This window comes from Megascapheus bottae, chromosome 3 (assembly GCF_031878675.1).
Source record: "Megascapheus bottae isolate mThoBot1 chromosome 3, mThoBot2.hap1, whole genome shotgun sequence".
Lineage (NCBI taxonomy): Eukaryota > Metazoa > Chordata > Mammalia > Rodentia > Geomyidae > Megascapheus > Megascapheus bottae.
The window spans coordinates 13917638-14047143 of record NC_143511.1 but is presented as its reverse complement, the minus strand read 5'-3'; the positions used below and the strand labels follow the sequence as shown (position 1 = coordinate 14047143).

General features: G+C 40.6%; 1 protein-coding gene, 1 long non-coding RNA gene and 2 pseudogenes across 3 annotated transcripts; 3 read left to right on the top strand and 1 right to left on the bottom strand.

Annotated features, from left to right (window-relative positions):
* Positions 1-28704: 28704 nt before the first annotated feature.
* On the bottom strand, positions 28705-90928 carry LOC150064995 (uncharacterized). 2 transcript variants are annotated; one of them, XR_016534890.1, is made up of 3 exons: positions 90856-90928; positions 52003-52200; positions 28705-28787 (listed from the first exon to the last, which is right to left on the bottom strand). It is a non-coding gene; the product is annotated as an uncharacterized LOC150064995 (long non-coding RNA). The 2 variants fall into 2 exon arrangements; XR_016534889.1 differs by lacking the exon at positions 90856-90928 and adding an exon at positions 89667-89694.
* Positions 40497-41777, top strand: LOC150064998 (protein LMBR1L pseudogene; annotated as a pseudogene).
* LOC150064997 (KATNB1-like protein 1 pseudogene) lies at positions 48135-49048 on the top strand (annotated as a pseudogene).
* Positions 75969-81791, top strand: LOC150064996 (spermatogenesis-associated protein 31D3-like). Its single transcript, XM_090329572.1, has 4 exons — positions 75969-76152; positions 76798-76840; positions 77381-77438; positions 77709-81791. The coding sequence occupies exons 1-4, from the start codon at positions 75979-75981 to the stop codon at positions 81637-81639; spliced, it is 4206 nt and encodes a 1401-aa protein (XP_090185698.1). The 5' UTR covers positions 75969-75978; the 3' UTR covers positions 81640-81791.
* Positions 90929-129506: the final 38578 nt, after the last annotated feature.

Here is a 129506-nt window from a genome sequence, read left to right as displayed (position 1 = left end):
TGACAATCTATTAATCAAAAATAAACCTTCTTAACACTGTGCAAGAATTAGCCCATCTTAGAAAATCTATGCACATTTCTTTTGAGAGGCAGAGTTATAAATTCTTTCCTTAATGAGATCTGGTGTTTTCTCTCTCAGAGTAAAATAAGTTTTATGGGATGCATCAGAGGCTAAATCTGATTCTCATCAATCAGTTTCTAATACTGAAGGAATCTATTTCTGTCCACATTTTCTATTTTTTTGGAGAGGTCAGTTCTATAAGTTGCATAAACTCTTGCGGACACTAAACTCACTGAACTCATAATAAGCATTTAATTCACTAATGATATTTTTAAAGGAAATTAAGTGACTCAAACTTTTGTTTGCAAACATTTTTGGGTAGTCAGAATTATTAAAACAAATCTTTGAGTAATTTGGCTTCTGAGTGCACATTAACCTACGTAAAATGAAATTCGAGTGTGGAAGACAGTGGCATTAGAAGAACTGTATTTCAGAACCAGAACATGTTCAAAAGGTTAACCCTGGGGCTCCATGAGGAAAATTATACCAGTGCTTCCACAACCCCATTCCATTCAGTGTGAGACCACACTGGGCATTTTCCTACCCTGTCAAAGTTACCAATAACTTGATCCAAAGAAATCTCTTCTCCAAACTCTTCAATACCTGTAATCTCATTCAGGTGTTGGGGAGAAGGATCCTTCCTGATGCAGGCAAAACTAACACCTTAACCTCTTTTTTTCCCTCATATATTTTTATTGTAATTAATAGAAGGGTTACATTATATTCACCAGATAGAAGGTGCATTACATTGATACCCTTTCTCATGTCTTGGTCCCCATTTTCCTCCACCCCCCCACCCACACTCCTCATCTTGTTTTCCCCCCTTCCCTATCCAACTTCAAATAACTAAATACCCATATATACAATATATTGAATAACCAGGTAAAATACTGTAACAATCTGAGATAACCAAGGGAAGCAAAAGAGATGAGAGATAACATAGTACATTAAGGACAACAATCACTCATTATATGGCTTTTGTTTCTATATCCTGGAGGTCCTTTCATTTAGCGTCATACTATATGGCCATAAGTATCTAGGTTTTGTTGTATTGTAAATCTCTGCTAGGAGAGCCCAGGGTTTCTACTGATTATGACAAATGAGGGAGGCTATTGGGCCTATGTTCCTTTGAGTCTGGCTTACTTTACTTAGTATCATTTTTTCTAAGTCTTTCCACTTCCTTACAAATGGGGCGATGTCATTCTTTCTGACAGCAGCATAGAAAGAATTCCATTGTGTATAAATACCACATCTTGTTGATCCACTGAGGGACATCTGGGTTGGTTCCACATCTTTGCTATGGTAAATGGTGCTGCAATGAACAATGTTGTGCTGGTGGATTTAGTATGTCCTTGTTTCTGGATGACTGGGTAAATGCCAAGTAGTGGAATTGCTGGGTCATAGGGGAGCTCTATGTTTAGTCTTTTGGGGAACTGCCATACTGCTTTCCATAGTGGTTGAATGAGTTTGCACTCCCACCAACAGTGTAGTAGTGATCCCTCCTGGCCACATCCCCTCCAGCATCTATTGTTATTAGATTTCTTGATCCTGGCCATTCTAACTGGAGTGAGATGGAATCTTAGAGTTGTTTTGATTTGCATTTCTTTTATGGCCAGAGATGTAGAGCATTTCTTCATGTGTGTGTAGGCCATTCTTATTTCTTCTGCAGAGAAGACTCTCTTTAAGGCTTTGACCCATCTTTTAATGGGATGGTTGTTGCTTTGGAGATTTGTTTTGGAGTGATTCAATTATTTGAGCTGGTGATAAATTTTAGATATGAGGCCTTTGTCTGTTGTATGGTTAGTGAAGATCTTCTCCCTCTCTGTAGGCTTTCTAGCTAATTTGCTAGCTATGTCTTTGCCACACAGAAGCTCTGCAGTTTAATGCAGTCCCACTTATCCAGCCTTTCTCTGATTTGTTGTGTTTCATAGTTCTTATTAAGAAAGTTTTGACCTGTGCCAGGGAGACCTAGTGTATCTTCTATTCCTTCTCATAAAATTTTCAGTGTATCTGCTTTTATCTTGAGGTCTTTGATCCATTTGGAGTTAATTCTAGTGCAGGGTAACAAAGAAGGATACAACTTTAGTTTTCTTCAGGTGCTTAACCAGTTCTGCCAGTACCACTTGTTGAAGAGGCTGTCCTTCTTCGATTCCATTTTTTTGGCTCCGTTATCAAAGATTAGGTGACCATAGGTCTGTGGGTTAATATCTGGGTCCTCAGTTCTATTCCATTGGTCTTCAGGCCTGTTCTTGTGCCAGTACCAAGCTGTTTTGGTCACGATAGCTCTGTAATAGAGTCTAAAGTTTGGTATTGAAATTCCTCCTGTGCTGTTCTCTCTGCTAATAAGTGTTTTTGCTATATGGGGTCTTTTATTATTCTATTTGAAATTTTGGATTGCCTCTTCTATTTCTTTAAAGAATGACATTGGGCTATCGATGGGTATTGTGTTGAATTTGTAGATAGCCCTTGGCAAGATTGCCATTTTCGCGATGTTGATTCTTCTAGTCCAGGAGCAAGGGAGGTTTTTCCATTTCCTCGGTTCTGCTTTAATTTCATTTTTCAGGGTTTTAAAGTTTTCATCAAAAAGCTCCTTTACAGTCTTAGTTAATTCCTAGGTACTTTATTCTCTTTGAGGCTATTGCAAAAGGAGTTCTTTCCTGACTGTTGTCTCATTCCTCTCATTGTTGGCATAGAGGAAGTAGGCAGTTAATTTTGGAGGGTTAATTTTATATCCTGCTTCCTTGCCAAAGTTTTGAATCAGCTCAGCTTGGGAGTGGAGTCTATAGGGTTCTTTAAATACAGAATCATGTCATCTGCAAAGAGGGAAAGCTTCACTTCCTCTTTCCCTATTTGGATCCCCTTTATGCCTGCTTCTTGCCTTATTGCTCTGGCTAGGAATTAACCTCTTGACATGTCTTGTTCAAGTAATCTATCGTTCAGATTTAAAAGGAAAATGACTAGTTTCCTATTTTAAGGGCATCACAGAACTAAAACTACAAAGCCTGGAGTACATACAAAGAAGAGAATCAGAAGAGATTCTCTACCTGTCTGATTCATTAGACAGAGAAGTGAGAAGTGGTTCTGATCCCTGTTCAGGTTTATGCTTCCACTAGATTTTGGGCACTCCTGGTTGTGCTGAGATAGAAAGGAAGAAAAGGAGGGAAGGAGGGAGAGAGAGAGGGAGGGAGGGAAGAAGGGAAGGAAGGAGGGAGGGAGAGAGGGAGGGGAAAGAATAACAAGAATATGATTACTTTATTTTTCCAGAAAAAGACACAAAGCTGATCAGACTCTGAAATTTGCTGACTTTCTACACAGGCTACATTACTCTTTAGATGAATAATGTAATATTCACTTTGTCTCTTTTTTTTGCCAGTCCTGGGCCTTGAATTCAGGGCACTCAGGGCTTGGGCACTGTCCTTGGGCTTTTTTACTTAAGGCTAGCATTCTACCACTTAAGCCACAGTATCACTTCCAGCTTTTTCTGTGTTTGAGAAATCAAACCCAGGGTTTCATGCATATAAGGCAAGTACTCTACCTCTAAGCCATGCTTCTCATCCTCTTGACCTCATCTTTTAACCTCACTGTACTTATGTTTATTCAGCAGAAAAAAATGAGAAAAAAAGAAAAACAACATGTAGACTTATTCACGTATTAGTAGAAACATAGAAATTAGTAACTGAAATAACTGTTTATTCATTGATAATTACTTACTTGCCAATATCTAATATCAAAATGTAATGTAGATGAACAGTTTGTAGAGTGCCTCATACAAACAAGAAAGTTTACTTTTAAGTTCTAATTAATTGTGGAAATGACATAAATTTTGTTAAGGTACCTTGAATCAGAGCCATGAAGCCCACATCTGTGGCCCCAGACCAACTTATGTCTACTACTATCAAATGTCTGCAAAGGGCTGGGCCCCTTCCTGGACTAGGACTTTGTTTCCTACAAATCCAGGATACACATTCAGCTCCTAGGAGATGAAAACAGGGAGTCGTCATTAGAAACACTTCAGAAACAGGGAGTAATCCCAAGAAGATTTCATTACTAATAAGATAGTAGGTGAACCAAATACCCTGACATCGTCACCACAGAAACCAACTCCTACTGTGTAAACAGATGGGCCAAAGGAGAAGGAAGAAAATGACTGGACAATTAGAACTAGTGTGTTTCCATGTAGACACAGGCTCCTTATTGGATGGTTTACTGGTGCCATCTCCCCTTCTGGGACCAAAGATTCCATTAGAGAAAAGAAGCCACTCAAGAGCCATGGGTGTTGGTCTAGACAGCCGTTAAAACTGTACTTACAACACACTTAATTAATTGAGAAAATACTTAAATAAAAATGATATATGTAGAAATTGTTTACACATATATAATCTCCAAAAGTAATCTCCAGATAATCATTTTGTAACATTAAAAATGTTATTTGCCAGCAAGACAAAAATATTTCACACTGAGAAAACGCAGAGCAGTGGTTTCCAGCTGGAGACTGAATAAGTTTTGTAAGGCAACTTATACTGATTGTTGTGGTTCTCCATCTGGAGGCAGTGGAACCATGCAGGTCTACAGTACACTTGTCAAAAGTCAACCAATATCACATTTATGTGTATTTGATGAAAAACAAATTTTACCTCATAAAGAAAAATGTACTGTAATGATAAGCATTACATGAAGCAACAAAATATTGGATAATATGTCAAGTCTGTATTTAAATTTCTCAGAATTTAGCAGTTTAAACAAATTTTACACTATCCTGAGTATGTCCTGTCCAATGGCCCTTTAGGGGATATTGCTTCAATACATAAAGAGAATAATTAGAAATGGGGCTACAATCATTCTATTATCTAGAAGAAAGGCCTGTTTAGAGACTGAAGAGATGGGAGAGGAGAAGGGAGGGGAGGAGAAGATGGAGAGGCAGTAAATAAGGGAAGAGAAGGAAGGGAAGGAGAAAGAAATAAAGGAAGGAAAGGAGGGACAGAGAGGAAGGGGGAAACACTGGAACATATAGACATAGGCAATAATCTAATAATACAAGTCCAATAGTTCAGCAAATAAGAGCAAGCATTGACAAATGCGATTGCATCACACTTTTGCACAGAAAAAAGTCACTAGACTGAAGACAGAGTTTACAGAATGGGAGGAAATTTTGCTACACAACATCAAAGACATTTGATGAAATCTAACTCTCATTCATGATAATACAATTCTGTAAAGTATAAACAGTGAAAAACTTCAGCTTAGGAAATACAAAAATCTATAGCTAATATCATACTTAAAGATGAGAAACTTGAAGCCTTCCCACAAAGATCAGGTACAAGACAAAGAGGGTCCATTGTATTAAAAATCCTAATGTACTTGGCCAGAAAAGTAAACTAATACTTACGTATGGGGAAGGAAAAGTAGCTACTTTCATTCACAGATAATTTGATCATCTATGAAGAAAATATAAAAGAATGAACTATAAAAACAATCTTCATGAACTAATAATTAAAGGAAGGTTGCAGGATACAAGGTTAACATGTAAAAAGTCAATATCTTCAATCAGAATGGCCAATATTCTGAATTCGGACAACAGCAAATGCTAGCAGTGATGTGGAGAAAGAGGAACCCTACTACACTGCTGGTGGGAATGTAAACTAGTACAGCCACTCTGGAATGCAGTTTGGAGGTCCCTCAAAAAACTAAATAGAGATCTTCCCTACCACCCAGCCACATCACTACTAGGCCTCTACCCTGAGCAACAAGACCAAGGATATGATAAGGACACCTGTACAGCCATGTTCATCACTGCACTCTTCACAATAGCCAAAAGATGGAAACAATCCAGATGCCACACTACAGATGAATGGATGAAAAAAAATGTGGTACATATATGCAATGAAATTCTACATAGCTACCAGACAAGATAAAATAATGGCATTCACTGGAAAGTAGATGGAACTAGAACAAATCATATTGAGTGAGATAAGCCAAGACCAAAGTGACAAAAGATGCATGATCTCCCTGATATATGGACATTAGATCTAAACAATACAAGAGTGATGATGGAACAGAGAGAAAGGAGGAACAACCGAATCCTCTTGCAAAGGGAAGAACGTACAGAATAGCCCACCTGGAAAAAAATGGGTTCATTGCCAGTGTTCAAAGAGTTAAACTTTTTGTTCTATGTAACGCTAGAAATTTTTGTATATCCTAACATTTATAAATTTTGTAGACTAGAATGATGATGCTTGGAAGTATAATAGTTAAATAAGTGATTCTGATAATTGCTAAGAGCAACTATGTCACAGTAAACTATGTGTAACCACTTAATCATAACAATAAAAAGTCAATTTCTTATTTATATACCAATGCTGAATAAGATTTGACATTAATAACACAATATTATTTACACAGCATCCAAAAGAGAGAAACATTTAGATAGACAATAAGGTATGTGCAAAGTTTCTGTAAAGAAAACAATAAAATGGATTAAAGAAATCAGAGAGGTATTCCATGTTCATTACCATTGTTTCCTAACTTAACATTTACATTTGATTCAATCTCAATCAAAACTCTAACACATTATTTTGTGGATAGCTACAAACATTGTAAAATTTATATTAAGAATTAAAATAGCCAACGCAATATGAAGAATAAGAACAAAGTTGGACTTCAGAACAGACTATAAAACTACAGTAATCAGAGAGCAATGACACTTCTCAATTTGGTGGTAAACATAAAATTTACATAAAATGAAAAAAATAAAAATATCTATATGTAACACAATATATAATATTCATAAATGGCACTCGTATGGCTAAAATAAGTGGATTTTGTACAGACAGAAGAAACAAAGTGGTGTGATAAGTTGTTAGACACAGAGGGTCTTATTGGATTGATAATCAATAGTTTACTCATAAAGACTAACAGGGAAGATCTAGTACTGAGCAGGAGAAATAGCCACAATGATTATGCTATGTGTATGTGTGTGTGTGTGTGTGTATGCGTGTGTGTGTGTGTGTGTGTGTGTGTGTGTGTCTGTGTGTCTGTGTATGCCAAGATTGCAGACACAAGCCTCTAGCACTCAGCACATGCTACATTTTCACCCTTTGAAATGTAAGAGCATAGATAAAAGCTAATTTATCACATTGGAATCAAAATGGGAAAGTGTATTAATACACCTCTCAAAACATGTCCTTGGTAAAAGGAAGTCAATTCAGTTTGATAGACAGATCATCTTACTTGAGGAAGATTTTTCAGGGTCATTTTGGATTCCAGTGAATCACTTTTGAACCTTTTCTCATCTAGATATATAAATACCAACCTGGACCCATCCAGGCTAGACTCATCTAGATGCGGCTCGCATCTACAATTCCAGATACTCCAATCATGATTTGAGGCCATTCTGGGCCATAAAGTAGATACCAGGATGGCCAATAAAGCAAACATGTTACCAACTCAACAAGAACCAAAAGGCTGGGCATAATGTATACCTAGGAGAAAAAGACCCTATCAAAAAAAGTTGCATAAAAGGGACGCAGTGCAGCTCAAGTAATAAGATGCAGCATCTGACTAATAAGCACAAGGCTCTGAGTTCAAACTTAAATATAGATAACAAAAGCAAACAAACTAATAAAGCCAAGGTACTCCACACAATCTAGCTCAGATGAAAATATTGATTTCAGAGAACTAAATATCAATTTTCCTTAAGCCATAAAACATGGTTTAGTTTTAAAAAACAAAACTGGGTACAATCTACATTACAGGATTTTAAGTAATTGTACCACTGTGTACAAAATTTTTTGTGACATATGTATCTGACCACCTCCAGAATTTGTGAAGATTCTTTTAAAATCCATTCATCTTCCCATTTAAAAGCAGCTCTCAATATTGAGTATTGAAAGAGGGCACTACAGTAGAAATATTTTCCCAAAATGGAAGCAAGGCAGTTTCCTGCCTCCCATCCTCCTGTAACTTTGCTGACATTGAATTGAATTCTGCTCTTGAATGGGCTTGTGACTCACTCGAAATTAACATGATGAGGTGAAGGTATGAATACAGAACTTTAGAAGTGGCAGCAGATTCTGCCTGTATGTTGCGACGCTACCTGAACTTTAGTCTTGCTTTCTGGAGACAGCTCTGCTGGGTTGGAAACCCAGAAAGTTTTAAGGTGAGATAAAGAGCAGTAATCGTGCAGTCCACGGATGCTCCTGCCAACTGCTCTTCTTGCAACAACTCTCATCGCATGAAAGACTCCAAGCTAGAAGCCCTCAGATGAATCCTTCCAAACTCCTAATCCACAAGAAACACGGCAGATGATTGCACGGCAATACGAATTGGGTTCACCTAAACTGTGCAGGTTTGTGTTTTTCCTTGCACGTTTTTCCTCCAGCCTTTAATACACAAATGGGCTGGGTGATCTCCAAGATCAGCATTAGTAAGCAATATTTTCCAGTCGAATGCCACACGCAACTATTTTTACAACTTTTCTCAAGGAACCACTGTGGGAAATGCTGGACTTTTTCTCGTGGGTCAATCAGTAGCTTGACTGCTTAAGTCAATAGCTTGACTTTACCATGATCATAAATCAAAAAGCAAACAGTTACCAGACTCCTCAGGAAGATAGGCTTGGTAACTCATGAGTGTGACATACAGTCATACAGTATCACACAGTATCAGAGAGCAAACACATAAAGCCTAAATGTCATCCACTATTCCTTTTGCCAATAATAGTTCCCGGATGTGCTCGATAAACATTCCAATGAACTGAATCTTCATAAGTCTCTGGCTCTATATTGCCTGAAAAACTCTTAATGGGAAGGAAGAGAGGAGAAAGTGGGTGGAAAAGAGAAACAGAGAGACAGCAGAGAAAAAAAAGAGGGCGGAGAGAAAAGAAACACCAAGCCATAGGGCAAGGGTGGGGCTAGGGGAGAGACAGAGACAGAAGAAAGGAGGAGGAAAAGACATAAAAAGATGCAGGGAGAGAGGGAGGGAGGAGATTAAAAAAAGGAGGGAGGAGACAAGACACAGAGACAGATCGAGAGACCAAGATGGACATAAAATGAGAGAAAGAGAAAGGGGAAGGAGAGAAGGAGGGAGAGAGACACAGAGAGGAAGCTTTTGTCTCTTTGAGAGGAATGAAGGAACAATGCAGAAAACTTCACAAAGTGAATCATCAGGTTTTAAAATAAGAGTATTTCCTGTGGAAACAAGCATGAAATGGTTAGTGCATTCGTGATTAAGAATTGTGCTTGTTTTTTTCACAGTTTAAGAATTAAGGGATTTTGAAAAAGTTAACCAACAATTCATCTTTCCAATTGAATACCTGAAAAGAGAATTAATAATAAAAATTAAGTAAAGTAAATATATGGCAAGGGAGTATCACTAACTGACTTGGTTAGAAAAACATAGAAGTTTTCCGTCGGATTCCCAATTAGTTACTAGTTATCTGACCTACGATTCAGCTTCTCCTCAAATAATATCATTCAGTTGTTTACCCCTTTAACCACAAGAACACTAAGGCCTGTGGAAATCAGAGGCTAAGGAGCCACTCTCCTTATATACAAAATGTAAGAGTGTAGAGTAAGTGGGAGAGGGAGAAGGGGGACAAAAACATGAGCAGGGACATCAATGTGTGAGAAATAATGCACCCACTACCTGATGAAGGTAACTGTAACCCTTCTATAGGTTACCCAGGCAATAAAGTAAAAAAAGAAAAAGAAAAAGAAAAAGAAGAGTGTAGAGTGAGGTGTTTGTGCCTCACTCCTGTAATCCTACTTACTCAGGAGGTTGACATCTAAGGATTGTACCTGGAACCCTGCATAGGCAGGAAAGTCTGTGAGACTTTCATCTCTAATTAACCACCAAAAAGCTAGAAGTGGAGCTGTGGCTTAAGCAGTGGAGCACTAGCCTTCAGGAAAAAAAATCTCAGAGGCAATGCACAGGTCCTGAGTTCAAGCCAAGACAGGCACCGAATAAATAATAAAGATGATACAAAAATTTCCTCAAACTAAATAATATATAGTGCAATATTTTAAAACCATACATTCAAACAAATCTATGGTAAACAAAATGGCAAAACTTTCAACCAAAACATAATCAATAATACTATTACTCAGCTATTACTAATATGCTTATTATTCAGCAATGAGAGCCACACAAATTATGTTCCCCTAATACATCATATTCAGAAATTATAACAAACAAAAAAACAAATCAAAGAGTGTTTTAGATTTTCCCAAGCAACTCACAAGTTCTTTTTTTATGTGTAGATCACACTTATCTATTTATCAAATCACTTCAGGTATCAGTATAAGTTAAATTGTTGATAGATATATGTAATACCTGTACTTGTTAATATGAGACATATATGCATATACTTAACTATCTCTAGATAGATAGATAATTAGTGATAGAGTGAGTTAGTTTATATAGGTAGATATATAGGCATATAGACAAATATATAGACATATATACATGTGTTATATCTGTATACATATATTTTATATAATATATAAAATTATAAAGATATATTATATGGACCTTTATAAATATATAGAAATATAGGTCTAGTGCTATATATCAATACCCTGAAACAAAAATTCCCCCCTTATTCAGGCTCCTCTACCCCTCCCCATTTGTAGCCACCTGTTCAGCAAAGGTGGTTGTACTGTACTTTCACAACTAAGTGTAACAGAGGAAGAGAACTCCACAGCTTACTCAGAGAAATCCCCTGAAGAACACTGAGTCCACACACACCTCTTCACAAATAGTTTCTCACTTGACTAGGTTCATCCAGATTAGATTCTTTCCTACCTAACGACCTCATTCCTCATTGGTCATAAAAGCACTTACACATATACATAAAGAGTTTTTACCTGATGAAAAAAACAATGATGGCACCTGAATATATGAAAACCACTGTGTCAATTATAGCCTTATGATTGGGGTTGGTAGATGGTTTTAAATAATTTTTCCTGATTATCCACATAATATATTTTTAATAGAAGGGTAGGTAGATAAAACAATAACAAAAATGCTACGCAGTTTTTCTTTGCAACTTGCAATCAGATTGTAAAATAGCTTTGTAAATTGTCTGGCAACTCCTCAAAATGGTAAATATAATAATAGGGCCAAAAGATTCCACATGTCGGTACAAACCTAAGAAAACTAAAAACACATATATGTTCATACAAAAACATGTGTATGAATGTTCAATGCAATAGTCATTGTTCACAACAGCCAAAAGTGGAAGCAATGCAAATGCCCATTCACTGTTGGAAAATATGTGATTTATAGATACAATGCAATTATTCAGCCATAACAAGGAAGAAATAGTCCCCACTATTTGTGGGTGAAGACTGAGGATCATATGTTTGTAGCCAACCTATACAAAGCTAGATAGACCTTATCTCCAAAGCCAAAGAAAAACAAAAGTGCTGGGGATATAACTCAAATGGTAGAGCATTTGCCTAGCATGCTCAAGGCCATGGGTTCGGTCTCCAGTACAAAATAAGAGGATGGCGTACTGATACAATAGTACAGCAGGAACACTGGAATCTAAATGCACAAAGGATATTTGTGCACAATTGTACTTATGTGGTATGTTTTGAGTACAGAATTACATACATACAGGAAAATATACTAGCAATGCTTAGGAACTGAGGAGAGAGAGGAAGGATGTCTGCTAATGGTCCAGGGTTTTTTGTGGGAGGAGTAATGGGAGAGTTTCAATGGTAGACAGAGGTGAAACAACCATTTAAAAAGATGAACTTCAGGGCTGGGGTTTGGCCTAATGGTAGAGTGCTTGCCTAGCATGCACGAAGACCCAGGTTCGATTCCTTGGTACCACATAAGTGGTGCTGAGGCTCAAGTGGTAGAGTTCTAGCCTTGAGAAAAATCCAAGGACAGTGCTCAGGCCCTGAGCTCAAGCCCAGGACTGGCAAAAAAAATGAACTTTGGAGTATAAATGTTAATGTATAAATTATACTTCAATAAACCAGTACTTTTTAAAGTCATGCATAAATCCATGACATATAAATTACTTTGTTTCTTCCATGTTGTAAATTAACTCCTAATAAATATCCCCAAAGTCAATCCACTCAAAAATGGTTGTCGGTGCAAGTACGATGTCAGTACCTCTAAGCTTACTCTCTATGCGGGTTCACAAGTCACAGGCATGTTAAAATAGACAGTATTTCAACTTTTCTGCTAAGTCTCCCCTTGACTGTTACATACTACTGGTAGAAGAGAGTCTGTTGTTCAGAGAGTACTAGTTTCCCTTGAAGAACAATAGCTTACCTAGGTTCATGGAGATGTAAATAGCATGCACATATGCATATATATGTACATAGATGTATATTCATATGCTTTGTATATTTTAATTAAACCGATAGCATTAAAATACAAAGAAAAAGTAACAGTTGAGTATAAACGTACCATTCTCATAAACTTTTATGTCTGTATTTATGCATAGTCTTCTGTGTGCTAATAGAATAGTTTATATTTTCAATCATAATACATAATGTTTTATATTTCTACTTGTTTCCATATTTAGAATTCATACTAATGGTATGTTTTCATCACATACCCTTCTGTAAAGTGCAAGTTAGTACAATCATTGCCATAATATTAAATATATTACAGACTTAGACCAAAGAACATTAACGTGGCATGTTTAACTTTGCCTACTTTATATATCTGTAGGGGGAATTGTTAGCTCAATTTACAAAGTATCATATTACCTTCCAGAAGGCACATGTCAAAAAGTACTTGGATAAAAATGTGTACCAATTTACTATGCTCCTGCTGGTACTCGTGATAGAATTCAAAACTATTTTTGTTGTTCAGGGATATTTCACATACTTATTCTTGCAATTAAAAGCTTGAAATACTTTCTCTATTGTTCCTCTTTTTTCAGTCTCTCAATATTTATCACATACAGCTGTGGTAGTGCATATCTATAAGCACAGTTATACTGAAGATCAGGGCACCAGGCCACCCCAGGCCAATGCAGCTGCCAGACTCTATCTCAGAAACAAAAGGTCAAGAGGTAGAGCCCTTGCCTAGGAAGTGCAAGGCTGTGGTTAATTCTTAACATAGCAAAACTATTGCATAATTAGTGTGTTAAACATAGGAAATGTTCTTGTCCATTTTGGAGCTTATAAACTAGGATAGTCTTCTCTGAAGAAGAAACAAAAATGGCCTATAGACATGTGAAGAAATGCTCAACATCTCTGGTCATAAAAGAAATGCAAATCAAAACAACGCTAAGATTCCACCTCACTCCAGTTAGAAGGGCCAGGATCAGGAAAACTAATAACAACAGATGCTGGGGGGGATGTGGCCAGGAGGGAGTGCAAACTCATTCAACCACTATGGAAAGCAGTATGGCAGTTCCTCAAAACACTAAACATAGAGCTCCCCTATGACCCAGCAATTCCACTGTTTGGCATTTACCCAATTGTCCAGAAACAAGGACATACTAAATCCACTAGCACAATGATGTTCATTGCAGCACTATTTACCATAGCAAAGATATGGAACCAACCCAGATGTCCCTCAGTTGATGAGTGGATCAACAAGCTGTGGTATTTGTACACAATGGAATTCTGTCAGAAATTCTGCTGTCAGAAAGAATGACATTGCCCCATTTGTAAGGAAATGGAAAGACTTAGAAAAAAAAATCATATTAAGTGAAGTAAGCCAGACTCAAAGGAACAGAGGCCCAATAGTCTCCCTCATTTGTCATAATCAGTAGAAACCTTGGGCTCTCCTAGCAGAGAATTACAATAGAAGAAATAGCATGACACTAAATGTAAGGACCTCCAGGATAAGGACACAAAAGCCATATAATGAGCGATTGTTGTCCTTAATGTACTGTGTTATGTCTCATCTCTTTTGCTGTCCCTTGGTTTTCTCATATTGTTACAATATTTCACCTTGTTACCTGATATATTTTATATGTGCTTGGTTGGTTATTTGAAATTGGATAGGGAAGGAGGAAATCAAGATCAACAGGGGGGTGAAAAATGGGGGGGGAAATGGGAACCATGTCATGAGAAAGGGTATCAATGTTTGTGAAGTAATGCACATTCTATCCGGTGAATATAATGTAACCCTTATATTAATTACAAAAAAAATTTTAACCCCCCCAAAAAAAAGATAAAAGGAAAAAGGATAGGGCAAAACCTATACATAAGGCCATATGGGTTGAGGCTAATTGAAAGGACCTCCAGGATATGGAAACAAGAGCCATACGATGTATGATTATTTTTCTTAATGTACTATGTTATTTCTCATCTCTTTTGTTGTCTCTTGGTTATTCTCATATTGTTACCGAATCTTACCTTGTTATCTGGTATATTGTATATATGTTTATTTGTTAGGGGATAGGGAAGGGGGGAAACAAGATGAGGGAAGGGATGGGGTGGGAAATGGGGACAAAAACATGAGGAGTATCCATGTTTGTGAAGTAATGCACCTTCTATCTGGCGAATATTATGTAACTCTTCTATTAATTACAATAAAAATAAAAAGGAAAAAGAAATAGATAATGCAAAGCAAAGACCTGACCAGTTGGGCCACTAACACCCTTGAGAAAGACACCAGACAAAAATCAAGAGAGGGAAAACAACTGACATATATAAACAGGTGAGAGTTTTGGCAATGGCTGGGGGAAGGAGCCAGTGGTTGATTTCACCAAACAACTGGAAATAATGATCTGAGAAGTATGTATGCTTTTAACAACATCTAAACTTTCAGTACAATCAGTAGGAAATAAAGACATTGTTGCTGGATCTTCTCCAGTCCCTACCTCTTCCACCCCGGCCTGTAGTCACAGGAGTTCTGACAAGGTAGGGGATCTGCTGTGTAGAGGAGTTGCAACTAGATTTGGGAGTGGTGGAGACACAGCTCTCAGTGCCACTGTCTGTGGAGACAATGGGCTTGATAATGGAGAGATCATGGTTTCCCAGGCAAATGCATTCATCCCTGACTCAAGATTGCACAGGGATGAAAGTGGGTACTGAGAAAGGATGAGAATAAGCAGTTAAAAAAACCTGCAAGAAGAAAATTGCTTTAAAATGACAGGAGTATTCTGTAAATCACTGAATTATGCCTTTATATAATGTAACTGTTAAATGACAACTAGATGCCAAAGGAACCTGTTTTCAACTCTATAACAAAACAAACAACAAACAATTCTCTAGGATAAAAATGGAGTCTCCAGCTCTAATGAGTTTTTGCTTTATCCTCAACCAAAAATTACTGTTACCCAGTTTTATACTTGTCTTGATGATAATTTTATTTTCATGATGAGATTCTTCTAAGCAATATGATCTTACTCATACAGGAAAAGAAAACCAAATAAATAGATTATTTGCAAAAGTACAACCACATTGAATTCAAGCTTCCTTGTGAAAATAAATGTCAGAATAATGAAAGGAAGAAATTTTTACAGAATTGTAGAGAATGTTGCTCTTCAAATTGAACTACAGCTGTGGTAAGGGCAACAGAAACATAAGTATGAGTGCTAATTTCATATACCAGAGTTAGTTTAGATGGAGCTCAATTTCTCAATGACGTTTCTCCCATGATGCTTCATAGCAACACATTTATTGTACCTGGAGTTCAGGTGTCTTCTGGGAAAGGCAAGTAATATGAATAAAGTGGGATCATATCTGTCTTTACATATATGCCAGAGGCATCATTTCTGAGCCTTATTGCTGTTTTTAATATTTAGCTACTGTATCAGAGAAACAATAGGAAAACCACAGGTTGGTCCTAGAGACTGATACTTTTTTTTTGAATTTTTAAGTTTAATTTTATTGTCAAGGTGATGTACAGAGGGGTTACATTTACATACGTAAAGTAGTGAATACATTTCTTCTTCAGAATTGTTACCTCTTCCCACGTTTTTCTCCCACTTCCCCTCCCTTCCAATTTCCACCAAGTTGTAAAGTTCATTTCCAACTTAACTGTCTTGTGAGAATCGCTGTTGCACTGGTTGGTCCAATGTCCTTTGAGACTGATACTTTTTTAAGAATGTGAGTACTGAAACAAAAGCCATATAATGAATGCTTGCTGTCCTTAAGGTGCTATGTTATCTCTCATCTCTTTTGCTGTTCCTTTGTTATCTCATATTGTCACAATATCTCACTTTGTTATCTGATATATTGGATACATTTGTATTTGGTTACAGGGAAGGGGGGAAAACCAAGAGAGGGGGTGGGAGGAAGGGTAATGGGGACCAAAACATGTGGAAGGGTATCAATGTATGTGAATTAATGCACCTTCTATCTGGCAAATATCATGTAACCCTTTTATTAAATACAATATTAAAAAAAGAAAAAAAAGAATGTGAGTCTGCACTGCTGGACCTTTTAGTTTTTCAAGTGAAACATGAATACTTAATTATATATTTTAAATTTTTCAGCGTATTTAAGTGAAAATAAAGGACTTTTGAAAAATCAAGAATCAGTGACTTAAATGCTGTCTATGTTATAAAATATCTTTCTTCTTCTGAGAAAATCTTGGTATAGATACACAACAAAATTCTATGCATCCATCAGAAAGAATGGCATTGCCCCATTCATAAGGAAATGGAAAGACCCAGGGGGAAAAATTGTATTAAGCGAAGCAAGCCAGGCCCAAAGAAGTGTAGGTTGCATGTTTTCTCTCATTGGTAATAACTACAATATGTCTATGATATTCTTAGGAGAGGATCATAATAGCCCAATCACTAAGTGCATATGACTATATATAATGGAGCTTATCAAAGTGAACTCCTGTGAAAACAAGGGGTCTTTATTATGTATATTTTGTGGTTATTTCTATCTTTTTTTTTAGTTTTCCTTTGCCTTTATTTATGTATTTATTTATTTTTGTGGGTCATGGGGCTTGAAATCTGGGCCTGAGCATTATCCCTGAGCTCTTCAGCTCAAGGCTATCACCCTACCCCAAAAGTCACAGGCCCACTTCCCATTTTCTAGTGATTAATTGGAGATAAGAGTCTCATGGTCTTTAGTGCCCAGGCTGGCTTTGAATCACGATCCTCAGATATCAAGCCTCCTGAGTAGCTAAGATTACAGGCATGACCTTGCTGGCTTCCTTTGTCTTGTATATAAATGTACCTGATCCTTGCTGGCAGGGATGTGGGCAGGAAGGACTGTTACTATACTGTTGTTGGGACTGTAAACTCGTTCAATCACTTGGAAAGCAGTATGGCCATCCTCAAAAGACTAAACATGGAGCTCCCCTATGACCCAGCAATTCCACTCCTTGGCATTTATCCAAATGTCCAGAAACAAAGACATACTAATACCACTAGCACAACGATGTTCATTGCGGCATTATTTACCATAGCAAAGATATGGAACTAACCCAGATGCCCTTCAGTAGATGATTGGATCAAGAAGATGTGGAATTTATACACAATGGAATTCTATGCTGCCATCAGAAAGAATAACATTGCCCCATTTGTAAGGAAGTGGAAAGACTTAGAAGTAAGCCAGACCCAAAGGAATAATGGTTTCCCTCGTTTGTAATAATTAATACACATCTAGGACTCGCCTAGCAGAGGATTACAATAGCTCAATACATATAGTACCTAGGTCATATAGGATGAGACTAAATGAAAGGGACTTTAGGATTTGGAAACAAGAGCTTTATCTTGTGTGATTATTGTACTTAATGTACTATGTTATGTCTCTTCTCTTTTTTTGCCCCTATGGTTAATCTAATATTGTTACTGTATCTGACTTTGTTACCTAGTATATTGTACAGGCATTTATTTGTTTATTTGGAATGGGAAAGAGAAGGGGGTAAAACAAGATGAGTGGGAGGGGTAGGGGGAGGGAAATGGGGAGAAAACATGAGAAGGGGTATCCATGTGAGAGAAATAATACATCTACTACCTGACAAATGTAACTGTAACCCCTCTATACATTATCCTAACAATAAAAAAATAAATTTATCTGATCCTTGGAATCACAGAAACAGCAGGATAAAGGATGAACTAATGAAACAATGATACCTGCTAGCCACTATGTTGGAAATGAACTTTATAATTTGGTAGGGGAGAGGGGAAGGAAAGCAAGAGAAATGAAAGAGGGGGTAACAGTTTCAGAAAGAAATTTACTTTTTACCTTATTTATGTAACTCTAATCCACTGTTCATCACCTTTACAATTAAAAAAGCCTGTTTAAGGGTTGTTAAATTTGCAAATGGTCCATCCTCTAGCTTGTGGTGCATTTAACTTTGCTCCACTTAATATACATTAAGTAGCAATTATAGATCATGCTTCTTGAAAGAAACATTTCTTGGGGAACCACATGGTGGCTCACAAGATAAATCTTTAAAGACATCTGAATACAAATGCTAATGACTTTTTCTTTATTAAACTGTTCAAAATAAGGCAAGTATATGGACCACTGCTAGCAATTTAGTTACTCTCTGGTGGTCAAATGATTACCATTTTAGAAAAAAGGCAGATAACCAGCAGGTGGAATAAGCTAAACAAACCCTAAGGGTCCCTCTAGCTTTGAAAAAATGTGATTTTTCACTCGATTTCTTACTGAGATGTGTGCTATATTTCTCTGTATAAAACAGTTTTTGTACACACACACACACACACACACACACAAACACACACACACACAATTCTTTGAGTGATAATTTCATAATTCTGTTCTCCTGGGAAATAGGTTTGTTACTACTTGCCTGTGAGTGTAGCACAAAAGAATTCAGTATTTATACACGAAATGATCCATGAAAGATAACAAAGAATAAATATCTCTGTTCTTCTAAATTGTTCATCTGTGAACTCAGATGAAAGTTGGCAACTCTTTTTGAATTTCCAAACTAATATGCATACAGACTCATATGCTTAACAAGGGATTTACCACTCTGTTGTTCTAAAATTGTGGTTGCCTTTAAATTCCCAGGAATATTTCCCAAATTAAAAAGAAACCTAGGGGGTGGGAGGAGGGAAATGGGGACAAAAACATGTAAAGGGGTATCAGTATGTGAGAAATAATGCACCTACTATCTAGTGAATGTAACTGTAACCCCTCTATACATTACCTCAATAATATCTCATATCTGTAATCCTAGCTAGTCAAAAGATTGAGATCTGAGGCTCAGTTCAAACCTATGATGGACAGAAAAGTTCATAAACTCTAATCTCCAATTAACCAACGAAAGTTGTATTGGATATGTAGCTCATGTTAGATTGCCAATCTTAAGTGAAAACAAGAGGGTGAGGTTCTGAGTATAAGCCCCAGTACTAGCTCAGAAAGGGGAAGGAGAACATCCTGATATGCTGAATGTTGAAGACAGAGGCCTGGATGATGCTTTACCAATCAAAGAAGTTCAGCAAGCCACCAGAACTAGGAGGCAGGCACAAGGGAGATTCAGAGAACTCTCAAAAGGAACCAACCCTGATCTCAGAATCTTGCCCCAGAATGTGAAGCAATGTATATCTGATGGTTAAGCTATCCATTCTGAAGTTCTTTGTCCCTGGAAATTAATATAATATAGGTTTGGATGAGACTTTTCAACAAGTATCTTTTTACATTATAATCTTTTATATTTATGATATGAAATATATAAAACATGATATTGAATGCAATATCCATTCAAAATCTTGTACTTTTTGTGTAATAGCCTACAAATAAGATACTATATTATGGAGGCTGAGTGGGAATAGTGAAGAAAATCATTAGACTCTAATAGATATCATTCCTCTGGGAGAAGGAGGAGAAGCATAAGTGGCTGAAGAACAGCCCTGCATTGATGCAAAAGTATCTTCATTCCATGTGCAGTCTCTGCGCAGCATGGCAGCCACCAGGCCAAGGGAAAGAGGAGCTGCAGATGAGTTCAGGCAACCAGTCACCTTCCAGAATGTGCAATCAGGCTCCATTTTCCAATATTAAATGCATACATACATACATACATGCATACATTCATATTTGCATATGTACATACAAGGAAGATCTCAAATAACTCACTTTGAGGACAACTAATATCTCCGAGAAAGTTCTTGCTCTGGGATGGTGTCTCATAGGCCACAAAAGTGACAGAGGACCAACCCAAGTTAGCGCGGAAACGTAACCACTGTGCCATCCAGCAACTTATAGCCTATCTAGGAAAGACCATATCAATCCGATGATCATTTTGTGCATATCATTGGTGACCCAAGACAAATGCTGAAGAAATATACACAGCATGAGGGAGATTATCTAAGTGCTCTGTTAGAGAAGACTTTCCAGAAAAAAGTACTTATACGGAAACATAAGAAGAGTGGAAATGCACCTGCAAGAGGATGAATAGAACCTGGGAAGATGATTCCAGCTCCAGAAAACTGTGTGAGAAGTAATGAGGCAGGAAGATGGTTGATATAGGCAGATGTGACTGGTATTTGTATAGGGAAAGAGGTGTGACTAGGGATGAGAGTGAGGCAAAGGTCAAACTATTGTGTATGGCTTTGCAGGGCACATTGAGAGATTCAGTCCACGGGTATTAAGCAAAGAACAGACTTGAGTTTTAAAATGATCCCTGTCGCTACCCAGAGTGCCATATCAGGTGACAGAGCTCCATGGTACCTGATAGCCACTTTAGATACTCGCTGGGGCCAAATCTTAACACACTCCCCTCCTCTGTAGGGCAATGAGCTACTTTTACTTACAACATTCCTATCACTTAACTTGTAGAGGTTTCCCATATCAACAACCAAGTCTTTGAAGCCAAATAAGTGTCCTACAATTCAGTTTGATCCTGACACTGTTTTTCATTGTCTTTTTAATAGTCTTTTTTTCAAGTTAATCAGAATCTATTTCATTTTAAATGGGACATCACGGCTACATGCCAAGAAGTAAAGTACAAACTTAGTTTTATCTTCTTACTCTGAGTATGAAGAAAGTAATTCCTCAAATTAAAAAAGCGTGATGAGTTAACTGCACAAGAAAAAAGTAGACATTTGGGTCACATCACTCCTTCTTTAAATCAGATCATAAGAAGAGACAGTCATATCTTCTACGTACCAGGAGCATATTCCACAAGACCACATCATTTAATATAATACAAATTGTTTACAATAAACATTTGACTTAAATATCTCAGTTACTGACAGTATGGGGACTCCAAGATTTACCTAGATAACAAAGTGTGCCTCACTGAAAGAAGTGGTAAGCTAAACAACTGTCTTACAATGTTAAAATTTTTATGGTATTCTACAGGAAAATCAATAAACATAACAATCTTTCTCAGGGAAAAGTGATTTCACCATTATACATTTAAAGTGTAAATATATTTGTATTTCTACGTTTAAAGTATGAATACATATGAAATTTTATTATTTTTTGTGCCAGGCCTGGGGCTTGAAATCAGGGCCTGGGCACTGTCTTTGGATACTTTTTGCTCAAGGCTGGTGCTATGCCACTTGTGCCATAGTGCTGCATCTGCCTTTTTCTGTGTATGTGGTTCCAGGGAATCAAACTCAGGGCTTTGTGCATGCTAGCCGAGCACACTATCATGAGGCCACGCTCCCAGCCTACGTAAGAATTTTTAAAGAACACATTTAAACCACATAGTCGTTACTCTTGTGAAAACAATAAAAATGATGCAGTTTTTGAATATGTATTCCCAGAGGATATTTCTATTTTGGGTTTTTGTATGTCTTAAAGCTGCCCCTCTGACGAGCTTGGAAGACTTGACTCTATTTCCTTGACTCTGTTCTTGTATACTCTGATTCTTTCCAATTCCTGTTTCACTAGATGTTAATCTTTAGGATTAACTCCTTTGAGTTGCAAAATAAACCCAAAACATTGAATTTAATGTGTATGCAGAAACGAATCCACTTTTGTTGTTTACTTGGATCCAACTTCTATAACAACTCATTTCTAGAAACAGACATCCTGGTCTTAAGCATCTCATCCACAGCACCAATGGAATTTTCAAAGGTTGATAAATAATCATTAATTCCTACTGGATAGTCTTCATGAATTTCTTCACTTGCCATTATAATCAACTCAGTGGCTTGGATTGCTGTCTTCCAGCAGTCTTTTCTTTTTCTTTTCATTTTTTTTGTTCAGATACTGAGGCTCAAACTCAGAGCCTGGGCACTGCCCCTTAACTTTTAAAACTCAAGGATGGCACCATATCAACTGAGTCACAGCTCCCCTTCCAGCTTTTTTGCTGGATAACTGTTGAAAAGAGTCTCTTGGACTTTTCAGTCTACACTGGCTTGGAACTGCAATCCTCAAATCTCAGCCTCTTGAGTAGCTAGGATTCCAGGCAGGAGCCACTGCTACCCAGCTAGGAGTCTTGTTTTCTGCCAAGCTGGGTGCCTGAGCTATGATCTGCCTGCATTAGGCCTTCTAAGCAATACATTTTTTGTTTAAAGTACTTTTACTTCAGATATCAATTGCAAATACCATTATCCACAGCTGGAACTGGAAAGGACCCTTCCAGCCCTTCATTCTAAAGAACTTCAGGCTGAGAAACAGCTCACAGTCTGGGGAAGGAGAGACAAAATTAACTTATATCTCTCCCCTAGCCCAGGCCAGTGTTCTATCCATAGATTCATTGTCTTTCTTCATGCATAGAATAAAAATGTTTAATGGGGTCCCTCTCTTATTATTCTGCCTTTATACATGTTTTTATGGCTCTCTCTGAATTTTCAAACTCTAATACAGTGGAGGACTATTGGCAGCCTGCTGCTGGTGGCTCATGCCTGTAACTGTAAGTAGCTATATGGAAGGTTGAGAATGGGAGAATTTAAGATTGAGGACAGACAATGCAGAAAAATTAGAAGACTTCTCAACGTATGGCTAGGTGCAGTGTTACCGGCCTGTCATACCAAACTTCATGGTAGGTTGAGATTAGAAAGCTCCACAGAAGAGAAGTTGTACAAGGTAGTTTGTATCTGTGGTCCAGCAATAACAGGAAGCCTTCAGTCAGCAAATGACAGCCCAGGCATCCAATCAGGCAGGAAGCAAGATTCTGTCTCAAAGACAACCAGGGAGGGCCAGGAGATTGGCCTAGTGGTAGAGTGCTTGACCTGCATGCATGAAGACCTGAGTTCCATTCCTCTGTACCACATACACAGAAAAAAAAAAAAAAAAGGCCAGAAGTGGTGGTGTGGCTCAAGTGGTAGAGCTCTAGCCTTGAGAAAGCACAAGAAGAGTGCTCAGGCCCTGAGTTCAAGGCCCAGAACTGGCAAAAAAAAAAAAGCTGGAAGTAACACTGTGGCTCAAGTCATAGAAGGCTAGCTTTGAGCAAAAGAGGCTGAAGGACAATGCCCAGGCCCAGAGTTCAAGGCACAGGACTAGAAAAACAAAAAACAAAAAAAAACAGGGAGAAGTGGGGCTAGCACATCTCCCAACACCCATTACCTCCCCACCCTCCACAGGAACTAACTATATCAGAATAAGAAAAAACATACACTCTCAATGTTGAAAACAACAACAATGGATACTAAGAACTCTTTAAGCACTGTTGACAGAACGAAGTCTTGCTAGCTACACACACACTCTGGATGGCTATTAGTGATTCTGCTCTCAGAACTAAACCATCAAAAACATCGGAAACTTTTATGAGTGATTTTTTTTTCCTCTGGCCTAATTCCTTGGTGTTCCATAATTTTCCCATAAGGATTAGCTTCAGAAAAATTAGTTTTATAGATATTTGTCATTAGAAATATAAAACTTAGGGCCGGGAGTTTGCCCTAGTGGTAGAGTGCTTGCCTAGCATGCACGAAGACTCAGGTTCGATTCCTTGGTACCACATACTTAGAAAAAGCTGTAAGTGGTGCTGTGGCTCACGTGGTAGAGCTCTAGCGTTGAGAAAAATCCAAGGACAGTGCTCAGGCCCTGAGCTTAAGCCCAGGACTGACAAAAAAAATAGAAATATAAAACTTTTTTAAAATATCATTAAAAGCATTATAAACTTTAAAAATTGTTTTAAAATTAATATAATTCAAATTAAATATAATTAAATATATTATATAATTTAATTAATAAATCAATATACTATGTTAACATAAGTAAAGTTCATAGTTTAATATTAATATAACCTAATTTAATTATATTTTACAATTGTGTTACTGTGTATATAAATTAAGTATTTATATTATGTATTTATAGACATATAATTTATGTAAATATACCTTGTAATTACATAACATATATTATGATTAGGATTAACTTTGTAAAATAACTTGTTTACTATTTAAAAATTTATTAATTTAATATAATTTTATTAGAAAGAATAATAAAAATGTGAAACATTTGATCATTTCAAACTCAAGCATACTGACTTTATTAATATATAGTTTAGGAAGCTTCAGAGATTCTCTTTTCTTCAGTAAGATACCTTAATGTCACCACCATTTCCCTCACATACCAGATAGGGTCTCTCTCACCTTAAGATCTTTAGCTACTTCCTGTTATTTATTAAATGTCATCTACCTTATTCAAGCCATTTTCTTTGCATTTATATTTTTGAGCCATGCATTAATATTTAATGATTTTAGTGTAAATTTGTTAAAGGAAAATTATATGCATACTAAAATTACAGCTTAGTGGTACAGCTTTTGCCTAATATATGCAGGGACTAAGGTTCAATATGCAGCACTGTCAAAAAGAATAGATGGAAAGGAGGGAAGGAAGTAGAGAATGAGAGAGAGGAAAGAAGGGGGAAAGTAAATTCATTGAGGCTCATTAAGCTCATGGAAGGACTTGGGAAAAAATCGTATTAAGTGAAGAAAGCCAGACCCAAATGAACTTAGGCTCAATGGTTTCCCTCACTTGTAATAATTAGTACACATCTAGGAATCTCCTAGCAGAGGATTACAATAGCTCAAAACCTAAATACAAAATGTCATATAGGATGAGGCTAAAGGAAAGGATCTCCAGGATATGGAAATGAGATTTATCTTGTATAATTGTTGTTCTTAACGTAGTATGTTATTTCTCTTCTTTTTTGTTGCCCTTTGGTTAATCTCATATAGTTACTGTATCTAAATTTGTTACCTGCTATATTGTATATACATTTATTTGATTATTTAAAATAGGAAAGGGAAGGGGGTAAAACAAAATGATGGGGAGGGAGTGGGGGAGGGAAATGGAGACAAAAACATGAAAAGGGGTATCAATGTGTGAGAAGTAATGTACCTTCTATCTGCTGAATGTAACTATAACTCTCTATACATTACAATAAAAAATAAATTACAAAAGAGCTCAAATAGTATAATTACTTAGAAAGACTAAGTCAAAGCCTTACAAAATAGGCATCTGGAAATGGGTGCTTGCAAGAGGGGAAGGTGGGACCAAGAGGAGGTATAGAAAAATGAAGGGGGAAAGAAGGGAGAATATAAGTAAGAATTTATTGTATATATCACAGAATTGAGAAAAATAGGGAAAGGGGTGGGTCAAAGGAGGTAAGGATGTTGGAGGGATGACATGGATCAAGATCCATTGCATACATAAATTGCTTTGCTAAATAGCAAAAATTCAATACATAAACCAAAAATTAAGAAATGTAGGAGAAGGGGAAAGTTGGGTGAGAATATTGAAAGGGTGACACTGATCAAGAAGTAGTTTTCACCATCAAAAAGAATGACATCGCCCCATTTGTAAGGAAATGGAAAGACTTGGGAAAAAATCATATTAAGTGAAGTAAGCCAGACTCAAAGGAACATAGGCTCAATGGTTTACCTCATTTTTGATAATTAGTACAAACTTTGGACTCTTCTAGCAGAGGATTACAACAGCTGAAAACCTAGATACACAAGGCCATATAGGATGAGGTTAAATGACAGGACCTCCAGGATATGGAAACAAGAACCATATAATGTGTGATTGTTGTTCTTAATGTACTGTTACTTTCCATCTCTTTTGTTGTCCCTTAGTTATTCTCATATTACTACAGTATCTTACCTTGTTATCTGGTATATTTTATATACAATTATTTGTTTATTTGAAATAGGATAGGGAAGGGGGAAAAACAAGATGAGGGAAGGCGATGGGGGGCAGGGAAATGGGGACAAAAACATGAGAGGGGTGTCAATGTATGTGAAGTATTGCATCATCTATCTGGTGACTATAACTGCAACCCTTCTACTAATTATAATACAAAAGAAGAAAAAATAAATTAGTTTTCTAAAATTATAAGAGGAAATAGTCTTTATAAACTACTTTGTTGAATGGCAACTGCTTTGTTCAACTACCTAAATGGTAATAAAAACTTCAAAAATAAATAAATAGGGCTGGGAGTTTGGCCTACTGGTAGAGTGCTTGCCTAGCATGCATGAAGACCCGGGTTTGATTTCTCGGTACCACATCCATAGAAAAAAAGCCAGAAATGGTGCTATGGCTCAAGTGGTAGAGCTCTAGCCTTGAGAAAGCCCAAGGACAGTGCCTAAGCACTGAGTTCAAGGCCCAGGATTGGCAAATAAAAATAAAAATAAAAATAAATAAATTTTCAGATCCTCACACATTCAAGGAAGCCCATTATGGGCACCACAAAATTGTTACCTCTGTCAAAATATCAGTGTTAGTCACAGGTCACAGGGACTTCGTTGTCCACAGTGGAGCTCCCTGGCTGCCTTCAACCTTCTGTGGAGTAACAGCACCTTTTCTTCTGTTGTCTAGTACTCATTGCTCCATTTGGCAAAGACTCAATTCCACTCCTACTAGTAGAGTTCATATACCAGAACTTTTCGCATTACATGGCTTTTCCCACTTTTTTCTAGTCCTTTGGACCTGGTTTTCCAAGCTGGCATAGTGTCCCTGTTGGGTCAGGAGAAAAGGAGAGATGGGCACAAAGTTTTTTCCCTGATAGCATGTTCAGAAAAAAATGAAAAAGAAAAAGAAATAAAGAACGAGATCCTCTTAGCTTTCTTTGCTGTAGCCATTGTGTAAGGTTTACAAGTTCAAATCACTTCAAAACCCTTCCACTCAAGACTTGAAGGTTGATATACAGTTCTTATTCTCAGGCCTCTAATTTAGACAAGCTGAGAACTCCTGAAGATTTCAGCTTTACAGTCACAACGAGAAAACTCATAGCTGGTTTAGCCCCTGGAATACTCAAACGCAGGCACTTCTAAAGTATCAAAGTGAAGGCATACATAGTTTTTGCACGTTTTGTTCCATTTTGCATCCTTCCCTCTACTTTATAGAATTCCCTTGCTCACAGTCCAAATTTTTATTTCCAAATCTACCTTTGCCTCTCTGCACATTATGTTCTCTCTGCATGGCTTATATAGTGTGACTTTATCTCCAAAAATAATGAAGAAAATAAAAACTGAGGTCCACGAAGGCTGTGTCTGTGCCTCAAGTTTACCTAGGCCCAGGTGGCAGAACTGAGCTTCACATACCAGACTCCAAGTCAATATTCCTCCATCATCCTGCATGGGCTTTGTAAGGAAAAGAGGTATACACAAGAAAAGATTCATTCCATCTATCCAGCTAGAACCCTGGAGTAAGCTAGAGAGGAAGGAGAAGAACAGTGAGTACATTCTGGGTCCAGTTGTTTATAAAGTACCATGTCAAGGGATCCATGAATATGCATTGTTACCCTTAAAACATCTGTATGCTCTGAGGCAAGGCCTTCTCTATTTGGTCCCAGATGTTCCCTTCAGGGTCAAAGATACATAACTTCTATTAAAAATAGAATTCATAAATAGCAGGCATAACAAACTTAAAGATTTTATCTCATGTCACTTCTTCCTTCCTTCTTTCTTTCCTTTAAGTATTTTTAATTCTTTTTGGGAAATAACCTGTTTTCTCAGGTTTGGTATTCTGTTCACTCCTTGCCCGGGTCTTGTAGCAGTCTCTCTTAGTATGTTTTGTTCTCTGCTCTGACACTAGACATTTAGTTCAGGATCACCACAGATTGTGACAGTGTGGTACACCGGGGCAAGAGCTCACTGAATAGTCCAGTTCTCAGATTTGGGTATCCTGCAAACTAGTGGCAGTTGAATTTCAACACGATCTGTTTTTTCCTTATCTACCCTGTTTTCCCCATGAAGGGATTTCTTGGTGTCTCTTCTCGTCCTGTATTTTACTTGCTCCCTTCCTTGGCCTCATTAAATCTCATGGATTACACATGGTCTACTTACACATGACTTACAAATTTGAAGATCTAGACCAGATGTCTTCCAGAGACTTGAGAGTCATTTATCTAACTGTCTACTTGAACATTTTAACCCATGACTATAGTAGCAAGAATAGCGCATAGTATAGTAGTAGTGTAATAGTGCATCTTGGCATGTGCAGAACTTTCTTGATCTGCATAGGACAGTCCTCAACTGTGCCTACAGTCCCACCAGTATTTCATCTGAGAAGCTGCCATGGATTTTTATCACTGAACAAAATATCATTACCTCTTTAATTTCACTAAGTCAGGATGAGTTTGTGAGATGTACATTTTTGTGTCACCTTGTCACGTGTGAGATAATGTGTGAGAAACGAGCAATAAGCACAATAAGCACAATTTTTATTTTAACATGTAGTTACCTTCAAAACAACCCGTTGTCTTTTCAGATGAAATGCAATTAACATCTTCCCTTTCATATAACATGCAAAATACTTACTGGTTAACAGAATAAATAAATGCACTGGGTAGAAGAGATGACTGATCATTCTAGTCACTGTGAGCAGGAAAGGACTAGAAGTGACTGCTGCAGACAACCACTTCCTGTTCTGCCAGTTTTGCCACAATATATCAGAGTCCTGCAAGAGCTTCAAAGACAATGATAAACAAGGAGTGAGATCCAAGAAGCAGGATATTAAGTCTACATGAAAAATATGTACGGATTACAGACTGACAGATCCACTTATGGACAGTTAACCTCAACACTCTTTTGACAGAAGTCTTGTCACTTATTTACAGCATTGTATAAATCTATATTACTTATTTATTTTATATTTGACCACAGTATTTTCCTAATAAAATCTTTTCACTGACAGTAGGTAAGAAATAAAGTGGGTAGCCAGGCACGGTGACTCACACCTGTAATCCTAGCTACTCAGAAGGCTAAGATCTGAGGATCACAGTTCAAAGCCAGCCCAGGAACTAAAAAGTCTGTGAGACTCTTATTTCCAATTAATTACCAGAAAACTGAAAGTGGTGCAGTGGCTATAGGGGTAGGGCGGTAGCCTTGAGCTGAAGAGCTCAGGGACAGCGCCCAGGCCAAGAATTCAACTCCCTCAACCAAAAAGTAATAATAATTAGTGGGTAGTTAATGAAAAATGAGGCAATGAATTTACTTTTCTAAGTAGCATTTGAAGACTGAAGTGTAAACTGCTACAGAATATTGCCATTTACAACTCACCACAGGGATATGGTAATATTAGTAGCACATGAAAACTAGATGTTAGAAATCATCTAAGAAACATCAGCCTTGAAGTCAAGGTTACAATCACAGTGCCAGGTGCGGCTCATACCTATAATCTGCAGGAAAGGGAGACATGAAGCTTGCCAGTTCAAAGCCAGCCTGAGACTCTTGTCTTCAACTAATCAGCAAAAAAAGTTAGAAGTGAAGCTGTGGCTCAAGTGGTGAGTGCTAGCTTGAGCAGAAAAGATCAAGGACAGCACACCCAAGCCCTGAGTTGAAGTCTCAGGACCAGTACCAAAAAGAAAAAAAAAAAGGCTATGCCCAAAGCTGACTCTGCACATGCAATACAAAAGGTGTATTTAAATACCATTATGAAATACATGCATTTTCAAAGTTAAATGACCACTCCTAAAGCTAATTTATTTCATTTTTTACCATGGTTTCTTATACATGTAAGAACAGTGAAGTAAGAGTTCATGATGTCATTTTAACTCAACTTGATCAAACACTAAATATAAATAATCATTTAAGATAATTTCCTAGTAAGGGTTAGGTTTTTTTCATCTAATTGATCTAATCAGAGTAAAATTATTCTTCGTTAAATTCATTAAAGTAAAACATCTATCAATATTGAGACTAGCACCATGAATTAACTTAAAAGTCAATATGGAAGATTTTGTAGTAATAATATAAATTTTAAAAATTTCACACAGCATAGTGTTAATGGTAAAAGAAAGAATTTTGTTAAGTTACCTTATGAAGGAAAATATAATAAGAATTGTATACCTAATAAATATTAAGAACCATAAAAGCTATGACCTCTAATGAAAACAACATTCAACCTAGAACCATTAGATCATGCCTGTAATCCTAGCTACTTGCAAGATTGAGATGGAGAGGTTTGAGGTTTGAAGCCAGCTGAGGCATAAACGTCTACAAGATGCCATTTTAAATTAACCAGCCAAATGACAGAGTAGACATGTGGCTTAAATGGTAAGAGTATAAGCTGTGAGCAAAAAAAAAAAGCAGACTGAGGGCTGGGAGTTTGGCCTAGTGGTAGAGTGTTTGCCTAGCATGCACTAAGTCCTGGGTTCGATTCCTCGATACCACATACATAAAAAAAAGCCAGAAGTGGTGCTAAGGCTCAAGTGTAGAGCTCTAGCCTTGAGAAAACCCAAGGACAGTGGTTAGGCCCTGAGCTCAAGCCCAGGACTGGCAAAAAAAAAAAGCAAATTGAGATCATGAGTTCCTAGGGACAACACACATACACATACATACATACCCACACATTCACACACACACACCCTACCACTACCACCACTTCAATGACTAAATGAATACCTATTTTACCTATCCTTACAGGTGGGATAAATGACAAAAATAATATACAATGCTGGTGTCAAAATTTAGATGCAAGACAGAATATACTCTATTAACTCTGTATATATCATCAATTAAATGTTAGAAACATTACTGAACTGTATCCGCCCCCCCCAAAAAAAATAATGGAGAAGGGCTAGAGTGTGGCCTAGTGATAGAGTGCTTGCTAAGCATGGACAAAGACCTGGGTTTGATTCCTCAGTACCACACACAAAGAAAAAGCTAGAAGTGGTGGTGCGGCTCAAGTGATAGAGCGCTGCCCTTGAGAAAAAGCCCAGTTCAACCCCAGGACTAACAACAACAACAAAATGCTAATAATAATGGAGAAATGGGGAAAAAATAGCCAGAACTGCTATGTTCAATAATAGTTCCTCTGAAATTTCCTAATTACACTTTGGAACGTCTTCACTTAGTAGAAAGCTCTTTTAATGAAGCTTTTATAATTGAATAATTTCATTTTTTCTCTTTATTAATATTTTAAAATTATCATTCAGCAGTTGGACAAAGGGATTTCAATTCAACATGTCAATTTCTTAGAACAATGCATCTTGATCAATGCCACCCCTTTCATTAGTAATGTTAAATTATGCGCTGGAATGGATTTTGTGTAGAAAAATGTACAAATCTGCAGCAATTATATTTAGAAAACACTCAAAGTATTTATAAGCAACTTTATGAGTTTTATATTATCAAAATTGTTAGAAATAAATTTGACAAAAATGTGGTTGCTATTTCTACATATGTTAATACAGAAAGAATTTAAGGCTGGGCTCAGGTGGCTCACATCTATAATCCTAGCTACTCAGGAGACTGAGATCTCAGGATCATGGTTCAAAGCCAGACTGGACACGAAAGTCTGTGAGACACTTATCTCCAATTAGCCACCAGAAAACCAGAAGTGGCACTGTAGCCCAGTGTGGTAGAGTGGTAGTCTTGAACTGAAGAGCTCAGGAACAGTGCGCAAAGCCCAGAGTTCAAGCCCCACGACCAATAAAGAAACAAAAAAGTAAGGAAAGGTCTTTATCTTACCTGTAGAGAACATGAATTACCTTTTAACTTCTCAGAAAACATGCAAGAGAAGTAAAACAATAAAATATTTGAAAAGTTGAGGTAAACAATTGTCATACTACAAATCTGAATGTCTCAAAATCATGCTTCAGAAGTAAATGAGATCTGGGCAGTGTCAGTCCTAGCTACTTGGGAGACTGAGATCTGAGGATCAAGTAGCTAGCCTAGACAGGAAACTATGAGATTACTATATCCAATAAAACATCAAAGAGCTGAAAGTAAAGTTTTGGCTCAAGTGGTAGAGTGTTAGTCTTGAGCAAAGAAAGCTCAAGAAGATTGTACCCAGACCCTCAGTTCAAGCTCCAGGACCAGTAAAAGAAAGGAAGGAAGAAAGAGGGAGGAATGGAGGGAGGGAGGAAGGGAGGGAGGGAAGGAAGGAAGGAAGGAAGGAAGGAAGGAAGGAAGGAAGGAAGGAGAAAGAAAGAAAGAAAGAAAGAAAGAAAGAAAGAGAAAGAAAAAGAGAGATGAAGACAAAGAAGAAAACAAAAACAAAAATTGAAGATATTGTTTCCAGTAGCTCTGCCTTTCAAGAAATGTTTGTAGATTAATGTGTTTGTTTTATTCCTTTATGTTCATATAAATAAAAAAATAATACAATAAAAAGGAAGACAGGGGAAAGGAAAAACAAAAATACTGAAATTAAAGCCCACATACATATCGTAATGGCCTATATATTTTCATAACAGGATGTTTTGGATCAAAAGGGAGGTGGGGGGAAGGGAGAGAGAGAGAAATGAAGATAGGAAGAAAAACAAAGAAAAAAGAGAAAAAGAGAGAGGATGTGAGAAAGACAAAGTTCCTGAAACAGTTCACATGACAATAAAATGTTTAGAAAAGAAGCCTTCGGAAAGGGCTGGGTCTGGTTATTTGGACTTGTTTAAAACTAACTGGTGGAGCTAATATAGGTGGCTAACAACTGAAATATTGGATACTCAGGAGGCTAAATCATGGTTCAAAACCATCTGGACAAGGAAGTTCTAGGGAGTCCTACATCCAATACCACCAAAATAAAGCCAGAAGTGGAGCTGTTGTTTAAGTGGTAAAGCGCTAGCCTTAGCATAAAAGCTCAGGGGTGGCCCTGATTTCAAGTCCCAAAACTGACACAAGAAAAAAATCCCCAAAAAACTGACAAGGGGAGTTTAATAAAGTGACAATTTCTCAACATGTGCAGGTGATTACATAGCCAATATTCCCAAGCTTTTATTTTTTAATTACAAAAGATACTCAGGCCAGGCACCAGTGGCTCACACCTGAAATCCTAGCTACTCAGGAGGCTGAGATCTGATGATCTTGGTTCAAAGCTACTTCAGGCACAAAAGTCCACAGGACTCATGTCCATTTAACCACCAGAAAACCGGAAGTGGCGCTGTGGTTCAACGTGGAGGAGCGCTAGCCTTGAGCTGAAGAGCTCAGGAATAGTGCCCAGGCCAGAGTTCAAGATCCACCTCAGGAAAGGATCAGTTACGTCTGCTCAGGCATGGGCAGAAGCCGCTCAAGGCTGCATTCTGCCCAAGACTTTGGCTTTTGTTCCTATCTGCACACCTGCACTTTCTTTCAAGGTCTGAGGGATCCATTCCTTCCTACCCTATTACTAACACTTTGAAAAACTGCTATAAACTTGCAGTTGAGGGCCAGGACTATCTCTAGCTTAGGTAGTGAGATGAAACATCATCATCTGTTTCTCCCATGGATTCCCAATTCTGGGTGGACCCATTCCTACCCAGAATTTCTCCCTTGCCCAGGTAATACTCCAGAAACAGGACTCATACTCAGACAAGATACCTCCTTGTGTCTGGTGGACAGACTTGATGAACTTCCCACTTATGACCCAATAATCACTTATGACCCAACCACCAGGAACACTAGCAGTTTAAGCCTCTCTATGTCCAAAAACTCCCCATGCTGCAGCCCCGCACCGAGAACTCACCTCCACCCAGCTTGGCACAGTATCACATGGACGAAGAGCTTCCTGATCTTGATAGTGTTTCAGGTTCTTTCCAGGGAGACACCACATCCTATATTATAAATTCTAAAACTCCCTCATTTATCTGCTCTGGAGAGACAAATCCAAAAGGGATGTGATTTCTTGATGTCAGAGGATAAGGAGCATCACCTTCAAAAGAGAGGGCCTTCCCCAAAGGACCATTCCATCCCTGTCCTTGATGTATCCTCTGACAGAAATCTCCCAAAACATTGCGAAAAACCAGAGCCAGAGACTCCCATGGATTCCCAGCAACAAAGAATTAAATAAGGCTGACTTGAAACAGAAAGGCACCATGAGCAGCTCCCTGAGAGGAGCTCAGCGACACCTCCTCTAGAAAAGGATGTGAAGGAACAAGGCCACAGTTCACAGACCAGACAAAATGACCATTCCTTGAGTTATGCAAAAGTGGTTCCAGATGATCCCCAGTACCTGACTCTCACAGACCAGGAGAAACTGTTAGACAGGCCCTCAGCATATAATCCAAGCACCTTAGAGGCAGGTCAACAATAGAAAGAGGCCCTGGAAGCACATTTGAGCAAGAAATTCGATGAAATCAGTAAAGGTCAAGTCCCAGAAACTGTGCATAGCTCAAAGCTTTCTGTCAGAATAAATTCTTCTGAGAATTTCCCCAGTCAGGTGGAAGAAAAGATTTGGTACCATTGGGGAGAAAGGGTAGCTGCTTGAGTTTTTTTCCCTTATGACAACAGGCAAAAGATTTTGGAGGATCACATTAAAATTTTTCATTGGAGAATGGTGAATGGCTTTCCATAAAAGGTCCATGAATCCATAGAAATCTTCACTGTAAGAGTTTCAAACACATTCTTATTTACAAATCCCATCCTCAGACAACTTCACAGTTGAAGATAGCAGACTGACAGCTTTGTCCCACACAAATAACATTGTTGATAGAACTGCTCAGAAAGAGACTGCAGACAAGTCAATGCTGTCAACAAGGCAAGCTGAAACTGAACCTGAGACCCACAAGGATTCCAGCAATAATACCAACAAGTTTCAGAGAAAAATGAAGAATTTAGAGCCTTTTCCTATGACTGACAAGTCCAAGGAGCTAGTCAAAGTAGAAAATCATAATTTCCTTGATGAACAAGGAGTCAGGAAGTTCTCCATTGACAAATACGAAAAAATCGCCAATGAGAGTGTCAGTTACTGATTCTATATCAATAGCAGAGCTTAAGTAAAGAATAACTTGGTTATTCACCAAAAAGCCCCTTATAACCCTATCCATAACCTACTTCTCCCTTTTTAAGTGTAAACAACCAGATCTTCCTTAAGGCTGACTAGGGCTCTGCATTTTTACTCATGTGATAAAAGCAGAAGTGTACATGTCAAAGTCCTTTGAGCACTACAGATTTGCAGCGTTGTCATCAGGTATAAAGTTTCTCTCAGGAAGGCAAATTTAAATGCCTTTCTCCATGTATATACAGAGAGAGGAAGAGGGAGAGAGAAAAAGAGAGAGAGGCTACCTCACCACTGCCAACAATACACACTAAAATTAGGATATGTCAGTAGATTTTCATCCTACCAGCTTTTCAAGCTCCTTTTCCACTATCAGTACATATGCAATTATAATCCATTTTTCTAAAATAAAATCAGAATTCAGACATCAATTGTATTTAAAATAAAGAAATAGTTTATAATGATATATACTTGCTCAGATAAATTTTCAAAGTTCCAAATTACAAAGTAAGACTTTTTTCCAAGAAAGCAGGGTTGCTATTAGTCCCCTCTCATGACTCCACATTGTGACTGATTTAACTTCCACAAGAATAGTAAACAGGTACCCAGGCCCAGAGTTCAAGCCCCACAACCGACCTCCCCCGCACCCCCACAAGAAAAGTATACAGGAAAGCACTAGGAAGCTAAAGATTCCTCTAACCCTGAAGCTGGCTTAACTCTCTCCTGGTTTGGTCTCTCCTGAGAAAACCAGGTACTGACATCTCTAGAAGGAAAAACTACCTTGATAAAAGCCTGTGATTCTGTTTGATACACAGTCACAAGTAGATTCTGTAAGTCCAAAGAGAAGCACTCCCTGAGTCCTCTCTAAACAACTAACCTGAAAGACAAGTCCAGGGACTTCCTGTGGGCTGGGCTGCATCAGTGATACAGAACACAGGGAGCCAGGGTCGAAGATAACCTGCCATTATGTGGCCAGATGGTAAGACATTGTAACACTTATAAGGACGGTGAGGTTGCCGCTAGCGCATTGGTGTGTGTGTGTGTGTGTGTGTGTGTGTGTGCAACAAGACTCTTCTCTCAGTGCTAGTACACACAAATTTTGAGTTCAGACAAACCACAGTTATCTCTCCTGCAAAGTCTCCCCCACCCGCACCCCAGCCTGGTCACTTGACACAGAATTTATTTAGTTACCACAAAGCAAACATTGCTATAGGCAGAGCCTTAGAGCAGGATAGCTCTATTGACTGATACCCACTCACCTTTGGCTCCAGTGCCTGAGCAGTGAAGGCCACTGAAACAGTGGCCTTCAGTATCAGATCTCTACTCAACTGAACAGATAAAGCAGCTCGCTGTCTCTTTCTATAGGATACGGCATTAAAAAAAAGAACTCTTCTATTAATTACAATTAAAAATACATGAAAAAAAGAAAAGTTCTTTGTTAATATAAAAGTTTTAGAGCAGTAAGAACTGGATTCAAATCCTAGCTTTGCCACATACTACATAGCTGTATGATCTAGGAAAGTTAATTCCATTAGAAAACAAGGTCAAAGTAGTACTTCTTTTGAAGTTTCCTGTTAATACTTTAGAAGGGCTTCAAATAGTTTACTTCGAAATGTTTAGTTTAGGGGCCAGGAGTTTGGCCTAATGGTAGAGTGCTTGCCTAGCATGCACGAAGACCTGGGTTTGATTTCTCGGTACCACATACATAGAAAAAAAGCCAGAAGTGGTGCGGAGGCTCAAGTGGTAGAGCTCTAGCCTTGAGAAAGTCCAAAGAGGGTGCGCAGGCCCTGAGCTCAAGCCCAGGACTGACAAAAAGAAGTTTAGTTTACTTCAAAAGTTCATTGTCTAGCAGTTTACGTGTTAATATACTGAAACTTTAAACATTGCCTGAAATAATATCAATTATTTCTCTTTCACTAAACAAGGCAATTAAAGTAAATAAGCATCATAACCTCAAACATCAACTATGACAAGTACTTAAAGACTTCTTTTTTTAAATAATTTTATTGTAATTAATAAAAGGGTTACATGATATTTGCCAGATAGAAGGTGCATTAATTCACATACATTGATACCCTTTCACATGTCTAAAACTACTTTCTTGGGTCCATGAATTGACTTAAAAAAAAAACTAGGCATCCTAACCTTCATTTTGCATCTCTTTTGCCTTATGTCATTCTTTCCAGCAGTCACGTTGCAGCCATCTTGGAATCCAGGAGGGATCAGGACACCACCCAGGCATCCATGGCTTTTACTTAATAAGGCCACACATGGCCAATTCTGAGACCGTCAGAACACATCTGACCACTGGATCATGCCTGTAACTGGAACTGTTTATCATACCTCTTTCCCCTACATTTAGTCCTTTTTACCCATAGTTCATGTTTATACTGATATGAAATAAAGTGCTCTTTCTGTAGCTATCCATGCTATATAATAAATCGCTTTTCTCTGTTCTTCATCATTATCATCTCTTTGTTTGACATACAGATGTAGGCTCCAATCTCTTAGAGCTTGGGTCTGGCCTTTAAAACGTCAATTTCACAATGATAAAGCTATTATTTTGAAAATAATAATAAACTTGGCCTCAGAGAGGTTCTACTCTCTGAGCTTCTCTCAACATACCCTAGCTCTCAGAAGCCATTGTCTTAGGTAGATCACCTGAGGTCTTAGGATCTTATTTCTCCAACTTGGTCTAGAAACTTCTAGAAAGCTTCTTGAAAGCTAATGAGATATTAAAAATACCAAGTTTATAAGCCTTCAAATGGTGGATATAGCTCTCTGAATCTTTCCTTTTTAACAGCCTTATTGGAATGTACTGCATAAAGCACATAACTCATCTCTTTAAAGTGAACAATTTGGAGGAGGTTAACAGTTATGAACCAACATAACCAGTTTTAAAATGTGTGTGTGTGTGTTTGTGTGTAGGGGGTACACCACCACTGGGGCTTGAACTCTAGATCTGGAGGCTGTCTCTTAGCTTTTTGCTCAAGACTAGTTCTCTACCACTTGGCCCATACTTCTACTTCTCGCTTTTAGCTTGTTAATTGGAGGTGAGAGTTTCATAGACTTTACTGCCAATGTGGCTTGGAATCACAATCTTCAAATCTCAACCTCCTGAGTAGTTAGGATCATAGGCATGAGTTACTGGCAAACGTTTTTCCCGTTCCCAAAAGTACACTCCTTGTCCTTTAGCAGTATTCATATCCTTCACATTCCCCTCAAAGCCAGAAAACTGCTTTCTTTATGACTTTTCCCATTCTAGACATTGCAGGTAAGTGGAATGGACTTTTCTGAACTTAGTATATTTTCAAGGCTCATTCATGCAACTGCATTAATTTTTATGAAATAAAGAATAACATTGAGAATTGATTATCCATGTGATGAGTAGGTGGACATATGTCTTCTTTTATTTCTTGTGCTGTTATGAGAAGTGCTCATAAGGAAAAACAAGGAGCTACCATTTATTGAGTCACTATGTTAGCATAAGGATGGGTGTTTTGCTTAACATCTACTCAGCTTAAAGGTATGTGAGAATGTTGCTTTGACTAGCTAGCCCTGAATTGGTCCACCTTTGGAAATTACAATGTACTCAACTGAGAGAAGAATAAAACAAAAACAGATATGTAATTCACAAAATGGAATATAAACTAGGTAAATATGATAAACATTCACCTGCAGGGACAACAATTAGGCTAATAAAACTAAAGCACCCAGATCTCCAAAAGAGTGATATGTAGCTCTGCTAGTTAGAATTCATCAGCCTTGGTTTCTAAAGCATTTGCATAAACTTCTAAACCTCTAAACCATCACCTATGAATGACCAGAGCTGTGCTTGGAAAATGGTTTGACAAATGTACAGATTCTCCAAGGAGAACCTCACAGGTGTACAGAATGCTGATCACTGTCACAACAAAAGTTCTGCTATTGAAAGCTGCAGGATAAAATAGCAGAATTTACTACTGCCTTCAAAGTATATATCTTTTTCTTTATGGACCTGCAAAGTCTTTAGTGTTATGTATAACTGAGAAGGAACCAGAAGTGGTTAGCACAGCTGGACCAGCTGTGGATGTTTCAAATGCTGTTGGTTTAAGTGGTTCAGCCATTTCATTTCAAGTTAACTATCCACCAATTCCATGGAACATATACTCCATTCAGATAGTAAAAGAACTCAGGTTACCAAGCCCTTAGTTCAGACCCACAATTTTTCAGAGTGAAAGCAGCCTCTGCCATCAGCTTCTCAGTCCTTCTCTTTAAGAAAGAAAAAATAATAGTCCAGAGGAAAAGAGTTTCAACCCTGGTGAGCAGTCTGCTAACATCCAGGAGAATATAGCTCCTTCAGTATCAGGGGCATGAATTTTGCACTAGGTAGTCTGAGAAAACAAAGGTCAGAGAATTATTCACACAAGCATCCTAAGTGTCCACCTGTAGAACTCAACTACACATGATTTCCTTTCTATTATCTCCCAGCCTGTGAACAAGCACTCGTCATGTGGGGCTGTCAATGAGTTAAGCATCCCTGTGCATTTGAGACTCCCCCTTTTCCCTTTGCCCCTTTTCTCCTGCTCCAGTTGTCACAGTTAAACGTACCTTAACGTGAGCTCAGCTGTCCTGCTGAAACCATTACTCCTTTCTCTGTGCATAATATAACAGTACTGACGCCTGTGCTAGTGAGCTTGCAATGTAAGTAGCTGCCTAGCTAGTTTTTACTGAAGGGTGGTAACTGTTGTTTCTTTATCTTGTGTCCTCTTAATACTAAACCAATTGAGTGTACTTAACAACTGATTAATGTACATGGGTGTCTGAAAAACTGCCTGATAGACTTCTTCATCACATATTAAACACTTTATAAAACACAAAATAAAAACAACATCAAGAAATTTGACATAATTATAGAATTACCTTAAAGAAGCCGTGGTAGAAGTGTCTCCAACACATTACTTGCTCCTATGAGAACCTTTGTTCCCCTCTGTCTGCATAAATGGCTTATTTTTCTTTTGTATGCAACACTGTGGTGCATCATATTCATCTCTTTCTCAGGCCAAGAAAATCCAAAGACAATTGTGTAGCAATTCTGTATTAACTCTAGGATAAAAACAAAGGGCAAGGGCTGACCCCCTCCCATACAGTCACGCTGTCACCTCTGCCTGTCCTCACAGCCACACCCACCCACTCAATGCTGGTGCACATAACATGTCAAGAGAAAAAAGTTTTCTTGTGAAATTGAACAGAACAGGCCTGGATGCTGTTCCAAATGCAAGACATAACCCTCATCAGTTAAAGGTACTTCAGAGAAACAAACAGAAGGTCACCTGTTCTCATCCTTCCCTCCCTGTACTTCCTTCCTCCCTCCCTTCCCCAATAAAAAGAAAACACTAGAAATGGCAGGGTGTGCTGCCTGAATCCAAGCCACAGATTACCCCGGGTTTCTGCCACTAGCTGTGTGGGGGGAGGGTGGTCCTCGAGTGCATTATCTAAATTCTTCTATTTGCAACACTCTACATCCTTTGCCACATCCATCTTCCTGACTCGCTTCAAAAAGCCTGCTGAGTTCCCCACAGTGGATGATGAAGATGCCACAGTCAACAAGATTGCACTGGAGCATACACCTTCACCCTGGCAGTTTCCCTGGGTGCTGCCCTGCTCTTGCCCTTCTCCGTCATTGGCAATGAGGTGCTGTTCTCACTCCCACGGAATTACTACATTCAGTGGCTCAATGGCTCCCTTATTCGTGGCCTCTGGAACCTTGTTTTTCTCTTCCCCAATCATCTTCCTCATGCTTTGTTGGCTCCAGAAAGGACGTCCTGGGGTGGGTCTACGAGATGGTGGTGATGTTGATGCTTCTCACTCTGCTGCTGGTAGGCATGGTATGGGTGGCATCAGCCATTGTGGACAACCACGAGGCCAGCAGGGAGTCACTCTATGACTTCTGAGAGTACTACCTCCCACATCTCTACTCCTGCATCTCCTTCCTTGGGGTTCTGCTACTCCTGGTATCTACTCCACTAGGTCTCGCCCGCATGTTCTCTGTCACTGAGAAGCTGTTGGTCAAGCCTGGGCTGTTAGAAGACCTGGAAGAACAGCTGAACTGCTCAGCCTTTGAAGAGGCAGCTTTGACCCATAGGATCTGTAATCCCACCTCTTGCTGGCTTCCTTTAGACATGGAGCTACTGCACAGACAGGTCCTGGCTCTTCAGATGTAGAGGATCCTGCTGGAGAAGCAGAAGAAGGCTTCAGCCTGGCAGCAGAATCTGGGCTACCCCCTGGCCATGCTGTGCTTACTGGTACAGACAGCCTGGTTATTGTGGCCATCCACATCTTGGAGCTGCTCACTGATGAGGCTGCCATGCCATGGGGCATACAGAATGCTTCCCCGAGCCAGGTATCCTCCAAGCTGGGCTCCTTTGGTGCCATCATCCAGGTTGTCCTCATCTTTTACTTGATGGTGTCTTTGGTCGTTGGCTTCGACAGCTCTCCTCTCTTCTGGAGTCTTCAGCCCAGATGATATGACATCACCATGACACCAATAATTGGCAACTGTGCCTGTCTCCTGGTCCTACGCTCAGCACTTCTCTCGTACCCTGGACTGACTCGCCTTGACTGGCTAGGCAACTTTTACATCATGTTCCTCTACAATGCTGCCTTTGCTGGCCTCACCACACTCTGCCTGGTGAAGACTTTCACAGCAGCTTTGAGGGCTGAGCTGATGGGGCCTTTGGGCTGGACAAACTGCCATTGTCTGTCTCTGACTTCCCCCGGGGCATCTAGAAAGACCCATCAGAGACCTGCAGTTGGGGGAGGGAGGGAGAGACTGGACACTGCCATCTGCTGCCTGGTTCTAGTAGGGAGCGCAAGGTGGCTGGACCTCAGGACCCAGCATCTGAAAGGTTAGGTAGCAGAGGTGAACTCACCCATTTGCACTGTTGCATAATTTGAGCCAGAGTATGGGCCCAGGCCTGGGTATTTTCAGACTTAGCTGTGGCCTCAGATGAGGCAGAGCTAGGTAAGTGGATCTGGCTTCTGATCTCAATACCGTTTACACATCCATCCGCCTCACTGCTGTTTCGGGCCAAGCCCATGACCATGTTTGCATGATTTGATGCAGGGGTGGGAGGGGGAGGGGGATGGACCAGGGGCTAGTTTAGGAGACTGGTTATGGTCTCCTTTGCCTCTGGCCAAGCAGATCCTAAAGCACTGTGCTAACCTGGAGGGACTTCGGACCACTGGAGATTGAGGGCATAGGGAAGAGGCTGCACCCTTCAGCAATGAAGTTGATACCAGAGTTTGCTTTTTGTTTAAAAAAAAAGAAAAAGAAAACACTAGATTTAAAAAGGAAAGCAAAAACAAAGGCCAGACAGATATATATACTTGTTTCTTTCTTGCCTTTAACTTGCTACCTGACCCTGTGATGAGATGACATTATCTTATAAAATAAGACAGCAAATTTCATTATTTTCCATAAACACATCTAGGGTTTTTTAAGAAAAATATTGTGGAGAGAAGTAAAACAATTCTTAAAAGTACTTACAAAACTATCTCCTTATCTATTTTGTTCAGGAAGGAAGAGGGTAATGGTGTTCAAAATGATTTCTCTCTCTACCCATTTTTTGAAATATGGAAGTACAAGCCTTTCTTTCAGGAAGCACCCATGTGGCTCATGCTGCCAAGTATCTTGCAAGCTGAACTCTAAGATGACTAAGCTTGGCTTCCCTGTAAACAAACAGCAATTTCAAGTGTTTGGCCTCATATCCTCAGAGTGCAGGCACAGGAGTCTCATCAGTAAATAAAGTGATGTGTCTGCTATCTCAAATACTCTGTATATCTAACATCCATGGTTGAATACCCCCAGCCCAAATATCTTGTTTTTGCAAGTGAGTTATTAGTTTCAAAGTTTGCTACAAGGATGTTACAGAAGCCAGAATATCTGCCAATGAGATGATACATTCAGAACCATCTAACAAAATTGGCATTACCTTACATATAGCTTCTTTATAGCCATCAAATTCCCTTCAAAACTGGTAATTTCCTATACACCGTCACTGTTATTCAATAATCAAGCATTATATTCTAAGCCAAATCAATCTATGAGGCAATTCCTAATTTGAGGACAATTTTCAGTGAGGGCTAGGGATGAAGCTTAGTGACAGAACATCTGTCTACTATACACAGACCATGCATTCTATCCTCAGCATTGCCCTTTTTCAAAAAGACTGATTCCATTGAAGCATCTTCATTAAGGTTATTTACTTCAGCAATAATTTTCTTTCTGATGTAATTTTAATAATTTCTGTAATAATTTCTGATGTAATTTAAATACATCACCAGCATTAGTAAAAGTACTTAAGCACATCTACGTCTGGACTTTAATTAATCAAGTTACAATTAACAGAAAAGATGGATTAATGGAATAGAATATAAAAATCTAGAAAAACATGAATATTTCAGTGATGTACACCTTGGAAAAAGGTTCTTTAACCTAGCAAATAGAAACCAGATTAAACATTTACATGTAGAAAACAAAATGCTAACAGAATAGAATAAAATATAGAAGCATAAAATATTTTAAAGAAAAGTGAGGAACCCAAATTTCAAACAGTGCAATAGAAAAATCAAAAGCAAATAACAGTGATACAATGTGAAATACTTAAACATGTTACAATGTCTCAACATTATAACATGTTGAAATATTCCAACTTCAACATTCAAGCCATTATGTGGCAACTAGAAGTGTTTATAAAGTGAATTTTATTTTTAATCTTTTGACATTGACCTAATTTAAGCAGCAGATCAGGACTGAAGGTGCTACAAATTGTTATCAAGAATATTTCTTTGCAAAAACTTGCTGGTTTACGGATAACAACTTTGGAATGGTCTTCTCTCAACCTAGTGAGAGATTATTTAAGAATCTCTCAGGGAACTTGTGTTCCCACTGGAAGGTAGAGAACATAACAGACTGATAACACTGTCCATCTGAATTTTAAGATGTTCCTGAGAGAACCAGAGACAGACAGACAGACACACACACACACACACACACACACACACACACAAACACAGACAGAGACAAAGAGACAGGTTGAAAAAAGGTTCACAAAACAGAGAACCAGGAAATGATTCTTCTCACTCAAGAACAGATAAAAAGAACAGATCTAGAAACAAATATGGCACTCAAGAGGGAAATCATAGGGGGTCATCTGTAAAGAGATGAAGGAGGCAATATCAGGGCATCTACTTTGTATAACTCAAAGCTAATTGCCACGGAGAGCAAGTTAAGAATTAGGCAACATGGCTGAGCATGGTGGCTCACGCCTGTCATCCTAGCTACTCAAGGGGCTGAGATCTGAGGATGAAAGTTCAAAGCCAGCCCAGGCACAAAAGAACCTGAGGCCCTTATCTCCAATTAACCTCTAGAAAACAGGCAAGTGGGGCTTGGCTCAAGGCTAGGGAGGTAGCCTTGAGCTGAAGAGCTCAGGAACAACGCCCAGGCCCAGGAGTAGGGTGGTAGCCTAGAGCTGAAGAGCTCGGGGACAACACCCAGGCTGAGTTCAAACCCCATGACACACACACACACACACACACACACACACACACACACACACACACACACAGGCAAAATGTACTATTTATTTATCTATCTATTTATTTATTTATATTTACCAGTCCTGGCTTGAGCTCAGGGCCTGAGCACTGTCCTTGGACTTTTTCAAGGCTAGAGCGCTACCACTTGAGCAACACTACCACTTCCAGCTTTTTCTTTGTATGTGGTACAGAGGAATCAAGTCCGGGTCTTCATGCATGCTAGGCAAGCACTCTAGCACTAGGCCAAACTCAAGGCCCACAGAATGTATTTTTTGAATTCATGTTGAAGATGCTAAAAACCAAAACTAAGTATCGATAAAATACCCATCCAAAATTCTGGAAAAAAACTGGAATCCATCCTTTTCCTAGGCATATAACTACCCAGACACCACAGCCATGTGGTCTATCAGTGATTCTTACATCCTCTTAGGGACAGAGGAGATCAAAACACAATTTAATCCCTGCAAGAATGAAACCCAAAGCAGCTACACATGAATTTAGTGAACTAGGGTTAGACTCAATTTAAGTCAACCAGTCCTCAGAAGATATGAACTCTGTAGGTATTTACAAGAATAATCAAACACTGAAATTGGATCAAGTTGATACCATGCTGGTTGTACTCCTAGGAACTGAATAAATTCAGACAAAAGCATTCCGTAGGGGCTTGAGTCACCATTTTCAAATTCATATCCTTCCATAAGTAGTTTTCTATGATCAATGCTCCACATATAATTAAGATAACATGAATAAAGCCTACTACACATAAGAGACAACAGAAAAAGAATCACAAAGGTTCCACACCAGTCTATAAATCAATGGTGATCAGTATGTTTCACAAAATTAAACCCAAACTATTATGGATTTGGAAACTAAAAAACTGATATAGAACGTTAGACAAAAAGAAAAAATAGAAATTACAGAAGTAAAAATTAAGAAACAAAAGAATAACTCAGTAGGTGTGATACCATTACATCATTGATTATAATATTCTAATGGAGATTTAACTTACTATTCCAAATTCAATTAACACAATTCATCAGAGTAAGAAATAAAGGAAAAAAGTCTACTCATTTTATTCAACGCCTTAAAAATATTTGATAAAACTCAAGGCCAAGCCAAATGCCAATAACTCATGCCTACAACCTTAGCTACTGAGAATCATGATTTGAAAACAGTGAGGACCAGATAGACCTTGAGACACTTATCTCCAATTTACCACCAGAAGGCAAAAAGTGGTGCTGTGGCTCAACTTATAGAGCACTAACTCTGAGTATCAAAGCTCAAGGACAATGCCCAGGCCCTGAGGCAATCCAAAATTTCATAGGGAATAATAAAAGACCCCGTATAGCAAAAACACTTCTTAGCAGAAAGAACAGCGCTGGAGGAATTTCATTACCAAACTTTAGACTCTATTACAGAGCTATAATTATCAAAACAGCTTGGTACTGGCACAAGAATAAGCCTGGAGACCAATGGAATAGAACTGAGGACCCAGGTATTAAACCACCGACCTATGACCACCTAATCTTTGACAAGGGAGCCAAAAAAATAGAATGGAAGAAAGATAGCCTCTTCAACAAGTGGTGCTGGCAGAACTGGTTAAGCACCTGCAGAAAACTAAAGTTGGATCCTTCTTTGTCAACCTGCACTAGAATTAACTCCAAATGGATCAAAGACCTGGAGGTAATAGCCGACACACTGAAAACTTTACAAGAAGGAATAGGAGATACACTAAGTCTCCTTGGCACAGGTCGAAACTTTCTTAATAAGGACCAAGAATCACAACAAATCAGAGAAAGGCTGGATAAGTGGGACTGCATTAAACTGCAGAGCTTCTGTATGGCAAAGGTCATAGTTAGCAAATTAACTAGAAAGCCTACAGAGTGGGAGAAGATCTTCACCAACCATACAACAGACAAAGGCCTCATATCTAAAATATATCAACAACTCAAAAAATTGAATCACTCCAAAACTAATCTCCAAAGTAACAACCATCCCATTAAAAAATGGGCCAAAGAAGAAGAAACAAAAATGGCCTATAGACACATGAAGAAATGCTCAGCATCTCTGGTCATAAAAGAAATGCAAATCAAAACAACTCTAAGATTCCACCTCACTCCAGTTAGAATGGCCAGGATCAGGAAAACGAATAACAACAGATGCTGGAGGGGATGTGGCCAGGAGGGACAACTACTACACTGTTGGTAGGAGTGCAAACTCATTCAACCACTATGGAAAGCAGTATGGCAGTGCCTCAAAAGGCTAAGCATAGAGCTCCCCTATGAACCAGCAATCCCACCACTTGGCATTTACCCAATCGTCCAGAAACAAGGACCTACTAAATCCACTAGCACAACAATGTTCAATGCAGCACTATTTACCATAGTAAAAATATGGTACCAACCTAGATGTCCCTCAGTTGATGAATGGATCAACAAGATGTGGTATTTGTACACAATGGAATTCTATGCTGCTGTCAGAAAGAATGACATTGTCCCATTTGTTAGGAAATGGAAAGACTTAAGTGAAGTAAGCCAGACTCAAAGGAACATAGGCTCAATGGTTTCCCTCATGTGTCATAATCAGTAGAAACCTTGGGCTCTCTTAGCAGAGATTTGCAATAGAGCAAAACCTTGATACATAAGTCCATATAGTATGATGCTAATTGAAAGGACCTCTAGGATATAAAAACAAAAGCCATATAATGAATGATTGTTTTCCTTAAGGTACTATGTTATCTCTCAGCTCTCTTGCTGTCCCTTGGTTATCTCATATTGTTACAGTATCTTATTTTATTATCTGATATATCGGATATATCTGGAATTTTCTTGAGACTCTAACCTTCAATTAATCAACAAAGTTAGAAGTGGGATTGTGACTCAGGTATACAGAGCTAGCATTTGAGCAACAAACCTCAGTGGCAGTGCCCAGGCCCTGAGTTCAAGCCCCAGGACCAGAATAAAAACAGCATAAAAACACAAATTAAGCAGCATTTGATTTTACCCAGAGTTAAGGAGATAAAATGTTGTTCAAAATTGTCACGGAATCTTTAAGCAAATGCAGGCAGAAATAAATAATTGTTTCATGAACTAGATGCTTCTGGTGCCTGACCTATCCCTTAGAAATAAAAAGAATTCCTAGGACATTATCAGAATTCCTTTTTCACATTTCCAAGTACCTGCCTTACTTGTTAAAAATAAGGGAAGCAAATGTTTAGTACATGTTAATAAATACTGCAGCAAAGAGAAAGGAATCTACAGCTTTTGTCAACATCATCAACAGAACCAGAATGTAGATCTGCCCTGTACAGGACATAACACAACACCTGTTGCAGCGTATGACACAGTACCTGCCTTCCAGGAGCTTATTTTACCTAACCACCAGCATGATATTTGAGATAGGATCTTGTCCAGGGCCGTGGGACTCGGCCCGACTGCGGGTCGGTGGGTCCGGGGGAGCTGAGGTCTGCTCTGGGCGAGCGCGACCCTAGGCGCGGGGCTGGGCTGGGATGTCACGGCACCGTGAGGCGCCAGTATTTAAGAGATTATGGCATCTGAAATCCACAATGTTAAAAAATGAAATTTTTCTAATATTGAGGATCATTCTATTGATCTTCCTAGAAAAAAAAGAGCTCCAGTTTCACTAATAAGAACATGAAGGAGGTTAAGAAATCTCCAAAACAGTTGGCTGCTTACATAAATAGAACAGTGGGACAAGCTGTGAAAAGCTCAGATAAACTTCGTAAGGTGATCTATCACAGAAAGAAAGTTTATCATCCCTTCCCAAATCCTTGCTACAGGAAAAGACAGTCCCCTAAAAGTGGGGGCTGTGACATGGCAAATAAAGAAAATGAGCAGCCTTGTGGAAGCCACCTGCCTGAAAAGTTACACCATGACAGTCGAACATACTTGGTTAACTCCAGTGAAGCTGTTTCTTCACAAACAGAAAACCCATCATCAAAATTAAGTGGGTTTTTTTCAGAGGTTTCTCAGGATCATGAAACAATGGCTCAAGTTTTATTCAGCAGGAATTTGAGGTTGAATGTAGCTTTAACATTCTGGAGAAAGAGAAGTATAAGTGAACTTGTAGCATATTTGGTGAGGATAGAAGATCTTGGAGTTGTGGTAGATTGCCTTCCTGTGTTTACCAATAGTTTGCAGGAAGAAAAGCAGTATGTCTCACTTGGCTGTTGTGTAGACTTGTTGCTTCTAGTAAAGTCATTACTTAAAAGCAAATGTGAAGAGTATGTAATCGTTGGCCTACACTGGCTTCAAGCAGTAATAAAAAGGTGGTGGTCCGAACTATCATCCAAAACAGAAGTTATAAATGATGGAAATATTAAGATTTTAAAACAACAATTAAGTGGATTGTGGGAAAAGGAAAACCATCTTACTTTGGTTTCAGGATATACTGGTAATATAGGTAAGGATGTAGATGCTTATTTATTACAGTTGCATTGAGAGATTTCATCTACTGAGGTGTATCTGGTTATTCTGAACATGCTTGGACTATATGACTTCCCCAAACAGATCTCTTCTGGGAACTGGGAACTTTGGGAATCAAAACCATTTTTCTTTAAAAAGCCACATAATGAAACCACTAATGAAAATCTTAGCAATCTACTTCACATTGAAGTGGGAAAATATCCAAAAGGAGCAGCTCCAACTTTAGTGAGGTGAAAGTGCACTGTGAAGATTGTTCACCTGCTGCTTTGGGATGCTTGGTTATTTGGTAATATTGTTTAAGAACTACTGGTCTTACTGCAATCCTACAAAGGAATATCTTCTATACTCTGAGAAGATAAGACAGGACTTACTGTTAGAATTACAAAGACCAATCATTAATTTTTGTGTTTTATAAGAAACACTTTAATGGATGCAGCTATTTTCTTATGTTGAAAAGACTTTGAAAGTTTGAAACATCATAGTAATCAATATTAAATTTTTGTCCATGCTGATACTATGTATACAAAATGCCTTAATTATTAATAAGCCAATGTGATATGATATCAATATCTTTTTAAAAAATTAAAACCAAAGCCATATAATGAATGACTGTTATCCTTAATATACTATGTTGTCTCTCATCTCCTTTGCTGTCCCTTGGTTATCTCATATTGGTATAGTATCTCACTTTGTTATCTGATATATTGAACTTATTTGTATTTGGATATTTGAAATTTGATAGGGAAGGGGAGAAAACCAAGACGGGTGGGGGGTGGGGGGGGAGGGAAACGGGTACCAAGACATGTAAAAGGGTATCAATGTAGGTGAATTAATGCACCTTCTATCTGGCAATTATCATGTAACCCTTTTACTAATTACAATAAAAAAATAAAGAAAAAAATACATAAAACATAAAAAAATTAAAACCAATCATGCTTCTGGCATGGTGAAAATCATGGAATTAAATCAGGGTTTACATTTATGGAGAGTGTTCTGTGAAACATATTCCACGTAATTTTTAAACTTGAGAGTGTATTTTAGTATTTCTAATTTTTTTCCCAGAATTTTCCTATCATGTATGTATTTATCTATATAAAGAAAAAGGTGAACGTGTATATCTATGAATGTTTAACTGGAGTGTCCAGAGCTCACTAATTTATATTCGCTTTTTTGTACATACATGTCTAATATTTTTCATTTATGTATCCTTTAAACTGCTTCTATTTGAGTAAATTCACTAAATATTTCTATTATTTGCTTTTTTAGTTCTGATTTTTATATGAATTCTAATTTCTTTTCACTACATTTTTCAGTACAATGATTTAGAATTGTTTACAGTTCTAATAACTGACCTTGTGTTTTAAATTCCAACTTAACATTACTACCTCCTCTAATGGTTAGTATGGAATCCCAGTAAACTATGTGGTCATTTCTTTTAGATACCAATGTTAATTGGTTAATTATAGAGTGTTAGAACTTGGAATTGTCCATATCTTCTATTTTTTCTTTCTTTTCTTTCTTTCTTTTTTTTGTTGATGTGGGCTTGATTGGAGTTTGATGCCTCAACTGGTGGTTCTTATCATCTTACCTTTTTTCATGCTGGCCCTAGGGCCTTGAACTCAGGGCCCTGAGTGCTATCTCTGAACTTTTTTGCTAAAGGCTAGGGCTATCACTTGAGCCACAGCTTCATTTCTGGCTTTTCTGGTGCTTAATTATAAATAAGAGTCTCAAAGATTGCCCTGCCTGAGCCGGCTTTGAACCATGATCCTCAGATCTCAGCCTCTTGAGTAGCTAGAATTACAAGTGTGAATCATTGGCACCCAGCTATCACCTTAATAGCCCTGACAGCCATCTGGGCAAAGACACAAATTTCAGTGTTTCTAAAAGCTGTATATCTACCTTTCAGCATTTACCTAGTTAGAGACTACTGACAGGAATCCTCAGCATCTTGCTATAAACATGTTAAAATATTATCTTACACTGAGCTGGCTTATATTGGTTATGGAAGAAACTTCACTGTTACTCTTCACACACGTGTTCATACCCTATTGGATCAGTTTTATCCCCTGTCTCACAAGAGCTGTTTGTATATCTCTGTTTCATATTGTGTCCTCAGTGAGCATCAATTACATCAGCTGGTATTATATCTTCAGATGTGGTGAATTCCAGATTATTGTATTTCTTGATTTGAGTGATGAATTACTTGAGACATCTTTCAGGGTGTGGGAATTTGAATTGTAAACCTGTATCATCTCTGAAAACTTAAGGTGATGAAATATAGCTTTTCTTTGTTTTGAAAAAAAAAAGTCATTCAGAACAAATAAAGCTAGGTAAAATATAAAAGTTAAGAAGCCAAACACTGGTGGCTCACATTGTAATCCTAGCTAAAGGAGAAAGTGAGAGCTGTAAGATCACACTTGAAGCCAGTCAAGATCTATCTCTAACACAACCAGTAAAATGTTGGGGTTCAGGTATGTCTCTACTGGTAGGAGGATAGCCCAGAAATCAAGCCAAACTAAAGCATAAAATATTGAATTCATGCTCTAATACCTATACATGCTAGTCATTAGAGAAGATACAAAACACACAGCTTATATATATATAGGTAAAATTAAATAATAGACTTTAGTCTTGAGAGAAAATATTTGCAGCATATACAAAAGACAAAAGACTTGTTTTCAGAACATGGAAAGATTTCTTCCAATGTAAGGAGGACATTTCTGAAAGGTACAAGAAACATTTTTGAAAGAAGATATACAAGTGACCAGGAAGCGTATAAAAAGTAGAAATCATTAATAATCAGAAAATACAAATAAATACATAATGAGATCACTACTCATCAGAATAAACAAAAATAAATCGATGTATAGAGTCTTAGAATGAATATTGCAGTCTAATACACTGATAATAGGGATATAAAATTACACAACAGTTCTTGAAAATTATTTGGAAAAATACTGAAGTTTTACCTGGGTGCTGGGGGTCACATCTGTAGTCTTAGGTGCTCAAGAGGCTGAGATCTTGGAATTTTAGTTGGAAGCCAGTCTAGTCAGGAAAGTCCATGAACCTCTTACCTTCAATCCAGAACTAGGGCTCAGCCCAAGGTGACAGAGTGCTAACCTTGGCCAGAAAGTTCAGAGACAGCACACAGGCACTGAGCTCAAGCCCTATAAGCAACAAAAAAAATTTAAATGGAAATTTATGTATGTAGGATACAACCCAACATTCTAAGTAAACATTTACCCAAGATTTTAAAAAATGTCCACAGACACCTGCTCAGCTATGTTCATCTCTGCACTATTAACAATAGCCAGGCGATGGAAACAATCCAGATGCCCTACTGCAGATGAATGGATACAGAAAATGTGGTATATATACACAATGGAATTCTACATAGCCAACAGACAAGATAAAATAATGGCATTCGCAGGGAAGTGGATGAATCTAGAGCAACTCATGGTGAGTGAGACAAGTCAAGACCTAAGAAGCAAAAGGTGCATGGTATCCTTAATATGTGGCTATTAAATCCAAAGAGTACAAGAGCAAGGACTCAATAACTGCATACCCAAAGCTATGGACATGGTAATGGAAATACAAACATAACTATATAGACATAAAAACCTATGACTCTATAGACATAATATTTTATTTCATAAATTGATATGTTCCTATGACATATAAACCCTTAGCCTAATTGTGATTAAGTTCTAAATACTAAGTCCCAGTGATTGTTAATAGACATTCCCTCCTTGAACACTTGTATGTTAAACTTGTCATTTAAAATATGATGTAAAAATCAACGTTAATAAATTCTTTAAAAAATGTCCACAGAAAACTAATGCAAGATATTCATTGCAGTATTTTAACAGCCAAGAATTTGAAATAATCCAAGAAGTCTATCACTAGATGAATGAAAACACAAAATGTAGTATGGCTCTACTATGGAATACTACTCAGCAACGAAAAGGAATGAATGACTAAGAAATGTAACAACAAGGATAATTTCAAAACAATCATTTTAGTGAAAAAAAGCTAGATACAAAAGAGTACATACTATTATGATTCCATGTATATGCAATGCTAATTAATAAACAGAAAAAGAGCCTTCTGAGGTCCAGGTGGATAGAGAAATAGGCTGCAAAGAACACAAAGTTGTTTTGGAGGTGCTAGAAATATTCTATATCTTGACTACGATGGTAGTTTCATAAGTACAGCTGTCAGGATTCATCAAACTGTATCCTTTGCAAAGGTGTATTTTTGTTTTGTGAACTACATTTCAATACATGATAGCAAAAATATTGTTAAAGGAACATCACTATATTAGTTAGAATTTTAAATATACACAGAATAGGTGTTTTATGGGGGACACATTCATAATTTATTTAAATGAGTATGGTTTTATAAAGAAAATTACAATTAATTAGCAGGTTTTTCTACCTACTGTTAATTAGCTTGGCTTCTATTAAATCATTGTGATTATCCAATTTGTTATAGTACTTCCAAAGCATTCATTATCTATGTTTGAATTGCAATCATTGAAGAAAGTCCTTCTGGCATTTATAATGATAATGAAGTCAGTGAAACATTGAAGCTATGGACAAACCCTCGCTTTGTTTTCAAAGCAGACTGCTGAGGAAATGAAAACTGTGTTACAAAGAAATGTAAAATCTCAATTCATAAAATGCATTTTGGGACCAGACCTCATTGGGAAGGTTTTAGTAGACACGATCAAAAATTAGCTTTCCCGGGGCCGAGACTTTGGCTTAGTGGTAGAATGCTTGCCTAGCATGCACAAAGACCTGGGTTCAATTCCTCAGTACCACATACATAGAAAAAAAGCCACAAGTGGTTCTGAGGCTCAAGTGGTAGAGCTCTAGCCTTGAGAAAGTCCAAGGACAGTGCTCAGGCCCTGAGCTCAAGCCCACAACTGGCAAAAAAAATTAGCTTTCCACAACGCATTTGTAATAGTCCTTCCCTCCCCCAAATAAAATACTTAGGAATTAACTTAGCCAAAGATTTGAAAACTTTAAAAATCTTTAAAAAAAGAATTTGAAGCCGCTTTAAGGAAATGGAAAAATCTTCCATGCTCCTGGAAGAATTAAGACCATAAAAATGGCAATACTGACCAAAGCTATTTACAAATTCAAAGCAATATCCATCAAAATCAAAACAACCTTCTTCAGAGAAATATGCAAAGTAATGCAAAAACTGATATGGAATAATAAAAGACTCCAAGTAGCAAAAACAGTCCTTAGCACGAAGAACAGCATTGGAGGAATATCAATACCAAATTTCACACTCTCCTACAAAGCCATAGCAATATAAAAACAGCCTGATATTGGCAAAAGATTGGGCCTGAGGGATAGTGGTTCAGAATAGAAGACCTCAAAATAAACTCACAGACCTATAGCCACCTAATACTTGACAAAGGAACCCAAAAAAATGTAAAGTGGAAGAAAGACCACCTACCTCTTCATCAAATGGTGCTAGCAAAATTGGCTATATGCATGCAGAAAACTAAATCCATATATATATATCACCCTGCAGCAAAATCAATTCCAAATGGACCAATGATATCAAGGTAAAGTCAGATACCATGAAACTATTACAGGAAATGGTAGGCAATGCACTAGATCTTGAAATTATTACAGGGAAGGGTAGGAGAAACACTAGGCATAGGTTAAAACTTCCAAAGTGAAAATCCAGGAATCACAACAAAGCAAAGAAAAACTGATAGATGGAACGGCATCAAATTGACTGAGTTCTGCACAGCAAAGGACATAGCTAGCAAGATACATAGAAAGGCTACAGGAGATTTTTTACCAGATATACATCTAAAATATACTAAAGAGCTCAAAAACTGAAACCCCCAAATTAAACCCTCAAAGAAACAACAACCCAATTGATAAATAGGCTAAAGACTTAAAGAGAGATGTCTCAGAAGTAGTAGGAATGATTAATAGACACATGAAGAAACGTTCAACATCTCTGGCCATAAAAACAAAAACAAAAGCAACACCAAATACCTGGTGGGCTGGGAGCCTGGCCTAGTGGTAGAGTGCTTGCCTAGCATACATAAAGACCCATGTTTGATTCCTTGGTACCACATTCAAAGAAAAAACCAGAGATGTGCTCAAGTGGTAGAGCCTTAAGAAAGCCCAAGGACAGTATTCAGGCCCTGAGTTCAAGCCCCAGGACCAGAAAAAGGAAACCCTCCAAATCAAAACACTGAGATTCTACCTCACCCCAGTTAGAATAGCCATTATCAAGAAAACTAACAGTAATAAATCCCGGTGGAGATGTTGCCAAAAGGAAACCCTACCATACTTGTAAACTTGTTCAACCACTCAGAAAGCAGTATGGAGGATCCTCAAATGACTAAACACAGAGCTTCTCTATGACACAGTTATTCTACTCCTAGGCATTTATCCAACAGAACTCAAACAAGGCCACACTACATCTAGCAGCATAATCATATTCGCTGCAGCATTGTTTACTGTAGTCAAGATATAGAATCAACCCAGAGGCCCATTAGTGGGCAAATGAATCAAGAAAATGTGTGTGTGTGTGTGTGTGTGTGTGTGTGTGTGTATTTGTATATATATGTAACGTGTCCACTTGTCAATGCCAGCTGTTACTTATATGTATATATGTATGTGCATGTATACATGCACACAATTCTCCTTATCCATCAGAATGATACTGCATCATTCATAAAAAATGGAAAGACTGAAAAATATTATATTAAGCAAAGTAAGCCAGACCCAAAGAAACATAGGTGGTGTGGTTTCACTCATTCACAATAACTAGAATGTGGCTATAAATCTACTCTGGATAATAAAATTTAAAAAAATACACTAGGACATGATAAATTATACAGGTCTCTAAGCATTCATGCAGAATGAGACCCAAGGAGGATATTCTTAGGAGAGGTTCACAAAGGCACAATAGCTATGTGTATGAATCTGATCATATAATATTTATCAAATGAATTCCAGGAAATAGAAACACGAGCTTTTTTCCCCCTTGGTTGCTGTTTTTCTTTTCTTTTCCTTTTGTGTTGTTCGTTCATTATCTGTCTTTGGAAGGATAAAGGAAGGGATACAAACACGGTGGGACAAAGAGTAAAATGATAAATGAAGCTATGCTACTCACTGGACACTATGTTGAAAATGAACTGCACAATTTGCAGGTGGGATGGGAGGTAAAAACCGAGAGAGAGAACAAAGGAAGGGGTAACATTGTCCAAAAGGAAATGTACTACTTATCTGTCATATTTAACAGTATCCTCTCTGTATATCACCTCTACAATACCAATAAATTCAGCTTTCTATCCAGGTGCTGGTGGCTCACACCTGCAACCCTACCCACTCAAGAGGCTGAGATCTGAGGATCACAGTTCAAAGTCAGCCCGTAAGAAAGTTCATTTGACTGATTTCTCATTAACCACCAAAGATTCAGAAATGGAGCTGTAAGGCTCAAGTGGTAGAGCACTAGCCTTGAGCAAAGATGCTCAGGAATAGCACCAGAGCCCTCTGAGTTTAAGCCATAAAAACAGCACAAAATAAAATAAAATAAAATAAAAATAACTGGTTGAGAGAGGGCTTATTTTAGCTTACTTTATTTAACGTTAATTTTATTTGTATATACTTAAGCTTGAATTCAGGGCCTCTCATTTCTTCCATTCAAAATAGTGCTCATTCTAGCTGGGCACTGGTGGTGAATGCCTGTAATTAGAACTACTCAGATCTGAGGTTTACAGTTCAAAGGCAGCTGGAGCAGGAAAGTCAGTGAAATGCTTCATGTAACCAGCAAAAAAATCTTAAGCTGAGGTGCAGCTTAAGTGGTAGAATGTCAGTCAAACAAAAATACCGAAGACACAAACCCCAGGCCCTAAGTTCAAGCTCCAGTACCTCCCCTCACTACACACTAGTGCTCCTTCACCAAAAGGCAAAACCTCACCTTTTCCAGCATGACTTCCCCACCTCGTTTACTGAGTACCCTGCTTTTCATGTATAGACCAGAGCACTAGAGCCCAACTAAAGGCTTCCCTTCTACCAGCAGAAGATACTCCCTTCATCTGCAGGATGGAACAGAGACAGAGCCTCCCAAAATTCAGAGAAGTAAATAACCTAAAGGTTATGGCTATGGCTTTGTTACCCACCCCCCCCCCCCCAGCATACTAGTACCACAGAGGCGCAGCTAATATCTCATTATTCAAGCAATCCCATAGCAGCAAGTAAATTTGTGAGGGGAACAGAAGAGCCAATTAATAAGCAGCAGCAATGCACTAATTCACATGATGATGTAAAAGACATCTGTATATACAGCATACAAACCCTCAGCCTAATTTTAATTATATTCTAAAATCTAAGTGCCAGTGATTGTTTATAGAGATTCCCTTCTTGAATATTTGTTTGTTAAATATGTCATTTGAAATATGATGTAAAAATCAATATTAATAAATCCTTGAATAAAAAAGACATGTATAAAAATGACACAATGTAAGAGCAAACATAACACCAGATAGACATTTTCTTCCCAGCTGTAATCCACACATTTCAAACACTGCTTTTTCTGCTGCTCATAGGAACTTACAATTCTGTAGAAGTGAAATCACACTTAGGCAGCCAGTGCAAGCACCTGGTGCAAAAGTAGGGAAATATGCAAATCTGTGTTTCTTAGGCAATAGCAGACACTGTAAGAAGTATTTCTTTCGTATACCTAGGATGTGCCAATTTTGTACAGTGGACACATGACAAGAGAAAAAAAGGATTACTCGTGGGGCCGGGAGTTTGGCCCAGTGGTAGCGTGCTTGCCTAGCATGCATGAAGACCTGGGTTCCATTCCTCAGTACCACATATATAGAAAAAAAGCCGAAAATGGTGCTGAGGCTCAAGTGGTAGAGCTCTAGCTTTGAGAAAGTCCAAGGAAAGTGCTCAGGCCCTGAGCTCAAGCCCAGGACTGGCAAAAAAAAAAGGATTACTCGTGCAATAATATTCACCTATTATGATCAATACTTCCATAAGAGTAATGAGTGAGTTTCATGAACAGATATCATTAAAAATAAGGAAGCAGAGTGAAAGTAAAAAGCTAGACAGGTGTCTTTCAGGAATCAGAAAGGCTTGAGAAGCAAAGGTTGGGCCCTATAACCCAGCAATTCCACTCCTTGGCATTTATCCAGTAGATCATAAATGAGGTTTCAACAAATCCACCAGTACAGCCATGTTCAGTGCAACAATATTCACCAAAGCCAAGCTATGGAATTAGCCCAATTGTCTCTCAATCGGTGAATGGACTAAGAAAATGTGGTGTACATACACAATGGATTTTTACTTACCCATTAGAAAAACTTATATCATTCATAAGGGAATGGAAAGACTTGGAAGAAATGATATTAATTAAAGAAAGCCAGACCCAGAGAAACAAAAGTTGTATAGTTTTCTTCATTGGTGGTAAATAGAAGATACCTATAAATCAGTATGTAAACATGTTGGTGGTATGCACGTGCTTACAAATGAACTGAGTTTATGGAGCATAATCTTTAGTGATAGTCACAAGACAGTATGTTGGAAATGAACTTTATTTTTTATTGTAATTAGTAAAAGGGTTACATGATATTTGCCAGATAGAAGGTGCGTTAATTCACATACATTGATACCCTTTCACATGTCTTGGTACCCATTTCCCTCCCCCCCCCACACCTCCCACCCGTCTTGGTTTTCCCCCCTTCCCTATCAAATTTCAAATATCCAAATACAAATAAATTCAATATATCATATAACAAAGTGAGATACTATACCAATATGAGATAACCAAGGGACAGCAAAGGAGATGAGAGACAACATAGTACATTAAGGACAACAATCATTCATTATATGGCTTTTGTTTCAATATCCTGGAGATCCTTTCAATTAGCTTCACATTATATGGTCTTATGTATCAAGATTTTGCTCTATTGCAGATCTCTGCTAGTAGAGCCCAAGGTTTCTACTGATTGGAAATGAACTTTATAACTTGGGAAGGGGGTACGAAGGGAAAATGTGAGAAAAAAAAAACAAGGGACGGGATAACAGTGTTCAACAAGGAATGTACTCAACTACCTTACAAATGTAACTATAACCCCTGATAATTAAATAAAGAAATATTAAAAGAAAACTAATAAGTAAGAGTCCAACAAAATCAGCACTGGAAAATGAGTACATGGAAGAGGGGAGTGTGGCCCAGAGGAGAGACATAGATAAATTAAGGAGGGAGGAGAAGAATGTAGTCAAAAATTCACTGTATCAGCCGGGAATGTGGTTTAGTGAGAGAGTACTTGCTTAGCATGCATGAGGCACTGGATTCAATTCCTTGGTACCACATAAAATTAATCAAATAAAAGGAAAAAAATAACCATTACATTTTTTAAAAGAAAAAGAATTAATTGTATATACCACAAAATTAAGAAGAGTAGGCCAAAGGGAGAGTTGAAGAAGGGTGAGAATGTTGAAGGGGTGACACTGATCAAGATGCACTTTATTCATAAACTTCTTTGTTAAATGGCATCCACTTTGTACAACTACTTAAAGATAATGAAAAATAATTTAACGAGAGAAGGAAAAAAGAGCAAGCCTGAATAGTCCTGTATGTTGTTTTAGTAAATAAAGTAACTTATTTTTTAAGAGTGCAAGCCAGGTGCCAGTGGCTCAGGTCTACAATACTACTCAGGAGACTGAGATAGGAAGTCGCCTTTCAATACCAGCCCCTGAAGGAAAGTCTGTGAGACTTTTATCTCCAGTCAACCACCAAAACTACCATTCTTATCTCCAATTACCACTGCAGCTATGGCTCAAGTGGTAGAGCAACAGCCTTGAGTGAAAAAAGCTAAGGGATAGCAAATGAAATAGGGAAAGATCATGCATTGTTGCAATAAATCATATGCAATGCAGTTACACACAGCATATGTACCACCAGAAAGCAGAGCTCTCTTTTCTTTCTTTCATCTCCCTTATCCCAGTTCATCTATAAATCAGAGTCCACATGAAACGCAATAAGACAGAAAAACAGCCGAAGATATTTAAGCCCATTTGGAGCAGGCAATGGGACATCTGAAAGGCATAAAATTGATGCTATTCAGAGTTTTCTCTTTTGGGTACTGACCACTTGTATTGCTAGTGGCTGGCAGAAAGGGGCCTCCTCCACATTGTGGTTCTCTGATTCTGACTGACCGTGGAGAGGCCACTGCCATGTCTGCTGGCTTTGGGAGGGACTCTTGAATTTGTCAAAGGAGTGCTGTCATTGGCTTTCTTGTCACTTGAACGGATTACTCCAGTTTGGATTGGGCTAAAATCTACTTTGCAGATGAGACATTTTTGAGGGCTACTCACACCCCCTTATTTTAGACATCCTATAGGACAGGTCTCTTCTGGGAGCAACTAGGCCTCCTTCTCTCTAAAGCTGTACTCCTCACTTCAGCCTAGTCTCTGTGGTTTTTAGGGTAACTGGAAAGGAATAATCACACTTTCCTATCTTATTGTTGGTTACACAATGACCTCATGCAGTCCGGAGATCAGGCAGATGTGATAAATTGATAACCTCACTTCAATTCAGGAATACACCTAAGAAGCTCACATTTGGTCAGGACCCTGTATACTGTTGCTATGTTTAGCAACAATACAATTGTGTCTTTTCCAGACCCTGACCCTACATCTCATTCAGAGACACAATTCCACCATAACAAATAATCTGAGAAACAATTCCAAAGCAATCCAAGGGAACTCAATTTCACAATTTCAGCAAAATATTTTACATGCCTGCTCCCATCTTGCTCATTCTTTAAATCCACTTTGGTCCTAGTCTGTAATACCCACTCTCTGTGACTATCCCAAATAATGTTCCCCTCACCCAATCCACTCTCATCACCCCTTCTATTTGGAGATTCGTTGTTTCCTCTTCTATTTCTGGGAGCACAGGGGTTCACACATAGGGTCTAGTGCTTCCCATGCAAGACCAAGTGCTTTATTTTCAAATGAAGTCCCATGTTTTTGAAACTGCCAAAAAGAATTTGTTTTGCCTGTTCTGGGACTTGAACTACAGACCTGAAAGCTGCCCTGAGTTTCTTTTGCCCAAGGTTAGCACTCTACCACCTGCACAACAGTGTTTCTTCTGGCTTTTTCTGTTACTAATTGGGAATATGAGTCTCATAGACTTTCCTTCCTGGGCTGGTTTGCGCTGCAATCTGCACAACTCAGTCTCCTGAGTAGCTAGGAATACAGGCCTGAGCCACCAGGGCCTGGCCAAACTCCTCTTTTCAAAAAAGTATCACATTTTTGCCAAGGTTAGCATTAGACCATGAAACTCCTTCCTACACCTCTCACCTAGTGGTAGCTTATCTCCCTAGCAAGCATAAGGCCCTTTCAAACTATAACGCTTCCAAAATGGACAAATAAAAGAAACAGACGATGTAGCATGAGATGCAGTTAAACACTGCATTCCTTTTTCTCTACTATATAAAAAGTACAATGTATAAAAGTTCTGACCCTTTTGTTGCACATAAAGAAAATTCTTTCCTTATGCATAACTCACTGTCATTCATATTCACACGATGGCTTCACTCATGGACGGAACACCTAGTCATCTGTCCCTGGTGGCAGACCTCAGGGAGCAGCCTCCAAGACTGACTAATGCATTAACACATCGAGACAAGGAAACCAGTTCCTTGAAGGACCAACAGCCTTGATTTACTCCTAGCACTTAAGCCTCAGGGCACTCATCCTTCAGAATTACCAGGTTCTGCTTTCAGCTGGTCAGTCTACATAGCACACTGGCATATGGAGCAAGGAGAGATGAAGATAACAGAGACCGGAAAGGTGAGAAATAGCAGGAATAGCTTCCTATTTCAACCTAATTTTAAAAGTTGCAAATACGTGATGAAAAAGGATAAGCTTAGGGGTTGGTGGTGTGGCTCAGTTGGTAGAGCACCAGACCATTTGTGGAAGCCACAGGTACCAAGCTCCAGTCACAGTCTCAGATAAAAAAGAAGAGAAACAAAGATAAGCTTAGAGACGATCCAGTAATAAAATCTTAACCATCTCGACAATAAAAGCCACAAAAGACACTCTGCAGATAGAGTTAAGGCACTTCAACTGCTAATGCTTCTGCTAAGTAATGACATGCTTTCATCAACTTTGCTTTTGTAGTTAATTGCCACCAATAAACATCCCTATGCCCTTCCACAAGAGAAGATACAATGTTTCCCCAAGTTTGGTAGAAGTTTAGCTTAGCGTACATTAGACTACAAATGATAACAGAGTGGTTGCGAAGGTATCATTTCATTTCTTCCCACACCTACATTTTTTAAAAAGCACACTTAAAAGATAATGACATGCATAAGCACATGATTTTATATGTACATATGTATGTAGACACAGAGAGAGAGAGAGAAAGAGAGAGAGAGAGAGAGAGAGAGAGAGAGAGAGAGAGAGAGAGAGAGAGAGAGAGAGAGAGAATATTGCCAAAGTACTTTACAGTTTTGTAGGAAAATAGAACAAGACCAGTTACATCTGTTTTTAAAAGTGAGGAAAGAAGCTGAGATCTGAAGATCACAGTTCAAAGCCAGCCTGGGCAGTGAAGTCCATGGGACTTTAATCTAAAATTAACTACCAAAAACCCAGAAGCAGAGCTGTGTCTCAAGTGGTAGAACATGAGCCTTGAGCACAAACGCTCAGGCACAGTACTCAGTCTCTGAGTTCAAGTCCCAGGACTGGCACACGCATGCACATGCACAAGAGGGATGAGAAAGAGTGATGGAGTGAGTAATCAAGATATGTAAGCATATGTGGAAATGGCATCCTGAAACTCCCTTGATAAAACTAGTATTTGCTGATAAAATTATTTCTGTATGTGCTGGTATTGAACTCAAGACTTCACAGTCTAGCTTGGCTTTTTTTGCCTTTTTTTGCCACTGGAGCCATACCTCCACTTTCAGCCTTTTTTTTCTGGTTTGTTGGAGCTAAAAATCTCACAGAAGTTTCTGTGATCCTCTGATCTCAGCCTCCCGAGTAGCACCTGGCTAGCAATATTTTTAAGCACTTTTAGGCCAGGAGCTTGACCTATTATTGGTAGAGTGCCTGCCTAGCAGGCACGAAGACCCAGGTTCAATTCCTTGGTACCACATACACTGAAAAATCCGGAAGTGGTGCTGTGGCTCAAGTGATAGAGCTCTAGCCTTGCGAAAGCTCAAGGACAGTGATGAGGCCCTGAATTCAAGCCCCAGGACTGCCAAAAAGGGCACTTGAAAACCTTGGCACTGATGGCTCACATCTGTAATTCTAGCTACTCAGGAGGCTAAAGATCGTGGTTCAAAGCCAGCCTGAAAAGTCTTCAATTCATCTCAAATTATCTATCCAAAAGCCAGATGTGGCGGTGTGGGTCAAGTGGCAGACTGCTAATCTTGAACACAAGACCTAAGAGACTGTACCCACACAATAAGATGAAGAAGAAAGAAGGAAGAAAGGAGGAATGAGAAAAGAAATAGGAAGAGGAGAAAGAAGAGGAGGAGGAGGAGAAAGAGGAAGAAGGGAGAAGAGGAAGAGAAAGGAAAAAGAAAGAAGAAGAAGAAGAAGAAGAAGAAGAAGAAGAAGAAGAAGAAGAAGAAGAAGAAGAAGAAGAAGCAGCAGCAGCAGCAGCAGCAGCAGCAGCAGCACTACTTAAGGGTTGGAAGCATGGCTCAAGTGATGGAGCCCTTGACCTATAACCAAGTGCAGCGATCTGAGTCAGTTCCCATACACAAAAAATAAAAGCACTTAATTTCCAAAGATAATAACAAAGTCAATTTTACCTTCCTAATGAAGAATGACAATGGAGTTCCGTATTTTAGACAAAGGCCTGGACAGCTGCAGCTATACAGTGGCTCTCACTGTTGGCAGCTTTGCCAACACAGCCAGCCTGAATGCAAACATAGCACTGGCCACTAGAGGCCAGAATGAGACAGTCCTGGCCTCTGAGACCTTTTCCTATTCCACATGAATAGATTACAGACTTGCAACCTCAGTAATGGCACCAAGGCAGCCAGTGACAGGCCATCAAAATGTATTTCCATATCCTCCTGCAGAGTTTTATTCTATATTCACATCAGTGAGCCAACAAGCACTGACAGAACAATAACTGTCAGCAAGAGTCTGACACTTCACTAAGGTCTCAAACAGGTACAAATGTGGAACTATAATAGGAAAGAGGAAAGAAAAAGAGCAGAGAGGACACGGGCACTGACAAGAGGGAGCCTCTATACAAATGTATGTCTGATAAAGGAGCCAGAAGAGGAGAGGAGAGCAGAGGCATAGGCAAGGGAAATACTTCTACCATCTTGGACTGGAGCTGAACTCTGAGCTAGCCATACCATGTCCATCAGAGGGACTGGCCAAATGCAAGTATTCCATTCACAATGTGGAATATAGCTCAGTCACCTTAAAAAGGGAGAAGACAGGCTAGGGCAGGAAAGATCGCTAAGACACTTATATTTAGGTAGTAGATACTTATGTATTTTAATGATGGCATTTATATAAATTTGTTAAGGTACACACAGATACATAAAATTATACAAAAATGTGTTTTAAATCTGATAGGCAAGCCAGGTGCAATGGTTCACACCTGTAATCTTAACAATCAGAAGGCTGAGATCTGAGAATCTCGGTTCAAAGCCAGCCTAGCACTAAAGTCCGTGAGACTCACTTCTAATTTTCTGGTGGTTAATTAGAGGTAAGAGTATCATGGACTTTGCTGCCTGGCTGGCTTTGAACTGTGATCCTCAGATCTCAGCATCCTGAGTAGCTAAGATCCACTGGCACCTGGCTCTCTAACATTTTTTTTCCACGTGACTAAAATTTTTTATTTGACTACATTCTGAATCATGCGTAAGCATGACAGTCTCTCTTATTTATTAGACTTTGGAAATACAAAAAAAAACAAAAAGTCAAACAGCCTGTAAAGAACAGTGAAACTCCAAGGAGAGAGCACTCTGCACTTGACTGTGGGATAAATAGCCACTCTCTCCCTTGGGCCACGTCCTCTCAGTTCAGGTCATTAAATACAAACGTGTCTGCAAAGTCACTTCTTTACTTCTCCAAGGTCCTCAATGCTGTCATCATCCACCTCAGGCCACTTTTCCTGAATGAAATAGATGTTTGCATCAGTGAAGTCCCCCTAAATGATGATTTCCTCCTCCTCTGTGACTGAGGCACTGCAGGAGAATTTCTGGGCAAAAAAAAAAACTCTTTGTGCTTCTTTAAGATCAATTTCAAAAGTTGCAAGGCCACACACTCTGGTCACACATTTCTTCTTTGCTCTAGGAATTTTTGCAATAGTAACTTTTTGTGGTACCATCTTCTTTTTCTGTTTGATTTGACCCCTTCCACCCCTCTTTTGTTTTTTTCTTTTCCTCTTCTTCCCCTATTGTTCCTTGACCTTCAGGAATTCCAGTTTCTTGTCTGGGTGAAATTTCTCTGTGGGTAGTGAATAGACTCCACAATAAAGGACGAGGAGTGGATAATCCGCATCTGACTTGGCACTGACCCTCGGATCTCCTTGGATGTCAGCACCTCTGGATTCCAAAACATCAATAGCATTTCACATACCCAGGGGGTCACACAGCTCCCCCCAGCCTCTGCTCCCGCCGGCCGAAAGGCGGAAATGGCACATGCAACTCCTCTTTCCTGCCAGGGACGCCGGGGTCTAACATATTTTTTAAAGAAATTTAACTACAAAAGTCATTAAAAGAAAGCAGCACTTATATGAAATTTACAAAAGATCAGATTTTATGTTTTCTAACCTGAAAAACAAATGTGGGATAATACACATTAAATAGTTTGAGTTAGCTATTTTACAATCTATATGAGCACATATATATATCAAAGTAGCATATTGTACAGCTTAAATATATACAGTTTTACATGTTAATTGAAAACAAACAGTCCACTTCTCAATGGCTCATATTCATACTCATAGGTATGGATTGAGACCTGGAGGATAATGATTTGAAGACAGATCAGGCAGAAAAGACTGCAAGACTTTTAAGCAGCAAAATTCCAGACTGGAGGTATGGCACAAATGGTAAAGCACCAGACAAAAGGAAAAAAAGCCAAGAGAGAGTAGAAAGTCCTGAGTTCAAACCCCAATATGGACACAAAAAATTAAAATAAAGAACAAACAAGCAAATAGAGACACCAAGTACTGAAACATGAAAGATGAAAGGTAACTCTTCAAGTTAGCAAAATCCAAGTTTATATGCACATAACATATTCCAAATATATATATATGACAAATCAATGGAAGATGGCAATCCACTAAAAATGCAGATAGCTTCCCCAACACAATCAATGCACAGCTGTTTATTCAATAAGTAAGTACTGAATGTTTGCTAAGTACAAGGCACAGTGATGATTCCTGGGAAACTAGTTTGCCCCTACCCTCATAGACCCTCATTTCAGTTATTTATTACATTTTAGATTAGTTCTGAAAAGGAAAAAAAGTGCCTTGGGAGCAAATAGACAAGTAAACCAGAATGATTTTGAGGGATGTTGATGAGAGTTCAATTAGGGGCTAAAATTCAAGTCCCAGGAGTGAGTGTGACTTTGGTAACCGAAGCACTGGCAGTCGGATAGCACTCCACATTAGCAAGTACCAAGGAAGAAAAGGCAATGTGCTAGATGAGTGTGTAAGTCCCTATGACAGGAGAAAGGACAATGACAGGCATGGGTACAACTACTCTGAGATCCAAAGAATGTGTTAATAAGGTCAATCTTTCTTCTAAGGGTAATGACAATCTATCACAGAGGGCCTAAGGTGTTTGAAGTAAATATCTTCCAGGACACAATGACAATGAGGAGTGCTTACACTGGACAGGGTGGATGATGTTTCAGTCCTCCAAGGAGATGTTAAGAAGGGAAAATGAAAATAGTAGACATAACCTAATCTTTAATAAGGGAGACAAAAAATAGAATGGAAGAAAGACAGCTTCTTCAAGTGGTGCTGGCAGAACTGGCTAAGCACCTGCACCTAAACTAAAGTTGGATCCTTCTTTGTCCCCCTGCACCAGGATTAACTCCAAATGGATCAAAGACATGGAGGTAAAAGCAGGTACACTGAAAACTTTACAAGAAAGAATAGGAGATACACTAGGTCTCCTTGGCACAGGTTGAAACTTTCTTAATAAAACACAACAAATCAGAGAAAGTCTGGATAAGTGGGACTGCATTAAACTGCAGAGCTTCTGTATGGCAAAGGTCATAGTTAGCAAATTAACTAGAAAGCCTACAGAGTGAGAGAAGATCTTCACTAGCCATATAACGGACAAAGGCCTCATATCTAAAATATATCAACAGCTCAAAAAATTGAATCACTCCAAAACTAATCTCCAAAGAAGCAACCATCCCATTAAAAGATGGGCCAAAGACTTAAAGAGAGTCTTCTCTGAAGAAGAAATAAGAATAGCCTATAGACCCATGGAGAAATGCTCCACATCTCTGGCCATAAAAGAAATGCAAATCAAAACAACTCTAAGATTCCATCTCATTCCAGTTAGAATGGCCAGGATCAAGAAATCTAATAACAACAGATGCTACAGGGGATGTGGCCCGGAGGGATCACTACTACACTGTTGGTGGGAATGCAAACTTGTTCAACCACGATGGAAAGCAGTACGGCAGTTCTTCAAAAGACTAAACATAGAACTCCCCTATGACCCAGCAATTCCACTCCTTGGCATTTACCCAATCTTCCAGAAACAAGGACATACTAAATCCACTAGCACAACAATGTTTATTGCAGCACTATTTACCATAGCAAAGATATGGAACCAACCCAGATGTCCCTCAGTTTATGAGTGGATCAACAAGATGTGGTATTTGTACACAATACAATTCTATGCTGCTATCAGAAAGAATGACATTGCCCCATTTGTAAGGAAATGGAAAGGCTTAGAAAAATCATATTAAGTGAAGTAAGCCAGACTCAAAGGAACATAGGCTCAATGGTTTCCTTCATTTGTTGTAATCAATAGAAATCTTGGGCTCTTCTAGCAGAGATTTACAATAGAGCAAAACCTAGATACATAAGGCCATATAGAAAGACACTAAATGAAAGGACCTCCAAGATATAGAAACAAAAGCCATATAATGAATGATTGTTGTCCTTAATGTACTATGTTATCTCTCATCTCTTTTGCTGTCCCTTGGTTATCTTATATTGTTACAGTATTTCTCCTGGTTATCTGATATATTGTATATATTCATATTTGGTTATTTGAAGTTGGATAGGGAAGGGGGGAAACAAGATGAGGGGTGGGGGTGGGGGGAGGGAAATGGGGACCAAGACATGCGAAAGTGTATCAATGTATGTGAAGTAATTCACCTTCTATCTGGTGAATATAATGTAACCCTTCTATTAATTACAATAAAAATATATGAAAAAAGAGAAAATAGTAGCTATATCAAACAATACTTGGTAGGTAAAAATTGACTGTGGGAGATGGACCAAATCAGGAAGAGATAAGAGTCATAAAAGGCTTTGGATTCCAGTCTGGGCATTTGGTTGCACAGAGGTGTTATATACACAGATGACACTACACATGAAAATGGCAAGAAGTCTGATGAATGCAGTTTCCACCTGTCAGGTCTAAGAGCCTGTGAATCATTCCCGGGGAAGGCCAACTACAAAGGTGTCAGTATATGTATGCATTTCAAAGCCTATCTGAATGCAAGATGCAAAAGTCAAGCCTTGCTCCTGTGCTTATAAGAGGTCCTAAGACTTTTAGATTTCCCATATACTTTTTAAAATATTTTTATTGTAATTAATAAAAGGGTTACATGGTATTTGCCAGATAGAAGGTGCATTGATTGACATACATTGATACCCTTTCACATGTCTTGGTCCCAAAAACCCTACCCCCCACACCCCCATCTTGGTTTTCCCCCTTCCCTATCCAATTTCAAATAACCAAATACAAATATATCCAATATATCAGATAACAAAGTGAGATACTGTAACAATATGAGATAACCAAGGGACAGCAAAAGAGATGAGAGATAACATAGTACATTAAGGACAACAATCATTCATTATATGGCTTTTGTTTCAATATCCTAGAGGTCCTTTCACTTAGCTTCATACTATATGGCCTTATAATCAAGGTTTTGCTCTATTGCAAATCTCTGCTAAGAGAGCCCAAGGTTTCTACTGATTATGACAAATGAGGGAAACCATTGAGCCTAAGTTCCTTTGAGTCTGGCTTACTTCACTTAATATGGTTTTTTCTAAGTCTTTCCATTTCCTAACAAATGGGGCGATGTTGTTTTTTCTGACAGCAGCATAGAATTCCATTGTGTACAAATATCACATCTTGTTGATCCATTCATCAGCTGAGGGACATCTAGGTTGGTTCCATATCTTTGCTATGGTAAATAGTGCTGCAATGAACATTGTTGTGCTAGTGGATTTAGTATGCCCTAGTTTCTGGATGGTTGGGTAAATGCCAAGTGGTGGAATTGCTGGGTCATAGGGGAGCTCTATGTTTAGCCTTTTGAGGCACTGCCGTACTGCTTTCCATCGTGGTTGAACAAGTTTGCACTCCCACCAACAGTGTAGCTTATGGGTACAGTACTGGCTGAGCCAGTGCAAGGCCTTGGGTTTCATCCCTAGTCACAAATAGATAAAGGCATACGGAAATTTTTGTGATTTGGAATATAAAAATAAGTGACAAAAGAAAAACTGAGAATGACTCTACAAACTACGAAAAATTGAAACTTAGCTACTAAAATGATAATTTGTGAGGGAGGATGAAGTTATATTTTATCATGGCCTTCGGTTTTCTTTTCTTAGCAGTAGTAATCTCAGTATGAACTTCTCAAACACTTTTGAAATCAATTCCAAAAATTACTCGAAAGAAAACCCACATCATTCTGAACATTTATAGATATTTTTATGTGAACAAGATATTATTTGTGTAAAAAATTAGTTACAGAGAAATGTGTACTGCTTTAGATTATGTAAGTAATCTAGAGATGATTTAAAGTATGAAAGGCTGCAAAGGACTTAAAGTTCTATATAATACCAAGGAATGGCTATTTAAATTTTGTCACCCACCAAAATAAGCTCTTTTAAGATATGGATAATTTGTGTTGCCAGTGTGATATATATATATATATATATATATATATTAAGCACCAATTTAGTTGACTAATTAGTCAACTATTGTACTAAAAAGATACCTTTCAATAAAATCAAGCTATGAAAAAAAGAAAAGAGGCCCTAAGAACCAAGCAGAGGACAGCTTTCTATTACAGAACTGACACATTACTGGATAACAAAGAGAGTTTACAATGATAAGTGTAATTTCATAAGTTTTATTTCAAGTAATTAAGATATTCACACTTCCCAAAGAGACAGGATGATAAAAAGAAAAATAGATCTATGTCATAAGGCTTTAAAAATGTCATGCTATCATGATTATTGGGTTAGATGGACCTTTTCACTGTTCTGGCAGAACACCTCAGAGAACAGTTTAAAAGAAGGAAACACCAAGTGCCGTTGGCTCATGCCTATAATTCCAGCGACTTAGGAGGCTGAGATCTGAGACTCTCAGAAGTCAGTCCTGACCAAAAAAAAACTCTGCGAGATTCTTGAAGACAGGACCTGGGCACTGTCCTTGAGCTTTCTTGTGGCTAGCATTCTACCACATGAGCCACAGAACCACTTCTAACCTTTTCTGTGTGGTATTGAGGAATCAAATCCAAGGCTTTGTGCATGCTATGCATGCAGCATTCTACCACTAGACCCCATCTGTGAGACTCTTATCTCTACTAAACTACAAGAGAAGCCAGAAGTGAAGCTGTGGTTCAAGTGATAGAGCACTACTCTTGAGGAAAAGAAGCTCAAGAACAGCACTCAGACCCTGAGTTCAGAAGCCCCAGAACTGGCATTAAAGGCCTGAGGATCAATGGAATAGAAACAAAGACCCAGAAATGAATCCTCAGGTCTATGGCCACCTAATCTTTGGGAGCCAAAAAAATAATTAGATGGAAGAAAAGCAACCTCTTCAACAAATGGTGCTGGCATATTTGGTTAAATACCTGTAGAAAACTTAAGTTGGATCCTTATATGTCACCCTGTCCCAGAATTAATTCCAAATGGATCAAAGACCTTGAGGTGAAAGCAATACCTGGAAAATTTTACAGGAAGGAATTTCCTTCTTGAAGCTGCCCAATATCCAGATTGTCTATAATGCCACAAAGTTGAGAAAACCAATTCCGTATTTCAATAAACTTTTCTTAGGATGGTAAGATTTGCTGGACCAGAGATTCACAGTAGAATGTGGAAAAAGATTTCCCCTAAAGTATGCAAAGTCCTTAAATACAAAGCTTTCAAGCTTTCCTTTCCATTTTCCTAGTCTCCTACTGTGTGTGTATGCACCTGTGTGTGGAGTTTTGTTGTTGTTTTTCTCAAGGCTAATGCTACACCACTGGAACCACAGCGCTACTTTCAGGTTTTTTTCTGTGTGGTTAGAGGTAAAAGTCGAGAGGATTTTCCTGCTTAGGTTGGCTGTGATCCCCAAATCTCAGCCTCCAAAACATAGCCAGGATTACAGGCCTAAAACACCAGTGCTCAGCTTCAAGTCTTTTATCTTTCAAGATCAGAAATTTCTGTTCATCACTTGTCAAGAACTGGCTAGGACAAGCGCCAATGGCTTGTGCCTGTAATCCTATCCACTTAGGAGGTTGAAATCTGAGGACGAAGGTTCAAAACCAGCCTGGGCATGAAAAGTCCCTGAGACTCTTATCTCCAAATAACCACCAGAAAACTGGACGTGGTGCTGTGGCTCAGGTGGTAGAGAGCTTGCCTTGAGCTTGGACAGCGCCCAGGCCCTACAACCAACAACCAAAAGAAAGAAAAAGAAAGAAAGAAAGAAAGGAAGGAAGGAAGGAAGGAAGGAAGGAAGGAAGGAAGGAAGGAAGGAAGGAAGGAAGGAAGGAAAGAGAAAGAAAGAAAGAAAGAAAGAAAGAAAGAAAGAAAGAACGAACGAACGAACTGGCTAGGTCTTTGATGTCTACTTCCATGTTTCCTTAACATTTATAACATCTACTCATTCATTCACTCACTCACTCATTCACTCACTCAGTATAGGCTTATTAGAGAAATTTTCTCAGGATTTAATGAAAGCCATGATTTTGGATCATATTCCCCAGCAGCAGAAAGTGAACTAGGATGTCACTGACAGATAACATAGTGAGAGAGTGTTATGAAACAGGAAAAAAAAACAGAACAGAGCAGAGCAGGTGAAGAAACATAGCAATGGTCATTTCCTAAGTCATTACTGGATAACAAAGAGAATTTACAATGAAAAGTGTAATTTCATAAGTTTTATTTCAAGTAATTAAGACATTCACACTTGCCAAAGAGGATGAGAAAAAGAAAAATAGATCTATGTTATAAGGCTTTAAAAATGTCATGTTATCATGATTATTGGGATCTGTAGGGTGACAATAACACCATACAGGCCATTCTCTTAATGGGAAGAGGCAGGGATTATGCTCCCATTACGAGTCAGTGCTGGACTCTCTGGCCACTGATGGAAGCAAGAGGTATGGAAACTGATGTTAGTGTAGGATGCCTGAACGCTATGAAGTTCTGCCACTCAGTATCAGTAAGGTTTAGTGGCAGCAGTGCTAGAAAAGAACATGTTGTCTCTTTAGTTTCTTCTCTGAGTATTGAAGGAGCTTCCCCCTGATTCTGAAAGGGTCATCATAGAATCTGGGGAAACGCCCTCTCACTAATACCCCTGTAGTTTCCATCTGGACACACATATGTACACAAATATATTCATCCAATTATCCCTCTTTAAACAAAACCCAGGTGCCCATGGCTCATACCTTTAATCTTAGCTACTATGGAGGCTGAGAACTGAGGATCACAGTTTGAATCTAGCCCAGGCAGAAAAGTCTGTAAGACTCCAACTAAACACAAAAGGCCAGAAGTGGAGATGTGGCTCAAGTGGTAGAATGCTGAGTACAAAAGCTCAAGGACATCACCCAAGTCAAGAGTTCAAGTCCCAGGTCTAAAAATCAAACAAAACAAGATAAAACAGAAAATCCAACAGAAGAAGACAATTGGGCTTTGGTCATATTCCCAAAGGACTTTTCATTCATGGAGAACACAGTACAGTACAGGACAGGCAAGGAAGCCTTGCTAATAACAAGCTGAGTGTCAGCAATTCTAATCCACTGGTATAGCTGCCTGGCTATAAAGCAAGGCTGTGGGTTAGTGGACTTTTCTCTGCATGTGTGCAGTACTGGAACTATGTGGGACTTCTCTCTACATGCTCACATGAGCATAGGAACAGAGCCTAGGACTACAGATATCTGTGTGTCTCGTCCTCAGCCACAAGAATGTGTGGAATAAAACCCTGGCTGAAGCTAGAGAGCAAAGAAGGGACACTTGTCCTCAAGGCAGGGTACTTGCTCCTGTATAAATGACAGGACACTCTGTCTGGCCTGAGCTGCTTTTACCCCATTACAGGAGATCAAGTACGAGCACCAAATAGTGCAGTAAGTGATAGTCTTTGGGGTTTAAAAAAAATCATGACCTGAGACTCTTATCTCCAATTAACCTCTAGAAAATGAGAAGTGGGGCTTGGCTCAAGGGTAGGGTGGTAGCCTTGAGCTGAAGAGCTCAGGAACAGCACCCAGGCAGAATTCAAGCCCCATGACCCACAAAAAAAAATCTTGACTGTGGATTAAGATGCACTTTACTCCTACCTCCTACGTTTCCTTGAAAACTCTTCACACAACTACTTAGTTATTCAAACTACAAAAAGAAAGTTATGAGCACTTAAGAGAACAGAGGACTGAACATATAGGGACAGAGTTTGGAAAACCATGTGTAATGAAAGTGGTAAGGTGCAGATAACCTGAGGGCTAAATATCAGAATCTGTGGAAGACAATTGATTCTTGGACATGAGCTAGGTGATAGAACATATCTTTTCAATTTGGTATTAGGACAGAATACTCATACAGGAGACTGCAGCTCCATGTTCCATATGAATGATTTGTGTGGCTAGCTTTTTCACTAAACCTCTGATATTTCTATTTTGTCCTGACAAGGTCTAAGAGACTCCATTCCTTAACACACTGTAAATCAGGCTTGTTGGAGAGAATGGCATAACTTTATGAAATGGGTGTAGTCTACGTCGATAGTTTAGATAGAATTAGAAGCGGGGCCACAATAATGAAAGACAGAAAAAAGTAGAAATGTGTTAGAGTGGGTATAACATAGGAAAAGCATAAGTGAAATGAACTCCAGAATAGGGAAGCAAGAGACTTCTCCTTGTAGTTGTTATTTTTAATGGACTATGTGAATTATTTCTTTACTTTTTTTCTCTTTTTCTTTTTTCTATCCCTTCAGGTTTATTCTCTGTTGATGGTGTATCTAACTTTGATACCTAGTGTATTGTATATACATTTATTCATTTATTTCCATCAGGAAAGGAGAAGGGAAAACAAGATGATGAGACAAGGGAGGAACCAGTAACAGAAGTGATAGACAATATTGGAAATGTACTCTACAACTTGGGAGGAGTGGGAGGAGGAAAAGTGGGAGGAAAACATGGGAAGGGATAACAAGGTTCAAGAAGTAATGTACTAGCTAATTGAAAGGACCTCCAGGATATTGAAACAAAAGCCATATAATGAATGATTGTTGTCCTTTATGTACTATGTTGTCTCTCATCTCCTTTGCTGTCCCTTGGTTATCTCGTATTGGTATAGTATCTCACTTTGTTATCTGATATATTGAATTTATTTGTATTTGGTTATTTGAAATTTGATAGGGAAGGGGGGAAAACCAAGACGGGTGGGGGGTGTGGGGGGGGGGAGGGAAATGGGTACCAAGACCTGTGAAAGGGTATCAATGTATATGAATTAATGCACCTTCTATCTGGCAAATATCATGTAACCCTTTTACTAATTACAATAAAAAAGAAGTAATGTACTCATAATCTCATGAATGTAACTGCAACCTCTCCACACGTCTGATAATAAAATCAAAGAAAAAAAGTACAAAAATATTCCTACAGATGAAAAGTCTGCATTTGTTTTTCAAATGATGTGTGTGGGTGTACCAGGACACACACACACACACACACACACACACACACACATGCATGCACACACGTGCACACGCACACACACATGCATGCACAAGAATGCTTAAAGTTATAATTACAGATTTTTTTTTGCCAGTCCTGGGCTTGGGCTCAGAGCCTGAGCACTGTCCCTGGATTTTCTCAAGGCTAGGGCTCTACCACTTGAGCCACAGCACCACTTCTGGCTTTTTGCTACGTATGTGGTACCAAGGAATCAAACCCGGGTCTTCGTGCATGCTAGGCAAGCGCTCTACCACTAGGCCAAACTCCTGGCCCCATAATTACAAATATTTATCTATCACTTTTATTGTTCTGTAATTTCAGTCATTCCCTATGAGTAAAAGATGAAAGGCTGTTTAAAACTTTACAATTTGTCAGTGACTTTTCAGTTTGCGCATATTAGTAAAAGGGAAGAGCAATCTATAGATATGTCAAAATATAAGCCGAAATTGGAGATAATATACCAGATTTTAAAAGCAGTAGCATACACAGGTTCCCAACAGGAATATCTTGGTCACAGGTGAACTAATAGGAAAACTCCCTTGGGTAAATACACAACATGAAGAAAGAGTAGAAGATGGGAAATGGAGCAGCAGCACAGTTAGGTAGAGAGATTTGCTGCCTGGCTGGTCAGCTGGGCTGTGGGCACACCCTCTTCTGACTGCCCCTCCCCCACCCTCAGAAACCTTCTATGACTTACCCATGCTCTGTGATGCAGGCCTGGGATTATAGTCAAGGCCATCCCCTCTGAGGATTCACTTGCCTCTGGCAGTCATGCGATTCAGATCATGGAGAATATTCTCCATGAGCTTTGGCTCATCCCTCTTAGATCCTGACACTAAGTACACCCTTCTGGGTGTTTTGCTATTATTACTTCTTCTATACATGTGCTACCTTTTGCTGAAACCATCAGTACCAGCAATTCATCGTAAGAGACACATCCCAAGGGTAAGGAAATAGGGGAGAAACCCCTCTGTACTGGTGTTTCCCAAGGGCATCTTGTTAGAAATTAGAGAGAGTTCTATTTCCTGAGTATGATGTACTCATGGGGGAAAGGGGATTGAACAAGGGTTGGAGGGTGAGAACACACCCTCTGAGACAGAGAAGTCTGCTCTGGAGGCTTACAGCCATCCAGTGGTTTCTAACCTTGTGTAAAGTAACGAGTCTGTTTCACAGAGACATCTGACACTGAAAATCAAAGCAGATGAAGCAATATCACCGTTGTCTTTGCTGACAATTGATCTGAGTCCCACCTCCATCTCAGCTGTCCAATCATGCAGCTTTCTTTTGGCCAGGAAGCTCGTGAGAGCAGTACTGATCTCTATGGTCCTCAAAGCTGCTGGGCCTGGACCCCAGGCCCCTAGGGTCTAGTATCCTCTGAGGAAGCATACTTTTGACATATCTATAGCCTGCTTTTCCCTTTTACTAATATGTACAAACCTTGAAGTCTTTCTGCACTCAAAAAAAGTAGCCCACTTCCAAGTTTTCCAGAAATTTAAATTGAAAAAAAATTAATCAATACAAAACAAATTTCTGTTAATCAAATGATTAGTAGATATCTGAGCTCCTATCCTTTGTTTCTCCTCTTCTCAGAGACCAACAATATTGTACAGAAAAAGAAGAGGAGAATTTAGAGGTAAGTTTCCTCTTGCTTGATCTGAGCTTCCAGAACGAACCTTCCTTTTCTTTTCCGGAGATAAGTCTGTGAGATCATCGGTTCCTAGAAACAGATTCTAACAGAATGAGGCTCAGAGGAGAGGCTCAAGAAGACAGGACTGAGATGCTTCTCAAAGTCCCTGCTCTGACATCATGAAGGATCTTGGTGGGTGATGGGGTGGGTGCTGCTCAGAAGGTGGCCAGGTAAGATGTGGACAAAGGAGTAAAGAATGTTTTGAGTCACAATACCTGTGGCCTGATATTGTCCAAAGTGCTTTGCTCCTGAGTCTGTAGTCATGCCTGAGCTTCAGATGCTAGTTTGATAATATATGCAGGTGGTGTGAAACTGAGGCAACATAAATAAGTGAATAATCTTAACATTGCACTTTTGACTTTGTCTATTAATTCTTAGAGTTGTACACTATTATTCAAAGTAGAGTCCCTATCCTAAGAAGTGATACCCTGTAACATCTCTGTGTTCCTGCTTTTGTTGTACATAAACCACATCCTGATTTTACAGGACGGAGACCTCTGAGAAAAGAAGCTGAGGAGGAGAAGCTGCTTTCTGTGGTGTCAAGGTGATTGGTCACTTGTTATCCTGTTCCCTTCTTTACCATATTGTATGCAAAATTGGGATTCAGTACAGCAGCCTAAGTCATGGGAGGGATAAAGTAATGGCTATAGTTATGAGGATAGGCACATGGAATAGATGTAGAATATTGTAAAGAGGGTAGCTAGATTCAAGAGTCCTCACCCCACCTGCTCCAACCCATAGGCATGCCATACGGCAGCAGGCCCTCTATTCCTTGAGGTCCTGGTTACAATTTCGTACATTCTGTTACTTATAGCCTCCTGGACAAGCATCCCAACACTATTCGATTTCGGAAACTGCTATGTCCAGATCCTCTCTGTCAGGTATGCAGCAGGACCGCTGCAGAGGCCAGTCACCTGCTATCTCAAGCATCCATCAAAGTTGCTACCTCATCCGGGTCCCCATTAGTTTCCAAAACTCCTGTGAAAAAGTCATCCACGTCACTGAACACTCCTCTCTCAGAAAACCTAGCAGAAAATGCAATTCCAACCACAACACCCGAGCCTTCTCCAACTCTACCCCCCACAGACTTTCCTAACCAGGTGATCTTCTCACTAGACAATGATCTGCCACCAGAGAATATGTCTCCCTTGGAAACTACATTTCCAGTGGACCCATTACCATCCCAACCACTTGCCCCCACTCCTCCTCCCCTAGAACATCATACTCAGGCAACAGAGCCTATTCTCCAACACGAGTCCACCTGTGAGATACCTGGCAGCCTCTCTGGCTGGTCCACTCATGACCCACTAACCAGAGACACTGGCCCTTCCAGCTTGACAGTGTCAGCGCTGTCCTGCAGGGAGCCAGGTGTGAAGAGCCAGTTAACAGAATGCGAGGCCAGGCAGGAATCCCTGGCCCTCCATTCTTCTGAGGCCTCTTCGGGAGGTGTCACTGCACCCTACCACATCGAGCCTGGTAACCTCTCATTTGTCAGTGTTGATGTTCTAACATTCTTGGAGACCCAGATCAAGAAGAGAGGTGGCTTCTTGATGTGGAAAGAAAGGGAAAGCACAACTGATTCTTGTGCCCAACAAGATAACCTAGAGTGCCGACTGAAAGTGTTGGAGTCTGTTGCTGAGCAGCAGGACCTGGCAGTTTCCCTTCCATTTGGGATCTCCAAAGGCAAGCAAGAGGAGCTGCACAAGTATGTGCAGGCCCCAGGTCTGAATCCCTACGAGGACCATTCTCAGCAAAAGTCTATCCAGCTCTTCTGGGGTCTCCCATCTCTACACAGTGAGTCCCTGAGCTCCACTGTCCCTGCCTTAGGTGACTATTCCTTGAAATTTGTCTTCTTCAATATAATCTCTAGTGTCTTCACAGCCCATGAATCTGCAATCATCCCTAATCCTAAACCTCTCCCACTGCCTAATTTCCAGTTTCAAATCTTGCCTGAGACCTTGTGCCAAGATCTTCCAGTGGCCCAGGCCCAGACCCAGATTCAATCTCTACTCCCAGTCCAGCTACCTTCTCCGGAGTCCCAACTTAGGGCCTGTGGAGTCTGTTTTCATGGACCACAAAGTGAGACACAGATCCTTACGCCCTCTGAAATTCGTCACGTGGAACATAATATACTGCAGAAAAAGCAAGAGAATGTGTGGGGTTTACCCTCTGTGGTCCAGAGATCTCAGGAAGACTTTTGTTCTCCAGCTCCACAACTTCCATTGGCCAGACAATATTCCAAGGCCAATGTTACAGTGTCCATCCTTCCTGGTGATTTCCCCCTCACCAGTGAACTGCGGCAAAAACTAGAGCATCACCTTCGAAAGAGGCTCATCCAGCAGCACTGGGGCCTGCCACGCAGGATCCAAGAGTCTCTGTCACTGATAAGTCCTAGTATAGACATTCCCCAGGGCTCTATGACAGACATTTCCCAGAGCTCTGAGTCTAAGAGCAGTCAGGGACTCTTATGGCTTTCCTCCTTGAAATGTCAGAGCAGTACACATCCAAACTTTGAATCGAGCCAACTTGAAAGCTCCGATAAGAAGAGCTCAGAGATACCCCTGCTAGAGGAGGAAGTGGGGAAGAAAGAGGGACACAGTCCACAGACTGACCCCAAAGACCAACTGTCCAGTGTCTCAGAGGGCACTCCACATAATAGTTCAGGGTCTCAGTCTGAGTCAACTTCAGAAAGTTCCACATGGATTGTGTCAGGAAATGATTTAAGTACCTCACAGGTGAGTCTGCATCAGAAACAACAACAACTCAAGGATGCTCTGGAAGTTCACTGGAGCAAGAAATTTGCCAAAATTAGCGAAGGTCAGGTGCCTAGTACTGAGCACGCTTTATGTCATTCCAACAGCATGCAATTGCCCTTGTGTGAAAAATCCCCTAGCCAAATGAAACTGAGAGATTTGGAACCACTGGTGGGGAAGGACAGCAGTCTGGACACACCCCATAATAGTTCCTTCCCTGAGTCCAGCAAGTCAAATATTGTGACAGATAGAATTAAATTTTTTCAAATGAAAACAATGCAATGCCATCCCCAGAATTCCCAGGAATCCATAGAAACAATTTATGTAAAGGAAGGTCCATCCCAGGTCTATTCCAACTCTAAACTTTCCTCCTCATCCACCTCCATTTCCGGGATGGATTCTAAACTTGGGGTCTCCCAGCCCCTTGGACAAAATTCTTTTGCTAATAGCCAAAAGAAGGTGGGAACAACAAATTCAGCCTCACCTGTGAGCAAGAAAGGACAGGAGTTTCCGAGGCAATCACCTCCTAATACCAACAATGAGTACATTGAGAATCTCCATAGAATGAAGGATGGCAGATGGCCTTTTCTGCGTCCGACATTTGGTGACTTAGAAAAAGCCAGTCTGACACAGTCCACAGAAGACAATATATGCAATCCGAATATGTTCCCAAGGACAGCAGTGGTTGCACCTGATCCAGATGATAAGAAACCAATTATTAGACAAAGCATACAAAAAACTGATGAAAAAGAGGTACATTCAAAGAAAAATTCCCTATACAATACCTCTAGGGAGACACTCAAGACCAGTGAATTCTGTGATGATCTATCACAAGCTAGAACCGCCATGACCAACGACAGTAAAGCCTCCCTAGTGACACATATTAATCAAAGCAAAGAACAAAATACCCTTCCCACTAAAAAGACCCCAATGGACACATTGGTTCCCCAATATCCTACGTTAGCAGACTTAAAAATCGGACTTTTCAATGAGTTGAAACTGAAACTGGAGAGTAGAAAGACAGAAAAGGATCTTCAGGATGACCTGCCTCTGGAGTCAGATAACTTGAAAAACATGACTCCAGTTACTTTTAACTCTGATGTCTCCAGTGGGGACATGGCAGCTTCCCTTGTGCTACATGCACAACTGGACAAGACAAAGATCAGCAGGGAGCAGGGACAGAAGCCCTGCACCACTAGTGACCTCCACAAGAGCCAAGGCAAGAATCTGCCACAAGATAACAAGGGTATGAGCCCTGTAACACCCAAATCAAGGGATCTTGGTAGAGGAGATGCAGGGCTCCCTGCATCCCCACCCAGAAAGAGGACCCGCCGTCCTCAAGAGAAAACAGTAAGGGAGACGTCTGGGAGGACATCCCAACTACTGTCACAGAAGGCACAGCCCCCTCCTGAAAACCACTTCAGAAACCACGTGAAACAATTTTTTCAGTGGCTTAGTGCAGGTAAAAATGTCAAAGCACAAGTAAATTCCCTGGGAAAGGGCAGTTCTCCATCATTTCTGCAGGCCAGAAGCCTAAGTAAAGGGAGAGCTGCTATTCCGGCCAACACTGAACATCAGAAAGTACCCAGAGACACTGGGAAAATCCCAGTAGCCAAACGAGGGCAGCGGCTTGGAGTAGATACCACGTGCCCCCAGGAATCCCTTCTGTCTCCCATGAAGTCTGGGAGACTTCAGCAGAAGGCAGACCTAAAGACCCAGACAGATCGAGATCGCATCCAGGGCCAGCAACTCAACAAGAAAGCTTCCTACTCTAAAATGACATGTGTGAAGTCCCGCATGCAAGGAGTTGCTAGTCCTGGACAGAGTTACCTTGAAAATAAGAAGCAGGGCACCGGCTGGCACAGAGAGCCAATGAATACTGTGCTATCTTCTGACCACAGCCAAGTCACAAAGGGAGCCAGCTCTCCACAGCAGACCCACCTGCAGACCTCAAGCACACCAGGTGCCTCTGGCTGCCCCTTCCATTCCTAATGGCAATGTGTTGGGAGTGGTTCCCCACTGAAAGGGAAACTTTTCCTCCATCCTCAGGGACAAAAGTTTCCTTCCTCAAAATAATTCCTTTCCCCCCAATAAACCTTCATTACATTACCTTGTTGTCCTCTCCAATAAATGTCCTTATAGCAGTTCTGTCATTTGCATACTGTTTTGTGGGTATGGGTTTGGGGTTTATCCCCAGCTAGTGTTTAGGGAAAACGAAAATTAGGTTGTTTCTTTCTGATTGCCCCTATTGTCTCTGAGGAATAGATGGTCCCACTACAGATTCAAGAGAAGTAGATTTTCTACCTCCTAGCTTAACATATTGCCAATTGAATGTCATACTACAATTCCTATTTCCGCCTCCATTAATGGTTCCTTATCTAGAAATGGTAGAGAAATCTTTCTCTACAACTGAGGACCAAAAGTAGATAAATTTTTCAGAACACACTAGTTTACTCATTTCTAATACAAGTGGGCAGTAACTTATTCCACATATATAAAGACCCTGTTGTGGGAGTGTTAAACAGCGTTGCTTTAGGTCATAGAAAAAGAGTAATAGAAAGGTGATATGTGAAAAGATATAAAGGGAGTAAAAACAATCACAGTAACAAAAACTTAGGTACTGTCTGGACATTCTTCCCTAGATAAGTATGATCTTATCAGTCCTACTTCAAGCTTGATGAGGATACTGGAGGGCTTAATGAATGATCTCTTAATGGTAGACTGTACTATGTATGAGGCTCTCTGGGCACTGAACATCTATAGGTAAATCATCAGACATGAAATACCTGCCTTTAGGGAAGGTAACATTAATGGCTTCCATCCATACTTAGGACAACAAGATGTACATTTAGTGGGTAGAAGTTCATCTATCAGGATAAAGTTGCCATCCTTGATCTGGGCTTAGTGGAGCTAGGTCATCTGCATGATCCAAAAAAATGAGTCAGATTTTAGAGAACTTATGAACTTGTACAGAACACTTTTATTCTTCAAAACAGTGCACATATTCATGCCAAAAGAAGCTGCAACATCTTATATAGATTTAGACTCAAAACTAGACGGAACTTCCTCCTATGAACTTAACACTTTTTCCAAGAAAAAATGTGCCTTCTTGGCATCAAAATAAATTCTTTCAAAGTCTACAAGGGTCCAGCATTCCTAAGAATACCAAAATCCAATGATACTCTGTTGTTTGCATAATGCCTATTATTTTCACATAGTCTATACATCTCACAAGGGAACCTCTGGCCAGCACAGGTCCAACCTCAAGAGCCCCTTCCCAGAGTGCTCCTATAGCTGTGCAGCACCCTGGCTTCTCCCTGTAAACATCATGTCCACACACTTCTGTATCTCCCCTCCACTCTAGCCATCTGCCTTCCTCAGGCTGGCAGCTTGGGTTTAGCTCTATTTCTGTTTGGCCAAAATGTGACATGTTGGCTTCACTCTTCTTGTTATTTATGATTTCCAGGAAAAGAAATGGGGAGAAGTGTTGTGTTACGTATGCCACAGTATTCAAAACACACTGAAAGTGCTTTGTTAAATGGTAACCCCTTTGCACAACTATGTAAAGGTAATCTAAACATAACTGACAAATCCTGGATTTCATTCTCACAAGGCTAGTTCTCTGTCCCACCCTGAGCCCTGCCTGACACTTCCACCAGCCCCTTGATGAGTCTACAAGGGTCCAAAATTCCTAAGAATCCCAAAATTCAATGATATTCTCAGTTATTTGCATAAAATAGCCTAGTATTTTCACATAGCCTCTACATCTCACAAGGGAACCTCTGGCCAGAACAGGTTCTACAGCAAGGGCTCCTTGGTAGCCACCCAGACAATAATACCAGTCCACTTGCCAAGGACTGCAACACTACCTCCACCCAACTGCCCCTTTCATTTCCCTACTTTCCAGCACTGGTTCCCATCCTTGTAACCCAAAGCACAGGACTGTGATTGACATGACACATCAAGGAAGACAGTTTTATGTCTGTATTCCCCTACCCCGCTTCTAGATACCTGAGTACCACACCTCCTTGGAGCTGGGATCTGTGTGGCTCTGACAGTTGACAGTGTTAGAGAAGATGCCTAGCGTGTCTGCCTCCATTTAAGCACACCTCTCCATTTAAAAAACAATTTAAGCATACCAGATTTTTTTTTCTTTTGGTCAGTCATAGAGCTTGAACTCTGGGCCTGGGTGCTCTCCCTGAGCTCTTCAGCTCAAGGCTAGCATATTACCACTTCAGCAAGTGTCACGTCTGGTTTTCTGGTGGTTAATTAGAGATAAGAATCTCATGGACTTGCATGCCCAGTCTAGCTTTGAACCATAATCTCAGATCTCAGCCTGGGCTTGAGTTCAGGGCTTGAGTACTGTCCTTGAACTTTCTCAAGGCTAGCACTCTACCACTTGAGCCTCAGCACCACTTTCAGCTTTTTTCTATGTATGTGGTACCGAGGAGTTGAGCCCGGGTCTTTGTGCATGCTAGGCAAGCACTCTACCACTAGGCCAAACTGGGATTGGAAGCATGGCTCAACTCAGTAGACAATGCTATGCTAGACCCTGCTATCTGCCTTAAAACTTCCTAGATTTTTGCTCACCCGTGAACAAAACAATGGTTGGAGAACAGCAGCCTTGGCCCTGTGAATGAGGCACTGGACTGCACACAGGAAGAAGCGGTGAGCTTCTGTTGAAAATTAGTTTTCAGTGTGACTCCATAGGTGTCCCTTTTTGCTCAGATTCAATCTAGAGAGAGTTGGTTGCCCAATTCACTCCAAAGCTAAGGGGAAAACTGGTTCATTTCTTTGGTGCATCTGTTGAGATTAAGAGGTTTGATCGCCAGCCGTGTTACAACAAACATACCCAAAAAGGATTGCCAGCCATGCCCAGGGGACTGGCAGTCCAGGCCCTTAGGAGTTGCCAGCCTGGCAGCCTTGTATCCTAGAGCAGGCTATGGGGACAGGTGCTGTGGGGACCCACTATGAAGTCTGGGGAATGCAGAAGGCTCTGACTCAGAAGCAACACCAGCTAAGTGGCCTGAAGGTAAGAGCTCAGAAGCTGAACCCCTTCTCTAGTCAGCATTGGCTCTAAGGACATCCATTTCCAGGATCCCATTCACTGCTACACACAAACACACACACACACACACACACACACACACACACACACACACACACCACTGCAAGCCACCAATGCTGCTGACTACAAGTGGTTTGGGCACCATAGCCCTGGCTCCTGAGAAGAAACACACTCCTTCCTAATGACTAACCATGAACACAGCCAGGCTATGCCCTAAGGGTGAAGGAAATAGGAAAGAAAGACCCAACCCCATCACTCACACTGACATAAAGCACATAAAACACCACTCAGCCTTTGTTTCTCCTCTGCATCCCTCCAGGGCTGTAACAGCCACATCACAGATCATATAAGGCTTCCTACCCATTAGTGAGATCATAGACAATGCTGCTCACCCAAATGGGCCAGCAGGTGGCCATGTCCTGAAGAGGAACTAGGATCCACAGGAAGCCAACTTGCTTCCACTGCTTCCACTCTTCTAACTCTATTGGCTCCATGAACTTGTGCTGTTGAATTGAATAGCAGGAGAACATTCCCATTAACAGCTAGTTGCAGGACAGAACCTAATGGAGCACGGCCTCGCCAAGATTTTGGATTCCAAGCCATCAACTGTCATAGTTGGATACTCCTGCACTGAGGCACCCCACAGACTAGTCTGCTGGGGTAACAGCAAAACACCACAATAAAGACCCTATGGTGAGAGAAGATGGCAGAAAACTAATAGGGGACCAACAGAGCTCTCTCCAAAGCAGCAGTGTTTCAGGGTCCCACCAAATTATCTGAGTCTAGAGAATCACACCAAAGAAGAAAATTATCTGCTTGGTTCATTTATAACATCCATTCCCAACAACGGTGGTTCCTTTTTCTGACTCCTGGCTAGCATTTGAGTGTTTTTGTAATTGTAGTACTTCTCACTGGAGTAAGAGGGATTCTTAATATAGTTCCCTCATGGCTAAGGATGTCAGACATTTGTCATACATTCACTGAACATTTGTGTTTCATCATTTGAAGAGTGGCTGTGCAATTCATTTATACACTTTTCTCATCTAATTTTTTGGATTATTCATATACTCTAGATATTAACCCTCTGTTGGATGAGTTCTGAAAACATTTTAGAGACAGTTTATGGAATTGTATTCTAAAGATGCTCTAGATCCCTGGGGAGAGGGAAAATCTTTAAGACAGAGCTCACTGAGCAGCAGGTAGATGATCATAGTAGTATAGCCAGGCTCCCGGGAAAGCTGCCCACATCAGCACGTCTGGGCTGCCACAGCTGCTCCACTTCAAAGAACTCTGTCTACTGTCTCACTGTCCATAAGCTTTGCTTCTTCTTGCTTGCCCGCTTTTCTCTGGCCCACAAAAGCTTCATGAAACTTGAATGCTAATAGTGCCTGTAGCCAACCTTCGCAGCCTACCACAGAAATCACAGTTATAAAATAAAAATGGCAAATTAGAGCTCAACAAAATAAAATATTTTCACTTATCAAAAAACATCATTTTACTACAAGACAGAATAGGAGAGGCCCTGAAACTCACAGGTACAGGCAGGAACTTCCTCAACAGAGTCTTAGGGGCACAACAGCCTGGAGAGAGACTCGACAAATGGGGCTACTTAAAAATAAAGAATTTCTGCACAGCTAAAGATATAATTACTAAAATAGAATGACAGCCAACCATTTGGGGAAAGATAATTACCAGCAATACATTAGACAAAGGCTTAATATCCCATATATACAGGGAACTCAGAAAACGAATCCCCCCCCAAAACCTAACAAACCAATCACTAAATGTTCAGACAACAATAAGGAACACTATTGCACTGCTGGTGGGATTGTAAACTAGTACAACTACTCTGGAAAGCAGTCTGAAGGTTCCTCAAAAAACGAAACACAGACCTCCCCTACAACCCAACCATACCACTCTTGGGCATCCACCCTGAGCAACATGGATCAGGATATAAGGATACCTGTACATCCAAGTTCATTGCAGGACTGCTTACAATAGCCAAGATATGGAAACAACCCAGACGCCCTACTACAGGTGAATGAATTTTAAAATGTGGTAAATATATATATTGGAATTCTAAATAGCCACCTCCAAAAGATAAAATAATGGCATTCCCTGAAAAGTTGATGAAACTAGAGCTAATCACATTGAGTGGGATAAGCCAAGACCAAAGAGACAAAAGTCACATGGTCTCCCTGATATGTGGGTATTAGATCTAAAACTTGACAAGACAAACTAAACAGGACTTAAGAGGCCCATGAAACCAAAGGAAAACAGTCTTAGGAGAAAAGTACCAAAGTGTAAGACACAAGCACCTCTTCATAGGTACACAAAATAATATACAGAATCTAAAGAACCCCCCAAGGATAAGTAAATAAAGGACCCCTGCCTAATCTGTCTTATCATTATTAGATGACTATTTAAGGGTGTTTCATATATGGAGTATATACAAGCACACCTAAAGGATGATGGGAGGAAGGCACAGAATCAGTGGACAGCAGGTGACAGCAGCAGCTGGACCCATCAGACACCAGACATTGATGAAACTGAACTAAGCAATACAAGGGCAGTGATGGGGGCGGAGGGGAGAGAAAGAACAAGAGAGTGAGAGAGCAAGAGAGCGAGAGAGCAAGAGAGCGAGACCCACGCAAAGGGAAGAAATGTATATAACACCTGACCTGGAAGAAACGGTGTTATTGTCAATGTTCAGAGTTAAACTTTTTTTCTTTGTAAGACCAGAAGTATTTGTATACTTCAATATTTATAAATTTGTAGACTAGAATGATGATGCTAAGTATTATGAAAGTAAAATAATGATAGCGACTTTAGGTACTTGTAACTATGCCACAGTAGTGTGAGATATGTGTAACTACTTAATCTCAATAAAGAAATTTTTAGAGAAAAAATCAAAATGAAGCAAAACAAAATCACCGTTATCTGGCCACTGGTAGCTCATGCCTGTAATCCTACTCAGCAGGCTGATATCTGAAGATTACAGTTCAAAGTTAGACCAGGCAGGGAAGTCCAGAAGACTCATCTCTAATTAGCTACTAGAAAACTGGAAGTGGTGCTGTGGCTAAGAGTGGTAGAGCACTAGCCTTGAGCTGATGAGCTCAGAGACAGTACCCAGACCCACAGTTCAAACCACATGACTAACATAAACAAAAACAAATAAAAAACATCATTAGGTCAGGTGTCACTGTCTCATGCCTGTAATCCTAGTTAGTACAAAGACTTTGAATTCAAAGTAAGCCTGGGCTATAAGCTAGGTGGTAACACCTACCCCAATAATTCAAGAACACAATTGAGGATGTCATGCCAAGAGAAAGAGCCACATTGCTGTATGATTCTCCCCACAAGTCGCAGAGACAGGAAGTAGATCAGTGGCTGCCACCAGCTGAGAAGAAAGGGACTGATGAATGCTTTCCTGGTAAATCATGTCAATCACACAACAGTGGCAATCTTCTGAATAGACCCAACACTACCAAAGCATACATACTAAAACCATCCATTTCATGGAACATAAATTACATTTCAATAGCAACACTCAAGAACATGAAAGGCAAGCCACACAGACTGGCTGGCCGTGTTGCCAAGACATATTTCTTCCTGAAGGACCTGTCTCTACAAGGAAGCGAGCAGAAAAATCAGCAACAACAAAGCCAATACTCCAATAAAACTAAGCAGAACACTTAGAACAGACAATTCCCTTAAGAAATGAGACTGAAAGAAAATGCCTTTTACATAAGATACCTACACACTGGCCAGGAAGCCTTCCACCCACTGACAATCTGGTGAGGTCACCGGCAGGAGAGCTCCTTTGGCTTATCTGAGCTGCACAAACTCCGTGGGGGCTGAGTACGCAGCTGCGGAGGCGCAAGCTGAACCTTAGGAAAGTGGGGCATGGGATCAGTGGAGACGGAAAAGCACGAAGCCAGGAGCTCTGGGCCCTGCACTCGGCTCCACTGCCAGGCCTTGGCAAGCTCCAGTCCACTGGCCGCCTGGGTGCTCCCCTGCAGGGTGGTGCGATGGCAACTGCAGGATGCTCCTTGGCATTCTGCCTGGGGCGGCCAAGGTTCCTCCACACCCAGAAAATCCCCTAGGGGCGCTGTGGCTGCAAGCAGCAGAGCGCTAGCCTTGTGCAGAAAGACAGCACCAGGCACTGAGTTCAGGCCCCACAACCCACGGAAAAATATTGTGTGTGGGGGGGCAGTAGGAAATTAGCTAATATAAAGAATATAAAGTTAAACATAGACAGTATGATCATTGTCAAAAAAGGGACAATTTTAGGCATGTGCTTGAAGGACAATAAGGAATATTAATTTGTGTTACTAGTGATAACGTTCTAGTGTTCGGCATCTGAACAGGAATAGGGATAAAGGATCTGGATATCGTATGAAGAAATAAAAAGCTTTCTTTCCTGTCCATTCACATGCATAATCAGATAGTACCCTGTCCCACTGGTCTTCCCCAGGGCCTACCCATTATCTGCATTCTCTCTGCAGCCTTAAGATTGACACACTGTACAGCCAATGGCATAACTCTTGGCAAAGAGATGGAAGCATGGAATGAGATCATCACACTGGACTTTGTTTAGGTTTTACTTTGATGCTGAGAATGCACAAATTTTTCTAAAGGACCCCAAGCTCCCAGTAGGAAACTCTAGTTGTGAGTCTCTGTACAAGAAGTTATATTCCATGCACAATGAAAGCATTCTGTACGAGTTCATAATGAGCCCTCCAAAATCTGTGACCCTAGTTACATGTCTACTAGGACTCGTTTTTGGATCATCTGTTACAGATGACCCGAAAGAGATCAACGCTAGCTTCACCAAACCCCTGCAAATGAAGAATGACAGCTTCATCCTGATAAGTGAAGTGTACATACTAAACAAAGGTAGATGTTGCATGTTGTCCTCAAGCATGGATGGAAGATAAGAATTTCATACCTGATTACTTCCCTGTGGACATTAGGTGTGCTCCAATAGCTTCCTATATAGTACAGTGCAGCCATTATGAGATCAGTAAGCCCTCTGAAGAAGGATCATACTGGTCTAGGGAAAAATGGGGTAATAAGAGAAACTTTTGTTAAATTGGGTTTTCTCCTCTCTTCATGAGTTCTTTGTCACTCTTAAAGACATTTTTCACACTTTCACCTTTACTTTATCCTGTGTGGCATTCTGAGACCTAACAGCTTGTGTTTTTCTTTTTCTCTAAGCAATATTATCAGTCCAAGCACAGTGAAGAAATATCCAGGGAGGAAAACCACATCTCTTGGAAATAGAGAAATCTCTATGGCAAGACTAAATAATGCTCTTAAGAGTTAACATCACTCAGGGCCACACTTCACACTTCTTGAACAAACAGCTAATTATTAGCATGGGTCCCTTGAAGCCCTTGCTTTGTCCCCTAATTGAAGAAGCAGAAGCTGTTTTCCTGGAGGGGCATGAAAATCTAGTCATGTCTTTCCAGACACCACCAACATTGTAGGCTCACAGAAATCAGTGAAAGGCTCTTGGGCACCAGAGGGGCACCAAGGCTATGAAAGCTGGGTAATGGGTTGGAGCAGGAGATGGAGTTAGTCAGGAATCAGGTTTTCAGTAAATAAGTTCTTTGCATCTGGAAGGCTGTGATATACTGGGAGTGTTATCATTTCTCTGGAGAGAGTTTACTAATACAAAAATATTTCTAGAATTATAGTTGGCAATTGAGTTAGACCTACACTACCCAATGTGTGAATCACTAGTCCTGGGTAACTATTTCAAACTAAGTTCACATCCCTCAAAATTTAAATCCAGTTCCTCAGTCACACTAGCCAGATTTCCTGTGCCCAATGTGCCACATGTGGCTAACTGCCATACTGGATTCTGAATAGGAAAGGCTAGCACTCTACCACTAGGCCAAACTCCCGGCCCGGCCTCTTTGCTTTTTAAACCCTCTCCTTTGTCTCCTGGCCTCGAGGGGCTCCACTTTCAGACGGGCTTGGGGCTACTCCTCTGGGGCTGCGCGGAGTCCCTGGCCTCCCTTTCCCCCACTCCTTTCCCCTGGCTTCCCCAGGCTGCCCCGCCCCGTCCAGGGTCCAGGGCTGCCCTCCAAAGCTGCCCAGTCAGGGGTGGGCCAAACCTCCAGGGCTCCCACCTTTGGTTCCAGTGCTCGCCCCCGCCAGGGAAACTCCTGTAAAGACGTTCCCTAGGGTAATCGGTTATTTCTGGCCGTTCCCCCCCCCCACCCTCAGCCCCCAGTCTCTCAGGGCGCAAGCCCGAATCCTGAGCCAGGTGGGCGGGGCGGGGCGGGGCCCTTGGCCCCTGGTCCTGAGCGGGTCCCAGACCACCCTCTTGGTTCTGGACCAAGCAGCCTGTCGGCCTGGCCCCCAAGGGTATGACCTCTGATTCGAGTCCCTGCCCCCTCCAGACCTGGATCAGCCAGAAGCTACTCCAAAGTTCCTCTGTAAAATGTATCATCAGGGATTTCTGGCTAAAGCAGTTCCGAGCTCTGGAAGCCTGAACCTGAGTTGAGTGATGGGGGAGAAGAGAGCAGGAGACGATGCTGGCAGTGCACAGAGGCCCGCCTGAGATCAGCCTGACTTCTTGCCCTGGGCTGCCAGGAAACCTGGTCTACATCCTGGCCCCTTGGTCAGGACTTCAGGACACCTGTCAGGCCCTCCTTCAGCCACCCAAATCAAGTTACCAGGAGGCCGTGTCCTGCCCTGATATCACAGCTGACCCTTCGTCTCTCATTCTGGCTTCCCTGAGACTTCATTGAGCCCACAGCCCCTTGCTGGCCCTGGACTTCCCAGGGACCTGAGATGGTTCTCTGCCCCTTGCTCCAGTGGCCTGGAAACCCTGTCTAGGCCCTGGCCCACAGCCTCTTGCCCTTGATTTCCCTGAGAAGTTGTCTGCTCCCTGAGTCCTCACCCAGGGTTCTTCCAGACCTGTCAGGCTGGCCCCAAGACACATCCAGTTGCCCTTGGTCCCTCAACCAGGCTTTTTTGGAGACAGAGATTAGCCCTTTGTCCAGGGCAGCCCAGAGACTCAAGTGGTCTTTGGTTCCTCTTCCCCTGGCTGCTCTGAGACCCCTGTTGATCCTAGGTCACTCTTGGTCCTAGGACACCACTGTTGGTCCTAGGTTGTCCCAAGACCCTGTATGTAACCCAGCCGTTTGGCCCATGTTGCCCTGAGATTCTGTCTGGTGTTGGCCCTGGCTTCCCTAAGACCCCATCTTGGTCCCCAACCCCATGCAGTCTGAGAAGTAGCCCTGGCACTTGGTCACTGGTTGCCAGGAGACTGTAGCTGACAGGCCATTGGCCCCTCATTCCAGGCTTTCCCCAGATCCAACCAGTGGTTCTTCGCCCCTTATCCCAAAGCTGTCACCCCCAGACCATGTCCTCAGACCCTCACCCTCTGGTCTGCCCACATACCCTTGCCTTGTGTATTAACTCCCCTCCCCCCACTCTCAGCATGTTTTGAGCTGTCTGCTCCACCTCCAGGGGGTTTCCTTGGAGACTAGGATTTCCAGAAAGGAGCTTCTCTCAGGTTGGTAGGCACGTGAGAGCACTAATTTTTCCAGGTTGCAAGTGGCAGTCTTCCTGGCCTCTGTGTAGATGTCTTCTTTGAAAGACATTTTATTTTATTTTGTAAGACATGAGACATAGGTCCCAGGCTGACCTTGAACTCACTTTCCTCCTGAGTGTACCACCATGCTAGGATCACTTCCTTGCCAAGTTGGACAGACAGTGTGCTTAACTCCAAATGTGCTACTAAGGAACTGTCCTGGGCAGATGGTAGTGGCTGCAGGCAGCCACACGAGTATGTGCTGATGAAGTGGGCAGCATGGCCTGCTCTGTCCCCCTGCTTCTAGATTGGAATGATCTGGTTCCCAGAAGTTGCACATGCACTAGTTTTGTTCTACTGGGTTAACCCAGGCAGATGTCAGGGTTGTATGTAGGAGAGAAGAACTGAAAATGTGAATCACATAAAGTCCTGGCAAGTGAAAGGCTTTAGGCTTGGGAGTGGGTGGACAGAGTCGAGCTGCCTGTGACCACACGCATTCACGTGTCCATCCTCTCTTCCCACCCCATGTTTGCTTTGTGCTGTGTATGGGGAGCTGATACTACAGTTCTTAAGTGGGAAATTAAGGGGTAAATGTTCTTCTCTTAACCACCCTGAGAACAGGTCTTGCTGTGTACCTTAGGCTGGCCTTTGGACCAGCTGTCCTCCTGCCCCATCTTCCTGAGTATATGTATTATGGGGTGCCTGGGTCATTTATTTTACATTTATTTTTTGGTAGTACTGGGGTTTAAACTCAGGGCCTTGCACTTGGTATACAGACTCTTCAACCTCTGAGCCACACCCCCCATCCCAACCCTTTTTGCTTTTTTCTGATAGCTTCTCACTTGGATCCTGATTCTTCTACCTATGCTTCCCAGGGAGTTGTGGTTACACGAATGAGATATCCTGCTCAAAGAAAAAGTCCAGTTTTTAAAGTCTTTTAAACTATCTTTGAAAGCAACCATGCCAGAAGACCACACGGACATAGTCACATACAAAAAAAAAAGGAGTTTATTATCAACAGGAACTGGCAAGGTCAATTCTCTCATGACAGAGGAAGAAACGGCACCTGTTCTTTTTTCAGGGGCATTTTTATAGTTGGGGAGTAGAGGTGGAAATACTCTGTATGGACAGCTAAATACTAAAGATAGCACATCGGTGAAGGGGTTTTCTGATTGCAACAATTAGGCAGAATTCTGCTGATGCAGCTGGGGAACTAAAGATAATAATCCTGGTAAGAGAACGTTTTAGGACAAGCTTCTTTGTATTATCCTCTAAGCTTGCTGACTGCATTCTGACTATTTTCACTAATTTATCAGAGAGGGAAGGAAAGAATAATCAGATCCTACAATGGATGCAAGATCTTATGTATCTGACTTTTACCTCTGTTCTTTCTTCTCTACTTCTGTTTGGCCTGCTTTGAACTAGAATGATGCTCCAGATTGGCTTTTTCCATTACTGTTAACAAAGAGCCATAAATTAGACATACAAGCTTGCCTTTGACTTCAACCACAATAATAAAAATCACCTTTCTTGCAAAAATTGATATCTGTGTCAACTTTTCTTTGTAGCAAACATTATTTTTAGGATGTCATTCAGTGTGTCAGCAGCAGGAATTCCTTTGCTTTGATAGTTGTTCTAATTGTGTGTCTTGGATTTGGAACATTTCGGTGTTCATAACATTGACTCTTTTTTTTCATATATTTTTTATTGTAATTAATAGAAGGGTTTCATGATATTTGCCAGATAGATGGTGCATTAATTCCCATACATTGATACCCTTTCACATGTCTTGGTCCCCATTTCCCTCCCCCCCAACATTGACTCTTAAAGTCTTTTCTGTATACTAGAATTTCCTTAATCTTCATCTGAGGTTTAATATTTGTGAGTCTTGTTGATTGTGGATGTGTAGCCAAAACTGAGGAGGGAGAGACTGATTGTTGTTCATCTATAACCACTGCCCTCATTCTGCCTTTACACACCTTGTTTCTGACTCCCAGAGGCCATGGTTTTGTGGGTGTGCCTGTGAGGGATGTGTCATGGGATTGCTGACCACCTCTCTCTGTGGCCCTTTGTGTGCAAGTGTGCAGGCTGTCCGTCACACAGGGGCTTGGAGGTGTGCTTATATGCCTAATTTCCTTTTGTAAACAGACAGTTCCAGATGAAATAACTGAAGAGTGTGGTTGTGGGCTCAGAGGGGCTTTAGGGGAAGGGGTTATGCAAAACCCTGCAGTCTCTGACAACCGATGGGCGTGGAGTTTGGCGCTGACCTTTCTTTCCCTTCCAGAAGGATGTTGGCTATGGAAGACATGGGGAGAACACCACCATCTTTTACACCATGAGGACTTGGATCCACTTCATTTCCTAGACAGTTAAAGGAGCATTTTTTTCCGGATTTATCCACTTCTGTCCCAGGTTCTCTTGCAGATGCAGTACCTTCAGAGCAAGCAGGTGAGCTGTGTGTGCCCGGTGAGGTCTTTGGGTAGAAATCTGGCACAGAGAGACCCGGTCAAGTCCTGTATAGCTCAGGTAAGCAGCCAGAAGGGGTAGACTGGTATAGGATAGTGTCTGGGTGGACACTTAGGCTTAACTATGGCTTGTTCCCATCCTACATAGTTGATGTGGGTCAATATGAATTGAGCCTAGTGGCCAGCTATCTGTCCTCCAGATTTCATCCTAGGTGCACTGACATATTTGGGGTGATTGTAGGGGGCCAGGGTATGTTGTGAACCATCGTTATAAAGGCTGCCTCACCTGGTGAGTGCTCTTTTCCTGGTAAGTGAGTGCTCTTCTCCTGGTGAGTATCCTGTTGTTGGGAGTGCTCTCATCCTGGTGAGTGCTCAGCATTGCGCTCCCACCCTTGGACTGGTGGATGCTGATGACACACTTGGAGAGCCTGGGAGGAGGAGCACCAGTGTGTCCTCTGCTTTCCTGAGGCGATTATGTTATGAGCCTAGGTGTTCATCATCATTGTGAGAAAACCAAGCAGAGAAGCGGGACTGGGTATTTCATTGCATCAACCTATGGAGGGTCATTTGTGTACTGTAGACTGATATTTTTGCCAGTCCTGAGCTTGAGCTAGGGTCCTGAGCACTCTCCTTGGACTTTCTCAAGGTTAGAGCTCTACCTCTTGAGCCTCAGCACCACTTCCAGCTTTTTTCTGTGTATGGTACCAAGGAATCGAACCTGGGTATTCATGTATGCTAGGCAAGCACTCTACCACTAGGCCAAACTTCCTGGCCCCCTGTGGAATGATTTTTGACTGCACAAGTTTACCATTATTGTAATTCTGTTAAGTTCTTAGGCACCTCACCAAGTGGTCAGGCCTCCTGAAGGATTCTAGACTGTGGGGAGGAGGAGTAGGCTCAGTTTCAGTTGAGGCTCAGGGCCTGGGCCTGAAGGAGGGGTGTGGTCATGGCCTGTCCAGGGTATCACTGCACTGACTGTACCAGGCCTCTCCCTGGCTTCACTTTTGGCTTCTTTTCCTATGCACCTTCCCTCTGTGTGCTCTAGAACCATTCTGTAGTGATTTCCTGAAGCAGATGAGCAAGGGAACAGATGAGGTTTGTGGGCACTGGCCTTCCAGCTAATGGAGTTATAGAGCTCTGTGTTGTACCCTTCCCTACTCCAACAAGTACTGTCTTTTGAGGGTAGGTCTTCTGTATTCCTTTTTTGTGTTAAAAATATTTCTATGAGTTATAGGTGACAGTTGTATAATTACTGGTAGAATAAGAAGTTGGTATGTTTTGAACCACAATCCTCAGATCTCAGCCTTCTGAGTACCTAGGATTACAGGCATGTGTCCTAATCAGTAGAAACCTTGGGCTCTCCTAGCAGAAATTTACAATAGAACAAAACGTAGATTCATAAGGCCATATAGAAAGACACTAAATGAAAGGACCTCCAGGATAGAAACAAAAGCCATATAATGAGTGATGGTTGTCCTTAATGTACTATGTTATTTATCTTCTCTTTTGCTGTCTCTTGGTAATCTCATTATTACAGTATTTTACCTTGTTATCTGATATATTGTATATTCATATTTGGTTATTTGAAGTTAGATGGGGAAAGGAGAAAAACAAAATGAGGGGTGGGGGTGGGAGAAAGGAAATGGGGACCAAGACATTAGAAAGGGTATCAATGTATGTGAAGTATTGCACCTTCTATCTGGTGAATATAATGTAACCCTTCTATTAATTACAATAAAAATATATTTAAAAAAAAGTTGTTCCTGGCATAGGTGCATGGTTCAGTTGATGTAGCACAAGCCTAGCAAGCTTACCGTGCTGAGTTTTTTGTTTGTTTGTTTTAAAACTCTAGTACTACCAAAATTTAAAAAGTCGTAGTACATACAGTTAAGTGCTGTGAGGCCGACCTATAATCTCAATACTTTGGAGGCTGAGCAGGGGCACTGTCAGATGTGCAGCACCCTGGGCTGCTTCTAGTAAAAGCTTTTCTTTCTTTTTTTCATATATTTTGTTATAATTAATAGAAGGGTTACATTATTTTATATTCACCAGATTAGTAAAAGCTTTTTTTTAAAAAGGAAAGGGGCTATAAAAGCTGGGGAATGGCTGGGGGCTGGGTAGTGGGGGAGAAGGGCTGTGTGTAACTTCATTTGCAGTTATTGTTCCCTGAGGCCCTTTGAGGTATGGGTCAAGTTTCCCTGCATAGGACTGCAGTCCTGTGTGTGCTTTTGTTAAACCTTCCTTGGTCTAGGTTTGGAGCATATTGGACAAGAGTGACATAAGGCCTTATGTCAGAATTAGGCATGTTTCCTTGTATGATAAAAGCTTCTTTTGTAGATTGTTTCCTTTCTGTCAATCTCATGAAATTGTTTTTTTGAAAAGTTTGTACTTTGTCCTGGAGGCATGGCCTTTGTTGATTACGCTTTAGTCACCTCCTTTGCCTGCTGCACTTTAAGACTTGCCATTAGAAACTTTTGGAATATTGGTGACATCTTGTTAATCCACATTCTTTTGCAGATTCTGTATATGAGTTTAGACAATCTGATCATAGGGGCAAGGCCTATTGGCTTAGGGATAACAAGGGAGCAGCCTTCCTACTGAATGTATGTGCTTGTTTGCCAGGGTTCCTCTGCATTTGCATTTCTTTGATTACCAGAGAGTCCTATTAGCATTTAGTGCATCAGAGAATGCCTTTTGAACCAGGATGCATGTGAACTGTAGTCCAAGGGGCTACAGGAAACAGCCTGAGTGTTGGCACTCACGGGAACCGGATCCCCTTCTGATCTTCCTTATCCCCCTTGTACAGTGTTGAAGATCACAGATGCCTAGAGGAGACAGATGAGCTCCACTTCTGAGTGCACCCAGTTGTTTCACATCATTGGTATTCTATTTCCACAAATTTTCTCCAGGGAAAGAGCAGGCTACAAGTTTACTTGTTCCTCTGGGAATAAATATAAGTGTTCTTTCATATGTCTGCTGAATGAGTATTGGCAGGAGATTGGGTGTTACTGCCTTTTAGGGAAGACGGCTCCCCCAACCAGCACTGGATGCCCTGGGCTCTGAGTCCCTGTCCCCTTGTGCCACTCTGTGCTGGAAGGGAGCTTTGAAATAAGGAGAAGAGGAAGGGCTCCGAGAAGCCCCTGTGGCTGTTCAGGCCTGAGTCAGAGCCTGCATTTGGCTGCACTGTCCTTCATCTAGCTCTCCTCACAGTGAAGCTATGGTCCCAGCTCCCTATGGTACTGTCCTCCATCGCAGAGGTCAGTACCTGAGTGTTTTTTCTGAGTCCAGTGAGACATTCTCTGTCCTCTGAGGGCTAAGCCAATGTGTGCTATTGTGACAGAGTGAACTGTGCAGGTTTTTTTGGAAGAGAGCACTCCTGTGTGCCTTCCCAACGGGTGTAGGGGAACAGTGTTTCTGTGTTCCATTGGGGTGTCCAGGCCAGGGAACAAATGCTGAGGCCTCTTTGGAGAGGATGTTGGGATTCCCTGGCCCAGCCTACTCAGCATCGCTGTAGTGAGACTGATGGATGGGTCCAGTGCTTTGCCTTCTGTGCTTGTTCTGTGTTGTTGATATCAGGGCTCATTTGCTGACTGCTCTCATAGCCTGGCCAGCATGCTCTTCCCCCAGGTGTTATAGGAACTGTTGTCCAAATAGGTGCTCCAGAATGACTCACATATCATCCTGGGGGATTCTGGATAGGCAGCTGCTCTTTGACTGCCCTCCTTTTCAGTCCTCTATTTTTGCCATAGCTTCTGGCCTGGCTTGCCAGAGTGGCAGTTCTAACCCCAAGGCCATCTTTCAGCTCTATAGTCTGCATGGTTTTCACAGCATAGTTTCAAGGACAGCCTCAGTGTCTGGTGTCTGGTATTCCAGAGAGGAATTTGCTGCCCTTACAACCTGGGTTATGTCCTCACATATTGTTGGAACGCAGCTCAGGTCTGGTCTAGGAGAGGGTTCAATGTGAAAGCACCAGTCCAGGAAATCACACAGACATACAGTCATGCAGAACAAAGAAGTTTATTGTCAGCAGGGGCTGACAGGGTAGCTCTAGGAGGATAGAGAGTAGCAGGCTGTATTTGAACAGGGGATGTTGTTATACAGTGCCAGGGACGTTGAAGGTGGGAGAGGGACACTGAAGGTAGAAATTTCCATCAAAGGCAGGAAGTATACTGTGGCCATAGCTGGACACTAGAGATACATGCATTTTAGATAGGGGTGGGCAATTGTGGCAGACCTGGCCTGGTCACTTGATTTGGAGGAGAGGGCAGAGTACCAAAGATGGAGGCTGTCAAACCAAAATGCTAACATTCTCCTCTTCTGTTGTTTAATAGGTGTGGGTACCAGGTCTGGAGCATGAGTGGTGGCTGGTTTTTTTCTGGAGCTACTTCCTGCTGAGAAGGGGCGAAGTAGTCAGGTCCCTGATTTGCCAATTGATAGAGCACACTCTTCAGAGCATTTGATTGACAGTTTAATTGGTGAAGATCCTCATCTTTCCCATAAGGATGTTTAGCAGACACCTAAGTGGGCAAAGCACAATTAGTAAAAGGTAAATGATTGCTGCTAGTGGGCCCATGAGAGGCATAAGCCAGGGAGTAATCCATCCAAACAGGTTCTACCCTCCTTTATCCTGTTGGATCTTCTTTGCAAGCTCTTTAAGATGTTTGATTTCCTGTCAGATGGCAAAGCCGTTGTCAGTCAGATCAAAATAGTACAAGTTTTTTTTTTTTACCTCCCTGCACCCCTGATGGTGTAGTAAGAATAAATAATCAATGGCAGCTCACGTGTCCTGTGTGCCTATGTTCCTGGTGGTCTTGATTTAGCATTGCGATGGCAGTGGAGGTGTAGTTAATATTTCCTGCCAATACACATGCAAGACACACGGCACTTCTATAGGCTTTGACTGCAAGTAATATCCTGATCAGAGAAAAGGTAAGGACATTATATTTTGCCTCAAATAGCAAGTATACCTCATCAGCGCAGGAGTCTTACAGTCTTTCGGGTGTGATGAGACCCAAAAGTCTCTATTGGAGTTAGTACAGTGGCCAGACAACTTCAACAGCAATGGGAATCATGGGACAAATTGGCAGGCATGTAATTAAAGGTATCTTTCACACAAATACAATCCCCCTTTTAGGTGTTGGCATTTGTGCGTAAAATTTTGAATTTGAGCACAGGGGTTGTTTTCCAGGATTAAAACCCAGGGGTGTACAGCATCAGTGCATCCACAACCTTTTTACATGAAAGTGTTCCCCAGCTGTAAGAATCAGCAAAAGTAATAGATTTATTAATTTGTCTTGAGAAGAAAATAGTCAAATTTTGGATGTCTAATGAAAGTGTTCATACCTGGAGTAAGCAAGACTTAAGTGTTTTAGTCAAAAATTAAAGTTGTTAGTAATCTGAGCTAGGCACAACAAGACATTATAATGGTCCTGTAATGATTCTGGAGCAGATCCTCCATGTTGTATTTCATAAGTGCTTAACAGAAATAAGGAAAAAAATCATACCCCCGCACAATGAAGAGTTTATAGCCAGTATTTAAAAACAAAAAACAAAAACTCCCTTGTAAGGAAGCACAAGTTGAGATACAAGTAAATGCCGAAGATCTAGTATCCTAGGCTTAACAATATCTGGTGACACAGAGGCCACAGCACCACCAGGTGTTGTTGGTCCAAGCTTATACCTAGGACAAGACAGGGTACCACATAACTGAAGACAACCACCACAGCTGTGGCTGATGTTAAGGTGTTGCTTATCCAAGACTAGTCTGTCCAAGACTGGCTCCTCTGGTTACCCAGTGGAAGGCTGGGGCCAAACATTTTTACCCTTAAAAACAGGGGTTCAGTTGGTTCAGAAGTATAAGAAGGCTAATCAAGCAGATGCCATTTGATGGAGTGGAGATGAATATGGTGAGGATGGCCTTGAACCTGTTTAGCCATCAGAGTAGAAAGACTTTCCAAATAAGGTCCTTTCCACTTAGCAGAAAACTTGGTAGAACCAGCTGACTGTGGCAAATAAGCTTTCGGAGCGTCTACCAGATTTATGGGTATTTATGGGTGGCACAGAGGACAGTGAGGAGAGCATAGGACTGTGTTGGTCAGCATACATCCAAAGAAAGGTCACAGGTGCTGAAGAAAGGAAGACAGCAGTGGGGGAGATAAAGAAGAATCTGATGCCTGAAATAGAGGAAGCCACGGTGGTTGTCCATCCATAATTTCAGATGGGCTGAGCATTAAAGACCTATTTGGCAAAACCCATAGACCAAAAAAAGAGCCAATCTAAATGTAGCTCAGTGGATAACCTGGTTGGAGTTTAAGGGAGTGATTGGCCCAATCCACTTTTCCTGGGGACTGAGAGTGATAAGGAATATGGAAATGCCAAGGAATGTTTACAGACTTAGCCCAAAGCTGGGTTATGGAGGAGACAAATTCTGGACCATCGTCTTTCTAGATTGAGGCTGGCAGCCAAAAGTGGGGAATTATGTCCTGGAGGAGAATTGGGGACCCAGAGGAGGTTGTGGTAGTACATGCCTCCATCTATGCTATAAAAAGGTCTATGAGAACCAGCAAGTATTTGTACTTTTGGACTGTCAGTATGTGTGTAAAATCTATTTTTCATTCTAAGCCTAGGAGGTTACCTCAAGCCTGAGGGGTTGGAAAGGGAGGTGGCTGCATGTTGGCGTTGTGATTGGCCCTTTGGCATACCTCACAGGTCTGTGAGAGCCGTGTATGGGTTGAGGTTAAGGGAAGACTTTGCTTAAGGAAGTCCCTTAAAGCATCTGCATGGGGATAGAAAGGGTGTTGTGGGTATTTAAGAATATCCTGGAGGGAGGGGCAGTGTTAATAGCTGTCCCCTTGAGAACATTGCAGTCTGTTTGGCCGTCACATCAGCAGGGTTATTTCCTTTAGCAATAACTGAGTTGTACAACCTCCTCTAAGGGGAAGGCTTGGAGGGCATAGTTGAGGATCCATTACCTAAGGGTAAGGGAAAGAGGCTCAGACTTCGTGGAAAGTGTAGGATAATTTGTAATTAAGTGTTTTCTGGGAGTCATCATAGCCTTGCATGTGGGAGTGAGTTTAACTCACAGACTGTTGGATGCCCTGTGCCTAATTGGGGAGACTTGATACCCCTGAGAGACAAGAAAATTGTTGACCAGTGCCACGACGGCTTGACTGCAGAGAATGTGATCCACGTATTAGACATGGGTGGATGGTTATAAGTCTAAGTCCTGTAAGTCCTGTGCCAATGCTTGGCCAAACAGATGAAAAAACCCTGAGGCAGTACAGTACAAGTGAGCTGTATACAAGTTTGGGTAATTGGGTTAGTCTACGCAAAGGCAAAGAGGTCTTGAGAGGAAGTTCACAAAGGAGCAGTGAAGAAAGCAGCCTTTAAACCATACACAGAATAAAAGGCAACTGAGGTGAGAGTTGTGGAACATAACATACAAGGATTGGGCACCATGGGGTATAGAGGGCACAACAACTGTGTTTATAAAGTGAAGGTCCTGAACTAGATGGAATGAACTATAGGCTTGACCACAGCCCAGAAGGCAGTGTTATAGGGGGAGAGAGAAGGGCATAACAACCATTTTCTCAACAGATCCTAAACAATGAAATGTCATTTATGTATTATAAAATGGATGATTTTAATATGTTAGTGGCATTTAATACAGTCAGAAGGTTATATAGCCTCTGTGTAATTCCCCATGAAAGGCATTTACCATTCTATTTCTTCTTAGCCCCTGGCAGCCACTGATCTGCTTTCTGTCTCTCTGACTTGCCTCTCCATCTTATGTAGGCAGAAACCTAAAACAGTGTGGCTCTTTCTCTTGATGTGGCTTTTTCAAGCTAATTCTTTAATTTTTTTGAAGTAGGGTATCACCACCTAACCCAGGCTTGCTTTGAAATCATAATCCTCCTGTTTCAACCTCCTGAGTGCTGGAGTTATAGACATGTGTCATCACCCTTGGCTTTGTTGTTTTATTATACAGTAATATCAGACATTTTATTTGAAATATTTGAAAATTGTGAGCAGTCATTAAATGTCTGTCTTAAGTGCACAGTTATTTATGTTAATGCTTGCCCTCAAGCTCAGTGTAAAGGACAGTGCTTGTATTTTCAAGCAGGAAAAGTTTCAATGAATATTAGATTTCCTGATATGACTGAAACCAGCAAATCTTCCCACATTTGGTGAGACAAATTTTCATTGTTTATGTGCTTATGATGTTTTGTGTATATATAAGCATGTGTTGGTCCTGGGACTTGAACTCAGGGTCTGGGCACTGTTCCTGAGCTTTCTTTGTACAAAGCAATTGAATCACAGCTCTAATTCTAGTGTGTGTGTGTGTGTGTGTGTGTGTGTGTGTGTGTGTGTGTTTTATTGCAGATAAGTGTCACAGGGTTTCTTGCAATAGCCTAATGAGAGCCTCAGAGCTCAAGCTCCTGAGTGGATAAGGAATTCAGCAATGAGCCATTAACACAGGTTCTAGTGTTGTTGTTGCTGTTTTTTTTTTAACACATTTATTTTAAAAGGGGAGAAAGTAAAATCCTTTCAGAAAAATGAACACTGGGACCCAGAAAGCAGTTTTCCTCTAATGATGTTTTATGATAAGCGAGATGATTTGCTTTTGATGAGATTTTCTTAATTTTCTTATATAAAAATGATTTCTGTGTTTTAAGAAATGTCTTAGAAGTGAAACTGTGACTCATTTGTTAGAACTCCAGCCAGCCTTGAATGAAAAAGCTATGCAAGAGTAAGATGCACAATATATGAAAAAATAAGAGTAAGATGCACAATTCCTAGCACAAAACTAACATCTGTTTGGACTGAAGGTATGCCTCAAGTGCCTGTTTAGGAAGAGTGAGACCCTGATTTCAAACTTTACAACTGGAAAAAGGAAAATATTTTTTTTATCGTTGCAAGTCTATTTTCTTTCTGGAGCTTCATTTCTTGTGTATCCATCTATGATCCATCAGGCATGGTTTTTTTTTTTTGAGAATAAGATTAAGGACCATCTTCTCCCCTGAAGTTTGTCAAGTTTGGGCAAGTTTGAACATTTACTCCTTTATTGCTTTTGTCAAGTAAGTTTTTTGTGTGCACGATGGTCTGTTTCTTATCCTGTTGATAAATATCTGACTTTGGGTCAGTCCTCATACTCTTTTGGTGATAATGCTTTAGATTCACTTTTTTATTGTAATTAGTAAAAGGGTTACATGATATTTGCCAGATAGAAGGTGCATTAATTCACATACATTGATACCCTTTCACATGTCTTGGTACCCATTTCCCTCCCCCCCCCCACCCCACACCTGTCTTGGTTTTCCCCCCTTCCCTATCAAATTTCAAATATTCAAATACAATTAAATTCAATATATCAGATAACAAAGTGAGATACTATACCAATATGAGATATAGATTCACTTTTACAAGTATGGGCCGGAAGTTTAGCCCAGTGGTAGAGTGCTTGCCTAGCATGCATGAATACCAGGGTTCAATTCTTTGATACCACAAACATAGAAAAACACCAGAAATGGTGCTGTGGCTCAAGTGGTTAAGCTCTAGCCTTGAGAACGCCCAAGGACAGACAGCACCCAGGCCCTGAGTCCAAGGCTCAGGACTGGGAAAAAAAATTAAAGCCAGGGCACTAAAGGACCTGAGACTCATCTCCAATTAACCTCTAGAAAACAGGAAGTAGGGCTTGGCTCAAGGGTAGGGCAGTAGCCTTGAGCTGAAGAGCCCAGGGACAGCACCCAGGTCTAGTTCAAGCCCCATGATTCACCAAATAAATAAATAAATAGGTAGGTAGGTAGGTATGGGTGTGTATGTGTAACTGGAGTTTGAACTTAACCTAACTAATCAGGCATACTACCACTTGAGACACATCCACCAGCACTACCTTGACTTTAAATGTGGTAGTAGTGTCAGTCTCCTATTTTATAATTGTCTTGGTAGTAGAGATTTCTTTGCGTTTTTTATTTTTGGTTATGCAGCTTGAATTCTGGGCCTGGGCATTGTACCTGAGCCTTTTTGCACTGGATTTCTGGTGGTTAATTGGAGATAAGAGTCGCGCAGACTTTCTTGCCAGGTTGGCTTTCAGCAACGATCCTCAGATCTCAGCCTCCTCAGTAGCTAGGATTACAGGGGAAAAATTCTCAGAGTTTGTTGTTGATTTTTACACAATTTTCCTTATAGAGACAGGTTCTTTAGTAAGTAATATATATTGGCAACACTGCTAGCCAGTCTATGGTTTACCTTCTTATTTTCTTAATTGTTCTTGCTGAAATGTAAATCATGTACCATGATATGAGTGGTTTAAGTATGTATTCTTTAGTGGCATTTAGGTTATTCAGTTGATTGTACATAGGTAGTTGTGTGATTGGCATGATTAACCAGGAAAGGCATTCAGTAATCACTTTTTTCCTTCAGTTTCTGGCAGCCACTGATCTACATTCTATCTGTGATTTGCCTCTCCATATTACATAGGTGGAATCATACAGCAGTGTGGTCATTTTTCTTGGCATGGAGTTTTCAAGCTTGTTCTTAAATTTTGTGGGTAGGGGATAATGTATTACCATCTATAGTCCATGTAGCCCAGGCTTACTTTGAATTCATAGTCCTATTTGATGAGATTATAGGCATGTGCCATCATTACTGGCTTTGTTATTTTTACTATACAGTCATACCAAACATTTTATTTGAAGTGACATTTGAAAATTGAGTGTCTGTCCTATGTATTTATGTTGATGCTTGCTTTCAAGCTAAGTGTAAAGGATAGGACAGGTGTTTTGTTTACAAGCAAGAAATGTCTCGATGTGTATGACATTCCTGAAATGACTGAAACCAGAAAATTGCCCCACATCTGGTGAAGCAAATTTTCATAGGCTATTACCCTGATATTGGGTATTAATGATGATTTGTGTGTGTGTGTGTGTGTGTGTGTGTGCGCGCGCGCGCGCGCGTGTGTGAAGAGAAAGAGACCTTTGGTTCTGGGCCTTGAAATCAGGGCCTGGGCACTATCCTTGAGCTCTATTACTCAAGAGTAGTGATTTACCATTTGAAACAGCATTCTACTTCTGACATTTTTTATACTCTCATGGATATTCCTACCTTGAGTGGCTTTCAGCTATGATCCTCTGAGCCTCTCCAGTAAGTAGGATGGCTGACATAGGCAGCATCACTCTGTCTAATGATGCTTTTTGGATAAGTGAAAATATTTGGTTTTGATGAGTTCTACCTACTTTGTCTTTTTTTCTTAATAACTCTGATTTCTGTGCAGTGCTGAAAAGCTGACTGCAGGCACCATTAACATTACAGTTCTGAGAGGCATTTGGGGTTCAGAGTGAAGTCAGCAGGCTAGAAGCAGCAGGGTTTGTGGACAGCGAGCTGGTTGTTCTGTGAGGTGAAGCAGCTCTCCCTGGAGCCTGGATAAGTTCTGCTATTATCTGCATTTTGTGGCACCTGAGAGCTGCTCAGCGAACTCTGTCTTGACATTTTAGAGACTTGTACCCAGAGGCATGGGACTCCAGGCCTTGGCCATGCTCTCTTTCCATCTCTCAGGGAAGCTACTTGCCACTTCACCTAAAATTCAGTTGTGGCATCTCGGTCACACATAGAATATAATGTTAGAGTCTGAGTTATTAAATGTTTGGCAGACACTCATCCAACAGAGGATTAATGTCTGAATATGTGAACAACTCAAAAAATTAGATGACAAGAGCACAGAATCCAATCGAGAAGTGGATAACTAAATTGCAAAGGAGCTTTTTAAATGAAGAAAGACAAATGGCCAATCCATATATGAATAATGTTTGACATCCTTAGACATGAGGGAAATGCAAGAGGCTGAAATCTGAGGATTGTGGTTCAAAGGCAGCCAGGACAGAAAAGTCTGTGAGACCTTTTTGCCCAATTAATCACAGTAAAAATGCCAGAAGTGGAGCTCTGTCTCGTGTGGTAGAGTGTGGTATGAGCACAAAAGCTCATAACAGGAACACATAAGCTCTGAGTTCAAGCCCCAGCACCTCACAATATATTCCACTTACATTGAGTCTAATTTTCTGAATAGCTACAATATTTCAAACTCCTAAAACATCTGCAATATACAAAACGCTTCTAGTCCAAAGAATTTTGGATAGATGATACCCTCGCTTCTAGTCCAAAGAATTTTAGATAACCTTGGGCACCTTAATATTTCACTCTTGTACTATTTGGATCTAATCTCCATATATCAAGGAGACCGTGTGACCTTGTTCCTTTGGTCTTGACTTATCTCACTCAATATGATTCACTCTAGTTTCATCCACTCCCCAGAGAATGCCATTATTTTATATTGTCTGTTGACTATGTAGAATTTTATTGTATATATGTACCACATTTTTAGTATCTATTCATCTGTAATGGGACACTGGGTTGTTTCCATCACTTGGCTATTGTAAATAGTGCAGCGATGAACATGGCTGAGCAGGTGTCCTTATCATATCCTGAGTTATGATGCTCAGGGTAGATGCCCCTGGTATGGCTGGACTGAAGGGAAGGTCTACTTTTAGTTTTGGGGGGAACCTCCAAACTGCCTACCAAAGGTTATTGACATGGTCTTTTTATGACATATGCATAAAAATCTATGATGGTATATTTACTCTATAGACAAAATGTTATACATATCAATATATATCTATAACATATAAACTCTCAGCTTAATTTTAATTGTGTTCTAAAGTTTATGTGCCAGAATTGTATATAGAGATTCCCTTCTTGAATACTTGTTTGTTAAACATGACATTTGAAATATGATGTAAAAATCAGTGTTAATAAAAATCTTTTAATAAAAAAGAATTTCAGATGATGATACTCCATCTGGATATACATATAAGATAAAATGGGCAATTGAACCGTTCCAGCTTAGAGTTATATCATCTGGCATAAGCCAAATAGGTCTCTGTTTTATGCTGATGAGAACCCTGAGGGGTGGGAAATGTCCTGCCCTTGGACTGTAAAAGGAACTCAGAATAACTAGTACATGACAGGGTAGACACTATTGTGCCCAGAAACTTTAACACCCCCCCCCAATAGCCAGAGACCAAAGATCAATGCAAATTGCAATGAGTCATTTATTGATGAGCTCGAGCACGGGTCTCTGTGCACTGATAGTCGCGTGCAGACCAGAGGCCCCGAGCACAAGATTACAGCCCCTTTTATACATTTTTTGGTAGAGGGAAGGCCCCAGCAAGGAATAGCAACAAATCAATACGCCACACAGGAAATTTATACTATAATTTCATTAAATGATTGGTTCAATACAAAGCAGGAAAGGGATCGTGACTAATCATTGGTCAGTCTAGCTGGCTGTCATTTTAGGAGGATGGTTTTAGGCCAGATAGGGGGACCTCCATGGTAACGGGCTTGTGATTGGTTGACATTTGCCCTAGTTTGCTGGCCCTCGCAAGTCCGACCTTGTAGGTACCATATGGCCACTATCTCTAGCTCCCGGCTTGGAATGTGTATACTCCCTGCTAGAGTGTAGCTCAGTGTCTCGAACCCAAGGACAAATGGGTGACTGTAGATTAGCCACAAGGACAGCAGTTGCATTTCTCAGGGTTTTAGCAAGCAGATATACAGAAGCAGAAAGGCCAGTTAAGGAAATACAAGTATAAACATACAAATGAATACAAGTATAAAAATACAAATGGCTAACATAGGTTTATAGAAAATATATAGATATTTTCTGTGCTCCTCAGACACAAGTGCTTCTCATCAGCTGCCTACAGACTTACCTGCCAGTAGTGATAATTTCCTGGGGCCATGGTATTGCTATATAAATACTCAAATGCCCCTTGGTCCCTGATCCATGAATGTGAGTACTAAATAAAAAGAAACAACTGCATCTCTTAGTATAGTTTTGGGGTTTTTTTTTAGTATTTTACAACTTTCATTTCGAAGGTGGTCTCCAGAGTCAGAATTGGCTTCAATTTGGCCTATTTTAGAAAAGCAGAAAACTAAGCCTCTCTCTGCCCTGTTATCTTCACACACACACACACACACGCACACACACACACACTCTCGAAACATATTATGTTTCAAGTATCTATATATCTTTCATTTATATATGTGTACATGTTTTTTTTCATTTAAGTCTTCAATGTGTAGATGAGAGTACCACTCTAAGATACAGGATCTGAAATGGGGGAGGAACTCCGTGGCAGAGCATGCCAAAGGACTTCCAGAAAGCTGCACAGAAAACAGGGCACTGGAAACTCACACCTCTAATCCTAGCTAGTCACGAGGCTTAGATCTGAGATCATAGTTCACTATCACACAGGATTAGAAAGTCCATATGAGTCTAATTTCCAATTCACCAACAGAAAATTTGAATGTGGAACTGTGGCTCAAAGTATTCGAGTGTTAGACTGAAGCAAAAAAGCTCAGGAATAATACCTACCTAAATTCTATGTTGGAGGTCTTTTTTTCCATTTAAATGTACAAAGTATGATATTGTTAATTTGCTACGAGACAACAATTCTCTGAGAAACAGCAACGGTGTGTTATGACTTTGGGAAAACAGTCATCAAGTGGAAAAGCTTCTCATTTTCAGAGTGGAAGCAACTAAAAGGGGAGGGAATGTCATATATTCAGGCAGGATGTCGAATGAGAAACTGCCTAGACACCACAGGATAGCAAAATGTAAGTCTGTACCACATTTTTGTTCCCCCTTGAATCTGGAATAAAAGCTCAGGTATAGGGACTAGTAAGTAAGCTAAGAACATGTACAAGTAAAAGGCTAGATGGATAATAGCCAGAGGAAAACAAACTGAACACTAGATGTGTGAAAGGATCAATGTCAACAGGAACTCAGTGGCTACATTCTCATACCGATGTCCACTAGTGACTTTTGACCGATCCAAGATACCAAAGGCCTGCACACCTTCTTCAAGTCCAAGGTTAGGAATAGAAAGTTTCTTCGCTGAACCTCTAGAGTAGTAGAGTAGATCAGGCTGCACTTCTCTGTGATTGCCAGGACAACACAGCCAACTGTTAAAAGCACAGCTAAATATAAGGGACTTTACCCCCAGCATCAGTTTCTGGCTCAGAGGAAAAGGTTATCTCCAGTCTACAGCAAGCCAGTCCAGAGACCACAGTGGTTACATGAGTAAACACAAGGGGAGAATTTCTGACGAGAGCCAAGGAGACAAGAGATCAGAGAGTGGAGGAAAGCATTCACTGCACTAGGGGAGCCCTGGAAGATTGCACTCTTCTCAATAAGGAAGAAAAATTAAAATTTATTTTTATATGTCTATCTTCTTTTTTCTGTACAGTTTTAGTATCTCGTACAAAATTTTGTACTGATGTATTCTACCTATATGTATTATTCTGTATCCCACTATAATCTTCAACTACAGCATTCTCCCCAATAATGAGCTATGTCCTTTAACACTATTATCTTGTTTACTTCTAGACCACACATTTCACCTCCCTTGATTTTAGCATCTTCCTTGTTTCTTCCTTCACCCATCCCCTATTTTACTATCCAATTTTTAAGTCCTACATAAATAATCTCCTAAGAGCTTGGAAAGATGTAACTCAAACCCTGAAAGGAAACAGCTGCAAGCCTGAATCATTGTATTCAGCAGGGCTATTATTCATCACTTAAGGAGAAATAACAACATTCCATGATAAATAACTAAAGCTGTTTATCACCAATAAATCAATACTCTATCAGATACTCAAAGATATGTACACAGAGAGAAGAGAGTAAAGGTGAAATTGTGGGAGCAAATAGATCTTACCAGATGAGTAAATAAGCAAATAATGACTAGAAAAAATGAACACTATTAATAAAATACAAGAACAAGAACAATCCCCAGATAAGTAGGTGGAAAGAATAATCAAATATAAAACAGAAATGAATAAAATAGGATTATTAAAAAAGAAAACCTATAGAGGGCCCAGGAGCATGGCCTAGTGGTAGAGTGCTTACCTAGTGTGCACAAAGACCTGGGTTCGGTTCCTTGGTACCACATACACAGAAAAAGCTAGAAGTGGTGCTATGGTGCTATGACTCAAGAGGTAGAATGCTAGCCTTGAGAAAGCCCAAGGACAGTGACCAGGATCTGAGTTCAAGCTCTGGGACTGGCAAAAAACCTATAGACAGAATCAGTGAGGGGCTGGGAGTTTGGCCTAGTGGTAGAGTGCTTGCCTAGCATGCACCAAGACTGGGTTTGATTTCTCCAGTACCACATACATAGAAAAGGCTGGAAATGGTGTTGTGGCTCAAGTAGTAGAGCTCTAGCCTTAAGAAAGCACACGGACAGTGCTCAGGCCCTGAGTTCAAGCACCAGTACTGGCAAAAAATAAAGAATCAATGAAATACAGAGAGGATAGGAAGGTTTAAACTCATGACATAGGCACTGTCTCTGAGCCTTCTGCTCAGAGCAATTTCCAGTTTTCTGGAGATAAGAGTTTTATGATCTTTCCTGTCCAAGCTGGCTTTGTTCCACAATCCTCAGCTTTCAGCTTCTTACTAGCTAGGCATGAGCCATCAATGCCCAGCAGGAAGATGACTTTTTAAGACATAACCTGATAAATCCCTAGCCAATCACACCAAAAGAGAGGAAAGACTCAAACTCATAAAAGTAGAAATGAAAAAGGAATATCAAAATAAGTAATAAAATCCAGAAGATCATGAGAAATATTTGAATATCTAATTTGAAATAAACTGAAAGATGTAGGAAAGGCCTGTTTCTAGATGCTTTCACCTCTCACAATTGAGCCAAGAGAGCTATAACAAAGAAACAAGATTACAGCAAAAATAAAGATGTTCCAAACAATACACATTCTGAATGATTCTGACAGATTCCTTGCTAAATTCTACCAGCTTTTAAAGTATTAGCTAACACTAATACTCCTGAAACATATCCATTGCTCCAAAAGAAAGAAAGACAATGCAGTTCATCATATCAAACTAGCATTATGCTTATGACCTAAAAACAGAAGGATAAAACAAACTAACAAAAGAAAATAAAGAAAAATCTGCTTAGTAGATAGAGACACAAAATATCTCAAAAGCTAATTGCAGCCTAACCTCAAACACAGAATATAAACAAGCTTCATTCTAGGGATTTAAGGAAAGGTCCAACAGTGCAATCTACATGACATCGCAAACAGAATCGGAGACCAAAATCATATAATTATCTCATTTCATGAAGAAATAGTCTTTTAAAAGATTCTGCATAAGTTCATGTTAAATAAAACTCTGGCCAAATGTAAGCTCATGCCTATAATCCTAGCCACTCAGGAGGCTGAGCTCTGAAGATCACAGTTCCAAGCCACCAGAGCAAGAAAGGCAGTGGGACTAATCTCAGGTTAATCACAGAAATTACTGGCCATGGTACTGTGGCTCAAGTGATGGAATGCTGGCCTTGGGAGCAAAAAGTTACAGTGATCAGGCCCAGATTTTAAGCCCCTGGATTGGCAAAGAAAAAAAAATATCTCAAGAGACTAGGAATAAAATAAATGTACTCTTGTTGTGTATTGGTATGGTACTGGGCTTAAACTCAGTACCTAGGCACTGTCCCTAAGCTTTTTCACTCAACTTATTCACTTTACCACTTGAGCCAAAGCTCTACTTACATCTTGTTAGTGGTTATTGGAGATAAGGAGTCTCATGGACTTTCCTTCATGGCCTGGATTCAAACTGCAATCCTTAGATATCAGCCTCCTGAGCAGCCAAGATTACAGGCATGAGCCACTGGGATCAGCTGAGATTTCTGAAACACTCTTCCAGGTTCACTGAGCCAACAATGCCTTCCCCTGAAAGATGTTCACCAAGGGCTCTAGGCCTTAACTAATCTGTCGAACTTTTTAGTTTTGTAACTAAATCTACCCTTCTAAATTTATGCTTTCTGTAGCACAAAGACTCCCCTGTCTCATACCACTGGGGTTTCAATTCAGGACTTTACCATTAGCTGCCTTTATTGCCCTGCCTGGCCTCAACCCCCTCCCCCAGTCCCTTGAATACTTAGTATTCCTAGCATAAACCATTAGCGTTAAACTTTACAATTGCTGCTTTTCTTGTAAGTGTTACCCATAGAAGAATGAGGACCTAGCTGGGCATTGATGGCTACTCAGAGGTTGATATCTGAGGATGATTGTTCAAAGCCAACCCGGGAAGGAAAGCCAGTGAAACTCATTTCCAGTGAACCACAAGAAAAAGTGGCAATGTGGCTCAAGGTGGTAGAGCACTACCTGAGCAAAAATGGTCAAGGACAGAACCGAAGACTGAGCTCAAACTCCATTGCTGACCCCACTCCTACCCCCCAATGAAAGTATAATTACATGATTCTAGGTGTAAACTTGAGTAAAAATTCATTCACAGTAAGAGGTATTTTAAAATGTGTAAGCAACATACGGAAAGAGAAAAGGGCCAGCGCCAAGTCTTGAGGGAAGGGAACCAAGACCCATGGATGAGAGCCAGCCCTCTCCTGTGCTTCTGTATTCTGAGGCTTCAGCATGCTTACAGTATGGGATGCAATAAAGATGCCTGCAGGAGCTCCTAAACATTACACCCACAAATCCAGGAAAGATAGGGCTATGATGGAGTGATGAAAATGAAGACACCTGCAAAGTCTTCCAACACAGGAACCCTTTCTCTTTGGAGAAGTCTGTTACTTTTGTCTTCCAGGTCAAGTTGTAGAGAGTTAGCCTTCTGTGAAACGCAAGAGAAGTTGGTTACTTTGTCTTCCAGCTCAGGTTGTAGAGAGTTAGCCTTCTGCAAAACGCACTTTGAGGTGTCTGTGGGTGTTGAGCAGTGTCTTCCAGGCTTCAATCTTCCTTTTTTTGGTTTGTTTCTATAATTGGTCTCTAAGGGGGGCAGCACATGAAGGAGGAGGCCGTGGCTGCAGCTACCAACACAGTATGACCTGACCTCTGCCTCATGTCCAAGTGTTAGCTGCCTTATGCTAGACCATATCACAATAAATGTGTGCCTAGAGATGGAGTGATGAGATGATTTTCCAGCCAATAATCTGACTTTATTTTGTTTGCCATAGGGCTTGAACTCTGGACCTAGGCGCTGTCCCTGAGCTCTCTCAAGGCTACTAACCTACCTCTTGAACCACAGGGAAACTTCTGGTTTTCTAGTAGTTAATTGGAGCTAAGAGATTCATGTTCTTTATTGCCTGGGATGGCTTTGAACTGCAGTCGTCAAATCTCAGCCTCCTGAGTAGCTAGGATTACAGGCATAAGCCACCATGCCTGGCCCTAACCTGGACATTTTGCTTATTCATTCTATTTGTTTTCTTGGAAAAATATGGATATAAGTTTTGAGTGATTTGATTTGGAGTTAGGGTCTGACTGTGGAACCCCTGAACTCTATTCTATTTAGTGTTGCGATTTATAGGCCTATACCACCACACCTGGCTTCTTCAGTGGGAGGAGTGCTAGTACCAGGTCCTAAGCACAGGGTATCAACCTGTCACCTGGTCTGGTTTTCTTAGTTCCCTCTGCCACCCAAGGCTAGTGTTCCAGCACTTGAGCCAGCTTCACTTCTTGTTTCTTTGCTGGTAAAGTGAAAATAATTGTTTCACAGGATGACAGGCAAGAACCATTAGTGGCCAGCTCTAATCTCGTATAATTAATGTATTTAGACAAGTGACATTTAAGATAATTATGTTAGGGCTGAAATAGATATTTTTATTGTTTGTGTTCTGTTTTCTCTGGGTGAAAGAAAAGTGCTTTTATGTCAAAGTAATTTGCTTCCTTTTGGTTAATCTTGTAGTAATTGATTTTCTGAAAAGTGCCTGCATAGGCTGGCTGATCAAAGACATTTTAATTACATCCTTTTCCTGCTGCACTTTAATGAAGACATCCTGTTGGAAGCTGCTTAAATGTTAATTACATCCTGCTAATTAAGGCACATCCTGTTTCAGGCTGTAAATCTGAGCCCAACCTGAGCAGAGGGTCAGCACCTGCCTGGTGAGGGATAAAATGGGAGCAGCCTGTCTGTTGTCTGTGTGTGTTTGCTTGCCAGCCTTTTGGTTGATGGTACCCTATTCTGCAGAAGTAGCCTACCTCGTCGAATGCTTTTGTAGTTGGAGTCCTTCCTATGTCATACTGCAACATGTGGGGGAGCGGAGGCGAGGCCAGAGGAACCGGGAGTGGCACCAGGCAGGGTCAGGCAGGTTGGAGGTTGATGGAGGAGCGGCTGATGGACGGACCTGCGCCAAGCCCTGTGCATCCCTGCGGCAGCGGAACGTCCGAGGGGCATGGCAGTCCCATGGTTGTGCCATCCCACTTGGACCTCAGACCTTCCGCCTGCTTCATCTTAAGACCTCCTCTTGCCCACCGCTCCTGACTTGAGGCTTCCCTGAGGAGCTCCTCTACAAGATGGCCAGTGGATGGAAGGCCTCCTGGCCAATGTATGGGTGTGTTCGGTGAAAGGCGTTTTACTTCTGTCTCTTCTCAGTGTTCTGCATTGTCTTATTGGTTTGTCAGCTTTGTTGCTGGTTTGTGGTAGTCTTCCGTGTAGAGACAGATCCTTCAGTAAGAAATACGTCTTGGCAGCACTGCCAGACAAACTGTGGCTCACCTTTTCATTTTCTTGACTGTTATTATTGAAATGCAATGCTTTAGTAGGATTTAGTGTATTCAGAAGATTGCACACAGCCACTGCTGTGTGATTAGCATGATTAACCAGGAAAGGCATTCAATAGTCCCTTTCTCAGCTGGTAATGGTCACGGATCTACTTTCTGCCTCTCTGGCTCGTCTCTCCATCTCATGTGGATAGAATCATACAGCAGTGTGGCTCTTTCTCTTGACTTGGAGTCTTCAAGCTTGTTGAATTTTTTTGAGATAAGGTGTTAGCTAGCCCATAGTCCAGGCTTGCTTTGAATTCATGGTCGTTCTGTTTGCTGGTATTATCAGCCTGTGCCACCACTCCTGAGTTTTCTAATTATGCAGTCACACCAAAACATTTTATTTGAAATGACATTTGAAAATAGTGAGTAATAAGCAGTCCTTAAGTAGTCATATGTGCACAGTTATTTGTGTTGAAGCTTGCTTTCAAGCTCAGTGTAAAGATAGGAGAAAGCCTGTGTTTTCAAGCAAGGGAAGTTTCAGTGAATATTAACTTTCCTTAAATTACTGAAATCAGCAAATCTTCCCACTTTTTGGTGAGGCAAATTTTCCTAGGCTCCTACCCTAATTGTTTGGGTGCTTGTGGGGCGGGGTGGTGTGCGTGTATGCATGCTGCCACCTTGGGTATGACCTCAGGTTCTGAACACTGTCTCTGAGCTTTTTTGTTCAAGGCTAGTATTGTGCCCAGAAACTGGAAGCCGCCCTCCCCCCCCCCGATAGCCAGAGACCACAGATCAATGCGAATTGCAATGAGTCGTTTATTGAGGAGCTCGAGCACGGGTCTCTGCGCACTGATAGTCAAGTGCAGACCAGAGGCACTGAGCACAAGATTACAGCACCTTTTATACATACTTTGGTAGGGGAAAGGCCCCAGCAAGTAATAGCAACAAATCAATATGCCACGTGGGAAATTTATACTATAATTCCATTAAATGATTGGTTAGTCACTGGTTGCTGGACCTAAGCTCAGGGCCTGGTGCTATCCTTCAACTCTCCAGCTCAGGGCTATCACCTTGCCATTCTTAATCTCAGACTCACAGCCTGAGTGCCACTCTTCAACTCTGCAGCTAAAGGCTAACACTCCGCCACTCTGAGTTCTGAGCTTGGTGCTCGAGTGCTATCCCTCAGCCTTTCAGCTCAGAGCTAGCTCTCCACCATCATAAGTTTTGAAGCAATTCAGCTGACCAATTTAGAGACGACAGCCTCACAGGGATCTTTTCTGCCCGGGCAGGCTTTGGACCAGTTTGCAGATCAAAGGGTTACATAAGAGGCCTCTTTACTTCAATTAAAGCAACAAGGTGGTCAACATAGAAGTAGCTTCCAAGCATGTCCCTACCTGGAGTTGATTCTTCTACAGTGTGTTTTCCTGTACAAGAACACTAAAGCATCTTAATAAGATCTAACCTTTACTTTAGAACTCAGGTTTAAACCTTAATTTTAAAAACTTAATTCATAGAAAGAGAAATTAGGAGGGAACCTTGACTTTGGATAGATGGTCAAAGGGTAGATTCGGTGGGAATTGGGTCAACAGGTTGATATTGAGAGCGAAGGACCATAAGCTCAACCATGTTCACCCGGTCTTTAACAAAAGAAATTAACTTATTAATGATGCAAGGTCCGATTGTGAGAGCAAGAAAGAACAGGATGAGAGGACCTGTAAGAGCAGACAGTAAGGTCATGAGCCAAGGGGAAAAATTGAACGACGATTCATACCAGCCTTCCTGTTGTTCTTGTTCTTTTTTCCTTTTGGCCAAGCCATCACGGATTTTAGCTAGGGATTCTTTAACTACTCCAGAGTGGTCTGCATAAAAACAACATTCCTCCCCTAGGGCTACACACAACCCTCCTTGCTGTAGGAATACTAAGTCAAGTCCCCTTCTGTTCTGTAACACTACTCAGCTAATGACTTGTTGGGAGCCAGAGTGGAATCAAACTGTACCTTGACTTGCATCAGAAGATGGCTTTATTGTCTTATTGCTTTCTGGCCCTATTCTATGTAAATGACCTGAGAATTACCATATGAATGTAACACCTGGAGGTTCCCTGGGTCTGGAGGAGGGAAGAAGCTGGAGTGGAAAATAAACGCGGCAGTCTCGGCAGTCTTTAGCTGGACTGCGAACATCCCGGACCCGGTGTGTCTGTCTCTCTTCTATTTCTTGCTAGTCCTTGCCCCCGATTTCAGGAACCCCAATCTGCGAACCCTGGTTTGCTGTCGGTTGGCCCCGGCAATGACTCATGCGATTTTTGGAGGAAAGAGATGGAACTTTCTAATTCCTTTATGTCTTCATCTATGGCTGCACGCATCGTATTATAAGAGGATTTCTCGGTGACTAAGGAAGCTACACCAGTCCCTAATCCAGCTAGTCCAATTAGACCCCCTATAGTAACAGCTGTAATCAGTTCCCTCTTAACCTTTTCATTTGGGTGGGGGTTCAGCCTTGCCATGACCTCCTCCTCAGTATGATACACAAGTCTGGGTAGTAATTGCACTAGGACGCAAAACGTCTTGTTATTTTTTTCCTAACACGGCTGAGGAGAGACATGGAGTAAGTCCGGTGGTGCAGGCCTACCAGGCATCTGGGGGCAGGGAACACATAAGCAGAAGTATTAGAAGGGTAAAAGTTTTGTTACAAAGCTGAGAATACTTGGCTGATGGTGTGCCCACACACAGGCCTTGTCCCGACACTGTTTGCAATGTCAACCGGGCAGTTTTCTGTGTCCACTTACACTGTGAATCATCAGTAGCCTCTGAAACATCTTGCATTGTTGCTAGACCTTCATAAAAGGGAAACTGTAAATCAAAACACATCCAGCAACAAGTTGTGATGTCCGGGTGAGTCTGATTAAGGACTGCATAAGTATACACTAAGAGCTGAAAAAGGGGGTTTGTATCTGGGAATACTGGAGCTACTGGGACAGTGTGGTGGACAACCAAATCACTGGACGTCACTGGTGGTGGGCTTTGGGAAGTTGGATGTGGTCGCTGTGACCTTTTAGTGCCCTTCCTTTTATTTTTTATTGTAATTAGTAAAAGGGTTACATGATATTTGCCAGATAGAAGGTGCATTAATTCACATACATTGATACTCTTTCACATGTCTTGGTACCCATTTCCCTCCCCCCCCACACCCCCCACCCATTTGGTTTTCCCCCCTTCCCTATCAAATTTCAAATAACCAAATACAAATACATTCAATATATCAGATAACAAAGTGAGATACTATAACAATATGAGATAACCAAGGGACAGCAAAGGAGGTGAGAGATAACATAGTACATTAAGGACAACAATCATTCGTTATATAGCTTTTGTTTCAATATCCTGGAGGTCCTTTCAATTAGCTTCATACTATATGGCCTTATGTATCAAGATTTTGCTCTATTGCAGATCTCTGCTAGTAGAGCCCAAGGTTTCTACTGATTATGACAAATGAGGGAAACCATTGAGCCTAAGTTCCTTTGAGTCTGGCTTACTTCACTTAATATGATTTTTTCTAAGTCTTTCCATTTCCTAACAAATGGGGCGATGTCATTCTTTCTGACAGCAGCATAGAATTCCATTGTGTACAAATACCACAACTTGTTGATCCACTCATCAACTGAGGGACATCTAGGTTGGTTCCATATCTTTGCTATGGTAAATAGTGCTGCAATGAACATTGTTGTGCTAGTGGATTTAGTATGCCCTTGTTTCTGGATGGTTGGGTAAATGCCAAGTAGTGGAATTGCTGGGTCATAGGGGAGTTCTATGTTTAGCCTTTTGAGGCACTGCCACACTGCTTTCCATAGTGGTTGAACGAGTTTGCACTCCCACCAACAGTAGTAGTGATCCCTCCTGGCCACATCCCCTCCAGTATCTGTTATTATTCGTTTTCCTGATCCTGGCCATTCTAACTGGAGTGAGATGGAATCTTAGAGTTGTTTTGATTTGCATTTCTTTTATGACCGGAGATGTTGAGCATTTCTTCATGTGTCTATAGGCCATTTTTGTTTCTTCTTCAGAGAAGACTCGATTTGGGTATTTTAATAGAGGAAGGTTTGAGTACTTGGTTGGGTCCCACCACCGTTGGAGAGGTGGGGGTTCTCAGTCTTAATCCTAGGAGCCCCCCTGAGTCTCTGGGGGCAAACCTGCTTTCATCATAAATCCTTACCCATCATGGTATCCCTCCTGTCCAAAGGCGATTCTCTTTCCCGGCGTCTGTGAATCGAATAGACATAGGGTTACATTCATTTTTCTCTGTCTTCCGTCTACAGGAAATGTAGCTCCAGAGTAGCGCTGCTCCCCCTCCATTACTGGAGGCGCTAGCTGTATGTCTTGACCTTTGATTCATGGGGGTTTAGATTGTGTTTTCATTATTAACAAGTCTCCTTTTCTGGGGGTCTCCCACCAAGTATCTCCTGTTGATTCACAACCCCATGAGGAACAGAAATAGCTGTCCACTCCCCCACATTTTTCTCATTCTGCACGCCCACTAAGATACCTGGGGCACACATAAAAGCGGTGACTTTGAATCACTGCAACGGACTGGGGCAATTGCAGTAAAGTGCCTAAATCAAATTCCAGTTTGGGAAACCATGTCCACAGTGGGGCCACCTTTGAAGTGAAATTCAGTATCTCCTGGGTAGCAACATTATAAACTTCCCACGTTTGGTTAACAGACTGATGGGGATTTCTAGCACAATTTCCTACTATAGAATAACAGGCAACAAACAAGGCAAACTCTCCTCCCATAGTTAATGTAGCTGATGCTTCAGTCTTAGCTTTAGGGGGTTGTCCTTGGAGCTATCCACTCACCACTGGGTACCCTGGAAGTGGGGTGAGATGACGTCCGGAGTTGGATCTGCTGGCCTGGCGTGGGCGTCGTCAGCGAGGTGACATGCTGGCTTGGCATGCGTGTGATGGATCCAGGTCGCTATGTCGTCCACTTTAAGTGCCATGGGGGTCGTCAAGATGACCTGGAAAGGGCCTTTCCACCTGGGCTCAAGGTTCCCTTGGCGGTGGCGTTTCACGAGGACCCAGTCTCCAGGCCTGAACTGGTGAGGCACGGGTGGAGGTCCTGTGATGTACAGTTCTCTCAGTTTCAGCCAGACCTGTCCATGAACACTCTGTAAGGCTTGCAAAGAATGTGAAAGTTTAAAATCATCATTATCTCTTGTGGTTACAAGCCTTGAGGGTAAATCAGGGATTATAGAAGGGGGGACTCCAAAAATTACTTCATAAGGGGTTAGGCCTATCTTAAAAGGGGAATTGCGTACCCTGAACAGGGCAAAAGGAAGGAGGACTACCCAGTCACCGCCAGTCTCCATGGTCAATTTGGTTAGGGTCTCCTTAAAAGTCCGATTCATCCTTTCTACCTGGCCTGAGCTTTGGGGTCTGTAAGCACAATGTAATTTCCAATCTGCCCCAAGTATGGAAGTCAATCCCTGACTCACCTTGGAAACAAAAGCAGGTCCATTATCTGATCCTATTTTAATAGGAAAACCATACCTGGGAAGGATGTCTTCTAAAATTTTCTTGGCCACTACCTGGGCAGTCTCGTGTTTTGTTGGGAAGGCTTCCACCCATCCTGAAAAGGTATCTATAAAAACTAACAAATATTTATACCCATACTTTCCAGGTTTTACCTCAGTAAAGTCTAATTCCCAGTAAACCCCAGGTCTGTCTCCCCTCTCCCGGTTCCCTGGTTCCTGTCGGTTGTGTCCTGCATTTGTTAATCGACAGGCTTTACAAGTTTTTACAATTTGTTCTATTTGATCAGCAAGGCTCTCAATTTTGAGTCCAGAGTGTCGCATCGAGTCCTGCATTCTCCTCGTGCCCATATGCGTGCAGCGGTGGAGTTTGAGTAAAATCTTTTTGGCTTCTGCTTTTGGCAGGATGAGTCTATGCCGCGAGTCTCTCCACCAGCCGTCTTGGAGTTGGGTCGCTGGGAGTTGGTCTTGGAGATCCATTGCAGATCTTCCTCCATGTAAGCGGGTTCCTCTGGGAGCATCCTGGGGCCAGGGTCTGGTATCTGGGCTGTCAAGGCATTAGTGACCAACAGGGCCACCTCTGGCTGTGTTGTCTGCAAAAACATTTTCTCTAAAGACCGGATCCGTGGGCTTTCGGTGCCCCCGGCAGTGAACAATGGCTATCTTTTTAGGTAGCCAGAGGGAGGCTATGAGGGCTAATACTTCTTTCTTGTTTTTAATAGTCTTTCCTTCAGCAGTCAATAGCCCCCTCTCGCAGTAGATGGCCCCATGCACATGGGCAGTAGCAAAAGCATATCGGCTGTCAGGATACACAGTCAGCTTTTGGCCTCTACCCAGTGTCAGAGCCTGGGTTAGGGCTATCAGCTCTGCCTTCTGGGCAGATGTGCCTTCCAGCAGTGGCGCCACCCAGACCACCTCAGTCTCAGTTACCACAGCTGCTCCTGCATACCTGTGTCGATTGGAGACAAAGCTGCTCCCATCTGTGAACCATACCAAGTCAGCATCTGGTAACGGCTGGTCAGCCAAGTCCTCTTGTGTCCCGTGGACTTGTGCCAGTATATCAGAGCAGTCATGCAATGGGGCCTCCATGTCCAGGTCAGGCAGCAAGGTTGCTGGATTGAATGTCTGCGGTGCCTGAAAGGAGATTCTAGGTGGGTTGAGCAGCAGACTCTGGTAGTGTGTGAGTCTGGCATTGCTGAGCCATCGGTTAGTGGCTGCTTTAAAATTCCCTCTATTGCATGGGGGGTGGTGACACACAGTTCCTGCCCCATAGTTAGTTTATCTGCATCCTTGACCAGGAGTGTGGTGGCAGCAACCATCCTCAGACAGGGCGGCCATCCGGTTGCCACTGGATCTAGTTTTTTTGATAAGTATGCAACCGGTCTCTTCCAGGGTCCCAGATATTGAGTTAGGACCCCCTTTGCCACTCCCTTCCATTCATCTATGTACAGGTGGAAGGGTTTGGTAACATCAGGAAGGCCTAGGGCTGGGGCTGACAGCAAGGCAGTCTTTATCTGTTGAAACGCCTGATCAGCCTCCACTGTCCATTGGAAGGGCACATGATTTTACCTGAAACCTGGTAAGAGCCAAAGTTACATCTGAATAAAGATTGCTGTCCTTTTGCATGGGCCAGCTGGAAATTGCTATAAGGAGACTTACAAGAGCAAGCTAAATAGCAATTAAGCGATTATTTTGATAGTCCTAATTTTTTTTTCCCTTGAAACAAACTTTTAGGACAACTTTACTTTTAAGTTTTGTTCAGAAACCAATTTTTAATTTTTTAAAAAACTTTTACTGATATTCGCTAAAACCGTAATGCTTTAGCCTTTATTTGCATCTGAAAAACCTTTAAGGGCTCAAGACACTCCCTTTGCCTCCTTTTTAGAAGAGGAATTTTTTTCTTTTTTTTTTTGCAGTTTAGGTTACTGCCTAGAACTCCAGCAACAGTTTAAACTCAAATAAGTTTTTTCCTTAATGCCAGAACTATAAACATCATCAGTGCACCAAAAGTCCAGACTTAGTTTCCTTTTTTTCTAAAATACATTTAATTGCAAAATAGCATGAAACCAAATCACAAGGAGATAAACCTTTAAACATTTCTTTTAAAACCCTTTTTCCCAATTTAATACATTTTAGGGGGCAGTTTAAGAAATACTAATCACATCACCCACATTTTACCATCAGATTTCCAGTGTCAATTTGCAAAGAAAAAGAGGACGAAGATGGTCCACTCAGTCCATTTGACCAGGTTTAAATGAACAGCTTCTGTGCCAGCTCGTCATCTTTTACCATGCATGGATCCTCCCTTAGGGCCTTTTCCACCATGGGAACCCAGAGCTGCACCTTTGCCAGTTCACCTCTCACCTCTAAAGATGGCCACACAGGACTATCCTGTTTTCCCATTCTTTCTCTTGGCATTTGATTACCTAAACAACTTTAGAAGACAGGAAAAGTTTCTGACATTAATAAACAATTTTACATTTAAATTTCTGATACTTATCTCCAAATTTTAACTTGAAATGAATTTTAAATTCCCTAATATCTCTGGGCTAAACAGGATACAATATTCATAATGTAAACAGCTCTATGCATTATAATACCAAATTTTTTAATGCAGATTTCAGAATCTTTAGAAAAATTTCATTAACCGGTTCCTTTTAAAATAATGCAATAATTCTTTGAGACATTGTAAAACATTTAAACCTAATAATTTTCTTAAAGTTTAGGCTTAAATTTACCCAATTGCCTTTGTGTTTCAAGTATGAGCTCATCCATTGTTTTACACAGCATGCTGACAATTTAACCTTGAACATGTTCACTCACACCCATTTATACACACATTTATACTTAAAGATCTTAAGGCGTGCAAAATTATAATATCGGCCATTCATTTTCCGGAAGTTTAAGAGCTTTGCCAATTTTACTCTTGCAGGTGAGAACCAGGTTTGAAACAAAACTTTTTTACAAGACAACTTAACTGAAATTTATTTTTCCAGAGCTTGTTTCTGATATCAGACATATTACTTTTTGCAGATGAAAATTGGGTGGGAGTCTTAAACCTAGGAGAACTAAGACTAAAGCCTGTATTCTGCCACCAACTATCTCCAGACTGCCACTTCAGCAGGTTGTTAGGAAAAAGAAAACTGGATTAATCCTGCGGGGTGAAAAAGTAAAATTAAACCTAAGTATCCAGAGCACAAGAAAAGGGGGATCCGAGCCGCAACCCACACAGAAACAGAAACAGATATCTAGTTATCTAGTGATAAGACAGCGGTAGCCTGTAAGAGAAACTGAAACCGGTTGAAGAGTACAATCAGGGAACTCAGTCCCCTTAAGACACATAACAGACAAGTTTTAAACATTACTTGATGAGGCTGCCACCCCCAAGGAGCAGACAAACAGCTACAACATTTTTACAAGTTACAAGGTAGAGATCTCACAGTCAGAGGCATCAGTCAGAGGGGCCCTTACGTCCCCGGGCAAACCTCACCAGACAGATACAAAGACAAAGAGTAGTCTGCAGACTCCTTCTCTGCACTCTCCCCCTCCCTCCTGCCCCAGGCAACAGCAGCAACTAGGGAGCCTGCTTCTGGAATTTCCACACCCAGATTGAGTCTTTCCCTTTGCTGCTCTCCCCAGTCACTCAAAGATGCATCAGCCAGATGTAAACCTTTTAAATTTTAGCTGTTGTAGTTAAGACAAACATTTAACAGGACAGATAACTCAGACAAACAAGACAAACAACAATCAACATGCCCGATACGCATGCATGCCCAGGCTGCCAACCAGAAGGGAGCTATCAACCAGAGGGGTGGTCGCAGCCCAGCCGCCCTGAAAATAGCCCCCCAAAACAGCCTGGGTGGGACTATCAACCAGAGGGGCGGTCGCAGCATGGCCGCCCCAAAAATAGCCCCCCAGAAGGGCGCAGAGGACGTCTCCCACGGCCCGCTGGCTGTCTTATAGTGCATCTGCCAAGACGTTTGCCAGCACAGACAGAGAGCTTGCAAGCAACCAGAAATTCTACAGATTGGTTATAACCAGTACAGATCGGCAATGCCTTTCAACTTACCAGCTGTTCCTGACGACTCAGTGACCGGGCGTCTGTGTGTCCGGGGAAGGGGCTTCCTGGCCAGTGCACCAAATATTGTGCCCAGAAACTTGAAGCCCCCTCCCAATAGCCAGAGACCAAAGATCAATGCAAATTGCAATAAGTCGTTTACTCCCTCTAAATGTGTTTTTATGGCTGAGAAATATACAATTATGCATATATACAGCACGTTTTCTTGTGATATATATATATATGTATATACATGTTGGTTGTTGGGCTTGAACTCTGGGCCTGGGCATTGTCCCTGAGCTCTTCAGCTCAAGGCTACTGGCCTAACCCTTGAGCCACAGTGCCACTTGTGGTTTTCTAGTGGTTAATTGGAGTTAAGAGTCGCATAAACTTTAGCAAAGGCACTTCTCAGAGGCAAATTTATCACACTAGGAGTGCATATTAAAAAGACAGAAGAAGAGCACGTAAATAACCTTAAAAAAACCTGAAACACCTAGAGGAGCAAGAAAAAGTTAATTCTAAAACAACTAGAAGGACAGAAATAACAAAAATAAAATCAGAAATTTCAGAGATTGAAATAAGTTCTACTATACACAAAATTGATAAATCAAAAAGTTGGTTCTTTGAAACAGTCAACAAAATAGACAGACCCTTGGCAAGATTAATCAAAAAAAGGAAAGGGGAGACTCAAATAAACAAGATTAGAGACCCCACGGGAACAATCACAACTGATTCCCAAGAAATCCAGTCCATAATGAATAGGTACTACCAGGGCCTATATTCAAAGAAACAAGAAAATCTAGTAGAAATGGATGATTTCTTAAATAAATATAGGCTACCCACACTGAACAATGATGAGGTAAACAAATTGAACAGACCAATTTCTTACAACGAAATTGTGGAAGCAATCAGGGAAATGCCAACCAAAAAGAGCCCAGGTCCAGATGGATTCACTGAGGAATTCTACAAGATGTTTAAAGATGAAATAACACCTATACTCTTGAAACTCTTCCGAGAAATAGAAACAGAAGGAGCAATACCAAACTCATTTTATGAAGCTAATATTACTCTCATCCCCAAACCAGGGAAAGACCCAACAAAAAAAGAAAACTGCAGGCCTATCTCTCTAATGAACACAGATGCAAAACTCCTCAATAAAATATTAGCCAACAGAATCCAGAAACAAATTTTAAAAATTATACACTACAATCAAGTAGGCTTCATCCCACAGATGCAAGGCTGATTTAACATTCGTAAATCAATTAATGTAATACATCATATCAATAGAGCTAAGGATAACAAACATATGATAATTTCTCTAGACACAGAGAAGGCATTTGACAAAATACAACATCCATTCATGTTGAAAGCACTAGAAAAATAGGAATAAGAGGTATATTCCTCAAAATAGTGACAGCCATATATGAAAAACCTACAGCCAGTATTATACTAAATGGTGAAAGACTGGAACCATTCACCTTAAAATCAGGAACTAGACAGGGATGCCCACTCTCTCCACTTCTCTTCAATATAGTGCTGGAACCCTTAGCCAGAGCAATAAGGCAAGAAAAGGACATCAAAGGGATCCACACAGGGAAAGAAGAAATTAAACTATCCCTATTCGCAGACAACATGATCCTCTACTTGAGTGACCCAACAAACTCCACTCCCAAACTTCTAGAATTAATAAACCACTTTAGCAAAGTGGCAGGATACAAAATCAATCTTCAGAAGTCAGTAGCCTTCTTGTACACCAACAATACACAAACAGAAAGCCAAATCAAGAAAATAATCCCATTCGCAATAGCCCCCAAAAGAATAAAATACTTAGGAATATACTTAACCAAAGATGTAAAGGAATTATTCAATGAAAACTATAAAAGCCTAATGAAAGAAGGACACTAGGAAATGGAAAGACATCCCATGCTCATGGCTAGGGAGAACCAACATAGTGAAAACGGCTATACAGCCAAAATTGATATATAAATTCAATGCAATCCCCATCAAAATCCCAAAGACATTCTTTATGGAAATAGAAGATATAATCCAAAGATTCATATGGAACAAGAAAAGACCTAGAATAGCCAAAACAACTCTAGGAAAAAAGAGCAATGCTGGTGGTATTACAATACCAGACTTCAAACTCTACTATAGAGTCATAATAACAAAAACTGCTTGGTATTGGCGCAAAAACAGACCAGAAGATCAGTGGAACAGAATAGAAGACCCAGAAATAGAACCACATAGGCAACTTGTATTTGACAAAGGAGCCAAAGATATACAATGGAACAAACACAGTCTATTCAATTATTGGTGCTGGCAAAACTGGGCAGCCACATGCAGAAAACTAAAAATTGACCCTAGCCTTTTGCCATGCACAAGCATTAACTCAAAGTGGATCAAAGACCTCAACGTCAGACTGGAAACCGTGAAACTGCTACATGATAAAGTAGGAGAGACACCCTTCTTTTACTTACAGTAAAAAATATATGGAAAAAAATTCTGTCTTCAGCCAAGCTAGTAACCAAATGTTGGGAAAAAACGATGATGTTTGCAGACTTGAAAGGTCTCAAAAGTTTGTTTTGATGGCTCGGGGTGTAGCTCGAGTTGTGTTCTGGTTGCCTAGCAAGTACCTCTAAGTTCAATGAAACAAATAGAAAATAAAATCAAGTGGCACTGCGGCTCAAGTGATAGAACACTAACCTTGAGCTGAAGAGGTCAGGGACAAGGCCTAGGCCCAGAGTTCAAGCCCAATTACAGACAAAAAATAAATTAATAAAATTAGGTTAAACAAAAAAAGCTTTTCTGATGACTTACTAGTTGACAGAGGTGATGAGAAAGTGCCATCTTGATGAAATGAACAGAAGAGGTTTGTATATTTCTGGATGTTTATTTCTGATAGATGCTGCCTTTAGACCTGAGTCAATAATTTGAACTATGGAATTTGAAAGCTCTCAAATTATAGTACATGCTGAATAGTCAGGCTGCTCTGGAAACTGCGAGGTGAAAGTCTTACAATATGAAGAACATTTATATTTACACAGTCTGTATAGCAAACAACCATGTGGTTGGATTACATGAGATTCCCCACATAGTCAGTTACCAGAGTAAAATATTTTTATTCATCGGTGCTACAGTAACTATTTGGGTCCCCTATTACTGAGCTTAAATTCATGTGCCACTTTAAATGAATAAAGTAAATCCATTTATGGTATCAGGTTCAAGGGGCATCAATGTTCAAGAAGTAATGTACCCACTACCTGACAAATGTAACTGTAACCACTCTATCTGTTACCCTGACAATAAAATACAATTAAATAATAGAAAGCAAGTATGGTGACAATTGATCCAATCTATCTAACCACTCAGGGTAGTTTATACTAGTAGAATTTTGTTTCTTCGCTCTTTTTTCTTTTGCCAGTCCTGGGGCTTATACTCAGGGTATGAGCACTGTCCTTGGGCTTTCTCAAAGCTAAAGCTCTACTACTTGAGCCACAGCACTACTTCTGGCTTTTTCTGTGTATGTGATACTGAGGAATCCAATCCAGGGCCTCATGCATGCTAGATAAGCACTCTGCCACTAGGCAATGCTTCTGACCCCTCTGCATTCTTTATTAATACTGATTTTCAGTGAGTGCTTTTTCCATCTTACTGGTTCTAATTTCTTATATTTTTCATTTTAATTTGTTTCATAAGCCACATGTCCTCTAGTCTTAGTTTTTATTTCTCAATTTTGGGATGATAACATGTTTGTAAGGATAAAAAAGGTAAATTTTATTGGAATAAATGAAGTGACTTTCACCAGCAAAAAAAAAAGGAAGAGGTTCATTTAGCTAACAATTCTTGGAATAAAAGAGCCTGTTGGTGGCATCAGCTTGGCTCTGGTGGGGACCTCCTGGGGTTGGACAGGGACTCATGTAGGCAGAAAAAGCATACCACCCCACAGGAAGCTAGAGAAGGAATGGGGCCAGGGATCTACAATAACTTGCAAAAACTAGCAGGAATCCTGAGATGGTATTCTTTTTTACCTTAGGGCCTCTCCCAGGCTCACCTCCCTATACACGTATACCATGAAACCACTTGCATGTCTTGGGAGCCGCTGTGCTTCACAGCCAATGAGACTGCCAGTCTGAGACAGTGATTGTAGAGCTGGGGACTGGTGGAACTGACTCATGTTCTCATTTCAAAATGGTGAAAGGCAGCTTGAGGCCTTCCGTATTTCCTCTCTAGTACCTGCTTCTTGGCTTCCTGGTTCATGCGTCCCTGCTTAGAGCTGAGCATTCTGCCGCATGTTTTTCTGTCTTTACCAATTCCATCTGTTAACTTTTGAGACCCATGGGGAGCCTCCCATTAATTCCTGACACCTTGGCTTACCTAGTACAGGAGGATCATGGTATGGGATCTCGCTTCAGTACCCAGAGCCATAGGGAGAAGCATGTGACCAAAGGTAAGGAGGAGAGCTTTGTACAGACTGACCTGGAGACAGGCAAAATAGTCAGAACTACTCTGCTTGCCATTGCTTATCAGATCGCAGGCTCATTATTCTGTGAAGACTATGGGTTGATTTATTTTATTAGTGTTGTAAAGGTGGTACACAGAAGGGCTACCATTTCATAAGTCTTGTA

Bases quoted from the DNA above. Each gene is read 5' to 3' on its own strand.
- LOC150064996 (XM_090329572.1), top strand. From the start codon at position 75,979: ATGCGATTCAGATCATGGAGAATATTCTCCATGAGCTTTGGCTCATCC. The intron at 76,841-77,380 runs GTAAGTTTCCTC...CTGATTTTACAG, and splicing joins AAGAAGAGGAGAATTTAGAG to GACGGAGACCTCTGAGAAAA. The intron at 77,439-77,708 runs GTGATTGGTCAC...TGTTACTTATAG, and splicing joins CTGCTTTCTGTGGTGTCAAG to CCTCCTGGACAAGCATCCCA.